The sequence below is a fragment of the Salvia splendens genome, chromosome 2 (assembly GCF_004379255.2).
Source record: "Salvia splendens isolate huo1 chromosome 2, SspV2, whole genome shotgun sequence".
Taxonomy (NCBI): domain Eukaryota; kingdom Viridiplantae; phylum Streptophyta; class Magnoliopsida; order Lamiales; family Lamiaceae; genus Salvia; species Salvia splendens.
In genome coordinates, this window is record NC_056033.1 from 29,501,199 (window position 1) to 29,623,094 (window position 121,896).

Sequence of the window (121,896 nt, forward strand, 5' to 3'; positions counted from 1 at the left end):
TATCACAAGCAAACGACTGAGCAGAAGAATTTATCACAGTTGTTTCTTGATTCTTGGCAGCATTGTTGGATTGTGTAACTATGCTAGCATCTGAGAAATTAGAAAATACAGCACATTAACATCATTTCAACTACAATCATGAATAGTGCTCCAAATAAAGAATATACCTTTAGACTGTGTACTACTTCTACGAGTCCTCTTAGAAACTCCAGCACCATCTGAGACATCTTTGATTTCTTTTCTTTTGGTTGGTACTTGATTTGTGATTGGAGTGGATAGATGTGTGCTTACTTTCCTAGAATTCAACGGCCTCGTTGTAGACATCATAGCTGGAGTATTGTTCATAGGATAATAGCCTGAATAACAAACACAGACATCACTCCAAAGAAAAACATGAATTTCAAGTAGGCTAGTGCAGATTTCTGAAGCATTTCTTAGTAAACAACATATCCAGTATCTACTTTGTTTACTCAATACATTCCATTATACAAGGTGATGGTATTCAGAGTTTGTCTAAAAGTACTGAACCAGTTCAGATCACCGATATACAAGTAGATATGAAAATTGTGTTTTCTAACATGAGAGACATTTTCAATAGAAAAAGGGTTTTAGGGTAAACTGAGACTTGAGAGGCATCGCAAATTCGGAATAGAGATATATACAACCAAATTAGGGAAAAATTGGAACCTGCGGGCCTCCCGACGGCGAATTCAGCCTGAGAAGTCATAGCCACCGAAGCAGAGGGCGGCGGCAGCGGTGGGGGAGGGGTAATAACATTACTTCCAGTGCTATTATAAGCATTCATAGCCTCCTGCATTCCACTCAGCAGATTATGGACACGAAATTTCTCATGTTCCAATCGGAGACGCTCTTGATCTACCAACACCTTCTGCTCCTTCAGTGTGATGTACTCATCCAAAATCGCCCCCAAACTGAGCAAGCTCTTCGGAGCCTACATGAATTATCAAATCACAGATCAATAAACCGAAAATATAAAGCACGAAACACAAAGCGGAATATGAGAAAATCAAATTACTTCTTGAACGGGTGATTTGGCGATTAGATACGATGCTTCGGATCGGAAATTGGAGCGCGTCTGGATGTAATTATTGTCGGACAGATATCGATCGACGATGAAAGCGATCTGAACTGGCGTTACTTTTCCTTTTCCCACATGCTCTTGCTTCTTGGCTTTGCTTTGTTTCCCCATTTTTGATGCCTGTGCTTTGCTTCGAGTAGAGAGGGGAACTGAAGGGGTGGAAGAAATGGAGGGAGAGAGGAGGAAGATGTGGAAAAATGTGAAAAAGAGGAGGGGTGGATGGTGGTAGCGCGGGAGCATTTCAAAATATTTGGAGCTGAGATTGCGCTTTTCGTCGTCTACAATGCGAGGTTTTAGCGCAAATTCACTTTTGTTTCCCTCCAAATCCATTTCTGAATTGCCGATGTCCGATGAGGTGTAATTAATGCATTTAATAATTACGATATAGGAGTACGTATTTATTAAATTTTATAAAGTTAAATTTGAAGAAATTAAATTTTATGTAAAATAGTAGTACTCCGTATTTATTAATTTAGAATTATTTATTTCTTAAAAATAGTTAATACTATCTTCGTCCACAAAAAGTAGACTAATTTTACCATTTTGGACATTACGCAAAAATTAGACCAATTATTAATATAGAAAGTTTTAAACCAATATTAATCATACACATCATTCTAATAAGAATCTCACGATTCACTAACACTACATCCTATCACATTTTTCCTTCATCTCTTACTTTACCAATTGCGAATTAAAACTCGTGTTATTTACAACTTTATCTATTTTTTGTGGACTGAGGTAGTATAAAATTGAATTTGAAAATATTATATATAAATAAAATACATTACACTAACAATACATTCACTACACCAACACAATATACATACTAAACACACCGTGCGTGCATTGTATACGCACACTACATCACACACAATACAAACCCTACTACATGGAGCCACACACCTACACACAACAGACCGTTGGAGTTGTGCAACATATCTCAAAATAAATCTATTTAGGTGATTAAGTGATTAATTATATTTTCGTGTGAAAAACATAAATATATGTAATACACATGTACATCACATAAAATACATAATTAATTGTGTTTTGTGATTGTTATCTTAGGATCCTCCAAAGGATTGATGTTGTTTGTCCAATCTCCACGAGTAGAGTTTTGACTCAACCTCAAATCTTCCAACTTATTCTCTTGCTTTTGATAGTCATTTCCGTGGACAAATCTCGAATATCACAATAAATATAAATAGTATACATTAGACATGCCCACCGGTTCCGGTTCCGGCGGTTAACCGCCGAACCGGAACCGGCGGTTCCGGTTCGGCGGTTCCGGTTCCGAACCGGAACCGTGGCCATTTTCCCGAACCGGAACCGTCGGAATTCGGGTCGCGGTCCGGTTCCGGTTCAAGATATTTCGAACCGGAACCGTCACCGAACCGGCGATTCCGGACGGTTCAGAACCGGCGGTTAACCGGCGGAACCGCCGGTTCGGGCGCTATTTCAAGGCGTGTGGATGGGGCAGACCGGCGGCAGCTTTTCAGCTGAAAAACCGGCCGGTTCCGGCGGTTTTTTGGGTCGTGAACCGGAGGTTAACCGTCGGTTCAGGGGGTTCCGGTTGCGGCGCGAGAAACGAGGCGACATGACGCAGCTTTTGCAGACGGTTTCGTTGACCGAATCGGCGGTTTTGTCCCGGAAACCGGCGGTTTTGCCCGGAAACCGGCGGTTCCAGCGGTTTTCCGCCAAAAACCGCCGGTTTTGCCGAAAATTCAAAAAAAAAAATTCTAATTTCAAATTCGAATTCTTCCATTTCCCCCCATTTTTATCTATAAATACCCCCCTCTATCCTCATTTACATTCACCCCACTCTTGTGTTAATAAGAGTTTCTCTCTTCAATCTCCCAATTCTCTCTCTTTGTCTCCAATTTCTCATTTGTGCTATTGTGCTTCCATTTAATTACGCAAGTGCTACTCTTATTACGCATTGTTATACACTTATACTTGTTCCCGTAGTTCTATAAGTTGTCTTCCTTTCTCAATTGCTAAAATAAAAAAAAATATTATTCCATATTTCTACATTTCTACATAGCAATATGTCTTCATCCCGAGAAGGTCGTGTTGATAAGGGAAAGGGAAAGGCCAAGAGGCCATCTCGGAGATCCGTTATTGATGAAATTTCTCAAATGAACATGGATGAGTGGCAGGTTAATATTTATTATCTACTAATTTAATTAATTTTGAATTACATTACATTATAGTTTAAAATGGGAAGCTGGGTTAACTGGCCGCCAATGAACCCAGCTTCCCATTTTAAACTATAATCTGATCCTCATTCATCCAGATTCCATATATAAATTTGTGTTCCAGTACCATCTGCCTCAAAGATACCCACTTTTTCACCAATAAGATATTTATCAAATGGGGAATATATTTTAATGATCTTCAAGTACAATTCTTCTCGGAATCAACCATTTTTTCTTGCAAAATGTTGCCCATTTTCTAAGCAAACACATATCAGCACGCCATATACACATTGCTGCATTTCTAATAGGGGCAATTTGATCTTCCAAAGCAATCAATGCATCTCGAACACACATAGTCAGAATATTATTCAAGCATGGAAAAAATTAGCACTAATAGATAGTTTGTTCTGATTTTTTCCATGCTAGATGCTTGAATAATGTTCTGACTATGTGTGTTCGAGATGCATTGATTGCTTTGGAAGATCAAATTGCCCCTATTAGAAATGCAGCAATGTGTATATGGCGTGCTGATATGTGTTTGCTTAGAAAATGGGCAACATTTTGCAAGAAAAAAGGGTTGATCCTAAGGTAAGAGAACTACGTGGGCTTTGATTCCTCAATAAAATTGTGGATACGTAGGCAACTCAACTTAAATTTGAAAAGTGTAACTTTGAAAGTTTAAGTTGATCCCAAGCCCTTTTCAATTTTTCCTTTTCCCCCCCATTTCATGTTTTTTTTATTTACCTTCCGAGTCCCACGAGGCGACGACACTTGTAAATTATATTATATTATTGTATGTTGTTGTATTGTATACTTATGTATTGTAAATTGTAATGTATCGTTGTCCGTTACAACTCAAAATCAATAAAATTTATTTCATTTTCTCCTTATTCGTCTTATTTGTGCTTGAATTATGCATTGTCTTGTTCCGATTTATTGTATAAAGCCAAATTTCAAATTAAAAAAAAAAAATTAATAATAATTGAACCGGCAAAACCGCCGGTTCGAAAACCGGAACCGCCAAACCCGCCGGAAAACCGGCGGTTCCGAACCGGAACCGGAACCGCCGGTTTTCGAACCGGAACCGGAACCGGAACCGTGAAATAGCCTCACGGTTCGGTTCCGGTTCCGCCATCGACCGAACCGGAACCGGCGGTTCCGAACCGGAACCGCCGGTTCGTGTACCGTGGGCAACACTAGTATACATGAAGACAAGTGTCCTAGTAATTCGAAGAATTGGAAGAATTAGGTTTAGATTTGCACAATGAGAACTAAAAAAAAATATTTTCTCACACAGTAGGTGCCGACATCTAGGTGTTGGAGGCTAGGTTCAGTTTTCTCTACATTATTGTCTCTATTTATAGAGTCTTGTATGCATGGGTTAACTTAGGGATAGATGGATAAATTGAAATGGGCCAGCCATTGGATAAGTACTGATTAAATTAATCAACCCATAATTTAATATATATTGGTTGAGAGATGATAAGTACTGATTAAATTAATCAACCCATAATTTAATATATAATGGCTGAGAGAGTTGTATGTTGTATGCGACCACTCCTGCCACCGCTTCACAAATACCGATGGTGCGAGCATAGAGGAGCCAGATGATGTGCTCAAGCTCGACACCGCCCTTTCCCACAACTCTATCGACTGTCGTAGTCTCCGTCTTCACAAAGCTCGAATTAGTGTAAAACCAATCTTCTGCTTGGGAAAATGCCGCCAATGTCAACTGAAATTGGACCAGAAAAGTGACACAAAAAAGAGGAGGGAGAAATGGAAAGAAGAAATAAAGAGATAAAAATTAAATATTTTAATGAAGAAAAGAGAAATAAGTAGACTGAAATGTCTTTCATGGGCTTGATAGTTTTAGACTTTTAGCCTTAAAAATTTCCAAGCAGTGAAAAAGTAGTTCGAACAATAGTAAATCGAAGTTAGAACCTTAGTGAAACCAAAATTCATATCTTTGCAAAGTTTAGGAACAAAAAAAATGTTCCCTCTTAATTTTATACTGTATAAGGTATTGCAAAAGTATAATGGATTAATATGTAAATAAAACAAAATATATAAGTGTGATTGAAAATGTATAGAAATTAAGTATATAAGAACCATTCTTTTAAGTTTGATTTTGGTGTAAATGGTTAGAGTAAAATTACTATTTGATGTCCCATTTACATTAAAAACTTTGATATAAATTGTTAGAGATGCTCTTAGTCACTAGTCTTGCTTTGACGACATTAACTTTTTCGTTGGGATCTTGTTTTCACTTATAGATCCATTTGTTTCCAACGGTAATACAAGTTTCATGTAGGATTGATATTTCGTAACATATTTCCATTGATTATTCCTAAGAGCAATTATTTGGGTCATGCATCATTTCCTTGTAGTTCAATGGACCGGGTTCATTCTCGTCAGAGATTGAGGCTAATGACTCTCCCAGATACATGGATCTTTCGGTTCATGAGGAACCCTTCCACTATGATGGCTCTACAGTCTTACATTTGTTTTTTCGTTTTAGACGGTCCACCACTAGTATTTCATTTGTTCCATTAGTGTCCGATCATATTCCTTTTTTTTGGAAAAATACCACTTACTGATACGATATCTCTTACTTTATTATTTCTTCTACATATTCTCAATTTCATTCCACTTAACTTTTTATATTAACTTTTTAAATAAGTATTCCTTAATCTCCATGCCAAAATGCTCCAATACTAATTAAACGAAAGGAGTATTTGTTTGTGGTAGGCTTTTCTCTCTAAGTGAATCCTATTTATTATTAATAATATTTTTTATTTCTCTTATTTTATTAATTTTTTTTAATATTAAAATTGGTATTTTCCTACTCCTATGGATGTTATAATGAGACAGAGTTTTCGGGCCTGGGTAAAGATAATGTAAAATAGTGTAAAAAGTTGGATATTTATAGGGTTGTTTGGCTTATAAAACATCTTTGGTTTTCTCTAGATAAAAGTTGAAAAGACAAAATTACCCAAACATATTATTATCATTAGTAGTATATGTTTTAATTCATTTCATTGCCAATGCTTTACTTAATTTTGTATATTTAAGATTAATTTATTAAATTTCATCATTAGTGGCAATTTACGGCAGATTAGTAATTTAGCAATACTGGTTAATATACAATTCTATTTATATATTTTAATTAGCTACATTAATACACGATTCAAATGTTTTAGTTAATTTAGCTTAGTTCATTCATTAAAAACTACGACATTGGTCTTGAAAAAAATGCAAGCTAAAGAACTCAACGGATATAGCCCAAACAAATTAAACAAGAAGTTGATGGAGCAAAAGTCTAACAAATTAATCGAACACTGAAACACAAAGAAGATTTTTTTTTTACAAAAAAAACATATGAATTGAAGAATGGTGATGAAAGAAGAGACTCATATAAAATTCAGTTATCTTCATTATTTCAATTCACATAAAATCAAGGCATATTCTACATTGATCCTAATTAAAACCTCACAAAATTACCTCAATCCAAGAAGTCAAGAACATAGAAAAAACTTTGGCTCAGATTCGATTGGGAATCATCACAGCCCACAACCACCACCCACTTGAATCAGATTATCCAACAATCGAATTAGCCTACGACAGCCATGGAGCCTGTAATATCCCAACTTTAGAAAGAATTAGAAATTAGAATAAATAAAAAAAGGTAGGAATATATATATATATAAGGGTGCGTTAAAATGATAACCATATTTATGGTGATAACCTAATAACCTATCATTTTATGGGTCAAAAATATCATTTTTACTAAAAATGATATTTATACACTATAAAATGATATTTTTTCAGCATGCATAGAATGATACTTTTAATCCATAAAATGATATTCTATTTTATAAAATGATATATTTCGTCCATAGAATGATAGGTTATTAGGTTATCGCCATAAATATGGGTTATCATATGATCACATCCTTTTATATATATATATATATATATATATATATATATAGGGGAGCGTTATTCTCCTTTTCACATCTTAGATCCTTTTTCCTTCTTAATATTACGCGTTAGATCTAAGGCATCAACGAATCAGATTGATTCTATAAAACTGGTTCCGTGTTGCATTATAGAAGGTGGTTGTATGCATTACAGGGTTATTATTGACATTTGATGGAAAAGTAACTGCCACATTTTGGTATCTGCGAATAATGCACCACATGGTCACAAGTAATGCATATAATTGACTATATAATGCACAATATGTGAATTGCAATGCATACGAATAAGATGTACCATGTTATGATGTTTGGACACACGTTTCTTGTTTCCCCTAAGGGTTTAATAAGCTTAGGGGCTAGGGTATAGTACGTAGACACGTATGTAATCTTCACATGGTAACGAGTAATGGATATAATTGACTATATAATGCACAATTTGTGAACTGCAATGCATACGAACAAGATGTGCTGTGTTATGATGTTTGACACACGTTTCTTGTTTCCCCTAAGGGTTTAATAAGCTTAGGGGCTAGGGTATAGTACGTACGCATTAATAACAAATTATAAAACGATACGAATAATTCACCAAATTGTCACGAGTAATGGATGTTATTAACTATATAATGCACAATATGTGAACTGCAATGCATACGAATAAGATGTACCATGTTATGATGTTTGACACACGTTTCTTGTTTTCCCTAAGGGTTTAATAAGCTTAGGGGCTAGGCTATAATACGTAGACATTACTAACAAATTGTTGTTATTGGAATATACGTATGTGCATTATTTGGTTTAGGTAGTGCATTATGTAGCTGTTAATTGTCATTATCTCAGTATATTATGCATTATTAGAGGTATTGTGTATATGGGTTAATCAACGGATTGAAGATTACATACGTGCATTTAGTAATGTCTACGTACTATACCCTAGCCCCTAAGCTTATTAAACCCTTAGGGGAAACAAGAAACGTGTGTCAAACATCATAACATGGTACATCTTATTCGTATGCATTGCAGTTCACATATTGTGCATTATATAGTTAATAACATCCATTACTCGTGACAATTTGGTGAATTATTCGTATCGTTTTATAATTTGTTATTAATGCGTACGTACTATACCCTAGCCCCTAAGCTTATTAAACCCTTAGGGGAAACAAGAAACGTGTGTCAAACATCATAACACAGCACATCTTGTTCGTATGCATTGCAGTTCACAAATTGTGCATTATATAGTCAATTATATCCATTACTCGTTACCATGTGAAGATTACATACGTGTCTACGTACTATACCCTAGCCCCTAAGCTTATTAAACCCTTAGGGGAAACAAGAAACGTGTGTCCAAACATCATAACATGGTACATCTTATTCGTATGCATTGCAGTTAACATATTGTGCATTATATAGTCAATTATATGCATTACTCGTGACCATTTGGTGCATTATTCGTAGCGGTTTCCAGCCATTATTAGATTACTATTGTACCCTCATAATGCATAGAATAGGACAAATAATGCAACACGGGATTAATTACCCAATGTTGATCTTGATCGTCCATTTCTCTAATCTAATGGCTGATATTAAGAAGGAAAAAGGAGGAAATATCGGAAAAGGAAATGAATACATCCCTATATATATATATATATATATATATATATATATATATATATTAGGTTATTAGGTTATCGCCATAAATATGGGTTATCATATGATCACATCCTTTTATATATATATATATATATATATATATATATATATATATATATATATAGAGAGAGAGAGAGAGAGTCGTGATCATATGATAACCCCTAAATATCGTAATAACCCTATAACCAAATCTGGACCACACATATTTCTAATCATGCGGTTGAGATTCAAACTTAGATTTACTTCATAAAAAAAAGCGCGGGGGTAAAACTGTCATTTCTCTCATTTAATTTCTGAATTTTGCCAAATATCACGTAAAACGATAAAATGATAAAATGATAGGTTTATTGCATAGAATGATAGTTTTGAGATTCAAACTTAGATTTACTTCATAAAAAAGTGCGGGGTAAAACTGTCATTTCCCTCATTTAATTTATGAATTTCGCCAAATATCACGTAAAATGATAAAATGATAATGATAGGTTTATTGCATAGAATGATAGTTTTACCGGATAGAATGATACTCTGAGTTGATAAAATGATACTTTTGACTGACTGATAAAATGATAGGTTTGTTGCATAGAATGATAGTTTTGCCGGATAGAATGATACTCTGAGTTGATAAAATGATACTTTTAGCTTATAAATGTTAGGTTTACTGCATAAAATGATAGTTTTGCCGGGTAGAATGATACTTTCAGCCGATAGAATGATAGGTATTTTTGGTGTATAAAATGACATTTTTGTTTAATAAAATGATACTTTTACCTGATAAAATGATAATCTAAGCGGATAAAATGACAGTAACCTTATAAAAATGATAGTTTAGCTGAAGAAATTGCATATAAGCTGATAAAATGATACTTTAACGTGACAAAATGACATAAAACTGATAAAATGATAGTTTTTCCGGATAGAATGATACTTTCAACCGATAGAATGATAGTTTTGTCGGGTAGAATGATACTTTCAGCCGATAGAATGATAGGTATTTTTGGTGTATAAAATGACATTTTTGTTTAATAAAATGATACTTTTACCTGATAAAATGATAATCTAAGCGGATAAAATGACAGTAACCTTATAAAAATGATAGTTTAGCTGAAGAAATTGCATATAAGCTGATAAAATGATACTTTAACGTGACAAAATGACATAAAACTGATAAAGTGATAGTTTTACCGGATAGAATGATACTCTGAGTTGATAAAATGATACTTTTGACTAACTGATAAAATGATATATGTTAGGTTTATTGCATAGAATGATAGTTTTCCCGGATAGAATGATACTCTGAGTTGATAAAATGATACTTTTGACTGACTGATAAAATGAGCGAAATTTGGATACGTAAATTTTATCATGAGCGAAATGACATATTTACCCCCGTGCTTTTTTTTATGAAGTAAATCTAAGTTTGAATATCAACCGCGTGATTTTAAAAATGTGTGGTCCAGATTTGGTTATAGGGTTATTACGGAAATTGGGGTTATCATTATAATGCACCCCTATATATATATATATATATATATATAGGACTGTGATCAATACCAAACCACTCCTAAACCTTAAACGCCGAACAACATCATTATATGATAACCTGGAGTTCATTATAATGAACTAATAACAAACTTATAATGAACTTCAGATTTCTAAACTATGTATGATGATGTCATTGTTTTTAAATCTCAGAATTCCCTATAATGAACTACAAATAAAGTTGTAATGAACTCCGCGTTATTATATAATGATATGTTTGGCGTTTAGTGTTTTAAACTAGTTTGGTATATATATATATATATATATATATGATTTTGTTAGTAATAGAAGAGATAAAGATAGGAAATTAGAAATTAAGAAAAAGAATGAGATAAAGAAAAAGAAGAAAGAAAAAGAATAGAGGGATATTAATGAGTAGGAAACGTGTCTTGTTTAGGAAAATAGGGGGAAAAGAAAAAGGAATTAAGAATTAGAAAATAGATAAAAAAAAATCATCCTTCTCCTCTTTCTTTCGCTCTCTCTCCAAGCATACTACCTACTCCTTCCTTCACTATAAGAGATTTCACAACTCTGATACTCCCTCCGTTCAGCCACCGTTCCATCACCGAGATAGCTCCAGCGACTCCACCGTGATGCAAGTAGGCCACTCTGTTAACCCCAAGTCCCAATTTTCATTAGCTCTTCTCATTTTCAGAAATTGAGTTGTTAAACCCACTTTCAAAATAGTTGAAATTAGAGGTTAGAGTCTTCCATAACCTCTTTAATCTTGGTTCTAAGTATAGTAGTGATATTATTTTGATGTGATTCTTTTTTGTTGGAGTAAAAATTAGGGTTCTTGAATTTGGGGGTTTTGTTGCTTTGATGCTTTTGTGTAAATTAGCTATGGAATTATGTAATTGGAAGTATGTTATGATGTTGATATTGCATAATGTTGGGAATGATTTTATCATGAAGTTTGATATTGGTTGTTGATGCTTAAATAAGCTGAAAATCCATAAAAAGGATGTGGTGAAAGAGGTTTAGTTGTTGGTTGATATCAAAAGACTTTTGGTTATGAGTTTAGCTTCAAAATGCCAATTTTTTGAGTTTAATTTTAAAATAAAGTTGTTGTCCTATATTCTCAAAATTAATTAGGTTTGTTTTATGGAGAAAAATGAAATTGTGAGGCTTATATTTTTGGGACAGCCGGGTATAGCCCTCATTTTCCAAAGTTATTGAATAGTATTCTCGAATTACTATGCTTCTTTTTGGTATAAATGTAGTTAGAAATGTTTTAACTTGTATATATGATTTAGTTGACTTATTTTGTGAGGAAGGAAATAATACAGAAAGTGAAATAGATAAAGGTGATGATTTGGTGCTACTTGTGTTTTAAGTGTTTATTTATAGATTGTATATGTGATTGTTTGAAAAATTAGGTGAACCGAGTGCAAGCACAAGCGATAGGGGAAAGGGCCAAATTCATGGTTGACTAAGCAAGTAATAGAGTTTTTGTGACGTGTACATGTAGTGTACGTGTGTTCTAGAGTTCAATCCCTTTTACTTCAAGACATATTGCTACATTTTTTATGTGTTTTGTCTTCTTACACAATAGAACTTGAATATGATTGTGTGATCTGTATAACTTACTTGATGACAGGAATGAGATGTTGAAAGGTGAGATGATGTAATTATGTATTGAAAAATGTGAAATTGAATGTGAAAAGTATGTGTTACGCCCCATTGCTTGAGTGAGTTACAGGGTATAGTTGGCATGCCATAGGACAGCAATACTGCACACATGTTGATCGCTCATCTTCTGGATAACCGAAGCGATGATCTATATGATATATCGATAGTTGACATGTACCATATATGGAAAATATATGACGGTTGCCTTGCGATTGGCCATATGAAAGATTACAGTGTCTGATACGGACGTACATGATAAACGCCCTCATCGGGCTACAGATAGTGTCCGTGTACCCGTGTCCATCACTAAGCATAACTTGTGGCTCTATTTTTGAAATAATATGTTTGTGCTTTGAATTCTTTAAATAGTTATGTTTTCCTCAAGTAAAATTATGTTAATTGATGAAAGGAAGTGACAACAACTCGTATTATATGTGGTAGTGTGTTATATAGTTCTGATTGATAGGTGATAGGTGGTTATTATTGAAAGTATTACATAATTAATATGAATGCTTATACTGGGTGACATTGTTTTGAACTTGTATATTGACGCCTTACATAATTTGAATATGTGGTGTACGACATTCCAGGTAATAAAGTGTTTACTTCGTGTTAGTGATATAGAATGAAGCTTTAGAGATTTTATCCTCGAATGCGTTTACATTACGAGCTTTTCGAAGCTCACCCCATTTACTTCTCCCTCTTGCAGAGTATAGAAGCGAGTGAACTCGCTAGTTGGCAGCAGCACGTGTCAAGTCACTACCTCCCTTTTTGCTGGTAAAGTTGGAGTTTACACGTGGCATGTTTAGGTTATCTTTTGTCTGTAAATAGTTGGGTTACAAATGTAAGGTTATAACCTTCTTTTTGTTATTGGAGTTGTATATATCTATCGAAACAGGTTAATGTTATTTTTTTATGTATAGTTGTAAATAGTTGTGTTATCAGGTTTAGTTACTTATATGATAGTGTCGTATGTTGAGTGTTTGCAAACAGAAAAAAAATATAGGCAGGTTTTGTTTATCAATCGTACCGAAATGTGACATCACTTATTCGGTTAAAACTAACCGAGTAAGTGGTGTTACATGTTTGGTATCAGAGCCCAAATTTAGGCGATTCTCGGGCTTTAGTTGAGACTTTAATATGTATAGAAGCATGCCACATAGGTTTGAAATGTTTGTGACTTGACTCAGCTGCCATTTTAACCAGGATCGAGATGTCAGGTGAGTAAGCCTCTAGTCCTTTACAGGTTTCTTCTGAGTCTGAGGAGGTTCCTTTAGCCAATGTTGTTGCTCCTATGGCGGGGCAAGATGATATATTATTCACAATGGCAATTGCAATGCAACAGATTGCTAGGAATGTGCCACCAAGTCAATCTTCAATCATTAAACAGATGCATGAATATCACGCTGAAGAATTTAGAGGTAAACTAGATGATAATCCAACCAAGGCTGAGTACTGGTTGGAACCATTAGAGCGAATATTTGGCTTTATGACTTGCACGCCAGATCATAAGTTACAGTGTGCAACTGCACTTTTGAAAAAAGAGGCTTATAGGTGGTGGGCCAGTGTGGCTCGTGCTACTCTTCCATAAATGTTGACGTGGGATTTATTTCTGAATAAATTTCGTGAATGTTATGTTGGGGAGCAGTACATAGAAGACCGACGACAAGAATTTCTATAGTTAATTCGAGGTAGAAGGACTATTCAACAGTACAAGATTGAGTTCCGACGTATTTCGCGATATGCACCAGAGAAAATTATTCAGATGTGGATATGTGTCGGAAGTTCAGAAGGGGTTTGAGGAGTATTATCCTAGCTGGGCTAGTTGGATTGGAGACATCAGATTTGACAAAGTTATCACACGCTGCCCGGACTCTTGAACAACTTAAAGTTACTGAGAAAGTTGAAGAGGGCTCTATGAATCACGAGAAACGACCTGTAGAATCATCTCACTCGGCTTCTCGATTCTTGGGGAAAAGATTCATAGAGGTAACATGAGTTCAGCGCCTAGTCGATTCCAAGGCCAAAAACCAAGCCAAATGTTAGAGTTTAGGCCAAGGCAACAGACAACTTCAATGGCTAGTACTGGAAGATCAGACAGAGTACCGATGTGCCAATATTGTGGAAGACCTCACCATGGTGAATGTCGAAAACTGCTAGGGACATGCTTCTTATGTAGATCTAAGGATCATTACTATAGAGAGTGTCCGAGGGGACAAGTATCTTCTGAGACTAGATCGGTGCCAGAGGTGCAACAAGGCCGGGGAATCGGAAGGGGTTTTGGAGCAGCACGAGGACAGAGGGCTACATCTGAGCCCATTCAGAGGCCAACAAAGAGAACTCCTTCACGTGCTTATGCTATATGGACTCGCAAGGACACCGACGCTCCTGATGTTATACTTGGTACTTTTACATTAATTGATGTGCCTGTTTTTGTTTTAATTGATCCCGGTTCTACTCATTCATATATTTGTGATAAACTCTTAGAAGAACATAGTTTACCCTTAGAAAAGACTAAATATGATATCTTAGTGTCAAATCCCCTGGGTATGAGTGTGGTAGTGAATTGAGTTTATAGAAATTGTCCTATGTTCAAGGATGCCTCTTTTTAGCCAACCTGATGAAGTTACCATTTTGCGAATTTGACATTATTCTCGGAATGGATTAGTTGTATGTTCACTGTGCTCTAGTTGATTGCGGTAAGAAGAGAATAATATTGTACACACTAGATAGGCCTTAATAACTGACATACTTGGATTTTACATGGTTTTAGAGGGTGGTTTTGTATGAATTTGATCATATATCGTCTATTATTATGTGTGTTTATATCTACTTCTCTATTATGTTGGTATGTTGACTATTTTGTTAAGAATATGTATAAAAAGGTGCAAAATAGGTGGATGTGCAGCAGCCTTGGTTGGAGACAATTTTACTGGAGATTTTGAATTCCAATCAACCCCTAATGCATATCATTCTCTTCGTCTTCGAAAGAGCTATGCGTGGGTATCTTAAACACCCCAATTGGAGCTTTGTAGAAGAAGTTATGGTCGTTTTACAAACACTGCGCTGTCTAGAAAATCTCACGCGGCCGGGTGAATTGTTACCTTATAATTCCACCCGACCGAGTGTCGCAAATTGAGCGCTGGAAGGTCAGAAACTGGTCGAAATCATCACCCGGCCGGGTGATTTTTACCCTTTATAATTCCACCCGGTCGGGTACGTTGTTTTGGCGTATTTTTATGCCAAAACGCGATTTTTGATGGGGAATAAAAGGAGAAAACGCCTAGGGTTCAATCTATTCTACAATTACCGCCAAACACACATTCTCCCTCTCTCCGAAGAACTATTGGAAGACGATTGAAGATTCAAGCTTTAATTCCTCCGCCAATTGTAATTCGTATCATGAATTCCATTGTTTTTCTTAGTTTTGGTTTGTTTTCTACCATGAACATGAGTAGCTAAGCACCTTTCATGTAGAATTCTTGGTGAAGATGCATTGATTCATAGTTTTAATCCAATTGACTTCGGTTTATCTTGCTCTTGCAATTGTTTGAATTATTCTTGTGCTTTTTCCTATCAATTGCTTGATCACAAATTGAGAGTGTTAGGGTTTCTTAGAGTAATCGGGGGATGAAATATTTAATCTTGAAAGATGAATAATTCACACCTTAATTCAATAGAACTCGGGAGAGTTGAGATTTTGAGTGGGATCATTAATCTAATCAAACTGTTAGGAGTTAGGTCTAAAAATTAGAAGGGGACTTCAATTATTACACCTAATCTACGGATTTCTCACCTCGGGGGGGAGTTTAATCTACAATCGTGATTGATTCAACAATTCTGGAGACTTTAAATGGTAAATCTATTTCAATTGGGTTAGACTATGAGTTGCGCATCGGATCCCGAAATTCTGCATATTCCTCCATCATCTTATACAACTTGCTTAATTGCTTTCTTGTTTAAGTGTTTTAATTTAATCTCTGAATTTATATGCTTTAGTAGTTGTTAGTTTCAAAACCCAAAATTTCCTGATTGTCTGGATAGTAGTTGAAATTTGTTCGTGGTACTTAGGTTTGCACTTAATTGTCTCTGTGGGATACAATATACTCTTGCTTGCTAAATGCTACAATAACCCCGTACACTTGCGGGTATTAATTGGGTAAAATAAAGTTGAGTCAAGTTTTTGGCGCCGTTGCCGGGGACAATTTTGTGTTATATAGCTTGATATCATGATAATAATCAAGATTACTACTTCAGATTTTACTTCTTTATTTTTCTTTTAATTTTTCGAGTTTCACATTTGTGTTTCGTGTTCAGGTGTATGCACACACGTTCTAAAGGCTTGCCTCTAGAACCTTTCGACTCTGAGATCGAAGCATCGAACCGGAAGAGGAACACATATAGGAGGCTCACGCAGAAAATTCACACTTCTTTGCCTACCCGCCCAGGAGCATCTTCAGATCAGAGGGATCTTTCACCCATCTGATCACCAGTTCAGGATCATATTCAGTTTGATCCCGTTTCTCATAGTCTGATGGAGAACGAAGAGGGTAACAACGACCCACCACCCCCTCCTCCCACTAATGCTGAGCTTCTACGACAGTTGGAGGAGTTGCGCCAACAGGTCAATCGTGGACCATCTGTGCCTGTGCAAAATCAGTATGTATACCAAGGAGTGGCAAACCCAACTGTCCATAACAACATCGTGGCCAACACTTTTGAGCTGAAAAGAGGACTGATTCAGATGGCGGAGAACATTGCTTTTAGGGGTAAATCCACAGATGACCCTAACAAGCATATCACCAAGTTCATTCAGATCAGCAACACAACGAAGTTGAATGGAGTGACAGATGAACAGATTCGACTGAGGTTGTTTCCCTTCTCCCTGGAGGATTCAGCAAAGGACTGGTTGGAGAGTTTGGAGTCGGGTTCTATTAGAACATGGGATGCTATGGTGGAAAAGTTCTATCCCCCGAGTGAGGCTATTAAGAGGCAACATGAGATCATTGCCTTTCAGATAAACCCTGCAGAGAATATTAGAGAAGCATGGGGGAGGTTCATCACCGTGGGGAGCGCCAATGTTGTTTGTGAAAAAGAAAGATGGATCATTGAGACTATGTATCGATTATCGACAGTTGAACAAGGTAACTGTTAAAAATAAATATCATTTACCTAGAATTGATGATTTATTTGATCAACTGAAGGGAGCAAGCATATTTTCGAAGATTGTTCTGCGATCAGGTTATTACCAGTTGAAGGTGAAAGATGATGATGTGTTTAGAACAGCTTTCAGAACTCGTTATGACCATTATGAATTCAAAGTTATGCCTTTTGGGTTGACGAATTCCCCAGCTGCTTTTATGGATTTGATGAATCGGGTCTTTCAACCATACCTTTATTACTTTGTAATTGTGTTTATTGATGATATACTCATGTATTCTAAAACCAGGGATGATTATGAACGACATCTGAGGACAGTCTTGCAGGTATTGATAGATAAGCAATTGTACGCAAAACTCAGTAAATGTGAGTTTTGGCTGACAGAGTTTGTTTTTTTGGGTCATATTATATCAGCAAAGGGAATTCGAGTGGATCCGAAGAAGATTGAAGCGGTTGTGGAATGGAAGTCTCCGAAAAATGTTTCAGAGGTTCGTAGTTTTCTGGGTTTAGCAGGCTACTATCGCAGATTTGTGAATGGTTTTTCTATTATAGCAAAGCCAATAACTACTTTACTCCAGAAAAATGTACCATTTAACTGGAGCGATGAATGTCAGGTATGTTTTGAAAAACTAAAGGCGATTTTGATGGAGGCACCTGTACTAATTCAACCTGAATCGGGAAAGGAGTACATTGTATTTAGTGATGCATCACATAATGGTTTAGGCTGTGTATTGATGCAAGAAGGAAAGGTAGTTGCTTATGCTTCCAGGCAATTGAAAACACATGAGAGAAATTATCCCACACATGATCTAGAGTTGGTAGCCGTTGTATTTGCCTTGAAGATTTGGAGACACTACTTATACGGTGAAAGATGTTATATCTACACAGATCACAAGAGTCTTAAGTATCTACTTACACAAAAAGAACTTAATTTGAGGCAGAGAAGATGGGTAGAGTTACTTAAAGATTATGATTGTGTGATTGATTATCATCCAGGTAGAGCGAATGTTGTGGCAGACGCACTCAGCAGAAAATCAATTGTAGCTTTGAGAGCGATGAATGCACGGCTGGAAATATCAGATGATGAAAATCTTGTGGCAGAACTAAGAGTGAGATCGACACTGATTCAACGAGTTAAAGATTCTCTAAAGAATGATGATAAAGTGAAGATTAAGTTTGATCAGATCTCTCAAGGGAAGACACATGGATTCGATCAAAGTCCCGATGGATACTTGTATTTCAAAGGAAGATTGTATGTACCAGATGACAAAGAGTTGAAGAAAGATATACTCCAAGAAGCGCACAACAGTTTATATTCTATGCATCCCGGAGGTAATAAAATGTATCGTGACTTGAGGGAATTCTATTGGCGGCATGGTATGAAGAGAGATATTACAGAATATGTGGCAAGATGCTTAACATGTCAACAAGTCAAAGTTGAACATCAAGTTCCGTCAGGTTTATTACAATCAATCACCATACCAGAATGGAAATGGGATAGAATCACGATGGATTTCGTTGTAGGATTGCCCTTATCACCTCAAAAGAAAGACTCAGTTTAGGTAATTGTTGATCGGTTGACCAAATCAGCTCATTTTCTTGCGGTAAGAACTGATTATTCACTAGAAAAGTTGGTTGAGTTGTATATTAGCGAAATTGTGAGATTACATGGAGTACCTAGCTCGATAATATATGACAGAGATCCATGATTCACTTCGAGATTCTGGAATAAATTTCAAGAAGCCTTAGGTTCTCGACTACACCTTAGTACAGCTTTTCATCCACAGACAGATGGTCAATCGGAATGAGTAATACAAATTCTAGAAGATATGTTGAGAAGTTGCGTCATCAACCTTGAAGGTAGTTGGGAAAAATACTTGCCGTTGGTGGAATTTGCATATAACAACAGTTACCAATCGAGTATTCAGATGGCTCCGTATGAAGCACTCTATGGCCGTAAATGTCGAACACCGCTATGTTGGACAGAGCTGAGTGAGAACAAGATTGTGGGTCCTAAAATCATACAAGAGGCGGAAGAAAAGGTCCGATTGATACGAAATCGATTGAAGGAAGCGTCTGACAGACAGAAATCTTATGCAGATTTGAAGAGGAAACACATTGAATTTTGTGTTAGTGACAAAGTGTTTTTAAAAGTGTCTCCTTAGAAGAAAGTGCTTAGATTTGGTAAGAAAGGAAAGTTGAGTCCGAGATTAATTGGCCCCTATGAGATTTTAGAACGTGTTGGTCCAGTAGCATATCAACTCGCATTACCACCTGATCTAGAAAAGATACATAATGTGTTCCATGTTTCAATGTTGAGAAGATATAGATCAGATCTTTCTCATGTTATCCAGGTTGAATCGGTTGAAATACAACCAGACTTGACATACGAGGAAGAACCGGTTCAGATTTTAGCAAGAGAGGTGAAAGAGCTTAGAAACATAAGAATAGCGCTTGTTAAAGTATTGTGGCAAAGTCATAAAATAGAAGAAGCTACATGGGAGCTGGAAGATACGATGAGACAACAATACCCCTACCTTTTTTAGTCAGGTATCAATTTCGAGGACGGAATTTCCTAAGTGGGGGAGAGTTGTAATATCCCAACTTTAGAAAGAATTAGAAATTAGAATAAATAAAAAAAATAGGAATATATATATATATATATATATATATGATTGTGATCAATATTGAACCACTCTTAAACCTTAAACGCCGAACAACATCATTATATGATAACATGGAGTTCATTATAATGAACTAATAACAAACATATAATGAACTTCAGATTTCTAAATTATGCATGATGATGTCATTGTTTTTAAATCTTAGAATTCCCTATAATGAACTACAAATAAAGTTGTAATGAACTCCGCATTATTATATAATGATGTGTTTGACGTTTAATGTTTAAAACTAGTTTGATATATAATACAACCCTATATATATATATATATATATAGTCGTGATCATATGATAACCCCTAAATATCGTAATAACCCTATAACCAAATCTGGACCACACATATTTCTAATCATGCGGTTGAGATTCAAACTTAGATTTACTTCAAAAAAAAAAGCACGGGGGTAAAGCTGTCATTTCTCTAATTTAAATTCTAAATTTTGCCAAATATCACGTAAAATGATAAAATGATAGGTTTATTGCATAGAATGATAGTTTCGAGATTCAAACTTAGATTTACTTCATAAAAAAAAACGCGGGGGTAAAACTGTCATTTCCCTCATTTAATTTCTGAATTTCGCCAAATATCACGTAAAATGATAAAATGATAGGTTTATTGCATAGAATGATAGTTTTGCCGGATAGAATGATACTCTGAGTTGATAAAATGATACTTTTGACTGACTGATAAAATGATAGGTTTATTGCATAGAATGATAGTTTTGTCGGATAGAATGATACTCTGAGTTGATAAAATGATACTTTTGACTGACCGATAAAATGATAGGTTTATTGCATAGAATGATAGTTTTGCCGGATAGAATGATACTTTGAGTTGATAAAATGATACTTTTAGCTTATAAATGTTAGGTTTACTGCATAAAATGATAGTTTTGCCGGATAAAATGATAATTTCAGCCGATAGAATAATAGTTTTGCCGGGTAGAATGATACTTTCAGCCGACAGAATGATAGGTATTTTTGGTGTATAAAATGACATTTTTGTTTAATAAAATGATACTTTTACCTGATAAAATGATAATCTAAGCGGATAAAATTACAGAAACCTTATAAAAATGATAGTTTTTCCGGATAGAATGATACTCTGAGTTGATAAAATGATACTTTTAGCTTATAAATGTTAGGTTTACTGCATAAAATGATAGTTTTGCCGGATAGAATGATACTCTGAGTTGATAAAATGATACTTTTGACTGACTAATAAAATGATAAAATGAGCGAAATTCAGAAATTAAATGAGCGAAATTTGGATACGTAAATTTTATCATGGGCGAAATGACATATTTACCCCCGCGCTTTTTTTTATGAAGTAGATCTAAGTTTGAATCTAGACCACATGATTTTAAAAATGTGTGTCCCAGATTTAGTTATAGGGTTATTACGAAATTGGGGTTATCATTATAATGCACCCCTATATATATATATATATATGCTTTTGTTGGTAATAGAAGAGATAAAGATAGGAAATTAGAAATTAAGAAAAAGAATGAGATAAAGAAAAAGAAGAAAGAAAAAGAAGAAAGAAAAAGAATAGAGGGATATTAATGAGTAGGAAACTTGTCTTGTTTAGGAAAATAGGGGGAAAAGAAAAAGGAATTAAGAATTAGAAAATAGATAAAAAAAATTCATCCTTCTCCTCTTTCTTTCGCTCTCTCTCCACGCATACTACCTACTCCCTCCTTCACTGTAAGAGATTTCACAACTCTCATACTCCCTCTGTTCAGCCACCGTTCCATCACCGAGATAGCTCCAACGACTCCACTGTGATGCAAGTAGGCCACTCTGTTAACCCCAAGTCCCAATTTTCATTAGCTCTTCTCAATTTCAGAAATTGAGTTGTTAAATCCACTTCCAAAATAGTTGAAATTAGAGGTTAGAGTCTTCCATAACCTCTTTAATCTTGGTTCTAAGTATAGTAGTGATGTTATTTTGATGTGATTCGTTTTTTGTTGGAGTAAAAATTAGGGTTCTTGAATTTGGGGGTTTTGTTGCTTTGATGCTTTTGTGTAAATTGGCTATTGAATTATGTAATTGGAAGTATGTTATGATGTTGATATTGCATAATGTGGGGAATGATTTTATCATGAAGTTTGATATTGGTTGTTGATGCTTAAACAAGCTGAAATTCATAAAAAGGATGTGGTGAAAGAGGTTTAGTTGTTGGTTGATATCAAAAGACTTTTGGTTATGAGTTTAGCTTCAAAATGCCATTTTTTTAGTTTAATTTTAAAATATAGTTGTTGTCCCATATTCTCAAAATTAATTAGGTTTGTTTTATGGAGAAAAATAGAATTGTGAGGCTTATATTTTTGGGACAGCCGGGTATAGCCCTCATTTCCCGAAGTTATTGAATAGTATTCTCGAATTAATATGCTTCTTTTTGGTATAAATGTAGTTAGAAATGTTTTAACTTGTATATATGATTTAGTTGACTTATTTTGTGAGGAAGGAAATAATACAGAAAGTGAAATAGATAAAGGTGATGATTTGGTGCTACTTGTGTTTTAAGTGTTTATTTATAGATTGTATATGTGATTGTATGAAAAATTAGGTGAACCGAGTGCAAGCACAAGCGATAGGGGAAAGGGCCAAATTCATGGTTGACTAAGCAAGTAATAGAGTTTTTGTGACGTGTACATGTAGTGTACGCGTGTTCTAGAGTTCAATCCCTTTTACTTCAAGACATATTGCTACATTTTTTATGTGTTTTGTCTGCTCACACAATAGAACTTGAATATGATTGTATGAACTGTATAACTTACTTGATGACAGGAATGAGATGTTGAAAGGTGAGATGATGTAATTATGTATTGAAAAATGGGAAATTGAATGTGAAAAGCATGTGTTACGCCCCATTGCTTGAGTGAGTTACAGGGTATAGTTGGCATGCCATAGGATAGCAGTACTGCACACATGTTGATCGCTCGTCTTCTGGATAACTGAAGCGATGATCTATATTATATATCGATAGTTGACATGTACCCTATATGGGTAATATATGACAGTTGCCTTGCGATAGGCCATATGAAAGATTACAGTGTCCGATACGGACGTACATGATAGACGCCCTCATCGGGCTACAGATAGTGTCCGTGTACCCGTGTCCATCACTAAGCATAACTTGGGGCTCTATTTTTGAAATAATATGTTTGTGCTTTGAATTCTTTAAATAGTTATGTTTTCCTCAAGTAAAATTATGTTAATTGATGAAAGGAAGTGACAACAACTCGTATTATATGTGGTAGTGTGTTATATAGTTCTGATTGATAGGTGATAGGTGGTTATTATTGAAAGTATTACATAATTAATATGAATGCTTATACTGGGTGACATTGTTTTGAACTTGTATATTGACGCCTTACATAATTTGAATATGTTTTGTACGACATTCCAGGTAATAAAGTGTTTACTTCGTGTTAGTGATAAAGAACGAAGCTTTAGAGATTTTATCCTGGAATGCGTTTACACTACGAGCTTTTCGAAGCTCACCCCCTTACTTCTCCCTCTTGCAGAGCATAGAAGCGAGTGAACTCGCTAGTTGGCAGCAGCACGTGTCAAGTCACTACCTCTCTTTTTGCTGGTAATGTTGGAGTTTACACGTGGCATGCTTAGGTTATCTTTTGTATGTAAATAGTTGGGTTACAAATGTAAGGTTACAACCTTCTTTTTGCTAGTGGAGTTGTATATATCTATCGAAACAGATTAATGTTATTTTGTTATGTATAGTAGTAAATAGTTGTGTTATCAGGTTTAGTTAGTTATATGATAGTGTTGTATGTTGAGTGTTTGCAAAATGAAAAAAAAATATAGGCAGTTTTGTTTATCGATCGTACCAAAATGTGACGTCACTTATTCGGTTAAAACTAACCGAGTAAGGGGTGTTACAGAGTCACTACCACCAGCGCCATCCACTGTCGCTGCACGATGGAGAAAATGACGATTGTCATCAGTCGATGGCACCATCAGAAAAATATGTTGCGAGATGAGAGGGCTGACAAAGTAGAGAGGGAAAGACCGGTGAAGTTGGGAGGGGAGAGAGGAGAATGGAAGGCAAACAATCGAGAGGGGGAGAGAAGGGCACACCGCACACCAAATTGAGGATGAGAGAGAAGTGGAAGAGAAGGAAGAGGATATAATGGAGAAAGAAATTTTAATACAACTAAACTTGCTTTATTGCAGGGAGACAAAGATTAATAATTGGGCTATAAAGTGATAATAACGCGGTTCGAGACGGGCTGACAAAAATGAACCAGGGCCTCACTTTTTCTCATTTTGCAAACCAGACATCAGAATTACACTGTTTAAGCAATAAATTGTCTTTAACTTGACTAAACATATTAACCAAACGAGTCCTTTAGGTGGAGTAGTAATTTAAGCAAGCTAATTTGTAGGAACAATACCGAAATAGGGGCTGGGCTATGACCCAATAACACCAGCGGAATTCATTATCCACAACAATCCGTTGAAGAAAATCAAGCTGGAGAAGATGAAGCAAGGACTCATCTCATGGAGTCACGCAATATCCATCTCACCTCCTCTCCTGCTAATTCCCAGACCCACAATCCCCAAACCCAAATTCCCAGCAATCAGCGTGACCCTTAATTCAGTGGAGGAATGCCCGGCGACGGGTAGAGAGAGGCGGCAGATGAGGAAGGAGAGAAGAGAGGGAAAGCCCGCCTACAACTGGAAGGAAGAGGTCGAGATGAAGCTCATCAAGAAGCCCAAGAAGCGCTACGTCTCTTGGATGGAGGAGCTCAATTTGGACAATCTCGCTTTGCTCGGTCCCCAGTGGTGGGTCGTCCGCGTTTCCAGAGTCTCGGGCTACGAAACGGCCGAAAGAGTGGCCCGTTTAATGGCCCGGACCTTCCCCAACATGGAATTCAAGGTAAATGTTCATTCCTTCCAATAGTTCCAGGTTATAGTTAAATACTACATTGTGCTAGTGTTGTGTTGAACACGCCAATTTGCTTCTAAAATTCATCCACTTTAAGCGGTTAAGAATTATTTTTGAAGAAATTCAATCGTTCTGAGAGGACTATGTGATTAATTGAGCTTGTTTTTAAGGATCAATGTCGAATTGCTTGATTTAGAACTGACCGTTGTTAATCCACTATGCCAATGAGGGCTTGTAATTAGCATCTTTACTCTATTCGATCAAATGAAAAAAGTCTGATGGGTGCGACACGAGTTTTAATAGTATAAGTTGTTGTATTGTGAATGGAAAATGGTCTCGCATTAAAGATAATGTTATTAATGATTTACTAGTTTTAATAAAGGTGAAGAAGTTCATATATTGAGGGTAATATGATGCGGGGGGTAGTGTCTATAAATAAAAAAGAACTAGTTTTTGTGTATGTACCAAGATGACAAAATGTGACTATTTTAGGGGACGAGGGAGTAATTGTCTATGATGTGGAGGTCACAATGGAAAATCCCCTTTTTGCTGGCTTGATTGGCTTTTAATATGACTGCTAACTTGTTTGAGTGTTTGGTTTTTCTGATTGCTACTGTGTATGCTTATCCTCAGGTTTGTAGTCCATCCGTCCAAATTAAAAGAAAACTGAAAAATGGCACACTCTCTGTTAAACCAAAACCAATATTCCCTGGATGTATGTTTCTCAAGTGTGTGATGAACAAGGAGGTACATGACTTCATACGAGAATGTGATGGGGTCGGCGGGTTTATTGGATCAAAGGTTGGAAATACGTAAGAGTTCCATGTTCGTACTTTTCTTGTTCTGTGGATCTTTTATTTTTCAATTATTTGATAGACTTGGCATGTCTTGGTAGATACAAGCATAGTAGAAGTGTCTGGCAGATCAATAGTTTCGATTTACTTTTGACTATAAAATGGACCAGCTAACTCTTAGAAATAAAAACTGCAACATTAATATTAAATCCACCCATGGTAGAGGAACACGGCAGGGGTGATGGTTATAATTTTCTTACCATCTTGAATGAAACGTTGTTTGCCATATGCTCAGACCCTCTGCCTGAAATTATCTGAAAATTTTATTGTAATTTACTAAATTTTATGCTTGTTAATCAGTGACCAATCTGAATATTAGTTATAGTGTTAATTTGTGGTAAGAGTTTTACTTTTGCTGACATGTAAATCTCCATCAAGAGCATAAATTATGCATATTTTCTTGATGCTCTATCCTTATTCAAATTTGCTTTGTGACAGCAAACCAATAAAAATTTTACTCGTGCAGAAAGCGCCAGATCAATAAGCCTAGGCCAGTTGATGAAGATGACATGGAAGCTATATTCAAACAAGCAAAGGAAGAGCAGGTAAAAGCTGATCAAGCATTTGAAGAAGAGCAATTAAAGGCAGAAGCTTCCAATCCTGAGAACCTTGGTGTAGATTCTCCTTTAGTCTCTCAAAGTATTGCACAGATAAAACCCTTAAAAAAGACTGGTGGCGGAGGTAGAAAAAGTCGGAAAGAGACAATAGAGGGAATGACTATCTCCATAAAGCTTGGTTCGACTGTACAAGTTATGTCTGGGGCATTTGCTGGATTTTCTGGCACCCTTAAGAAGTTTGATAGCAAGACCGGGCTGGTATGTTATCTTACTCATATCATGTATTATATCTTGAGTATAAACTTCGGAAAATAGATTAAAAAGACATGTTTGCAAGATTCCTTCTGTCTACTTATCAGTGAAGCTCTCTTAACTTACAAAAATCTACGACTTGAACTACTTGTTTACATGCTCTTTGAACCTTTCACTTGCATATGCTTTTTTCATTAATCATGAATGTCACAGTGAATTTGTCTACTTTGCACATCACAAACACTCTGGTAATATTAGTAACTTTTCATACAGGCGACCATCGGGTTTACACTTTTTGGGAAGGAAACTTTAGCGGATATTGATGCTAAGGAAATTGTTGCTGAGACGAGTTGACACACAAGTATTGCAGACCTCTTAGATGGTAAATTACATTGATGAACGGTAGATAGTTTGTGTCCAAAACTGATGGCGAGACCCCTCGAATGGCCAGGAAAAGATTCAGCAGACCACCAATCATGCTACTTTGACATACATCTCCTCCACCTGGTATGTTACCAAAAATATCTTATGCTGAAATATATCTTAGTGCGATGAGAGCATCCATTGCGGTTGTTTTATGGCGAGCCAAGAAGATAACTTTAACGTTCTCCATAGGCAAGGAGGCACTGGTAGATCCCGTATTCGTTAGTTAGAAGGAAATATTTGTGTTTAGATGTTGTATTCTATAGACATCTGAGTTCCCATACCATGCATTGATCTTTTATGCTTTTGTATCATTTGCAGATATATTTGCTCATTTGCTGTAGTTGGTCACTTTGGCTTTTTATCTAATGCTTACCAGCTACTTTTAATTTCAGCCATTGATGTTTCTTTTTGTATTAGATGGCTATATCTAGTTTGATGATTGATTGGTGGGTGAGATAAATGCTCACGAGTGCTATCAAGGCTAGATTTGGACATGGCATTGTAGACATGTGAAGCAATTCTCACTAACCTCTCTCTTACTGCTGGCTCTCTTATTGAACTGCATTGAATATAATACTCCATTCGTCTTATTATAAGTGGTTTGTTACTTTTGGGCACAGAGATGAAGAAAGTTATACTAGTAATATTATTTTGTGTTTAAAGTATTGTAACCCCACTAGATTTTAACCGCGTTTCTTTTGCTTAAAAAGTGTTCGTTTTTTTGGAATGTGCCACTTTTAGTAGAACAATCCCAAAAAAAAATACGAGCCATTGATAATGGGACTATGTGAGTAACTAAATACTCCCTACGTTTCTTGTTAATAGATGCATTTCTTTTCGGCACAGAGTTTAAGAATAGTGTGTTAAATGGATGATGTAAAAAGTAAGAGAGAATAAAGTAAGAGAGATGAAGAGATAATAAAGTAAAAATGGGAATTACTTTTTGCTAAAAATAGAAATGACTCTATTAACTTGGAACTTCCCAAAATAGAAAAATGACTCTATTAACATGGAACGGAGGGAGTAACTAATAGTGATTGTGTATATATAGACTATAGTATTGTTTTTAGAGCATCAACAATGGTCGTCCTAGTGTTCCGCTCTAGTGGGTAGACTAGTGGTTGTCACATCAGCATTTCTTAGTCCGGCCCTTCGTTCTGCCCTAGTGTCTGCCTTATCATTTACCCATTTTTCATTTAATTTTTAGTATTATTATTATTATTATTTTTATTTTCACATATTATAAATAGTAAAATTAAATAAAAAACGTACATTACTTAATTTAAAAAAAATTACTAGTTTTATATTTAATTTTATTTTTTTTTCTTTTCAAATAATAAATATTACTCCCTTCGTCCCCAAAAATTTGTCTCACTTTGACCCGGCACGGGTTTTAAGAAATGTAATGGAAAGTGAGTTGAAAAAGTTAGTGAATTGTGGGTCCTACTTTTATATATTAGTTTTATAATAAAATGTGAGTAGGAATGAGTTAGTGGAATATGGGGTCCACTATAAAAAATGGTAAAAGTGAAATGGGACAAATTTTGGGGGACGGACGAAAATGGAAAAATGGAACAAATTTTCAGGGATGGAGGGAGTAAAATATAATACTCCCTCCGTCCCGGGCTACTCGCTCATTTCCTTTTCGGCTCGGAGATTAAGGAATGAGTGTATAGGAAAGTCAAAAATGACGGCTGTATGTGAAATTTTTTACTAAAAATGGAAAGAGTGCAAGTAACTTGGGACACCCAAAAAGGAAATAAGTGCGAGTAGTGCGGGACGGAGGGAGTACTCCTTTTGTCCCCAAAGAGTATGAACTTTGGATTCGGCACGAGTTTTAATGCATTATTGGTAAAGTAAGAGAGAGATAGAGAGAGAAAGTTTATTAAGTATTATTAGTAGAGAATGAGCCTCACCTCATTAGAGAGAGGAGAGTTTCAAAAATTGAAAGTTCTTTTAAGTGTAAAACTAATTGTGCCACATCGAAATCACAAAAAAACTTGGAGTTGAAAACCTATCTATAAAATGTTTACTCAAGCAATCCAAAATTTGTTCATCTAGTGTGAAGGATTATATTCTACAAAATATAGTCTTTCACTAATTTCAGATCCATCTTATAGTATGGATTATTGCGAAATTATAGTTTTTAACTTTTAATTAAAAAATGATTTTTATAATTAAAAATTGATTTTTTATAGTTAATATCGTCTGTCGTTCGTGCTATTGCATTGGGCGGACGATGGTCGGGCGCCCTTCGTCCATGACCGAATTTTCAATCGCCCGACTTGTTCGCCCATCGTCCGACGAGCTGCAATGGTCGGATGAGGACGATCCTGGGAGATAGTTCGGACGATCTCCCACTATTGTGGATACTCTTATTTAGAGCATCTCCAAGGGGAAAATGTAAACTGATAAGGTATATATCTCATTTACATTCTCAAAAAGGAAAAATCGGGTTTCTAGGAGACTTTGCCATTAAAATAACGAAAATGTACCCAATTTGATATCTATTCCATATATGGGAAAAACACCAATGAAAATGGCGTGTCTATAAGTAAAGACGCCAACGGAGTTGGCGTTTCTATACGTAAAGACGCCAATGGAGTTGGCGTTTTACAATGACGTCGTATTTTAATCGTATTTTCTCCAAATACAGCTAACTTAAAACACGCCAATTAGGTTAGCGTATTAAGTGATAACACGCCAACCAAGTTGGCGTTTTTAATTAGAGACGCCTATGGAATTGGCGTGATTAAGTTAAAAAACGCCTATTGAATTGGCGTGTTTAAGATAATCACGCCAACTTTGTTGGCGAGTTTCTGTTGAACCATATTTCCCCCAGATCTCCCCCAAAATCGCGAACCCTAAACACTTTCCCTCCCCAAAACGGGAAAACCCTCCCCAAGGCGGAAAAACGCGAAAACACTTCCCTTGCTCAGGTCGACCCGGTGGTGGATTTAAGCGTGTAGATTTCAATTTTGGCTCATTCTTCCAAACATTAGTCCTCCCAATCGGTTAGTATATTCTTCCAAACATTAGATGTATTGTTATGATAGTATATATTGTAGTGTAATTTATATAATTATTTGATGGATTGTTATGGTATTATATATTATAGTGTAATTAATAGAAATATTTTGACCAATTGTTATGGTATTATATGTTGTAGTATATCTAATTTTTTACCTGTATTTGATAGGTTGTTATGATAGTATATATTGTAGTGTACTTAATAGAAATATTTTTTACCAATGTTTGTGTTTTACATTAATGCAGACAGTATGTTTGTGTAGAGTTGTCAACTGGGCCGGGCTAGCCCAGCTCGGCCCAGGCCCGACGAGGCCCGAGGGTGTTGAGGCCCAGCTCGGCCCAGGACCAGGGTCTGAAACGAGCTGTGCTGGGCCGGGCTTATTTTCATATATCTCAACCCAGCCCAGCCCAGACCCACTTGGTCAGTGGGCCGAGCTGGGCCGGGCCGAGCTGGGTTGGGCCGGTCTGAGTTAGAATCTCTCTTCCACTCTCTTTATCACACGCACACGAACTCACGAAACGGGATACTGAAAAGGGATGAGTTTGATTATGGCTGAAGCCGACGGAGGAGGGGACGCGAAAGCACTGTTAAGCTCTTCCATCCCTTCCGGAAAGGACATTGTCTGGTTTGATGTCTCGTCTCTCTTACATCGCACCTGCCACAGTCCGTTCCTCTCCATATCTCTTTCTCAATTGCGATCACTATATTTATAAATTGGACTAACAGGGTTGCCCCAGCCTTACTCCGTTTAATACATTCGTTGATTTCTTAATGTATGTGGTTAATTCTTTTCAATTGCTGTATGGATTCCCGTTTTCCGGTGTAAATGATGTATTTTCTTAGGGAATATTTCTATGTATGTATGTTTTTCCGATGCAGCAAAACTAAGCTGGAGTTTCCATAGGGAATACAATTACATGTATTTATAGGAGAGGGTTGAAGCTGGGCTGGGCTGGGCTGGGCCTGGGCTCGGGCTGGGCTGGGCCTGGGCCTGGGCTGCTAGCGGGCCTGGTCCTGGGCCGGTCCTGGGTTTACAAATAGGCCCAAATAGAGCCCGTTACACTCAACAAGCCCAGCCCGAGCCCGTTCCATTTCTCTAACGAGTCGGGCCTGGGCCGGCCCATACCGGGCCTGGGCCGAGCTGGGCTGGGCCAGCCCGGCCCAGTTGACAACTCTAGTGGTGTGTCAATTTATATTGGGGTGGAAAGATAATTCCCGGACCAGTTATTTCATATGATCCTCCTTTCGCAAAATGATTCATTATGTTGGATGAAAGTATTTCCTACGATAAGCTTGTGGAAACAATTTGTGAAAGGATGAGGATAAGCATATTTGACAACAAAGTTCAAATAGTATGGAAACATCATATATTCTATGGATCTTCAGTCACGTTTATAGGTATTCTACTAGAAGAAGTATGCATGCCACTAATGTTTAGTGAGAGTATGGCTACAGGAGGTCAAATTGAATTGTATGTTGAGTATTCAGCAATTACTCAACAACATAGTCATCATCTCATAAGTTATGATGTTGGTACGTCTACGAGAGGCCAAGAATCATGTTTCGCTGCAACACAAGATTTTGATGTTGGTACGTCTACGAGAGGCCAAGAACCATGTTTCGATACAACACAAGATTTTGATGTTGGAGGCGTGCATTTAGGGGACAATGACAATTGTGATGTGGTTGAGGCCATAATTGGTCCTGATAAAGCCGACTTTCTTGATCCACAATCACCTTATGATTCTGAAGATGTTGACCCGGATAGTACAGACTCAGATGGTGCTTCGTCGGATGATGACCAATTTGTTGCTTCAAGACCCATTCCGGTTGGAGAAACAACAGTTGAAGAAACAGTGGTTGGAGAAACAGCAGTTGGAGGAAGAGCAGTACTAGGAAGAGTAGTTCCACAGTTCCCACAGCCTGGTATGAACTATTTTCGCACCTTACCAGGTCCATATGATAGTTTTGATCCAAAAAACTTTGAGTCTGATGATCCCAATGTGCATTATTGGAGTGAAAAAGATCCGAGCAATGTCGGTTTGCATACTAAATTTAAAACGAAATTGGAATTGAAATCAATTGTGACTTTTTGGCATTTGGAAAAAATCCGACAATACACAGTTGCTGAAAGTAAAGGAAAGAGATGGCATGCAGTTTGTAAGTGGCCACAAGGAAATCCGGAAGATAAGTCCTTACTGCCATGTTTGTGGGAGTGCCGAGCAACATTGAGGAAGCATGATGAACACTGGCAAATTAGAGTGTTTAGCACTGCTCATACTTGCATGGGGGATCGTAATTATAATGGGCACGCTAATCTTTCGTCGGGTATGATAGCGTTGAGTGTTCGACATCAGATAGAAAACGATCCTTGCTACAAGGTAAAAGCAATTGTGGCAAATATTGAAAATAGATATCATGTGAAAGTTAGTTACAAGAAAGCATGGTATGCTCGGAGGACAGCTATTGAGCTTGTGTATGGTTCGTGGGAGTGGAATTTCAAAGTTTTACCAGCTTATTTGAATGAGTTGCAAAGACAAAATCCTGGCACAATTGTCGAATGGTTGCATGATGACAGATTAAGCAACGATATGAATAAGGTTTTCAAGTACGTATTTTGGGCTTTTGGTCCAGCTGTGGAGGCTTTTCAACTATGCAAACCAGTTTTAACGGTTGATGGAACTCATCTACGTGGACGATGTCGAGGTAAAATTCTTATTGCCGTTGGATTTGATGCTAATAAGAAATGTTTGCCTATTGCATATGCCATTGTTGATGAGGAAACCATAGAAAGTTGTAATTGGTTTATGGAACGTATTAGACTTCATGTAGCCAAGCATGAAATATGTGTAATATCTGATAGACATGTGGGAATCATAGATGCAATGAATTCTCCCATATGGAAAGAAGAACCCAATGTGGGTCATCATAGATTTTGCTTAGTACATGTTAGAAAGAATGTTTTGCAGAATCACAAAGGTATCATGGTCAAAAGACTTGTTTGGAAAATTGGTATTGCTACCAAGAAGCGCAAGTTTAAGATCAGACGTCGTTTACTTCGAAACGTCAACAACGAGGCTTTGCAGTACCTTGATGCCTTGGAGTTAGAAAAATGGAATTTGGCGTATGACACACACAAAAGATGGGGTGAGGTGACCACTAATATGGTGGAATCTTACAACAGTGTGTTGAGAGGCGCAAGACAACTCCCAATCAAATCATGCATTGATATGATATTTTGGAGGACAATAGAATGGTTCAACGAGCGGTGATAAGATGGTGGTCAATGTCCTTTGGTTGACCACACCTCAAAATACCACGAACCCCATCTGGTCCACTACCGCCAAAACACGGGGATGTATGGGAACATCCCAAATGATTCCTTCAAATCTTCGGCATCGGACATCTTCTGATGGAACTCCTGCCCATAAATTATTACAGACGTGTTGTCTCTGAAGATACAATACAAAAGGATCTGCAGGACCACATAAGAGCCGACGGCGAGAAGTTGAAGATGATGCCATAATTTACCTACACATTCACAATTCAAATTAAACAATAAACAAACCTAAACACTTTCAATAATTATATACAATTTAATCCACTATCACAAAATGGAACACCAATATCAAATAATGCACAAAGAGCCAAATTCACCATCACAACATTGCACAAAATCTTAACACAATTCACCTACACAATATTAACAATTCAAACTAAACAATTTACATCGACCTAACACAATTTCAATAATTTGTCACTAGAGTTTAGGTTTATAAGCCAAATAAAACCCAAATAAAGCAAAACCCACATAAACCAAATCAATTTGCCCAATTTTTAAGCTATAACAACACTATGGTTTAGGTTTATAATCAAATTTATACTCTAACTAAACACCAATATCTCAACTATCTCAACAATACACAAATTCACTTAAACCCAAACAATGCAACATCAATTTACAACCTAAATAAACCTAAATAACAACGATATTCAATTACTCTAATATTATAAAAAATAAGCATACTAACCGGTAAATTTTTCAAATACGGGGAAGAATAGCACCGATTGATGGAGGGAGAGCAAAATCACCGATTTCGAGGAGGAGAGGTTGGGAGAATCGCGATTTGAGGAGAAGAAGATGAAAACGGCGACGACAATTTGATGTTGTTGTGTGTTTCGCGTTTGGGGAGGAATGCTGATATACGGTTTCTGACTAAACATGCCATTACCGTTGGCGTGACTATTGGAACACGCCAATTCCATTGGCGTGTCTATTGAAACACGCCATTACGGAAGGCGTGTTTAACTTGAACCACGCGTTAAACGTCGGTGCTCTCAATATTGAAACACGTCAGTTCCATAGGCGTGTTTAATGAAAAACGCTATTACCGAAGGCGTGTTTAACTATCACAAACACGCCAATCTAGTTGGCGTGTTTTAACAAATACTGTATTTTGCTAAAATACGAGGACATACGGTTATACATTGTAAGACGTCAATGCGGGTGGCGTCTTAACTTATAAACACGCCAATGTGGGTGGCGTTTTACCCATATATGGAAGATATAACAAAATGGGTACATTTACGTTATTTTTAACGTAAAGTACCCTATAAACGCGATTTTCTCTCTAAAAAAGGTAATTATACATTCTCAAAAAGTAATGGAGTCCAAGAGAAGAAGGTAAATGAAAAAGACAAATAAAAATAACTACTCCCTTTGTCCCATTCAAGATGGTCACATTTCCTTTTTTGTTTGTCACAATCAAGATGACCACTTTTCAATTTTGGAAATAATCTCCTCTCTCTTCTCTCCTCATTAAAATATTCAACTACCTCTCTCATCTCTACTTTATTCCATCTAATAACATTTCCTAAAATCTCGTGTCACTCTAGAATGTGGTCATCTTGAGTGGGACGCAGGGAGTAACTTTTTACCTTTTATTCCAAGAAGAGATAAAGATACATTTCCAAAATGAAAGAAAATATAATATCTTCTCAACTACCCTTTCTCTTGGAGAATGAAATTTTATTTAGAAAAGTTAAATAATATAGTTATTTCTCTTTTACATCTTCATTTAACTCTTCCCTTCCCTCAGAGATGCTCTAATAGATTGTTTGAGTGAATTTTAAAGGAAAGGTATTTGCTAGCCTGATTTTTTATGGAATGGGTTATGATTTTTGCATAAGACAAAATTATTCTTACGAGCTAAATTGCAACATTTATGTACGTGGTCCACATTCTTTTTATACTAAGCCGTAGCTACCTCATAAATGACATTAATTGCTAGAGATATCCATATAGCCTATGATAATGGAAAATATATTAAAATAGATTATAATATTCAGGCCCATTTGAAAAATTGAATTATTGAGGCCCATTTAGGTGGACCTGATAACTCATAAGCATATCGTGAAATTAATTAATTCAGTGTGCGACTCTTAACATTCTAATACGAACGCCTTCGTAATTCATTCACATGTCCGATGTGTCAATTCATTTGCAAATTGCAACCAATATACACATATATGAAAGCAATGGTGTCCACAAAAATTGTGACATGTCTTTTTCATGCTTAATTAGGAGTTACCAACAAGTATAAAAAATAGTTACTGGGAGCATTAAATAAGTATATTTTCTCTATTAAATATTCATTTATCATTTTATGGCCTTAATTTTATATTATTAGTATGATTTAATACTTGGGTTTGTTCGGTTGGTATGTTTGCATATGATTTGGTTGTCTTTTTTTTCATGCTTAACCCTTGACTATGTATCTTGATCCGTCTTTACAATATCAAGATTACATTGTATATCATGCATCTCACATTCACCCTTATGACTAATTTCAATTTGGTGAATTTGATTTTAATTGTCTTAAATTGTAAGTATCTCATTATTATCTTGTCTAACGAACGGAACAACTGAACTTCCCCCTTATATATTCTATGATAGGCTTATAAACATATTGTAATTTGTATGGATCACTTTTTTGACTAGAGGGAAAGAGAACTGTTTAGTTTGAGTTTTCATTGCCTAAATTCTGATGAAATTCTGTATTGTATGTGGACGCAATTTGTATTAATAAGAAATTAGGCAAATATAGCATTACATTGAGTATCAATAAAATATGAGAAATTTATAGTACTAGTAGTATTTCTTAAATTATAAAAATATTAATAAAAATTCAAAGAAAACAGAAAAGTCACTCCAACCACTTTCCATTAGCATTAGATGGAGTATTAATATAAAAAAAAGGTGTATATATAGCAGAAAATTGAGTATGGGTGTACCAAATCATCCCAATGTGCAAGGTGTGGTGGATTAGGGCATGACGTCCTCTTCCAAACAAGCTGTCATCTCTGCATAAAGCGTGTGTGTTTTTTAATGTGGAGAAGACCGTTTGAATGAATCAAGATAAAATTGGGCACGCCCACCTCAATTAATTTTTTATTATTCAATATGTATTTTTTGTTTTTTTAAGGGATACTATTAGTTTATGGGAAAAGAAAGTGTGGACTGATTAGAGCATCTCCAATAACCGGCGTCACCACCGCGACGCTGATTTTTCGCCGACGCCGGTTTGACGCCGAACCATTGGAACCGGCGTCGGCGAAATCGGCGTCAAAATCGGCGTCGCAATGCCGATTCCCGAGCTGACGCCGGTTCCGACGCCGATCCTCACGGGCGCCATTGTGCGTCCCGGATCGGCGCCAAACCGGCGTCGGATTTAAAATTTTTTTTTTGTTTTTCGAAAACACTATATATACGCGCGTTGAACCTCATTTTCATTTGCACCACTTGTTTTAACGAGTATTCTCTCTACGGCGTCGAATTGCAAGGCGTTAGTTTTTATGCAAATTTATGTAATTTTTTAAATGTAATTTTTTTAATTATTGTACTTTTTTTTTAAAATTAATGTACTTTTTAAATTTTAATATTATTATTCGAATTTTCCGTATTTGTCTCGTAAATTAAATTCCGTATGTTGATACGAGTGTAAATTAAAATATATAATTATTATTAGTGATGTGGATAGGTAGTGTGAAGGCTATGTGAGGGCTATTTGATGTCCAGTTGATGTAGCAAGCTGATGTGGCAGGAGAATTGTAGTGCTGATGATGTGGCAGTGTGAAGGTTATTTGAAGGCTATTTGACGTCCTAACCTATTGGAGATGCTCTTAGAGTAATCACCAAGGCCACAACACTGCACATGCTTGTTTACTGTCGGGCGAAGCACTGTCAAACTTAAATCTACTAGTTTTACCACCCGTGCTATGCACAAGCCAAATAATTTTCAAAAATAAGAAAATATAACTACAAGGTATTAAATCAAATTAAAAATATATATAGAAAAAATGTAAAAATTATTGCAAATCAAGAATAGAAACTATTTAAAGTTTGTATTCATAAAATTATAAAGATTTAAAAAACATACTTCTACTTCTACATCTATCAATCTATCAATTCACTATAACGAAAGGACATGAGGGAAAAAATATAAATAGAATATGATATACAAATAAAAGATTGAGAAATACTAAATACCAAAGTAAATAGATAAAATTATTTAAAAAAAGTAAATAGTTCATTATAAATTCGATCAACAAAACATAGAAATCAAACATCTTTTCAAGAACTTGTTAACCCCATCAACAACATCCAGCGTGGGAGCAAGTATATCACGATCTTGCAAAAGTAGAGAATAAGATAAGAGAGGGGGAAAAGTAGAAAGGGTGATGTTTCTATATTTACAAAGTGTCATTTAGAGTGGGACGAAGGGAGTATATATTAACACTTTAGTAAATATACATATGTTTATATTTCACGTAATTACAAATAAAAAATACAAATGCTAATTAATACTCTCTCCGTTCCAACTAAGTTGAGACAAAAATTTTGGACATGGAGATTAAGAAATTGTGTTGAAAAGTAAGATGTAGGAATAAAGTAGGAAAGATAAATACAGAGTAGAGTAGTTGATGGAATAAAGTAATAGTGATTAGATGTTTTGTTTTTTGTCAAAAAAAGAAATGACTCAACTTAGTTGAGACATTACAAAAAGAAATACGACTCAACTTAGTTGGGACGGGGGAGTATAATGTTTTTCACATTTAAAATGAAAAGAATATAAAATAGTCATCAAACAATTTCAATAAATTAATACTTAATATTATAAATAATACAATGCATTATTGGTACGTTCATATCTAATTTATTCAGTTTCATATTTTATTTATAAGGGCATCAGCAGTGGGGCACCATAATGCGCGCTCTATGGCGCGCCACATCATCATTTTATTGCTTTGTTTAATTAATTTAAATGTTTTCAAATAACAAGGAACGAGTAAATAAAAAACGTCTAAATAACAAATGGCGACACATTAATAAAAAAAGTTACACCATTCAACTTACAAAAAAAAAACAACTAAGTCGGTGCAATTCCCAACTTCCGACGCAACTCATCGATTAACGCCCGGAGATATTCGGCTTCGTCGGGGTCGGTACACTTCTTGAGGGCCTTGTGCGTCTGCAATAACGTCCTCGCCATCGACGCTGTTGCCAACGACTCAAACGCGGTGGCCGTCTGGGTCGGGAGCGTTTCCGGGAAAGGAGATGGGTTTGCAGCGGTCGAGGATGAGGTCGCGGCCGCCTTCCCCTTGGCCTTCGCAACCTTGACGCCGGGAGGACGCCGGGAGGACACCGGTGTGCCGGAACTCCCTTCATCCACGTACGTCCGGTTGAGGTCAACCGGTTGATTGCCGCTGCCGCTGCTCGTGTAATCACCAGCTTCGGTGGTCTTCGTCCTCTTCGGCGCACCAGTGTGCAGAATTCCACCTTGGAACTTCTGCTTGTCCCTCAAGAGCGCCCAGATGGCCTCGTGCTTGAAGTCGCCGTACATCGACCGGTACGACAACAACGCTTTAGCGTGCACGTCGCTCAAGCTCTAGCCGCTCCCCTGTGCCCGCGTGAACTTCTCGAACTCCGTCGCGTACAAGTTCACTTGCTTCTTCACTTGATCCCAGTGCTTGCGGAGTTGCTCACGTTTGCGCTTTTACGCGGTCGGCGGCTTGGCCTCATTGTAGAGGCCGGCGATGCGCTCCCAGTACGCGACCTGCCTCTGGTTGTTCGCGAAAATCGGGTCTTCCGATATATCTACCTAACACCGGGCCAAAATGAGGGTTTCGTCGTCGGTGTAGTTCGTACGACCGGGGGCGTACTCATCGCAATTTCTGGGAGGCGGCAAGTTTTGCGCCCGCTGCAGGTTCCGCTTCTTTTTGGCTGGGGTGGAAGCGGTCGCGGCGGGTTCGGGATCGGCCGCTGCGGCGTCACGGCGGGAGGGAGCGCTTGGTCGGTTTGGAGACGGCTCCATGTCAGACAACCCGTACGATTCCGTACTGAAATCGGGATCGTACTGGTTGTCGGCGTCGAACGAACGATATTCACCGGGTTCTGTACCCGGCCAACGCGCCTCTCCGCTTAACATAGGACTATTGGGACTTGAATCCATTTCGTAGTAATTATGTAAATATAATAAGTTTCGAAAGTGAAATCGTGAAATGAAATTACAAATGAACTCTATTTATAAAAAAACGAAACCGCGTGTCATCGTCCGCATCGATCGTCCGCGTAGCCCACAGTGGGCCGGGCGATGGCACGGACGATGGCCTATCGTCCGCGTAGGCCCCAATGGGGCGGACGATGGCGCGGACGATGGAAATCGTCCTGCGCCCTTAGTATAGGGTGCGGCGATCGTCTGCGGCCAATGTCACGCATCTGCAATGGGGCGGACGATGGCGGGATCGGATGGCCTAAGTAACTAATAATATATGTAGGAATAAAAACTTACAAGTACCGAACAGAAAAAAGAAGAAGAAGGAGGACCACTTTTGCAAATATAGGAAACAGGAGGGCCTAAACGTGAAGAAGTCATATTATATTCCTTCAACCACTGAGAAAGCAACTCGGACAGTGTAGCAGAAGCAAGTAAACGTATTTAATTTTCACAACCTCCTCCACCACCATACTCTTACCCATTTCCCCAAATTTTCCATAGTTCAAACCCTAGAAATATTCACAATCTGATTTTTCCAAGAAACCCTTGTAATAAATCCTGAATCAAAGACAAACACAAGCACAATTTCCCTAGCTCACAAAATTCCTATCAAATATGGTTGCATTTTCTTCTTCCAGGTACCTATTAGCCTTCTTACTCCTCAATCTTTACCTCAAACTTATGGATGCCGATCCGAATTTAACTTTTTATTTCAAGAATTTTGGTAAAGACTCCAACTTTGAGTCACAGCTTGCCCTGTTTGGGGATGCTAAGGTTGGGAGGGACAACTCTTCTGTTCAAATTTCTGGGTCTGGGGTTTCTACTGCTGGTAGGTTTGTTTGCAAGAGGCCCCTTAATCTTGTTCATGAAAAATCAAGAAAAATGGTTTCTTTTTCGAATTACTTTGCATTTTCCATGTCTGGGGTGAATGGGGATGGGTTGGCTTTTGTGATGCTCCCTTCTCAATTTCCTTTGAGTGTTTTTAATGGCGGAGAGATGGGATTTTTAGGAGGGAGAAAGATGAAGTTTCTTGCAGTTGAATTTGATACTTTTAAGGATGAAAAGCATGGAGATTTGAATGGTAATCATGTTGGGATAGATGTTGGTAGTCCTGTCTCTGTTAAAGTGAGCAATGTTTCATCCATCAATTTGGTGCTAAATGGTGGGAAAAAGTTGCAATCTTGGATTGATTATGAAGCAAGTAGTAAAAGATTTGAGGTTAGGTTGAGCAAATTTGGGGAGAGTAGGCCACTGCATCCATTGCTCACTTACTCCATTGATCTTTCCAAAATGTGGGGGGATGAAAATGTTGTTGTGGGATTGAGCTCATCGACCGCTAACGCGTCCCAGAAAATCAGCGTCCACTCGTGGAGTTTCAAGTCAAGAATAATGCCACAATGGATGCATTCCGAGCCCTTGGATCCGCAGCACTTTGTGGGGAAGGAGGAAGAGATGAAGGTTCGCAAGAGAAGCGACTGCACATTGAGAGTCCTTTCTTCGTTGGTGTTGGGCACCGGGTGTGGAGCGCTGGGGGCGTTCCTAGTGTTGCTCCTGTGGACTGTCTTGGGTGATAGGCGCCCCATCGTGCCAGAGGAATTCGTTGTTCAACAATCCAAGGAGTTGGGATACAAGAAGTTTGATGCTTCTGTAGATAAAACCGTCGAAGATGGTAAGGTTTAGTTGCTTGATTTGCAGAGTAGAGAATGTGGTGTTGTCATTGTAAATCCTCTCTCGTTAGTACTTGGAATGCTGTAATTTAGTGAGCAGTCATTTTAATTTAGTTTTGATCTATATGTTGTGATCATTGAAATACAGCTTCATCTGCGAAATTATTAGTTTGTTACCAATAATATTTCAGCATTGTTATAATCGAGTCCAATTTTATGTAATTACTACTAATATATTCCTACAGAATCCTATTGATATCTTTGAACATTTTTGCCATTTCACCAAAAATTCCATTTAACAGGTCACGGTGTATATAACTATTATGAACGCCTTGTTATTTTTACAAGAATTGGCTTATTAGTTAATACTAGTACATTAGTTGGTGAGATATAATGTAATGATATTATCAGTTTAGTTGAACATTTACAGGCCATTTTACAAATTTAATTTAAGAAAAGTACCTCGTCATAATAATAAGATTGAAGCCCAGCCCAACTATAAAGACTTGGAAGGCCTAAATGTGTATGGGTCTGAAGCCCAGCCCATTGGGACGCAAGAATCTTACGACGTGGAATTTAGAATTCTTTGTTCGGCTTCAATTTTTATTTATAATAATCATTCAGAAGGATCGATGATGCGTGAGTGAGTTTCAATGTCATCCTTGCACTCTGGGGAAAGTATATTATTTTATTTTATTTTCTTTTTTAAATTCTTTTCACCGCAAAGTCTTTCCGAGGATTGAAGATTTCATTTCTCACTTTTATATTCATACTGCATAGCAAAAGTGAAAAATGTATCTAAAGTTGGAAACAAATCTCAAATGACTTTGCTAGACGTGAAACAATACATCGAGTTAATTAGTATAATAATATAGGTAGCCGACATGTATATATTATGATAGAGTTCGGTGCCATGACTAATATCATGAGACTATCCATTTAGGATTAAGTTGTGGGATTATTTTAGTTGGAGGGGAGACTATGACTAATTATCATGAGACTATCTATCTAGGATTAAGTTGAAGGGTTCAATCTTATGAACCAAACATGATACATATTTAATCCTGAGATTTAATCTTGCCAACCGAACACCCCCTAACATTATTATAATTATTGGATCTTGGATTGAATGACTGAATTCATTGGATGATTTTTGATACATTATACATGGGTATAAATAGGAGTCTAGACATAAAAGTATCTAGGAACCATACATCATAATAAATGCTATTCTTCTTTCCCAATACTCTTGGAACTCATGCATCTTCTTGGGACTTAATGATCACTTTTCTCAACACTCCCCCTCAAGTTGGTTAACGGGATTCCCGATATCCAACTTGCCAAGAGCCTCTGCAAAGTTTCTTGCTCCTACTGCCTTGGTCAGAATGTCTGCAAGTTGATCTCCAGATCGAACAAATGGGAACTCAACAATTCCCTCTTCAATTTTCTCTTTGATGAAATGTCTATCTATTTCAACATGCTTCGTCCGATCATGTTGGACTGGATTCTCTGCTATACTGATTACGGCTTTATTATCATAGAAAATTTGACACGTCTTCTATGATAAAACACCTAGTTCGCCCAACAATCTCCTCAGCCACAGTACCTCAGTTAATCCATTTCTGATCCCTCTAAATTCTGCCTCTGCACTTGATAGTGCTACGACTTTTTGCTTCTTGCTCTTCCATGTAACAAGGTTCCCTCCAACAAATGTGAAGTACCCCGAAGTGGATCTTCTGTCAACTGGATTTCCAGCCCAATCGGCGTCTGTATATCTATGGATTTCCAGATGCTCACTTCGTCTGAACATTATTCCATGATCAAAGGTACCTTTGAGATACCGAACAACTCTCAGTGCTGCTTCAAGGTGATCGCTTTGGGGTCGGTGCATAAATTGACTTATCACACTTACTGCATATGCTATGTCCAGTCTGGTGTGTGAAAGATAAATCAATTTTCCAACTAACCTTTGATACCTTTCTCTATCGGCTAGTTGAGCTCCTTCTGTGATTTGAAGCCCATGATTAACTGCAATTGGTGTGTCTGCAGGTTTACATTCCATCATGCCAGTTTCTGCCAGAAGATCCAAAGTGTATTTTTCTGATTTATGAAGATCCATTCCTTTGATCTCAAGACCTCGACCCCAAGAAAGTACTTAAGTGCCCCTAGATCTTTCATCTCAAATTCTGTGGCCAAGTTCTTCTTGAGCTCCTCTATCTCCTTAGAGTCATCTCCATTAATAATCATGTCATCGACATAGATTATCAAACATGTAACTTTATCCCCTTTTTTCTTCATGAAGAGAGCGTGATCTGCATTGCTCAGTTGATAATCATACTTCATCATTGCCTCCGTGAATCTCCCAAACCATGCTCTAGGCGACTGTTTTAAGCCATACAAGGTTTTCTTCAATTGACAGACTTCCCCATCTTTGAAGTCTTCTTCGAAACCTGGAGGGGCCTCCATGTAAACTTCTTTCTTCAGTTCACCATGTAAGAAAGCATTAGTTACATCAAACTGGTGAAGAGGCCAGTTTTTGCTTGCTGCAATAGAGAGTAATACTCGGACAATATTCATCTTTGCCACGGGCGAGAATGTCTCAGAGTAATCCACTCCATATGTTTGGGTGTACCCTTTTATCCACAAGGCGAGCCTTATATCTCTCGATGGACTCGTCTGGTCTTCGTTTGATAGTAAAAACCCATCTGCAACCTACAGTCCGTTTCCCCTTTGGAAGTTGACACTTTTTCCATGTTTTATTCCTCTCCGGGGCTTTTAGCTCTACCATCATTGCATCCCTCCAATGCTTGATTTTTAATGCTTCCTTTACTGTCTGTGGAATTTCCTCTTCTCTATAGAGGGCTGTTTCAAATGCCCTAGCTAGTTTGGTTAAGTTTGCTCTTGCCATACTTCCCACTGGATATTTTGACCTTCTGCTCGTTCTTTCAGGTGAGTACCGTTTGGGTGGAATTCCACGAGTACTTCGGATAGGTCGAATGTACTGTCCGGTGTCTTCATCTATAATCTCTCTCTCTCTCTCCTTCTGTAGCAACATTGTTAGTGCTAATAATAACAGAGTTCTCAGGGCTGGTTACCTCAGATATCAAAGCGGGTACTATTGGGGATTATAGCACCTATAGCCTTTCTGATGAGCTCCATACCCAATGAAAACGCACCTATAGCCTTTCTGATGAGCCCCATACCTAATGAAAACGCACTTATCTGCACAGGGTGAGAATTTGTTACTCACATGTTTGGGGATATGGACAAAGACCGAACAACCGAAGATGCGAGGTTTGAGGGACAGGGTAGGAGGTATTTTAGACATGGTGGATAATTTTTGGAGGGGGTTTTTAAGGTCAAGAATTTTGGTGGGAAGACGATTGAGGAGATATACAGATGTGGCTACGGCTTTAGGCCAGAAAAAATTTGGGACTTTGGAATCAAGGATAAGGGCTCGGGTTATGTTTAGGATTGCACGATTTTTTCTCTCAGCTACCCCATTTTGTTCCGGAGTATAGGCACATGATGTTTGATGGATAAGACCTTTTTCAGCACAAAAATCTTTCATTTTAGTGTTGACATACTCTCCCCCATTATCGGATCTAAGGGCCTTGATTTTGGTTTGAAATTGGGTAAGAATCATAGTATAAAAATCAGAGAATTTTGAAAAAAACATCAGATTTATTTTTAAGAAAATATACCCAAGTCATATTAGTGCAATCATCAATAAAAAGAACGAAATATCAAAATCCATTTCCCCCAACTATTGGCGAAGGACCCCAAACATCAGAGCGTATCAAAGAAAAAACAGATTCAACCCTAGTATTACTCGATTTAAAAGATTGTCTGTGGCTTTTTGCCAAAACACATGTCTGACATTCAAAAGTGAAGCTTTTAGGAAAATTTGGAAATAAAATATTTAAATAACTCAAGGACGGATGTCCTAACCGCCTATGCCATAACCATATTTCTCATTCTGTAGGTCTGTGAGCCAACATCCCTCTGCCAGTTTGAGCCACCTCGTCCACATAATATAACCCATGGTATTCAGTGCCACACCCAATCATAATCCCCGTACGAATATCCTGTAGAAAACAACAATCTGGTTGCATTAGGAGTCTGCAGTTGAGTTCTCGTGTCACATGGGAGACAGACATCAATTTTTGTGATAACGTGGGAACATAAAGGCAATTAGAAATTTTCAATGTTGGAGATATTTGAATAGTCCCTGCCCCTTCAACCGGAACAAGATCCCCTCCCGCTGTCTCGATATATATTCTTTTTGACTTTGTCAATTCCCCAAAATCAGCCATATCGTATGGCATAGTATCCGTTGCTCCACAATCAAATATCCAACCCCTTTCATCCCTAACGTCTGATTTTTTTACTTTACAAGCCACGGAAATATTGAAATCATTATTTAGGACTGAAAAACAATTCCTACATTCTATATGGGGTTTTTTTTTGGAATATCAGCATGAATCAAGGGCATGTTTTGCAATTTTGGGGTGACTTGGGGTTCTTTTCCTAATAAACCATTTTTCTTGGGGTACAAATTGAGAGAGGGAGAAAAAACAAGGGTTTGTGGCAAAGCCCCAAATCCTTTACCTTCAATTGAACGTGTATACGAAGCCTTAGCCGATTCTTCCTCTTTTCCGTTTCCTCCACCAGATCCCCACTAGCTGCCTGCCGCTGAGCTCCCAATTGGACGACTGCCATCGTTCCCAACGCCGGCGGCCGCTTGGTCGCCTGCTGGGAAAATGCTCCCGTCTGCTCATTCTAGTCCGACGACGATTCTTCCCTTGCTGGTGTTGTTCTTGTTTGATTTGTGACCATCTTCCCACCATTCCGGGAAGCCGACGAGATTGAAGCACGTCTCCTTGGTGTGCTTGGTCATCCCACAGTGTGTGCAGTAGAGTATTGATTTGTCAACTCCCTTTCGATTGTTGGAGTTCCCTCGCGGTGGTAGCGCCAATGAGCTTTGGGGAGGCGACTGGATTCTTCGGAATTGGAGTTGTGGTGGTAGTTGTCTCGCACCGAACCCGCCGCCTATTCCCGAATCTAGGGTTTGGGTGGCTGGTTTCCAAATCCCCTCCCTGGATTCTTCTTGCTTTACTCTTCTGAATGCATCCTCTGCGGTTGGTTCGGGATTCTCTTTTAGGAGCTCCCTCCGAAGCCCATCGTATCGCTCGTTTAATCCGGATAGAAATTGATATAATCTCTTTGTTTCAGTTTCCTTTTTGTATGTATTGATTGCTTCTTCACAACATTTGTAGGGACATGGCTTACGGTTGTCCATCCTCACCCAGAGATTCTGGAGTTCGCTCCAATAGGCTTCGAGGGAGTCGTTCCCTTGTCGGAGTTTGTTGGTTCTGTCCTCCAAGTCGTATACTTGGACTGGATCAACTCTGGTTCCAAACATAGTTGTAAGGCTCCACCACATTGCCTTGCCAGTTTGATGTTGAACAAACTGCAGCACGAGTCGTTGTTCCATGTTGTTGATGAGCCACGAAAAAACTGTGAAGTCGGATGCTTGCCATTCCTGGAATTTTGGATCATTGGTTTGGGGAGGAGCCTTCTCTCCTTCGATGTGGTCGAGCTTTTGTCGACTTCCGATTGCGACGCGCATCAACTTCGAACAGATTGGGAAGTTTTTCCCATCTAGTTTGATTCCAATTGAAACTGTTTCAATTGTTTTGTTGGCCATTGAGGATGTGGTACTCACTTGATCTTGGTTTTTATTGCAACATGGGTTGCTGCATGGTTTTTTCTGAGATTGGATAGGGATGGTTTGTTGCCTGATCTTGGCTGATTGGTTTGGGAAGGGTATGGAACAGTGATGAGGAAAAATCTGAGTTCCAAAGAACTACTTTTGAATTGGTTCAAGGATCGATTTTTTTTTCTGCTCTTAATACCATATTGGATATTGGATTGAATAACTGAATTCATTGGATGATTTTTGATACATTATACATGAGTATAAATAGGAGTCTAGACATAAAAGTATCTAGGAACCATACATCGTAATAAATGCTATTCTTATTTTCCAATACTCTTGGAATTCATGCATCTTCTTGGGATTTAATGATCTCTTTTCTCAATAATAATACTCTCCATCCCTAAAAATAGAAGCTTTCTTTTCAAATCTGTTCCTTAAAAATAAAATTTTTTATTTTAAGAAATTTCTATTCCTTTTAATAAAGTAAGGTATATTGTTCATTAAAACATTTTCTTTCTATCTCTTTCTTAATTTACTAATTTTGCATTAAAATATGTGCTAAAAAAAGACAATACGACCAATAATATTGTTCCAAATATGTTGTGCTCGAAAATTCCTTTTACCTCTGAGCACACATATAATTCTTGGAAACAATTTGGTTCCGAGCACGACAATACTTGGCACTCGCGAGAACTATTCGCGCCATTTTCTTATTTCCGATTATTCTTTCATATGCTCGAAAAGTGCTTGGTATTTTTTTTGTCCCCTTGACGGCCCCCACACTCTGGCCCGACATCATGTGAAGGGGTTAAATCAGGGTATGTTGTGCTCGAAGGATTGTTGCTCAGACTGTGCTCAGATTTGGTCGGAAAATTCCCGAACACCTCTTGTGCTCAGACTGTGCTCAGATTTGGTCGGAAAATTCCCAAACACCTCTTGTGCTCAGAGGCCAATCAGATTTGGTCGGAAAATTCCCAAACACCTCTTGTGCTCAGAGGCCAATTCTTCGTACCATCCAAATTTTTATGTACTAGTATTATGTTTTTCTCTTATGAAAGAACACAATTTTGGTTTCTAATATAACATCATGAACACATTGCAACTAAAGTACATTACTATATACAACCTTCAATTTTACATCCTTTGCATCAGTGATCTTCAGATACAACATAGAAAAACTAACATATGCACGTGAGCAAAACATCAAGCAAGTAACATTATGTTTATACATAGATAGTGATAATATATAATAGTCAAGCATTCAAAGGCAGTGCTTTAGCCGTTGGCGTGTTGGCGACGAGAACCGGACATTTGGCGTGGTGAATTACATAGTTGCTAACACTCCCCATCAATGCCCTGCACACACACATTTATGGAGTAATTAACAAAACATATTCTACTATCATAAAATCTTACTCCTATTTCACATAAATGGATCAAATCTAAATACAAGAATCATGAATGTTTAAAAACTACACCTCTTGATCTTTCCAAGCCCACGACTACCTAAAACAATAAGATCAACCTGCATCTGCTCGGCTACGTCGCATATCATTTCCTTCGGATCTCCTTCGATTATAGATGTATTTATGTGAACCTACCTATTTTGAGGCATTACTAAACAATTAATTTCATTTCAGATGATTAATAAGTAGTACTAGGGTATACTCCCTCCGTCCATTCCACTGAGTCATTTAACTCATTCCAAAGTTAAATTTTATTATAAAACTAATACTTTCCTAATGGACCATACATTTCACTGAGTCAAATTTTATTATAAAATTAATACATAATCCACTGAGTCATTTCAGTAAAATTTTATTATAAAACTAATATATAAAAATTTGAACCCTATATTCTACCAACTATTTCTACCGTTTTATTTTATAAGGTCAAGCAATTTCTTAAAATTCGTGCCAATTAGATAGGTGACATTTAATCATGGACGGAGGGAGTAGTAGTTACCCGATTTGTTTGAGTGCACATATCAATTATGGCGGAAGCATTTTCTTCTTGGGCTTTATTCACTGATCTTACTATCGAAGTTGATGGGAACACCGCTGGAACATAGTATGATTTGCCAATTCCAAACATCAATCATTTAGTACGTAAATTTAATTTCCAAAGTAAAAATGCATAAATAAAATGACCAGGGGCTCCGGCAAGAATGTAGGTGGGGAAGGGCTCGATGAAGTGGATGATGTTGAGCAAATATTCATCATTATTTTGCGATCCGAAGAGATGATCCAGAACCCATTGCAGAGAATAGAAGCTCTCGCCACTGTCGTCGATGGCCACCATCACCATCACCCTCACCTTCTCCTTCTCCTTCTCCTCCGCTCCCATCGCCGCCGTGCCTCCGCCCTCGGGTATTTAGCTAAATGCCGCGGCAATGCACTTCTCCATTGCTCTTCTTCTTCTTCCTTTTAACTGCTTACTAATGAGTTGCTACCGATTTACAGTAATATTAATAATCAGATGATAAAAATAGGAAACGTGGCGGGCTTGAAGTCTTCTATGCTGTATACGTGGCGCACAACTTATGTATGTGTTGGCACTCTATTGTAGTGAAAAAAATTGTAAATTCGAGTTATTGAAGTAAAATCAAGGGGTCTTGGTTTTAAAATAGAAATAAGGTTTTGAATGTCCAAATTGATGTATTGATCGATTTATGATTTGCATGTATATTTTCAAGGATAAGTTAGCTAAAATTGGTAGGAATTAATCTCTTAACCTTAACAAAATTTCTTTAATTTTTTCAACACTTCCCTTTAAGTTAAAGTGACAAGATTTCTGATAGTTACGTTACAACCAAAAAAATCTGTTAATGACATTTTATAATGTATTTAAAGACGTTAATTGTATGTCTAAATATATCACCAATGCTTCAAAAAATGTCCTTATTCTTAGTATCCTAACTAAAATTAGAGGACACAAATGCAAGCGTCCCAAAAAAAGCTTAAGTTAATTTATCATTAATTTAAGGACGCCTTCTATATTCTATATTATTATTAGTTTAAATTTTTTCTAACAAGTACATCTCGATTTTTGTATCCTTAAAAAAATACCAGTACTACGTTTTTCGTAGAGTTAACCTTTTTGGTCATAATATTTACTAGTTGATCATTTGATCAAACATAAGAAAACGTAATTATTTTTTTGAAGGGAACTAATGTTGGGCTTTTTTCTCTGTTGTAAAGTAATACTATGTGAGAATTTCGTTTCAAACAACTTAAATTTATGTTTCAGAAATGGGCCGAACAAAATATGATCAAATGGGCTAACGTTTAAAATCATAATTTCATAACTGGGGCCAATTTCAAATGGGCTAAATTTACACATTTATTTATGCATTTTTCCCCTGACCACAACTAATAGACACTGGACAGCCATACTCAACCAGAATGAAAAGTTTATTCTCAATTATAGCAAAGGGAATAACTGAATAAACTAAAAAAGAATAATATATCTAGAAGTACTTGCCATTTTTAGGAATTCAGCTTACAGACTCCATTTTCTAAATTATATTTTTTTCCCTCGACTTTCATATGCTTCAAATGAATTACTTAAACTTCGCATTATCTTGTGATCGAGGACTACCAAGTTTTCATTTAGTTTAATTAAATTATCTAACTTATGTTAATTATTATCGTATCCTCAACTGATGCTATTCACAATTGCACTCAAGAATGATTGTAACACACAATTAAATATGTATTCAAACCATTAAAAAAATTCAGTTATTCACGTTTCAGTTAATAAATTACATTATATTGGTCCCTTTTATCAATGCGAAGCAATTAACAACTCACTGTATTACATTATACCGTTCCATTTATTCATTTTATTTCAATAAATTATGTACTGTAGTAATTATGTAGTGTTTGCTTCCCATTGATTCCACCCCAAACCAATTGATTAATGCGTACAAATATGATCGTGTTCAAAAAATCAGTTAGTACGTACGTAATACTAGGCTCTTTTTTCCCTAAAAAAGGATCTTTTTTTTATTAAAAAAATCGTAACTCCTATATGACAGCAGGGTCCGAAATTCAGAAAATCTTATAGATATACCTGAATGACTCAACACATTATTATACATACAATATAAAAAATATATTAGAAAATTGTAAGTGAAAGCTGCCGAATTCCAACAGATTTTCTGAGATTCTTTTCTAAAATTTAATCATAATCAGAACATCGACCATTTTGAGGAACTATAATCAACAAGAAAATTAAAAAATGTTGTGTCCGACAATTCCAACAATGTCGTGGCAGGGGTTTTCACTTTTCATAATAATTAATTAAACAAACTAGGTAGAGAAATTAGGTTGTTTATAAATACGATATCCGAAATCCGGCTAATTATTTTATTTAAATAACATTTATTCCATATTAGATGGACTAATAAATGGCGTTAAACCTGGTTTCACGTTAAACCGCTCAAGTCAACCCAATTAAGTCAGTCTTACTAAAATATTAAATCATGAATGCCGCTTGTTTCTGCGTATGAATACAAAAAGTAACTAAGATGAGTTAAACTTAATCTCGGGTTTACGTTAAACAGCATAAACCAATTAAGCTGATCTTACTAATTAAATTATAAAATTCGCACGTTTTCTGCGTATGACGGTATGAGTAAGAACTAAGAAGGGTACTTCGATCGAACAAATTATACTATATAAAAAATTCATATTCGATTTCTTACAATAAACAGGATTGTTAATTACAATATTTTAGGAAAATTGACCATAAAAATCATAAACTTTCACAAAAAATTGGTATTTCCCACACACATTAAAAATGGTCATAAAAATCACTAATTTTGCGAATAGTACAGATTTCCCATACTAAAGTTTATGACATGAATTTTGCATATGTGGAATACCAAAAAAACTATGTGTAATAGTCGGAGCTACATTCCATCTTGTGAGGAAAATGAAACGATAATGATATGGATGCTCTAGAATTAATGTCAGCATTCCACGTAGGCAAAATTTATGCTGAAAACTTTAGTGTGGAAAATCTGCCAATTCGAAAAGTTAGTGATTTTAAGGCCACTTTTTAAGATGGTTGGAAATATAAGGCTTTATTAAAAATTTAAGATTTTTCGAACCAATTTTCTAATATTTTAATATAGTACTCCTTGTTAACTGGAATTAAATATTGTGCATTTAGCGAAGAGTGGAGTAGTAGCATATAGGAGTAAGAGAAGAAGAATATATTTTAATATAATTGTTAACTGAAATTATATACTCCATTGTGCATTTAGCGAAGAGTGAGTCAGCAGCACATACGAGTAAAAAATTCTAAACGAAGAGAAGAAGCAAATTATGTATAGACTCTATTTGTTCCTTTAATAAAGTCACAATTTTTTTAGATAAAATTTTACTTGTGCCAGATGAAATGTGTACGCATTTTCTATATTCGTGCCCAATTTTTCGAAAATGATATCAATAGGACCGAGTGACTAGTAAGCATTTATCTTAGTTAAATTTGGAAAAAAGAAATTAAGTAATTTAATCATTATTTGGGACATTTTTTAAAAAAATTCCCACTAGTAATTAGGTCATAGAAAGGTAGTACTCCAACTGCATAGAATATTGGTCCGACCGTGTAGAAAATAGAAAATAGAAAATAGAAAATAGAAAATAGAAAATAGAAAATAGAAAATAGAAAATGGTATGATCGATGGTGCGGCGAATAATAGGTGTGAATGTTTGATGGGCGGCTTAATTTTGTGTATAGTTGGATATTTACAGATATGCACGCGCTTTTGCCAACTATGCATACATTGATACATACATCCTCAACCACCGGCATAGTTAGGCTTGTATTAGTATTAATTTGTAATTCGAATTTATTAAAAATTTCAGGATATTTATTTAGTACTACTATAACTTGCACATAATTTTTTGTTATTCGATGGAATTGAAATACTAATATTTTAATAAGAACATTGAACATTGTGAGCGACCACCTATTTAGATCAGGAGAGATCTTAAGAATAATCAAAGAAAATTTTGTATGAATAAGTCATCAAATCTCCTACACCGCCAATTTCATAACAACCCAAGAATGATGTTGTCATTCCAAAAGCTCTACAATTAACAACCGACACAGCAAGCTAATTATGTTTATCTTTTTATGCTGCTATCCTAATTTGTAAATGCACCGTCTATGTAAAAATATGAGTTTAAATTAAGCATTTCACAGAGGGGTAAAACAATAATTTCATCTCACCTTTTATAGATTTTATGGTTGTGAAATATGGTAGATAATTTTATAGATTTTTTTTAAAAAAAAATTGTAACGGTAATTTAACCGATGTTAGATATATGAAGGTATGAAATAAGTTGAACAAAACATAATATACTATTAAGGAGCTATTTCGTTTTCACTATAAGCTTTAGAAATGTTTTTGCTATTTAATAACCTATGTCCTATGCCCAAGAGTGTGTGGAGTTAACCTAAGCTTTAGTCCTGAGTGCTTAGTAAAACAGAATTCACAAGTCAATTATTCAAAATTGTGAATTAAGTCCATTTTAATACTGAAAATTAATCTTGAAAATTCTTATCTCTTTTTGTTTGTATTCCATTCTATGACACGGAATTTTCAACTAAGAAGTTGGATTTAGTCCCACAATAATAATAAGTGACGAATGTAATCAAAAGTAAAGTAGTTTATTAATCTAAGACACCATAATGAAACTTGGAAAATTCAACATAAGTGGTGCCCTTAGTCTTACCCCACCAACTGCTGCCACATCAAAATTTTCTTTTTTATTTTTTTTTGTGAGTGCATATATAAATAAACAACAAAAACTCGATCGTGCTATATTAATTAGTGGATCTTGAGTAGCATATTTCTTGCTCGAATTACATTTACTTCATGACTGGTCATACGACGTCATAATGTTGCGATTTATTTTTATTGTTTAAAAATATTTATTTATAATTAATAACAAACCAAAAAACTGCTACTAAGTACTAACATTAACATGCCTTTGAAAACCATTAATTTAATTAAACTAGTAGGAGTAATATTTTAAGAGTTAATAACTTATAATAATTAATTAAATCAACGTTGAAATATACATATCCTAACTTTAGTTCGTAGTCAATACTAACTAAAGTTAAAATGTGAATAAAATAAAGGATGATTACGGCATGAATATCTCCGTTAAACATCCAAAATGTTATTCACTTTTCCCAACATGGTCTTAGTAATTCTCAATTTGGTATATATGTATCACTATCTTAATATATGTATTACTAGTAACATGTATCACTATCTTTATAAATTATATACGTATCACTATCTTATTTTCCAGGTATAAATTTTTATCCATTATATTTCTTACTTTATTTAGGGAGTAAAACTAGATATTATTGTTGATTATCTGAGTGTAAATACCTAATTGCCAAGACGAATAAAATCCATCTACGATCTCAATATATCTTGAGAAATAACGATTAATTTAATTATTTTCCAAATACTTTGTTGCATGAATCAACATGGTTTTATACTTTTATATTTATTTATTATTTGGACTAATTCAGAGAGTTAATGATAAACAAGGAAATAGTTTCGGCCATAGTTAACATAATAATAACAAGACTAGAGCAGTTCTGATGGATTAAAAATCTACTACTACTATATATGATCAACTAGAACTGATGATTTAGATTGGAAATAAAGAATTGTTACATCAACATTTTCTTTGTGTAAGATTCATATATTTCACCTTGCCAAATACAGAAATTTTATTCAGCGCGAATTTGTTAAACCACGTTATATAACATTTAGTAGCATCGCCATTGATTACTAGTTAGGTTAAATCAACCTCCTAATATTTGCGTATATGACTATATAACTTTGATTCCCCATCATAATTAAACCAGGGAAATACAATTAAATAATATCAATATGCAATTAGTATTTCTAGTTTTGATTTCCTTTTTCCACTTTGGCAAATTTGATGTTGAGATCTTTCATCTTTAACTTTAGGTAATTAATATATACCATTAGCTGGATATAAAAATCAAAATGTTTAAAATATTATTGCGAGAGTGTTGTGTGACTAATACAATAAAAATCGCGATAATAAATACACTATTATAGGGTTGTGATCAATTGAGATTTTTTAGCCTAATTTAGAATTGAGATGCATTATCAGCCACTCATTTTTATTAGATGAGTGGTCTAGAATTTGCCACATGAAAAATATTTTTAGATTAATTAATTATGAAATGGCAGAATGGTAATTTCATGGTACATTTTATTCAATAAATAATTTTTTTAATTTTAGTTTTTTGTGTTAATTTTTTAAATTTTAAATTTTAATTTTGTTTTTAAATTTTTTTTTCAACTACATATACAATTCATGTCAACTACACACATATAATGTCAACTACATATACAATTCATGTCAACTATACACATATAATGTCAACTATAAGTTGTTGACATTTGATATGCAGGCTATTGACATTTGATGTGCAGACTATTGACGATAATACCCCCGAGTTGACATAATCTACTTGCAGTTACATTTTGAAAATGTTGTGGATGAGTGACTAAAAATGCATCTCAATTCTCAATTAAGCTAAAAAATCTCAACCTAACATGACCCTACTATTATATATATATATATATATATATATATATATATATATATATATATATATATAGGGTCTTGTTAGGTTGAGATTTTTTAGCTTAATTGAGAATTGAGATGCATTTTCAGCCACTCATTTTGAAATGTCAACTGCAAGTAGATTATGTCAACTAAGGGGTATTATCGTCATTTCATTTCAATAGCCAGAATATCAAATGTCAACAACTCGTATTAAAATGTCAACAACTAAAAAAATTTAATTTTTTTAATTTTTTTTTAATTTTTTTTAATTTTTTTTTAGTTTTTTTAAATTTTTTTTTAAATTTTCGCGCGATGTCAACTACTGAGACATTATGTCAACTACGATGTGTAGTCTGCACATCAAATGTCAATAGCTCTGCACATCAAATGTCAACAGCTTATAATTGACATTATATATGTGTAGTTGACATGAATTGTATATGTAGTTGACATTATATGTGTGTAGTTGACATGAATTGTATATGTAGTTGACATTACATGTGTGTAGTTGACATGAATTGTATATGTAGTTGACAAAAAATAAAAAAAAATTAAATAAATAAAATAAATAAAAAATCGAAAAAAAAATCGAAAAAAAATAATTTTTTAAAAAAATAAAAAAAAATATTTATTAAATAAAATATATGATGAAATTACAAATATGCCCTTTCACAATTAATTAATGTAAAAATATTTTCCATGTGGCAAATTCTGGACCACTCATTTAATAAAAATGAGTGGCTTATAATGCATCTCAATTCTCAATTAGGCTAAAAAATCTCAATTGATCACAACCCTATATATATATATATTATGCATATAAGCTACGTTCCTCAAAATTAATATGGTGTGATAATACTGATTGGATGGAAAATATTACTAACGCGTATATGTAGTAATATAATTTCCATGCAAGGTTAACATTGATTTTTTAAAAGGAAATACTAGTGCGTATTAATTGAAATCAATTTATTATGAACTTTATAATGCGGTCTCTAAATCGTTAGAGCATCCACAACGGTGGCGTCCGTCGTCACGGCCGTCCGTGCCAGCGAGCAGCTGACGTGGCGCGCTGGGATTCGTCAACGGCATAGCCGTTGTGTTTAAATTTTTTTTAATTAAAAAATCAGTTTTTAATTAAAAAAACCGATAAAAAATAAAAAAAATTTCACTTCCCAAAAAAAATATATCCGTTTATAACCGTTTTTTTCCACTTTTTAATTTTTTTTTTTCATTTTTTTACCCCAAAAATACACACTTTCATCTATAAATACCCTCAATTTCACTCCCAAAAATTCACATCAAACTACACAATTCTCATCTTCATTACTCTTAAAGTGTTTTTGCAAAAAAAAATTTCAAAAATTTTTGGGAACTAAATTATTACTCAATATGTGAAGTACATTTTCACATTTCAAATAAATTACTTATACTGAATACTGTGGTAAGTACTCCATTCAAATAGAAAGTAAAAGGAAAAGGGAGAAAATAAAAACTTGGAAGAAGAGTCCCAAATTTCATGCATGTCATGTGCTCCACATCTAAATTAATGCAATAGTGACAATAATTTTTCCTAACAAATAACTGAAAACCCAAAAAAGGAAGAGACCCATCACGTTCTAGACTTTATGATGATAATTATTTCTGCAATTATATTAATTTCAGTTCATATTTTTATAATCAAGCCAATTTCGTCGCCTCATTAAACTTCCAAAACTTTATTTTGGATTTGCCAAATCGCTATTTAGGCAATCTGCAACGCTGTCTCTTATCCGTCTCTTAAATTCATATTTTGATGATAAAATTGATAGTCGTACACTATAATTTTTAAAAAATAGTACTCCTAGAATTAATATGGTTGCCACTTGCCCGAGATTTTAAGAGAAAATTGATAAAAATGCATAAAAGGTTTCATAGATTCATCAATCCTATTTATTATAAGTGGAATATGGGTACTTCTGCTTCCGATAAATTACCTTTCTTGGAGGGTATGAATTAGTCTCTGAGTAAATGTAGAAAATTAATGCTGCTACTAAAGATTCTCAGCATCTATGTATTTTCAGTTCACAAATTTATTTGATTTTTTACCCAAATTTAATTTCGTGAACTTTGACCGGCTATTCAATTACATAAGTGTTAAGGCCATCCGTGACGCGTCACACAGGTGGCTCGTAATCCGTTACGCCAGGACAAGACGGCGGCGTGACGCGTTGCAGCGCCCCGTCTCGTCCCCAACCCGCCGAGCGTTCCGTCCCGCCGAGACGGATGGCGAGACGTCTCGCCACGCGCCAGCGCGACGTTGCGCGCTCCGGCGCCATGCGTGACGCCCACTCGCCGCCCGCGAGTGGGCATCGTCACGCTGACGCAATAGATCATTTTTGTTTTGTAAAAATTTGAATTAAAAAATAAATAAATGAAAAAATAAAAAATGGTAATATTACCGTTTTTTTACTCTATAAATACTCCTAATTCATCCTCATTTCACACACAAATACACATCTATTCTTCCCAAATCATCTTCATTTCCTCCCCAATTTTCGTCTAACCTCTCATCACAAAATGTCCGGCGACGGAAACTCTGGTGGTGGCGGCTCCAGCGGGTTCGACATCAACGCGTTCGGCGACTGGGGGTATGTACAATGTCCTGGGTGGTGGTTCCGGTTCGTCGACGCCGGGCACCTAGGGTTCGTCGACGCCGGGGGTACCAACCACCCCATTTTGATGTGGATGCATACACCCGTCCCTCCGCCCCGAGGTATTCGCAGGGATTATCCCAGATTCGGGAGGATTATTCTGTTGAACCCACTCCGGAAGAAGGCCGAGGCGGTGGAAGCTCCAGGGCGGAGGCGGACGAGGAGGAGGAGGAGGAGGAGGAGGAGGAGGATCTAGGCCGACATCCGTACAGCCCCAAAGAAACGCTGACCGTGTACAATGCCTGGATCAGCGTGTCATACGATCCCATCGTCGGGAATCAACAATCCCGGAAGTGCTTCTGGGAAAAGGTCACCGAGGCCTACCATAAGATTAAGCCGAAGGGGTCCCACCGCCACACATATAAGATGCTCCGCACTCACTTTGACCGAGTCGACAGAGAGGTCAAAAAATTTTGTGCCATCTACAATAGTGAAGCGGCTCATTACCAAAGCGGAGCCACGTGAGTCGACATTCTGAGGTCGGCTTTGCGAGTCTACTTCGACGACACCGCCAAACAATTCAAACATGTCGATGTTTGGGAGGTCGTCAAAGACGAGGAAAGGTGGGCCGGCGGTGTCCGGTCCAGCTCGGGCTCGACCTCGAAGCCCACGAAGCACACAACGGGTGGCCAATACTCGTCTAGTGAGGGCGGTTCGGGCAGCGCCGCACAAGAGTTTGTCTCGCAGGAGGTTGAGGGCACGACAGACGATGCCGGGGGGTCCTCCCGCGGGCGCCGTCGGCCGTAAGGGAGAAATGCGGCGAAGGCGGATAGAGGGAGGAGGGGTCGAGCCGAATCAAGCCAGGCGGGCTCGGGCTCGGGGGCACCCTCGAACTCCCTAATGTCCATGTACAGGACCGCCACAATGGCGGATAATTCCCGCATGACGTCTCCCCATTACCAAGCCTATCTTGCCGGAATTGAGTTTATGGCAAGACAACTTGGTATTCCGCCTCCAGGTGGCTTCAGTGCACCTCCACCGCCTTCAGGGGATGATTCGCCGGCGGAGTAGTTTTTTTATTTTCTATAAAATTGTATTTTAAATTATGTAATTTTTATTTTTTTAGGATTTTAATTATGTGTTTTTTTTAATTTTTTTGAATTTTAAGCTGTATTTTTATTTTATGTTGTAATTTTATTTTATTTAATGAAGTGTGTTTTTATTAATTGAATTTGGTTGGAAATAAAAATAAAAAATGAAATTGAATGAATATTAATTTAATAGACGGTTAAGGGACGGATAAGGGATGGAGGGTTGCAAGTTCTGTCCCTTAGTTAAGAGATTGAGTAAAAAGTACAGTGGGGGCCATAAATAATAATTTAAGGGACGGATAAGAGACAGCGTTGCAGATTGCCTAAGTAGCGATTTGGCAAATCCAAAATAAAGATTTGGAAGTTTAATGAGTCGACGAAATTGGCTTGATTATAAAAATATGAACTGAAATTAATATAATTTCAAAACAATTATCTAAAAATGATACTCCGATAAAATTAAACTTCCAAAACAATTATCTAAAAATGATACTCCGATAACTGAAAAGATATGTACTAAAAAATATTTTGGAAAGAATTGAGACAAAATTGAACAATTTATTAATACTGTAATAAAATTATTAATATAGTAAAAAATTAAGGCATAAATACATTCTACCAATAATAAACTAGAAGACAAGAACCATTGGACAACTAACACAGATTTATCAAATTCAGAAACGCTTTAAATTAAGAGTAAACGTGAGTACTTTATCTGCTTATTAATCGTAGAGGATTAAAAATTGTCTAAAAATGATACTCCGATAACTGAAAAGATATGTACTAAAAAATAATTTGGAAAGAATTGAGACAGAATTGAACAATTTATTAATACTGTAATAAAATTATTAATATAGTAAAAAATTAAGGCATAAATACATTCTACCAATAATAAACTAGAAGACAAGAACCATTGGACAACTAACACAGATTTATCAAATTCAGAAACGCTTTAAATTAAGAGTAAACGTGAGTACTTTATCTGCTTATTAATCGTAGATGATTAAAAATTGTCTAAAAATGATACTCCGATAACTGAAAAGATATGTACTTAAAAATAATTTTGAAAGAATTGAGACAAAATTGAACAATTTATTAATACTGTAATAAAATTATTAATATAGTAAAAAATTAAGGCATAAATACATTCTACCAATAATAAACTAGAAGACAAGAACCATTGGACAACTAACACAGATTTATCAAATTCAGAAACGCTTTAAATTAAGAGTAAACGTGAGTACATTATCTGCTTATTAATCGTAGAGGATTAAAAGATGTGAGTACATTTAAATCTTTTTTTGACTTGCTTAAAAGTTCAAATGGAAATATATTTCTAACATGCCCAATCACATTCTCTCTCTGCACACACACAGACACACTGTTTTCTGACATTTGTTCCCAAGGATTTCGGTCCCACTTCCAATAAAAGAGAAAAATAAAATAAAAATAAAACATAATCGAAACAAAACATAATTTTGTTTCAACGGTGAATGAAAATATAAATACTAGTCCTACAAAGCAACGGTTCAGCGTTGATGGCCACTGCTCTCCCCTCCTTTCTCTCTCTAACCCCATAACTCAATTTCCCCTTCCTTTCCTTTCCCTCCCAATTCTATTCCTATGTGTTTCTTCCGAGCAATGTCAGCCGCCAACACCCCCACCGCCCAATTGCCCACCGTCACCCACCACCGCCGCCGCGTTACCGACGCCACCACCTCCGATCCCGCCGAGAAGGAGAAGCCCGCCGCCGATCCCGCGCAACTCTCCCCCGTCGCCGAGGACGCAACCGGCGGCGGAGGCGGAGCCGCAATTCGGTATCTGGCGTCGCGGAAGAGAGCGGCGGAGAGTTGGATTTTGCACGGGGAGGAATGTGCGCTGAGCGCGTGTGCGGTTTTGGCCTCGAGGAAGAACATGGGCCGTACGGTTTTCGCCTTGCTCTTGGCGGCGGTGATGGTCTCCGCCTACGTCAAATTATCCCTCGGCGGCGCCGGCGGCAACATTGTCCGGACGGAAAAGGAGATTTTGTTTATTCACAATTTAAAAAACGATTTTTCGTCCAATGCGCATATGGCCGTTTTCGATTCCGAGACATCAAACGGTGCCACTTTGCAAAAGCGCCAAATGAAAGAATTTCCGGTCAGTTTTTTTCTCTCTATAGAAAAGGAACTTTTTTTGGTTTCCACTTTTAGCTTACCTTTGGATTTCGTTGATTTATCCTAGAATTTGTCAATTTCGGATTTTCCAACTCAAATTGTGAAATTTTTTAATTTGACATTCCATGTATGAGCAGTTTTTGAGCTATGTCTAAGCGATCATAAATTATTAATGGGGAAATGAAAACTGATCTTTTTAATTTATTCACACATGAAAATTGTCATCCCATTAATGGCGCACTGATTTATTGAATTATTTTTGTCATTAAAAATAAAGAATGGTCGTATTTTTGGCCTGTTTGTTTAACTAGAACTTAGTGGGCGGCATCAAAATTGAGCGTGTAAACTGTAAAGTTGCCTTTGACTCTTTTCGTCCACATTATTACTATTAGCATTGATGTGGAATTCTGCTAATTATTCGACCGTTGCGCTATAAATAAAAAATAAAACAAAGAATAATTTCATGCTAGCTGATCATTTTTCTCACGTGTCTGCAATGATCTGTTCTTGAATTTTCCGTATCCTGCCGTTATCTGTATTCCGATCTTGTGATTTATTCTCTCTCTCCTATGTAAAAATTCCTACTTTTCTGTCCTCCCAAATCGGCCTTTTCCACCTCAGACTTAGCTAAAAAGTCATGATCCTTTTCATAATATAACTGCACAATTAATTTGACAAGAGCTAAATCTTGGATTATTTCACACAGGTCCCAGAAATATGGATGAAACCAAATAGTGACAACTACTACAGATGCATATCTCGACCACGGAATTGGACAAGTAGGCCGCATTTCTCCTCTTTCTTTAAGCATTTACCATCTTTTTGTCTCCCCCTGATATAATAAGATTGTAAAATTTATTACAGGAACCAGAAATAAGACAAATGGGTACATTTTAGTTCACGCGAATGGAGGATTGAATCAAATGAGAACAGGCGTGAGTAGTCGATCACGTTATGCATTTATCTAGCTTGTCCAATGATGGTAGTAATCTAATTAATAATCTTTGAGTGCAGATATGTGATATGGTTGCAGTAGCCAGGATTATGAATGCCACTCTTGTGCTTCCTTACCTTGATCATCAGAGCTTTTGGACAGATCCTAGGTGTCAAGTTTGTTTCATTTGTTTCAATATCATCATCCATCACTTGTAAACTAGTACCCCCTCCGTTCCATGTTAATAGAGTCATTTTTCTATATTGGGAAGTTCCAAGTTAATTGAGTCGTTTTTATTTTTGGCAAAAAGTAATTCTCCTTTTTACTTTATTCTCTCTTCATCTCTCTTACTTTTTTCACCAACCATTTAACACACTATTCTTAAACTCCGCGCCGAAAAGAAATGCCTCTATTAACAAGGAACGGAGGGAGTACTTGAATTCTTGAATTCTTAAATTTTTGTAATAATCATTGCATTTTTTCCTTTGTTTGGCAGTGATTTCAAGGATATCTTTGATTGGAAGCATTTTATCGAGGCTCTGAGAGAGGATGTCGACATAGTTGAGACGTTGCCATCGCGGTTTAAATCAGTGCATCCCCTGATTAAAGCACCCGTTTCATGGTCGAAGGTATAGTCACGATCTTGCTTCTATGTACAACCTATTAATGCAGTTGGTGGATCGAAAATCGAACTAACTAAAGGTTGTTTATGGTCGATGCATAGGCTAGTTACTACAGAGGAGAAATTCTTCATTTGCTGAAGAAGCATAAGGTGATCAAGTTCACACATACAGACTCGCGCCTCGCCAACAATGGCCTTCCCTCCTCCATACAGAAGCTGAGATGCCGCGCTAACTATGAGGCCCTTCGCTACACGCCTGAGATTGAAGAGTTTGGGAAGAAACTGGTTGAGCGCCTCAGAGGCGAGGACGTACCTTACATTGCTCTTCACTTGAGGTAATTAACTTTTTATCTTTGTTGTAGGTTGAAGAATATGAATTGTTGGCCTAATTTGATTTTGTTTGGTTCAGGTATGAGAAAGACATGCTTGCGTTCACCGGGTGCAACCACAACCTTAGCGCTTTGGAAGCAGAGGAGCTTCGCGAGATGAGGTACAACGTGAAGCATTGGAAGGAGAAAGATATCAACAGCAGAGAGAAACGGCTGCAGGGAGGCTGCCCCATGTCTCCGAGAGAGGCAGCTTTCTTGCTCAAGGCAATGGGGTATCCCTCTTCTACGAAAATCTACATCGTTGCTGGAGAAATATACGGAAACAACAGCATGGACGTGCTGCGCGAGGAGTATCCAAATGTCTTCTCTCACTCAACCCTGGCGACAGAGCAAGAGCTGGAGCCCTTCAAGCCTTACCAGAACCGGCTCGCTGCGTTGGACTACATCATAGCCTTGGAGAGCGACGTGTTCGTCTACACCTACGACGGGAACATGGCGAAGGCGGTGCAGGGCCATAGAAAGTTCGAGGGATTTAGAAGGACAATAAATCCTGATAGGTATATACATATATATGTTTTATGGGATATGATCAGCCGCTAAATATTTACTAATTGCTAATTACTAACTATGTCAACACAGAGACATTTGTATGTTAACTAAAACGTGTTAAACTTGTGACAGGTTGAATTTTGTGAGACTGATTGATTCGTTGGACGAGGGGGCGATTTCTTGGGAGGGATTTGCCGATGAGGTGAAGCGTCTGCACAGCGAGAGAATCGGGGGGCCTAGCCCGAGGCAGGCAGGGGAGGTGCCGAGACTGGAGGAGAATTTCTACGCGAATCCTTTCCCGGGTTGTGTATGCAACAGGAGTAAAGAGGCAGTTGAAGTTGCTTCACAATGACACAAGGTTGTTGGTTAAATACAAGAGAGGGTGCCATATGAGATTGGTTGGTTGAGGAAAAGAGGTGTTTGGAGAGAGACAGACACCCTTCCGAGAACACGCGCCGCAGCAGAAAGGGCTGCGCTTTGACGACGAGTTGGTCGGATTTTGGTGGGTACGTACGGACGGCGCAGGGGAGAAATATGTATACATACATGCATTCAATTTATTGTTTCATAATTTATTCGATTGGGAGTAGCGTACACAATGTAACTATTGGAAACACATTCAAATGTGATAGCAATATAATTCGAAAAGAATGATTCCTATACAAATTCTTCTAGAGAATTTAAGATTAAATTATTTAAAAACAAATACTTACTTCATCCGTCCATAAAAAATAGTCTCATTATTTATAGACGACACGAATTTTAATTAGAAATTAAAGTAAGAGAGATGAGAGAAAAAGTAGATAAATAGGAGTGAGAAATAAAAGTAAGAGAGAAGGTTAAAAGGTGGATAAAGTATGAACAAAAGTTTTCATTTTTTTAATGAGACTATTTTTCATGGACAATAAAAAATGATAAAATGAGATAATTTTTTGTACGCGAGGTAATTGGGCATTGAATATTCATTAATTGTGGGGGAATTCAGTAATGTATGCTAACATTGAATTGGTACCTTCCCCATCTTGGAAGGTGTCCATGAAAACGAATTATGATGTCGTGATGGGCGGGGAAAACAGGTAGAAAGTGGAGAGAATTCAATAGGTGAAAAGGTGACAGGTGTACCATAAAAATTAATGAAAAGACCTCAAACACATACAATAATGGGTTTGGATCCCCTGCTTAGTAGGGGATGCTGTTACTTACGATACATAATTTTATATAAAAGATATTAATATTTTAATGTTATAATTTATAAGTATAATATTGGTAAGTTTGTAACAGCATCCCCTGCTGTGGTGGATTGCACAGCAGGGGATCCAAACCCTACAGCAATACCATTGTTTATTCGAAGTTGAGCAACACAAACTGGCATATGTATATATGTGACAGCTAGTGGAATCCTAAAACGGATGTAAGAGCATCCACAACGCGTGGCGTAACCGGGCCGCGTTTCATGACGGAGGAATGAAATCGCGGAGAAACGCGTTGCAGCCAGCCGTTTCGTCCCCAGCCCGTCCCGAGACCCGCCACCACGAGACGCGGCACGCGACGTCTCGCCACGCGCCGAGGCCACGTGGCGAGCTCCCAGGCCATGCGTGACGCCCACTCGCTGGCCCGCGAGTGGGTTTCGTCACGATGACGCAATAATTCATTTTTTTTAAAAAAATTCGAATTTAAATAAAATTTTTTACAACGGTAATATTACCGTTTTTTTGTAGCCGTTTTTCAATTTATGTTTATTTCTTTACTCTATAAAATACTCCTATTTCATACTCATTTCACTCACAAACACACATCTATTCCTCTCAAATCCTCTCTATTTCCACCCTAATTTTCATCTCAAATCAACTCTGTTTTTCTTCTACCAAATTTAATCCAACTAATGGATCATTTTGAACAAATGCGTCAAATAATGGAACAATCACTTGAAGAAGATCGACGACGGGAGGCGGAGGAAGCTGCGCCGCCCCAACGACGCTCCCGTAAGTACATCCATCGTAACCGGGAGGAAGCCGCCGCAAGGTTAGTATGCGACTACTTCTGCGATAACCCGGTTTGAGGAGATACGTACTTCCGTCGCTGTTTCCGCATGGGGAAACCGCTATTTCTCCACATCGCGAATACTTTGGCAGCCCGAGAAGAGTTCTTTCAGGAAGGGTTCGACGCGGTCGGCCGTCCCAGCCACACGACGCTGCAGAAATCCGCCAGCTTGCGACTGGACAAACGGCCGACATGTTCGACGAATACCTCCACATTGGAGACACAACTAGGCGAATGTGCTTGCTCAAATTCTGCAAAGGCGTCCGGGCAGCCTTCACCGACGAATTTCTACGGAGGCCAAGCACGACCGATTGTCAGTTCCTGCTCGACCTTCACGAAACAGTGCACGGATTCCCCTGGATGCTCGGCAGCGTCGATTGCATGCACTAGCAATGGAAGAATTTCCCGGTGGCATGGAGGGGTCCTACACGAGCGGCAACAAAGGCACCCACCCAACCGTTATACTCGAGGCCGTTGCCGACTATCGGCTTTGGATCTGGCACGTGTACTTCGGGGTCCCCGGGTCGAACAACGACGTAAACGTGCTCCACCAACCCGACCTCTTTACCGAAGTTTTGGATGGTAAAGCGTCGGCCATCAACTTGTCGCCAACAACCGGCTTTATAAAATGGGGTACTATCTCGCCGACGGCATCTACCCGAAGTGGCCTACTTCTGTGAGAGAAATTTCGTTATTAGGGGTTAATTATGCTGACCTTTTGAAATTATGGGTTAATTTCACTGACCTTTCAGAATATGGGATCGAGGCGTGCGTATTTTTCAGAACAAGGGCTTTCTAATTTTTTTATCTTTATTCTAATTTTTTCCTATTATTTATTTCCCATCATTTATAAGTGGACTAAACTACCCTTTTTATATTTTCAAAAACATTCTAATAAATCAGCCGAGATTTGTCAATCTTTTAAATGTCTTCTCTTTTAATCATTTCCATACACAATGATATAATAATATGAAAATATTGATTTCAATATCTTCTCTTTCTCATATTGTCTTTGTGCGTAAACTATTATAGTGTCTATTAAGTAACAATTTTGTTCACTAAACAATTTATCATCACTACTCCTATTAACTAACAAGCTATGTGAAAAAGTAGGCAATATTTAATCGTATACCATCCTGATTAAATTTTTTGCTAATGAATATTTTTTAAAAAAAATCCAAAAAAAAAAACATGTTTATATAAAAAAGCAACCATCAAAACTCCTCTTCCGCAATTACTTCCACAAAAGTATGGATTCACAATATCATAGTTTCACAAAATACTTCCACAAAAGTATGGATTCACAAAAACATAGTTTCACAAAATACTTCCACAAAAACATAGATCATCCACAAAATACTTCCGCAAAAGCATAGTTCATCCATGAACATGTTCTTCAAAAGCTTAGTTCCTCAAAATACATTATCACTAAATTAACTTCCTTGGAGTGAGTTTCTTCTTCGTACATATTTTTATTGGTAGGCTTCTAGGTTTAGGCTTTCCTCCACCTCCATGCTACAATTCACTTGGCTGAAAATATTTGATATTAATGTCAAGTTATAAAAAAAACAATTGGCTCAATGTAACAATTATACATATTTAATTCTTCATACCTCATTGGTTCATCAACTACTCCATGCCTTTGACATGTACTAGCATGTATCCCACCTAAAGGTCGTCCCTTTGCACGGCTCTTCCTGCAACTCAAGTAAGCAAAACAAAAATAAGATTGAGATAACAAAATGAAGAGGAGATGCAATCCAAATAATTACCTTTTCTTTGTTCCATTAAAGACACATTTAGCTGATGACTCCCTATGACCAAACTCTTTGCATTGCTTACATTGGACCTGCCACATTCCTTTTGTTCTAGATTTGTTTCCTTTGCCTTCTAAGCATCCAGGTATCCTATGCTTCCTCTGTCTGCCGGGAGCTTTTTTTTTCAAAGGAGGTAACACCTTGAAGCCAAGGTCTATGCTAGGCCACTGAGACTTGTCGGGAAATGGGCTAATTACCCCTCTATATGCTAGCCTAAATAGACTCACTGAAAAGTAAGGATGTAGGTAATCTTCCATTTTAGGATTTCTATGTGAAGTTATCACTGCTAATGCATGTGGGCATGGTTTCCCTGAGACTTGCCACTCCCTCATGAGCAAGTGTGTTGTGCAAGATTCACAACATGTCTAATTACCTTGTGTCTATCTGTGATCTCAGTCACCTTTGCCTCACCCATACCACCTACTTTGACCTTCAAGTTGCCCAATTGTCTACTAAGAACATTGAAATGGCGAACAACAATTGGAAGCATGGTGTGGCTTCCAATCTTTCACCTATATCTCTCCTCCTTGCATAGAGCTCCATGAACTTTGATCTCAGACTGTCAACTAGCTCGGCTATTGGAAGGTCCTTAAGGTCCTTTACCCAGTTGTTCCACACTTCTGCAATATTGATTGTAATATAGTCACATTTGATGTCTTCGAAAAATTTGCTCCTCATCCAAAGCAGGCTGTGATATGTCTTAAAGAATGGTTGCACCCTATCATTTGCTTCGTACATCTTGTGCATTAGTTTTTCATGATAAATTGGACAAAATGTCCTAGCTGCTGGATACATGTTTCCAAAAATCGGACCTTGAAACCTCTTAGAAAAATTCTTCATCAAGTGGATAAAACACTCTCTATGTTATGACAATGGAAACACCGCCTTCTCAGCATTCTCCAACCCCTTGCATGCATCTGAGCAAATAGCTAAATGAGGTGGACTTCCAATTGCCCTCTTTAGCTGCTCCATAAACCAAATCCATTCTTCATTGGTCTCACTTTCAAACAACCCAAAAGCAAGTGGAAATATCCAATTGTGCCCATCTAATGCAGTAGCTGAAGCTAGTTGTCCATTCCATCTACCATTAAGAGCCGTTGCATCTACACTTAAATATGGCCTACACCCATTTAGGAAGCCATTGATACTTGGTTTGAAGCAACAAAAAAATCTTTGAAAGTACACCCCGTCTTCAGTCTCTTTCAACCCTATCTCAACCACACTCCCTGGAATTTTAAGCTCAACCATTGCCTTAAAGTTAAACAAATTCCCAAAACTGTCATCCCATGTTCCATACAATTTTTCACGTGCAATCTGCATACCAGCATATATAGTAGAATAATGAATTGTGGTGACATACTTCTCCTGCAACTCATTTTGCAACTTAATTGCTCCCATGTTTGGATCTTTCTTTAAAAAAGGAATTGCCTTTTTTCCAACCCAATGATACGATGCCATCTTGGTCCTTACTCTGCCAGTGGATGAACAAAAACGCTCACCTTTATTCAAACAAATCTGTATCCCAGGAATATTAGTTACAAAATGCATACATTATTAAAACGAGCAAATTTATTAATTACATCAATAGTTAGCATATTATACCTTCACATGCATTTCATTTTTCATCCACCTAGCAACAATTGACCATGGACAACTCTCAGCTTTGCAGAAGCCCCTGAACAAATTTGGGTTGGATTTCTCTGTTCCTAGTTCAAACTGAGTCTTTATAGCATGTTGCTTCACTGCTTTCCTAAAATCATTCATATTTGTGTATATGGTTCCAACATCCATCGGAGGGTCATCCATATCATAAAATACATTCTCTTCATTAGGAATACGGTCATCAACTGGTATATCCATTACCTCATCAACAATTGGACCATAATTCATTCCATCTACTGCTGCATCACTAGGTTTCTCTAAGGTTAGACCAACAAATGCAAACATTGTTTCTTCATCCATCAAGCTTTCAGGAGCACCAATCTGTGATTCTTCAAGTGGAGTAATTTCTATACTATCTCAGTCAATAATATCAATTTCATCCATGTGATCCATCCTACCGAATAATAAAAGAATTATATATCAAATTTTTAATTATACAAAATTCCAAACAAATATATATGTACAAACAAATGTATATATGTATGCATTCTACTCTAGCACAAACAAACATATTTATATATAGATGTATTATGCTCTAGCACAAAACCTCAAATAAATGTATGGTAGATTTTTCAATTGCGTAAGCAAGCACATGATTTTAAAACACAAATAAATTTAAACTTATTAGCTATAACACTATTTTAAAGTATGTATATATGCATGTATTCTTCACTTTTTGAGACAGTTTATATGTGTATATGGAATATTAAACAAAAAAATTGATATATGTACACTGTATATGTTGACAGACACAATAAATATTCATATACGTATATTGCATATGCATCGAAAATGGAAAATATGAATATATGTATTTACAGGTTTCTTACAGAATCACAATTATTTTGGATTGAAGAGACGGCGGAGAAGAGAAGGGCGGAGATAGAGGCGGCGAACGGCGGAGGCAGCGAACGGCGGAGGCGGCTGTCGAGAGGGTGGAGGCGGCTGTCGAGAGTAAAGAGATGGGAAATAGAAGATATTCAAATCAATATTTTAATATAAAAAGAGAAGATATTGAAATCAATATTTTCATATTATTATATCATTGTGTATGGAAATGATTAAAAGATAAGACATTTAAAAGATTGACAAATCTTGGCAGATTTATTAGAGTGTTTTTGAAAATATAAAAAGGGTAGTTTAGTCCACTTATAAATGATGGGAAATAAATAATAGGAAAAAATTAGAAGAAAGATAAAAAAAAATTAGAAATCCCTTGTTCTGAAAAATACGCAATCCTCGATCCCATATTCTGAAAGGTCAGCGAAATTAACCCCTAATTTCAAAAGGTCAGCGTAATTAACCCCTAATAACGAAATTTCTCCCTTCGTGAAGACGTGCAGCAGGCCTGCGAACCCAAAGCAGACTCTTTTTGCGCAGAAGCAGGAGGCTGCTCGCAAGGATGTGGAGAGGGCGTTCGGGGTTCTCCAAGCGCGCTTCAACATCATCAAAGCCCCGGCTCGTACGTGGTTTATGGAGAGCATGGTCGACATCATGTATACGTGCATAATCTTGCACAACATGATTGTCCAAGACGAAGGACCCGAGGCAGGAAATTGGTTCGACCCCGAATCCCCCGGAAGCTCAACAGCAAGTAGTCCGCCTCGAAGTGGAGCGCATCCGTCTATACAAGAATGGTTATCTATTCGTGCAAGGACACGCGACTCTAGCGCCCACACCCAACTCCAAGATGATCTAATTGAGCACATTTGGGCAAACTTTGGCGGATGAAATTATTAAATTGTGTACTTTTATTTTTTAGGAAATTATTAAATTATGTTTTTTTACCAATTTTATGTTGTAAGTTTATTTTATTTAATGAAGTGTGTTTTTTTAATTGAATTTGGATGGAAATAAAATTAAAAAATGAAATTGAATGAATAGTAATTTAAGGAACGATTAAGGGACGGATAAGTAACGGAGGGTTGCAGGTTCCGTTCCTTAGTTAAGAAATTGAGTTAAAAAGTAGAGTGTGGCCAGCAAATAGTAGTTTAAGGAACGGTTAAGGAACGGTATAGCAACAGCGTTGTGGATGGCCTAAGCTAATCAGCAGTCTATGACTCTATAATAATTAACGACGACAATGATGGATAGATATTATAATTGTATTGTTGTTTGGTTCATGATTCGTACAAGATTAGCAAGACAGCCTCATCTAAGAGCATCCGCAGCGGTGAGTGGGCACACATCTGTCCGTCCGTGCCAGCGGCGCGACACCGCCTGCTCGCTTCTGCGTCGCGTTGTATTGTTGTTTGGTTCATGATTCGTACAAGATTCGCAAGACAACCTCATCTAAGAGCATCCGCAGCGGTGAGTGGGCACGCGTCCGTCCAATGCATCGAGCACGTCCGTGCCAGCGAGCAGCTGACGTGGCGCGTTCTGATTGGACAACGAGATTTTCGTTGGAAATTCTTTTTTTTTAAATCGAAAATAATACCAAAAATTAAAAAAAATTCAGATTCCCAAAAATATGGCCGTTTTTCACACATTTATAAATACACACATTTATCATCCATTTTTCACATCAAATCATCTCTCATTCATCTCTCAGTCATATTTTTTCATACAACTTATCTACATCTTCCTCTCTCACTCAAACCCTCTCAAATGGATTTCACCAATCTCATTGCGGAAGCGGAGCGCGAAGAACAAGAATACTATGAACAATATCGTGTCGCCTATGAAGCCTATGTCACCGCGAATACCCCCGCTCCTCCTCCTCGACCAACTAGATCAACTCGCCGCTACATCCATCGTGACCGGGAGGGAGCCAACGAAAGGCTCGTTGTCGACTATTTTTCCGACCAGCCGCGGTTTCCGGAAGATTACTTTCGGCGCTGTTTTCGCATGTTTGTTTATGCGTATTGTCAACACATTATCCGTCCTTGTTGAATACTTTCAAACAAGTACAAACGCAACCGGTCGGAAAAGTCTCTCGGCATTGCAGAAGTGTACGTGTGCCATCCGACAACTTGCTACTGGGCAAATGGCTGACCTCTTCAACGAGTATTTGCATGTCGGTGAGTTAACTGGAATCCTTTGCCTTAAAAAGTTTTGCGACGACGTTCGTTCAGATTTCGGTAAGGAATTCCTTCGGGCACCCACCACCTGTGATTGCCAACGGTTGCTTCGTCTTCACGAAACAGTCCATGGTTTTCCCGGTATGCTTAGCAGCATTGACTGCATGAATTGGAGGTGGAAGAATTACCCGACTGCTTGGAGGGGGCAACACTTAAGCAGCCATAAAGGCGGCTGCCCAACACTTATCCTTGAAGCGGTCGCCGACTACCGCCTATGGATTTGGCATGCATATTTTGGTATTGCCGGATCCAACAACGACTTGAACATGCTCTATTCTTCACCACTCTTCAATGATGTTTTGAATGGTGTAGCACCGGCGATCGACTTCACCGTCAACGAAAATGCATACCACATGGGTTACTATCTCGCCGATGGTATCTACCCAAGGTGGTCGACTTTCGTGAAGACGCTCAGTAACCCGCAAGACCTGAGACGGGTTCTTTTTTGCTCAGCGTCAAGAGTCCGTTCGGAAAGACGTCGAAAGAGCTTTTGGGGTCCTTCAAGCCCGATTCATCATTGTGAAGGCTCCGTCTCGGCTGTGGTACGTGAAAAATATCGTCGATATTATGTATACGTGTATTATCTTGCACAACATGATTATAGCTGACGAAGTACCGATGGAGCTAGCTTTTACGACGAGGATGAAGCCGGAAGCTCAACCGCGAGGTCTCCCCCACGCTGAGGTGTGCATACGACGGTGGGCGGGAGGATCGAAACAAGAAATACAATGCGCGATACCCGAGCCCACATTGAGCTACAAGAAGACCTAATCAAATACATTTGGGCGGAATTCGGCCACGAGTAGTAGGTTTTTTAAATTTATGAATTTAATTATGTAATTTTTAATTTTTAGGATTTTAATTATGTACTTTTTAATTTTTAGGATTTTAATTATGTAATTTTTATTTTTTTTTTAATTTTTAATAGTATTCCGGATATTTTTAATACATCTTATTTTTGTGGAAATATTTTTATTTAAATTGAATAATAGAATGGTGGGACTCTTGAGCTTGTCCTTGCAGAGGAGCACGGATGTGTGTGTTGCGCTCTTGCCTAAGAGCATGGAGTAAAAGTAGGTCCGAGCCCACATCCATGCTCGTTGGCAAGAGCACGGATGGGGATGCTCTAAGTGAACTTTCACTGGATTTTATATTCTTTTATGTTAAAAGAAGGTTTATTCTGTGTTCAATGTTTTAATCATGTCACAATCCAATAAAGTTGCGTTCACTTATAAATGAGTCAATATTATTGTTATAGCTCTTACGTTCATTCACTAGATGGGATCTTACATACATTCGCTATCGCTCCAACCGTACTCTAAATTCAGGGGCGGAAGCAGAAATAAATAACGATAAGGGCTGTGATTTATAATTTTATTTTAAAGTATTTTTTTGGATGTTTTAGATATTTATAAGGGCTTTTACATAATAATTTACCTTAAAATTGAATAAATTATAAACATTTATAAAAGAAAAAAAGTTAAAATACAATTTTATTAAGGGCTTTAACCCTACCCTCATTATACATGGTCCGCCCCTGTCTAAATTCATACCCAAAACCGAAAAATTCTGCAGTTTTGAACAGTGCAAACACAAATATATGTTTTCATTTAAATTCTTTATTTGTGTTGGTTTGATAGAGAACATACCGGTAAAATTGTGGATATGAGTTCATCTGGAAATCTTTTCCGAAAATGGGCCTGTTTTTTATTTTATTTAAAAAAAATTGGCCCATTTTGGAATGAAGATTTCTAAATGGACCCATTTCTAGAATTTTGTGGAACATACTTAGGCCATCCGCAATGGGCGGACGATGGCACGCCCGATGGCGCGCATCGTCCGCGCCCGCCATCGTCTGCCCCATTGCGGGTGCGTAACATAGGCCGCGGACGATCCTCGCGCCCTATACTAAGGGCGCGGAGTATAGGGCGGACGATGCCCATCGTCCGTCCCATTGCGGCCTACGCGGACGATGGCCGCGTCCGCACCATCGTCCGGCCCACTGTGGGCTACGCGGACGATGGCACGCGGTTTCGTTTTTTTATAAATAGAGTTCATTTGTAATTTCATTTCACGATTTCAGTTTCGAAACTTATTATTACTACGAAATGGATTCAAGTCCCAATAGTCCTATGTTTAGCGGAGAGGCGTGTTGGCAGGGTACAGAACCCAGCGAATATCGTTCGTTCGACGCCGACACCCAGTACGATCCCGATTTCAGTACGAAATCGTACGAGTTGTCTGACATGGAGCCGTCTTCCGATCCCAATCCCGAACCCGCCGCGACCGCTTCCGCCCCAGCCAAAAAGAAGCGGAACCGGCAGCGGGCGCAGAAGTTGCCGCCTCCCGGAAATTGCGATGAGTACGCCCCCGGCCGTACGAACTACACCGACGATGAAACCCTCATTTTGGCCCGGTGTTGGGTAGATATATCGGAAGACCCGATTTTCGCGAACAACCAGAGGCAGGGCGCGTACTGGGAGCGCATCGCCGGCCTCTACAATGAGGCCAAGCCGCCGACCGCGTACAAGCGCAAACGTGAGCAACTCCGCAAGCACTGGGATCAAGTGAAGAAACAAGTGAACTTGTACGCGGCGGAGTTCGAGAAGTCCACGCGGGCACAGGGGAGCGGCGAGAGCTTGAGCGACGTGCGCGCTAAAGCGCTGTTGTCGTACCGGTCGATGTACGGTGACTTCAAGCACGAGGCCATCTGGGCGCTCTTGAGGGACAAGCAGAAGTTCCAAGGTGGAATTCTGCACACTGGTGCGCCGAAGAGGACGAAGACCACCGAAGCTGGTGATTACACGAGCAGCGGCAGCGGCAATCACCCGGTTGACCTCAACCGGACGTACGTGGATGAAGGGAGTTCCGGCATACCGGTGTCCTCCCGGCGTCAAGGCTGCGAAGGCCAAGGGGAAGGTGGCCGCGACCTCATCCTCGACCGCTGCAAACCCATCTCCGTTCCCGGAAACGCTCCCGACCCAGACGACCACCGCGTTTGAGTCGTTGGCAACAGCGTCGATGGCGAGGACGTTATTGCAGACGCACAAGGCCCTCAAGAAGTGTACCGACCCCGACGAAGCCGAATATCTCCAGCCGTTAATCGATGAGCTGCGTCGGAAGTTGGGAATTGCACCGACTTAGTTGTTTTTTTTGTAAGTTGAATGATGTACCTTTTTTTTATTAATGCGTCGCCATTTGTTATTTAGACGTTTTTTATTTACTCGTTACTTGTTATTTGAAAACATTTAAATTAATTAAACAAAACAATAAAATGATGATGTGCCGCGCCATAGGGCGCCCCACTGCTGATGCCCTTAGATGGAAGCCGACTTTAGACGCTTTGGAAAAAAATAGAAGAAAACTAAATATAAATTTACATTTATATTAAAAAAAAGGAGCACTAAATTATTGGGTTTGGATGTGGGTTACTGGGTTATCTTAAAAATTAGCTCCTATAGGTGATAAACTTGTAAGAAGTTTTGTAGAAAATCACACTAGTTGATTGGTGTGCATGTTGCCGAATTTAATAGCTTGAATGTTAATTATTCAATGAATTTATTGCCATTTAGTGATTTGACAAGTCGAGTTTAGGTGAAGAAAAAACCCCTGAGTAACATAAGAGCATCCACAACCGTGCTCTTGCCAGCGGCACGGTTGTGGGCCCGGGCGGTACTATTCATGCCTGCTCTCTGGCAAGAGCACAACACCCACAACTGTGCTCTTCCGCAAGGACGAGCACAATTAATATAAAATTCAATTACACAAAAACATTTCCATAATATTAAAATTCATTTAAAACCCACAATAAATATTACAAATGACAAATAAAATTAAACATTGCATAATTAAAATCCTAAAAATTAAAAATTACATAATTAAAATCCTAAAAATTAAAAATTACATAATTAAAATACTAAAAATTAAAAATGACACTACTCGTTGCCGAATTTCGCCCACATGTGGTTGATTAGGTCTTCTTGTAGTTGATTGTGGATTCGAGTATCGCGCATTGTGTGTCTTGTCTCGATCCTCTGGCCAACCGTCGTATGCTCGCCTCGGCGTAGGGGAGACCTCGCTGTTGAGCTTCCGGCTTCGTCCTCGTCGTAGAAGCTAGCCGCCCTCGGCCCTTCGTCGGCTATAATCATGTTGTGTAATATAATACACGTGAACATGATGTCGGCGATATTATTCACGTACCACAGCCGAGCCGGGGCCTTCACAATGTTGAATCGAGCTTGAAGGACCCCGAAGGCTCTTTCGACATCTTTCCGCGCTGACTCTTGACGCTGCGCAAAAAGAACCCGTCTCGGGTCGTGCGGGTTGTGGAGCGTCTTCACGAACGTCGACCACCTTGGGTAGATACCATCGGCGAGATAGTAACCCATGCGGTATATATTTCCGTTGATGGTGAAGTCGATCGCCGGTGCTACACCATTCATCACATCATTGAAGAGTGGTGACGAATATAGCACATTCAAGTCGTTGTTGGATCCAGCAACGCCGAAATATGCATGCCAAATCCATAGGCGGTAGTCGGCGACCGCCTCAAGGATAAGCGTTGGGCCGCCGCCTTTGTGACCGCTCAAGTGTTGCCCCCTCCAAGCAGTCGGACAATTCTTCCACCTCCAATGCATGCAGTCAATGCTGCCAAGCATTCCGGGAAAGCCATGGACTGATTCATGAAGACGAAGCAACCGTTGGCAATCATCAGTGGTGGGTGCTCGAAGGAATTCATCCCCAAAAGCAGAACGAACGCCCTCGCAAAAATTCTTTAAACATAGGATTCCAGTGGACTCACCGATATGCAAATACTCGTCGAACATGTCGGCCGTTTGCCCAGTAGCGAGTTGTCGGATGGCACACGTACACTTCTGCAACGCCGTGATACTTTGCCGGCCGGCTGCATCTACACCTGTTTGAAAGTATTCAACACATGCGGACAATGTGTTGACAATTCGCATGAACAAGCGCTTTGACATGCGAAAACGGCGCCTGAAGTAATCTGCCGGAAACCGCGGCTGGTCGGCAAAGTAGTCGGCAACGAGCCTTTCGTGGGCTCCCTCCCGGTCACGATGGATGTACCGTCGATTTGATCTGGTTCGTTGAGGAGGAGGAGCAGGGGTATTCGCCGCGACATATGCTTCGTAAGCGGCACGATGTTGTTCGTAGTATTCTTGTTCTTCGCGTTCCGCTTCCGCCATAATATGGGTGATTTCCATTTGAGATTTTGAGTGGGTGATGAATGTGTTGATAGTTTGTATGAGAATTATGAATGAGAGATGAATGAGAGATGATTTGATGTGATAAATGGATGATGAATGTGTGTATTTATAGATGATTTTGGGGAAAATAAAAATAAAAAAAAATCAAAAAAATTCAGAAAAAACGGGAAAAAAACGGCCATATTTTTGGGATTTGGAAAATATTTTTTTTTTATTTTTTAGCATTATTTATAATTAAATACCGATTTTTAAAAAAAAAATAAAAAAAAGTTTAAACACAACGGCTATGCCGTTGACGAATGGGAGCGCGCCACGTGTGCGTCCGCTGGCACGGACGTGCTCGATAAATCGAGCAGCGCCGTGCCAGCGGCGCGGCTGCAGCGGCGGCGGTCCTGCGCCTTGCCAACGGCGCGGACGGCGGTGGCGTCTTTCGCCACCGCTGCGGATGCTCGGCCCAAGTCAGAGGCCCTCGACAGGGTAGGAGTTTTGCTTGAAACTCCACTCACTCCATGGTCTTAGACCCAACCATATGTGAGTTATGCATTAAACTCAATCCGATTGGGTCAAACAAAACAAGGCTCCAGAGAGTGGTATCCAACCAGGTAGGAATCACTTTCTAAACTTCCACCCAATTAGGTCCCAAAGGGTGGTTTCTAGAGAGTTCTACCTGACCGGGTAGGATTTGATCCTTCACTTCTATTCGGTCGAGTACGACAAGGCCCATTCTCAGTTTTCATTAATTTTGACGTATGAGTGTTTAATTTGCAAAATTGTATCTTGGGAATAAATATTTAGTGTGTTTGGTTGATGAGATTCACTATTATTTCTAGGAAACCGAACACCACCATACGGTATAAATATAGAGGCTATGGTACAAAAAAAAAGAGGATTCTCACTTCCGTATTTATTTTTACGCTATACATAAACGAACTCTCTCCATACAACAAATTGAAATTGGACGTTTAATGAAAGGTCAAAACAGAGGGAAACTCCAGAGCCTCACAGACAGCAACACAAGCCTGACAGACACCAATACAAGACATCAACGAACTCAACGAAATGAGCTCCAAAGTTGTTCTTGCATGATGATAACACACTCCAAACTACTAATGAGATATCCTGCATCTCTTTGCACTTCAATCAAACCAGCTCATCTACGACTTTAAACTACAGCTTCAGCCACTCAAGGCATGGGCAAAGCCCCCAGCAAAGAGTCGAAGGATACGAGTCCTTCAAGTACACCTCTCTGGTGGTTCCGATTATATAGAAACTGAAAGATCTACGGTTTTGAGCCATGGTTACTCGAGTTACTGGAACGACAGAGATGGTATGTCTTTCACAGATCACTCTTGCAGTTGGAGATACCTGAGCCCTTTCAGCAATCACCTCTGACGAGAACTTATTGAGGAAATACGAGTCCGCAAAATAGGCTGGGGTGCACTGGTGGGCTTGTGTATTGCACAGCTGGACTCCTTTTGCCCTGTGGAAGACTTCATCTGGGACAGACGCTGCCCCACTGGTCGCACTCACTTTTCTTGCTTGCAAGGTTTTCCTATCGAGTAAAAATGGTCAGTACTGGTCTTAGTTCAGAGCAAGAGGCATTTATTTGAGTGAAGAAAACCGACTAGAAAGATGAATGCCGTGCATACGATTATTCTGCTCTAAGTTTATATGAAATGAACTTTACCCCTTTTATGCCCACCCAGCATATTATGTCATTTACTAGCAAAACCTTCTCGATATCTTACTCCTGTTTCCTAGTTTTCATAGAAGCTTCCGTATATACCAAATGGGGACTAAATGGATATTTTATATTTGAAGTGAGTAAATACTTACCATTTTACAATAGCCACTTTGCGTGTCAGAAGAGAGCCGCTACCTTGACACATCTCACATTTGATCAATCCTCGAGATCCACATGTTGCACAAGGTAACATTCCCTTACCCTTACAGTTTTTACATCTGCAAATGGAATTTTTGGTCATATAAGTATACGTAGAACACACCACCACAACTAGATATGACAAATTTGTAGTGATAAATAACCCTGTTCATAGTGAGCTATCCTTCACGGAAAGACCATTACATCATTTACCAGAGGACTGAATAAATAGTTGAAAAATTAAATGCTCACATTGAATCGGATCCATCCATATGTGCCAACAAACCTCTCCCGTGACAAGTAGAGCACTGAAACATATGATTCTCCTTGTAGAAACCAGGCTCTTTATCTGCATTACAAGTCAAGCATACAATATCTCCTCTTCCTCCACATCCTTAAGAAATGAAATGATAAATCAACGTGAGTAGTTCAACGTTTTGGTCAAAATATTGATTATGAAGCCAGGTAATTCTCTATTCTTGAGCTTGTACCTGAGCATTTCTCAACAGCTTCTGATCGAGGAATTACGACACTCGACTCCTTTTCAGGAATAAATAGAGGAGGAAACTCAGACCTCAGATCCAGTTCCCATATTCCAAGTTCAGGACCGTTATCTTTTCCATGTGCATCACCACCAAGATATGGCTCCTTCTCAGTTATTATTTCCCTATCTTCAGCAAAAGTTTCGAGGGTTCCCACATAGACATTGCAATCCTCCACTGCTTGAATAATCCAATTTCGAGCTGGCCGACTACCCCAACAACAACGATGACCAACATGATCTAAGAGAAGTTCTCGTATTTCTACCTCATCCAGCACTTGCCTGAGTAGATATTTAAAGAAATAACAGTAAAACACAATTCGGAAAAATATGAAGTACGCCATTCTTGGAAAAAAGGCAACACAAGCAATATAAGGATCCAAGAAAGTGATTTGACTTGATAATCAATTCAGTCTTAATATCTACCAATAGTTTCATATGAAAATCTAGCCCAACACAGTCATTCGCATAAGAACATACCATGCAAAACAGTTTTTTATCATCTAACACAATGCAGCAAGCAGTGGATTCAATACTAACCTTTGTCCATCTATAACATTCCCTCTTAAATGCCCGTCATAAGCGTCTTGAGGATGACCAACCACTTGTTCTGCAACTAGATTACTAACATTACTAAATAATGAAGAACATCACACATTCTGGAAAATCCACATAAATTGGATTAACAAGTTAAGCGATTTGATTTATAAATAAAACAAGTATAACCATACACAATAACAGTGAAATAGCATCTTCCTTCTACGTGTGTGTAATCTATGAATCAAGAGAATACATATATATCATTTCTTTCTTCGACGTGATAAAGCGACATGTTTAAACATCAGCTAGAACAGGTCCTCAAGTGCATATTCTAAATTCAGGAGTAACAGTGCATATATTTGTTAAAATGTGTTCCACTCAAGTAAGAACAAATGCAACCTAAAAGAATGTTTTTTTTTTCAACATAGCCTGATGAATCTTAAGAAAAAAACAATGCCAATATTCTGATTGAATTCTTATATCCTACATACAACAAAACCACTACTGATAAACAATTTTAGGTCTCGCCCCCAAATGCAAATCAAATTGATCGTGGTTTCCAAATCCCCCCCCCCCAAAAAAAAAAAAACTACTAAAATGAAATTAACAGGCACACAATCTTAAAATTAACTTGTCGTAAGACCGAATCAGAAAATAATACAGTAGAAATTAGTTGTGTCGATAATCCGATTACCACTGGGATAGTGAGGTTGTGGAGAGCTAAGCAAAGGGGCATGAAGAGATGGCGGATAGATGTCGGAAGAAGCCGCCGCCGATCGAATTTCATCTACGCTGACTACGCTTCCGGCGAGGGAAGCCGTCGGGATGGCGGAGCACGCTCTCCCCACGTGCTCGTAAGAGCTCCATCTGTCGCTCTCCCTCTTCTCTGCTCCAAATCATCGAAAAATGCAAAAACAAAATAGGACATCAACAAGAAACTAAAAATGGAGAAATAAGATAGTGAGAGTGGGAAATTACCATCTGAAAGCAACGGCTGGTCCATTTTAGTTGCTACCAGAAATTGAATAGATGATGAGATGATTGAAGGGAATGGAGTGCATCCAACAATTTGAAGGATTAAGCTTAATCAACAAGGTAGTGAACCGATATTTCTTAACGCGGTCAATTGAGCTGTCAGTTTTGGCTCTTGTTCGTAGTCGTACCTGAAATATTTTTTTACATTATTTAACTTATTTTACAATACTTGATAGATAGTGATAGTACATTGTATAATGAGTTGAATAGTTGATATTGTATAATGAATTTAAGAATTTTATCCAGTAGATATTGTGGAATGAATTTAAGAATTGTGTGGCTATGATTAGGGATGTCAATCGGGCCAGCCCACCGGGTTTCGGGCCAGCCCACCGGGTTTCGGGCCAACCCTATTCAGGTTGCGGGTCAATCGGGTGCGGGCTAATCGGACTGTTATTTTTCCGGGTTATAAAAGTTCAACCATAACCCTAAAAGCTCGGGTTTCGGGCTAGCCCATCGGGTTAATCGGGTTGCTATCGATAAAATTAACATGCGATCAATCCAATAAATAATGGTGAAAATTAGTAATATTTATCAAATGTAAAATATTTAATTATTATAAATTTGAGATATATGTTTAAACTCAAACATGAACATGATCAAATACTAATATTTGAGATTTATGCAAAATAAAACATAAACAAGATATTTTAAAGCATTTTTAGAAATTTAAATATATTTTTAGTGAATTTGAAGTTTCTAATTCATTTATCTATTATTATATTAATAAAAACTTAATATATAATTTATATATTTAATATATAAAATGGAAAGTTATTTTTTCAATAATCTATATTATAAAATAATCAATGAAGTGTCGAATTAGAGTAAAACAAATAGAACAAGGTTTTCGGGCCAGCCCATCGGGTTTTCGGGTCTAGCCATAACGGGTTGTGGGTTAATCGGGTGCGGACTAATCGGGCTGTAATTTTATCGGGCTAGAAATTTTCAGCCATAACCCTATAAATTTGGCCGGCTATTCGGGCCAGCCCACGGATTGCGGGCTAAATTGACATCCCTAGCTATGATTACCAGAGATTAAAAGTTCTATAACTAATTTTTGTAAACGCACTAAAAGAAAAAAATAGATAGTAAAATGGGCCGGTCAGGCCCAGTTCTAAACCTCAACTGGGTTTCTAAATTAGCCCAATAATGTCGTTAAATCCCCTTGTAAAATTAGGGTTTGTCCGTTGGTTCAGAGCATTTGGGAAGCAGCAATGGTGAAGGGTAGGCAAGGCGAGCGCGTGAGACTCTACGTCCGCGGTACAATCCTAGGATACAAAAGGTAAACAGAAAATAATACTATTCATTTCTTCGCTCCCTCCGATCTCCGGCTAGGCCGTGTTTGCCATAACGAAAATGGGTAATTCGGTGATAGGTCGAAGTCGAACCAGTATCCAAACACGTCGCTGGTTCAGGTAGAGGGCATGAACACTCAGGAGGAAGTGGCGTGGTATCTCGGGAAGAAATTGGCCTACATTTACAAAGCCAAAGTTAAGAAGAACGGCTCTCACTATCGCTGCATTTGGGGCAAGGTCGCGCGCCCCCACGGCAACAGCGGCGTCGTTCGCGCCAAATTCAAGTCCAATCTCCCTCCCAAATCCATGGTACGTTTAATCGTTTCGAAATCTGTTGATTTCAGTTTTTTCTTCCGTTTGAAAATTTCGCACTGCTGTATAAATTTCTAACGATTAAATCTGTTTCATATTATGATTAGACTTTTTTGCTGCATATTATTATGATTAACTGTGTTGGATATTAGCTGTATTAAATGATATTGTCAATTTATATCATGCTTTTCCCCCCTGTAGAAAATGGTTTTGGAGGTTAAATGTTGGTAGTTTTCTCTTTTCAGGTTTTCCCTTTTATAGAAAATTAGGTTAAAAATTGAACATTTAGAGGCACGAAAGTATAGAATACATCTGCAGATAACTAACAAGAAGCACTTTTTTGAGAGTCAGAGTACAATAACTTTGGGGCCTTTTTTGTTAATAGGGAAAAAGAGAAGTTTGTAAAAGAATATATCTCATGAACTGAGTGATATAGTCTTCTAATGTCTCTAATCTCTATTCTCAAAAAGACAAAATTAGTAAATTAGGGGTATTGAGGACTGATTGGTTTGCAAGATTGTATCTCATGATTAAATATGTATTATGCTTGGCTTATGAGATTGTGTCTCACTTAATCCCAGATAGATATTCATGTGATAATTAGTCATAGCACCCCTCCAACTAAAATAAATGCCACAATTTGATCTTAGAAGGATAATCATATGATAATGAGCTATGCGAACCTAATGGTACCTAGGAGTACAGAGCAATGACAATAGACAAGTTAATCCTGAATATTTATCTGTGAAGCAATCAATCAATCTCTTATAATGAAGGCTCTCTAAAAACTCACTCTAAATTGAAATTGAAGCAATATCACATTTTTAATTTGTTATAGATGTAGCAATGTCTCTTTTATAATCTTCTTTGCATTGTTTTAACTGTGAGCAGGGAGCTAGAGTGAGGGTTTTTATGTACCCAAGCAACATTTGAAGTGATCACCGCCACTCAAGCGTTGTGTTTTAGTTTTGTGACTATGAAACAGTTCCATGACTTATAATTTTGTTTTAGTTTTTGAATCTGTTGCCAGATTGCGTTCTTGTTCGTAATGGCTGTTTTGGATTTACCTATTGCTGTTTGGTTTAGTTTTGTCAAGTTCGAATAATTTGCTTGTATCTCTTTATCAACTCCACAATCTCAACCTGAAGATCAATTAGTCAAAACGAATGATCAAAAAATACATCATTAATTTTATTTATAACAACATTCACTTTTAGAAAGTGGATTAATATTTAAATTGTAAGAACAATAATTTTTGACAAAGTAATTCTATGTGTGGTAATGTATAGCTCACTTCAGTTTCTGTGCTATCTAATACTACTATTCCATAATAAAAGTAAGAGTAAAGGCCAAAATCAGTCCTGAACATATAGTCATTTTATGTTTTTGGTCCTAAACATTATTTTTTGGATTTTTTAGTCCTGCACATATGGAAATTTGATCATTTTGGTCTTCTGTCAATATTTCCGTTAAAAACTAACGGTCAACGGCCGATTTTGACCAAATTAAACTTTTAATTCTGATTTTTTACTCCATAATTATTTTTACACTTCAATTTCATCTTCTTCCTTCCTCTCATCTTTCATCTTCTTCCTTCCTCTTCCCCTCAAACCCTAGTTATATGAATTCTGTCAATTTCGTGAACCGCCATTCTAGATCTGACGAAGAGATCGGGGTGGGCGACCCGGACACCGTCGACGATGAGGCCGATGGAGGCCCGATCCGTGGAGACGTGGACGTCGCGGAATTTGCCGATGAGGACGGCGTAGTTGGAGAGAAGGGTGTCGAGGAAGGGGGCGGAGTTCGCCTCGCAGAGCTGATTGCCCACATCGAAACTAGAGAAAAAGAGACACATTGCCCTTTTACGGTCAAGATTCCTTCTTTCATCGATGCCAGCCGTTGATTTACATTACCTTAGTCAAACTTCAACTATGCTTGGTTACTGCCCATCGTGGATTTCCCTTCTCTCTCTCCGCCTTTCTATTGTTTGATGATAAAATGAGAGGGTGTGTTTCAGCTTTACCCCTTTAACATGACTGAATGGGGTTAGATTATTAGAGAGAGAAAGTGAGGATGAGGGAGATGACCATGGATTTTTTTGCTATGCAATCTCAGTAGTTCCATCTTTCTTCTCTAGATGGGTGATATCACTTAATTGTTGGATCTAAGTTTTTCTTCTCTTATTTCACTTTTTTTAGTTCCAAATTTGGATCTTTCCTTTAAAAAACCCATCTTTGTTTTTTTTGATTTTTGGATGATAATAAGTGGAAGGAAAGAAGATGAAATTGAAATGTAAAAATAATTAGGGAATTAATTAGGGAGTAAAAAATCTGAATTAAAAGTTTAATTTGGTTAAAATCGTGATTAAATCCGTTGACCGTTAGTTTTTAACGGAAATATTGACGGAGGATCAAAATGATCAAATTTCCATATGTGCAGGACCAAAAAATCCAAAAGATAATGTTTAGGACCAAAAACTTAAAATGACTATATGTTCAGGACCAATTTTGGCCTTTACTCTAAAAGTAACTCAGTAGAAGAAGGTGCGAATTATTTATCAACTATTATGGGAAATCAGACAAAATGGCGAGGTACAGAGTGATGAATATATTATTGAAGTACATTATCCAATTCTGGGTGTTTTAACAACTTTGGCAGAGGAATCTATGAAGATTCTAACCCGATCCATGCGGAAATCCGTTGTCACAAATGAATTGGAAGGCACCACATGGATTGTAGTGCCAGCCGCGGCCTCTCGCTTTATCTTATTCTCTGCTTCTTCAGAGGCAAGTCCCACGACTTCTGGCCACTCTGTTTTTCCTGGTTTATATTCAGATCCTTCTAAACCTATATCACCAACAACCACTTTTAAATACATACAAAAACCTATTTTTATAAATATACATATAAATAGTTGATCACCTTGATGACCCTCTTTTGGTTGGTTTTGTTTCTCAGCCATTATATTTCCAAGATTTCCCAGTATTAATTTTTGGGAGTAGTAGTAGTAGTAGTATATATAGTACTACTAGTAAATGATGTCCACGTTTTGTATGCCGGCCAAGCATAGTTGAAAATGTCGAAATATCAATATCATGTTTCCTTAGCTTAGTCGAGAAGCTAAATAAAATTTGTCATATGTATTATTAATGCCGGCCAAGCATAGTTGAGGAATGTGGCAACTAGGTTTTACTAGCACATAATTTAATAACAAAAAACAGGCATATGCTTTAGTTTCTTTATTTCAAATAACATTTACCATTATATTTTACATTCCACCTTCAATTAGAAATCATATGACCTCCATGCTTGCCTCCTTATTAGCAAACCTCAACAAATGAACCATTTCCTCCACATATTAGAGTTAGGTGTTGCTGCTTTGTCTAGGAGGGGCAAGATCATCTAAGCATCATATTATGTACAGGAGACTAAACCGCACGGCATATCCGAGTATCTATGACCGGCACCTTAGGTGAAGATTCCGACAGCTCCAGTGCTTCGCCTAGTGACATCCACCGGTTTCCCCAAGCAGTTTCTGCCCAGTGTTTCAATCTCTCCCCTTCTGCTTTTCTCGACTGTTGCACAAGAAGCGTTTCTGCATACCCACCTTCACAAATACAGACAATAACCGCATATAAATACAAGCAAAAGCTCATTAGCAAGCTAGTCATTTTAGTTATCAAGACATACCTCTGGCTAGTGCGATTATATCTTTCATGCTAATGTTTCCATCGATGCCTATCATTAAAAAGAAATACGCCTCAGTAAAAAAGCCATTTATGTTCTAAGGAAGGGGAGATTTGTCAAGATATATAGCAATTTCTTACCATGAACCTCTAAAGATGGCACTTTAAGCAGCTCGATTGCTCTTCTGAAAAGACCCTATCAACCATAAGAAATGAGTAACGCAGCAGAATGTTTTAATAGAATATACATACAAAAACATGTGGAGAATGACTGAAGAACTTTCTACTAGAAACTGAGGGAAGCTACGATATAAACAGATACTGATTCATGTACATGGAATGTGAACGAACATAACTGATATATCTGACATTTTATCCTAGTTTTGCAGCAAAACAAATTCCTTACCTCTTGAATTAGAAGGGAGCTCGAGCGCTCCGCCATGGCTTTTAGCCGATACATGAGAGCAATGCAGGTCAGAACGACACCAACTTTTGGATGTTGAGGGCCTGCATATATCAGCAATGGCACTATAATGGAAATGTAATTCAATTACGTTCGTGCTCTGATCAGGTTTACCATTAAAGCAACATACCAAAGTGCTCTTCCACTTGATTCATTGCTGTGGTCAGTATCTCCTCTGCATCACTAAAATTCCTAGAGAAGAAAAACCACATGTTAAGACGTGAGGACCATGGTAAAAGAGGAAGTTGATCGCAGACTATAATAATCTAGAGACTAATTACCCCACATGGGCCTCGAGCTGCCCTAAAGAACAACCAGCGGCAATTGCAACTTCCCGTGGTGTCATGTTACAAGCTCCAAGGTTGTTAGGATCACCAAAATCCTTGATGTCGGACATTGCCTGAATTACTCTCTGGTACAACTCCTTAGCAGTGGAAAATTTACGCGTTCCATGAAGGAACTCGCCATAAGACAGGGCAGCATTGGCTACAAACACAATATTGATGAATAGAAATGCATATTCTTTCAAGAAATATATATTTCTCATAAAGTATAAACCTTACCACTCAACAATCCCTCTCTCGGTATTCCCTCAAATACTGACTGTGCTGCAGACAAGGATTGGAATTCAGTCACTTTGAACAAAAGACAAACATACAATACAAAGGACCTGACAAATCGACCATACGCACCAGATTCAGTGTCACCGCATATGAGCTCGATGAGACCTTTCAGAGCTTTGATTCGGGCTTCTAGAACCTCAAAGCCACCCCCATCACCTAATCCATGTCTAATTGATCCTAGGATTTGCAATGCCAAATCTGCAACAGCTGATGCTGCATCCTCCTAATGAGTTTTTAACAGACATCAGGGTATCCCACCTTCAAATCTACATACAACATTATACTTGAAAAGGAGCTATTCTCATTATTGTTACGACTTACTCGATATATTTGTAGATAAATTCCCACCAGAGCTTCAGAAGCAGCAACTGCACAAGCCCAACACAAATTTCACCATTGAATGTAATAGACACAAAATAGAAGTATATTAAGTAATTTTATCACCTTTGATATCAAGAGAAGACAAGCTTAAATCTTGAAGTTTTCCTAATCCCTCAATTGCTGTCTCATGGAACCCTCTAAATCGATTTAATTGCAGAATAAAATAGGGAAGTAAAAGAAAACAAAAAAAAAAGAAAAAGGAAAAAATAAAATCAAAAGTACCTCTCAAACATTAAGGTAGAACGAGCAAGCTCAACCAAACCCTTGGAATTCTCATCTGGTTGAGTTGATTCGCACTGTTCCAACACCAACAATCCTTGCGCGTAAGATTCTTCTGAAATTGCAATACCAAAAACCTCATTTTTTCCTGATACCTTAAACCTCAAAATTAAAAATTAAAAATTAAAACTTGAAGAGAGAAGAAACAAGTGGTGGCACCTGTTTTGTTCTGGCGAGCAAGAGAGGTGGCGTATTTGATCATTTCAACTGCAACTGGGTTCGGCGTGCTAGTGGCTGAAAATTGTCTGAGCGGCGGCGCCACCACTTTTGGAGATGGCGGAAGCGGTGGTTTAGCCGCAAAAAGGGACCCTATTCCATTTCTGACGACCCTCGAAACTTTAGCTGTGAGCCTCATCGAAATTTTTAGTCTTAATTTATCCTCTCCTACTGTTCTCTGCTTTGGATCAAGGAAAGGAGAAAGCAGAATTGCTGCTCTTTTTTCTTGATTTTCTTGCTATTGTTCCAAACTCTGGGCAATCTTGGCACTATGAGATTTGATGGGCCTGTATTGGGCCAATTGGGCTTTAAACATGAAAATTGCTGCTTAAATAACGTAGAATAGGCTAATTTTCACTCGACAAAAGCTAATGGAGATGGAGATGCATTTATTTTCTTTCACTCGACAAACATTGACTATGTATAAACAAATTTTAGCTATAACATCAGTTGAACACTTAATCTTTAGCCTTTTCATCAGTCATAAATAGTTTAAGAGCGTAGAAAGTTCAGAATCAAGTTCTCAAATATCGTTATAGTATAATTTTATTATTGAATTATTTATAAATGACTCAATCATTTCTCGTTTTCAGTCGATTCCTAAGTAAGAAAAAAGCTATTATTAAGGAAAAATTAAACAAATACTACTCAAGACGCATAAAAATATACACGATCAATCAACCCATAAACGAAAACTAAAGCATTGGAATAAACAAAGATCAAAGGTGAATGATCTAATCAATTAGTTTAAACTAATGTTAAGGGCACCACATAAAATCTAGCCAGACATGATGAACGCAAAGAGTGAAGAAAGAGAGCCATTATGGTGGTTTTCAGTTGCAGATGCAAATACTTTCAACTCCAACGGTTGGGGATGCTCTTAGTTTCCACACATGAAATAATCAAATTAGCCACAAAACTCAGAGTATTTTGTTCGGCCTCACCAAATTTTAAACATAAAAGGTGATAGAATCATTTAAAAATCAATTGATGATAGAGGAAGCGTTCCATTATACTATTAATGTGATTTAAGGCCTCTCTTTGCACCGATGTGATATATTATTATATTTATTTATTTTGCCAACACCATTCCTTAAACCCACCAAGATAGACTCTTTTTTTTTATCAGGTTGCACTAGCCCTCTATCACACTTTTAAAGCCCAATTATAAGGGTGAATCATTTTTTAGTTCCAGTCTAGATATACCAATGTGTCAGTTAATTTAGCCCACAATTGGCGATCCACTCTAATAGCATGATAGAAATTCATAGAATTACACCCTAAAACTAATTGATAATAAAAGAAGCAACATTTATATAGTAGTTTTAGTTATTTCTTTACTGAATTTTGTTTCATTTTGCCAACAGATTAACAATAAGGCAATCTTATATTCGCAGAAATATACTATAAAGTGAAAAAGACTAGTTTTGTTTATGTTTCAAAATCTGTGAAAAAAGGGCAAAATATTGTGTGTCACATATGCATGAAAGAACCATAACCCAATTCATTGTTTACCTGAACGTGAGTACAAGGTATACACTTGCACACTAATAGTTATATTCACTGTTACATGCTAAAGTTAAAGACATGATTAAGTCTATAACATCATCAAAGTGGAAGAAATCCTCAGCTAGAAGCAATGCATATATGCTCTCTGTTTGATACAAAAAGAAAAAGTGTGGGAAAAAGAGGGAAATAAAGAAATGCAAATTGAAGTTGAGGCAGTAGCCTCTAGTAGAGCTCCTCTCTGCTTTAAATTCAGCCACCATCCCTCAAACCACAAATCACAAGTTTCAGTTCAACATTGCAGATTGATTTTACAAAAATGCTGCCTACTAACCAATATGCATTCTTCATTGCTATCACCATACTCCTCTCTCTCACTAGAACAAGTAAACATTTATGATTTAGCTTTGCTTTTTTTCCTTTTTAGCACAATGCAATCTGTTGTCAAAATCCTGATATCAATTATTTATGTTTCAGATGGCAGTGGTTATCAGCTGATCGTCGTAAACAACTGCAACGAGAGCATATGGCCCGGAATCCAGGCTGGTGCAGGGCAGCGGACCCTCAATGACGGTGGCTTCCTCCTCAGAAGCGGGGGGGAGGTGGCCATCGACGTCCCTGAGAAGTGGTCGGGCCGGCTATGGGGAAGGCAGCTCTGCAATTTCGATTCCGATGGGAAGGGCTCGTGCGCCACGGGCGACTGCGCCGGACAACTCCACTGCCAAGGGCTTGGCGGATCACCCCCGTCCACGGTGGTGGAGATGACATTAGGCTCGTCCACCTCGCCACTCCACTTCTACGACGTGAGCCTGGTGGACGGCTTCAACCTGCCCGTCTCGATGAAGCCCGTCGGGGGCGGGGTGGGGTGCGGGGTGGCGTCGTGCGAGGTCGATCTGAACGTGTGCTGCCCCTCGGCGTTGGAGGTTAGAGTGGGAGGGCAGGTGGTGGGGTGCAAGAGTGCTTGCTTAGCAATGCAATCACCAAAATACTGCTGCACAGGGCAGTATGCAGATCCCAAAACATGCAAACCTACAGTTTTTGCAAATTTGTTCAAGGCCATTTGTCCCAAGGCGTATAGCTATGCCTTTGATGATTCTTCAAGCCTCAACAAATGCAGAGCAAAGAGATATGTTATCACTTTCTGCCCTCCGCAATGAGAGTGGCCTCGCCCTACACAATCTTGTTTAGTTACGAGGTTTTCCTTCTGTCTAACTAGCTACTCCAGCATTAGGCAGGAGCTGCTGTAGAGGCTTATAAATTCAATAGCGTTTCCTTTGTAACAATTCTAGCATGTCGAGTATTTATACTCGATTTCAAGCTCATATCAAATGACACTACCTGATCCAACCGATCAATGCAACTAATCAAACTGTCTAACACGAGACTTGGTGACGTAATAACAGAATGAAAACATTCAATATAAAACAAACTTGAACACAGTAAACCAAACAATGAAAAGGTTGGATTTTTCGAATATAGGAAAAGTATAAATATAGCACAAGATCTTAACTAAGCCACATACAATGATTCTGGTGCATAACTGCGTTAAACAAACTGACCTAAGCTGAGGCTCCAGGACCTAATAACAAAGGCGCTTCCTTCTTCTCGTTCTCTGGTTTTGGGTCGGGAATTCTGTCTGCAGCCAAAGCTCTAAGAGGAGGCTGGAAATACTGGCTCGCTACATCTGGAGGAGGAGCGTCTTCTCCGGGGAGGGATAGAAGGCCCTGCTCAAAGAGAGGCGATGGTTCATTGTGACAGGCTTTCCAAAGAGAGTCAACGAGCTCCCTTTCCTCTTTCGCAGCTCCTAGATCTTCAACAGACATCTCACTAATTCCTTTGATCCTGTCTTGTAGAATCTGCTTCAGTTTATCATCATCTTCACCCGAGGTAACAGGCTTCTCCGATCTGTCCCGAGCTAGAACAAGGAGGCTCCTTAGTGCTGCTTCACGTACATCAGAATCCTCACTTGATGCAAGGTGCATCATTATGCGAGGAAATCCAAGCTCGGATATAACACCAATGTCTGAACGATTCTCGCTAAGGAGATACTGGATCAAGTTAAGGGCTTTCCTGCATATGATGCATTTTTGCATTGATAATTACACAAAACATAATCATCCTCAACTTTAGACTAAACCAGTAATCAACATTATAAGCTAAGCATAGATGTCTAGCTAAGTATAATAAGACATATACCTTTGAAATCTCACACTCTCAGAGCTCAAAGCATCTCTTAGTGCCGTGTAACCATTAGCCAACCGAAACGCAGCAATTCCAGACTTGTTATGCCTAATCAGAGCTGCAAAGTGAAAATTGAATAAAATAAAGGATCAAGAATCTGTTCATCCATTGATTAAATTAATGCACATTTCACAAACAAAGTGATCCTTACAAGAGATTGCACCAAGCGCTTTGGTACGAACTCCAACATCCGGATCAGAGGTAAAGTTTGTCAACAATGGCTCCATGCCATTAGCTTCCATGACCAGCTCTTGACTCCTGGGATTGTTTTGTACAACGGTGCTAACAACATCGGCTGCTTTCGCCCTAATGTTAGGGTGCGAGCTCCTGAGGTAGCCGAGGAGAGGCGCAAGACCACCAATGGAATGAAGATCTAGCAAAGCACAGAAACATAATAAATCCACCATCTCTCTGCATCAAAGAATCCTCAATTCAGATCATAACTAAGAGCTAACCGTAAGCATTGTCGATCGATTCCACATGTTCTTGTAGCTCATCCAACATATCTACACAAGTAGCATAATTGAAAAAACCTCAGAAACCAACCACATACATATATAAGATAAGATGATGAAATTATCATTAGAAACTATGAAGACCTTCAATATCCTGAGGAGTCACCCCTTGAGACTCCAACACCTGCTCTGGGGTCTTCATAACAAGTGTTATCTCCTTCATTCGCTTTATAACATCAATTGTCTGCCCTTGCATCGCCTCCATAAACCATTTTCTATCCTCCTCACTAAGCCCAGCATGAAAAATATATACTCTAATTAATTCATGTCGAAACACACAAGTGAAATTCCAGAAACGGCTAAAAAAACTGGTAAAATTAACTTCCAACACATTTAATTTAAGCAAACTATAATTTGAAAAAAGAACACTTTTTAAAAGAATTGGGGAAATAAGAGAATACCTCAAATTGCGAGAAGTGTTAGTACCGTCGGCGTGGGAAAGACTCCACTTAAGCAGTCCTTCCCAATTAGGGCCTTCTCTAGACATGTTTTTTGCTTCTTCTTTTCTAACAAACAATAAACTAGAATGATTAACGAGGGAATGAAATACTATACTAGTGCGGCAATATCAGGTTTCGAAGACAAATATTTCAGATATCAGATAATTAAACGAGGGAGATCGATGAAATTATGTTCCCTTGGAAGAATTTGTGAAGGGTTCTGGAATGATCGAGATTGATCTAGAATCTACAACATAGGTTTAGTCGACAACGGATTCGAGCTAGGCCCAAAACCTACAGGCTACAGCTTAATGGGCTTATTTATTCATTTGGATTCTTTCTAATTTATGTTAACAAGAAATAGTTATACTATATCTTTTCAATTTCACCTTGATCACTAAAATTAGTTACTACTTTTATAAATAGAAAACAATAAACTACATAAATGATCTCTAAAATTTTCGTTTTACATGGCAATAGTTATTAGATTTTAAAAATATTCTGATAAGTCGCTGGACTAAGGTGTAATCACGCTCATAATACATTTTCTTTATTTATCCTAAATTTCCACCGAAAACATGGATGGCGTTTTTGAACTTTCATAAAAATGGGATATTTAGATAATGAGTAATATGATTCTTTCTCTCTAGTATTTGGTATGATATTTTCATATAGTTTAAATGTCTGAAATGATATTTTTCACTTCACTTTTTCAATCATTTTATGTCAAATCTTCTTTCTTTCTTGACACTAAAAAGTGGCATAACCAGAAATCCTATGAAGATGTAACGTCAGTGTTAAGATCATTAACATTTCAAGGAGAAATAAAGAGTGATTTAAAATCAAAATTCAAAAAAATGTAATGAAAAAGCTTTACCTCTCTTTGAAAATGGAAATCTCATCAATATCATGTTGATGTAAACCCTAGATGTATTGTATGAGTACGCACAAGAATAGTACCTAATATTAAACCTTTTAAAGTTATTAATTTATAGCAATAGTAAAATACATATAACTAATAAAAAAATGACACTTAACACGAAACAAAGTAGGTTTGTAAAATTGGACAATAATAGTAGGCTTTTTTACTCTAATTCTTTCCATTTGTTGGAGATAGAAATCAACATCATCCCTCCACAATGTGCAAAAAAGCATGGCTGTGAAAAACAAGGTTACAACTACATTCAATAAATAAAAAAACAAAACAATGATTCAACACTTATGAGAATATGATACTTGGATTTCGATGAGTCTAGATGCAGAATGCATAACAAATTTTTATGAGTTGACAGCCACACCAATGATACCTGAAAAATATAGAGGTAAGAACCATGACCAAAAAATAGTGTTAAGTAAAGGAAATAAATGTAGAATATTATTATGGGTCATGTTTAATGCAATGGTTTGAGATTACCAAATTTTCATAAGAAATACTCCCTCCGTCCCGCACTACTCGCACGTATTTCCTTTTTGGGCGTCCCAAGTTACTTGCACTCTTTCCATTTTTAGTAAAAATTTTCACCTACAGCCGTCATTTTTGACTTTCCTATACACTCATTCCTTAATCTCTGTGCCGAAAAGGAAATGAGCGAGTAGCTCGGGACGGAGGGAGTATATTTTAATGTGAAGCTTCAAGCTAATAGAGAATAAGGAGAGTTGATTATGAAAAGAGATGGTGGAAGGTGTTGGAGAAGTTAGGCGGTAATGATTAGGCGTGAAAGGCGTGATGTAGAAGAGTCGGAGTTCAGGTGAATGACATCGAGAGGTGTAGTGTTTGACTATGTGAGAGAGAGACGAAAGGACTTTGTGTAATTTTTTCTACTTAGATTTTTTTTCCTTTTCTTTTTTTTTTCTCTATTTGCATGAAGTTTTAAGGCCCAACGCCCAATAATACTGTAATGGATTGTATCGCACAGGTATAAAACAGACTATAAAGTATTTCTGTACATTTTTTCTAATTTTTAATTTTTTGTACATTTTTTATATGTTAAAATATTTTATTTTTAATTTTTAATATAATTCTGTAATTTTATTATACTCCATATTTATAAAATTAGATTTTGTATAATAATCCTACTGTTTATTACATAGTATTTCATAAAATAAAATGGATTGTATCGCACAGGTATAAAACATACTATAATAAAAAAAATCAAAGGCTTGTAAACCTAACATGTAAAATAAAATTAAAACAAACTATAATAAAAAAAATAAAAGTCTTGTAAACCTAACTGTAAAATAAAATTAAATAATGAGTTTGTTTAAACACGGGCCGAAGAGTCTTGACCCGATAATTTCGGGTTGGGTTCAGATCGGATACGGGTAACCCATTAAGAAATAATATTATTATTTTTATTATTATTTAAAAATATATATATTACTTTAATTTTTTAATTTCTTATAAATCAGGTTTAAATAGTATAAAACGAATTTGAATTGTGTAAATTAGGTTAAAAATTAAGGTTTAATTGTGTAATATTAGGTTTTAATCGTGTAATATCAGGTTCGGGTTGTTGTCGTGTCGTGTCAACCCATATTATATCGTGTCGTGTCAACCCATATTATATCGTGTCGATAACGGGTTCGTGTCGGGTGCGGGTCGTGTTCGGGTTTGAAGGTAGCAGGTCGAGTTCGTGTTCGGATTTACAGTTTCCATAACAGGTCGGGTTCAGGTTATGCCTTATTGGATTGAGTCATTATCAGGTTGACCCGATAACAACCTAATCCGCACGATTTGCCAGCCCTACCGGAAGACTATAAAAACAAAATATTAAAAGCGAAATACCAGAAACAGAATCCTGAAGGATATAGCGCCGTCGCTTCTTCTGCACGTCAACTTCTCGACCATGGCGGCGCTACGCAATGAGATATCTGCGTCGGGACGCATCTCAGTAAAGCTCAATCTCACATCCCTGCAGTCATGAAAGTTGATCCCGAATGATATTGCTCGGAGCTCTCGCTTGTCTACGATCAATTTAAATCGTCTCTCGACCTCTTTCGTCAGCAAGCCGCCCTGAATTACACATCTATTAGTGGAATCTCCGCCGATTCCTCCGTCGTGAAGGACTTGGGCGACAGGGCATTGTTTTTAGCCCAATTTCCGACTGAATTGGTCCAGATTCTGGAATCTTCGGCCAAGAGTGTGCTCTCGGTGCAAGTGACGAAAGCGTTGATACTTTTGGTCAATCGAAAGGTTACTATATTCTCCGTTTCATGGATTGCATTTTTCGAGATTTATGTGAAACCTGAAGGAATATTGCTTTGTTGCATCATTTTTCTGTATTGTTATTGTTAATTAATTAATATTTTGGAATTTAGTAAAATATAAATGCTTATTTTCCACGCTGTTTGGCCATAATTTTGCAAAAAGTAACATGGAATATGGTGGCATATTGGAAACATCGGCGGATCCAGGTGGGGTCACGCGGGGTCGGCCGACCCCACCGGCGGTCCACCGAACACTGCCGGAAAACATCATCTTCGACCTTTGACCTGGTGCAGTTCCGTCTCCGACCCCACGGCCAGCTTCAACTCTACCCGAAGCCTTCCGCCTTTTCCAAAAACTAAGAGGAGAAAGGAACAATACTAATAAGAATAGAGTAGAGATAGATAAGGGGAGGGGTTGCACAAGAAGCTGATGTATTCTCAACGAAGAAGATGAACAGAGAGGTTAATATTGATTTTTGGGCTGAGGAGTGGTTAATACTCCTATTGATTGTTGGGTTAGAAAATCTATAAGTAAAAAATCTAATTGATTGCCTATGGACACTCGCCGTTAATACTGCTTTTTCATTTAATTCGCATGCCAATAATTTTCTAAGCCATGTAGTATTAACTTTTTTTCTCCTTAATTTTCCCACAAATTTACATAAATTCCTAATTTATTTAAGTTTATTAGTTAAAAAAATCAGTCAATACTGTCCTTATTAAATAATTTTATCTTTATTACAAGAGTTACAACTTTCTTTATAAATAAAAATTCTATATTTCTACCCAATTATTATTTTGATTAAATAGAAAGTTATAGTAGGAGACTAAGATTAAGATTTTTGAGGGGCATAGGCTTTGCACAAAAAAAATTGGTGCGTTATTGATATTCTTTTAATCATGTTTTATTATTTTTTTACTTTTATTTTGTTTATTTGACCTAATTTTTATGAATATAATAATTATATACTTATCTTTTTTATTATTGATTTTAATTACCATCCATATTAAATTAATGGATAAATGTATTTTAAAAATATCTTGAGTTTGTATCTGTTCTCATGAGTTTTATCTGTTCTTCTGGTGCTAATGTTGAACACAATCAACGACTGGAAGATATGTTTGCAATTATTTCCAATGATAAAATTTCGGCCAGCTTCAAAATATGAATATTCGTAAAAGTTAAAAATATGAACTCGTAAAAGTCAACTATCGTGATAAAACAAAGATAATTTTATTTGTAATGTATTTTTATAATATATATAATATTAATTATCTCGTCCGACCCCACGATTTTTAAATCCTGGATCCGTCCATGAATTTGGAAATGTGTTTTTAATCATGGTGTGTTATGATTTTTGTTTGTACTATGTGTGTAATTCCAGGTGGAATGAACAATCTCTAAGTTCTTGGTGTGATTTCTTGCGTTCCAGATCATAGATATTGCTGAGACACTAGAAGTATTCATGGGGCTCCAGACACGCCGGGGCAAAGTGTTGCGAAAACTGGCATTTTCCCACGTTATTAAAAGCATTAGGCGTATGAATCAGAAACATAAGAACGATCAGAAGAATAAGGCACTCCAGAACATTTTGTTTGGAATGCTGCAGGTGTATAGTGTTTACATGCTTTTGGCTCTCTCATCTTTGAATTCTTCATTTTTGAAGTGTGATGTAACTGATCTTTGTGGAAAATCAGCAAGAGGAAGAAGCAATATCTAAGCGAGCGCTAATTACCCTGTGTGTTCTCCATCGGAGGAAAGTTTGGTGTGATGATAGGACGGCAAATGCTATATGCATGGCATGTTTTCATCCGTCAACAAGGTTTATTTTTTTGTGCTGCTTTATAAGTTATCAGGATGATATCTAATTGTCTCTATAAAAAATTTTACTTGCAGAAACATGATTGCTGCCTTGTCGTTTCTTCTTGAGTTTGAGAAGATCAAAGATGATGATAGTGATGATTTTGACAGCCAAGAGGACCAAGCAACCCCACAGCCTCAAGTATTTCTGATTAAAGAAGCTATACACAAGGTGTGTTTCATTCTTTAAACTGTTTATAGGCTTTTGCTTCAAATGATTAGAGAAACTGACTGTGATCATAATTCATAACATAATAGCTTAGTAATGCATTTACATCCTCGAGTACTTGACTCATATTTGGGGATTATGCTTTTTAGCTCCATGAATCTCTAAAAGATTGTTTATCTGATATATATGGCTGGTGCTTGAGCCAAGTCCTTCGTCAGTTTCTTTTATCAACTTTTATAGAATTAATTGTTTCAGACATCCGTGATATATATGTACCAAATGTTTATGATTTACTTTGAGCAATTTAGGCAAACCTTAAAGGCACACCATCAAGCAAAAAGAAGGAGAAGGCGAAACTGCAGCGTGTTACCCGAAAGCTGAAGAAGCAGCACGGTTTATCATCCGAGAAAAGTAACACAAACTACTCCTCACCGCTAAACCATTTGATAGATGCACAGGTTTGCTTAATAATTTGCCTGGTTCTTCTCTAATAGGAGTACTATATTATTCTTTGAAGGTGTTGGGGGAGACTGACGCTCGTCAAATTTTGTCCACAGGGTTTTTCCGAGAAGTTATTTTCTCGACTGCAGTCTAGCACCAATGAAAAGTTTGAGGTAATTCATTTGTGTACTTTCACATGGGACGATGGCTTGAAAATATATGCTTTAATGATGTGCTAAATATTATGTTTGTCTTCTCATAGGTTAGAATGATGATGCTTAAAGTAATTGTGCGAACTGTTGGCCTTCACCACCTGATCTTGTTGAATTTCTATTCTTATCTTCAAAGATACGTCCAGGTATGCTTATCCCTTACTGACATAAGAAGGGTATTCATCCTAATATTTATCCAAGTCTGCTTGTATTCACTGTAGCCACATCAACCAGATGTTACAACTCTACTTGCAGCAGCTGTTCAAGCCTGCCACGAAATGGTACCCTCAACTTTATTGGCCAAATTTATGTGGTTCCTGCTCTTGATTCCTCATGAGCTTGTCTTATTTCCTGGATAGTATTCTCATTCTGCCATTCATACATTTTGGATTCTTTCTACTAGATACCACCTGATGCAGTTGAACCATTGTTCAAGCAAATAGTAAACCAATTTGTACATGATCGATCGCAACCCGAGGTACCATTGTGCTTTATTAAGAGGAACCTCTAGTTCAGTGTATGTTGAGTAACTTAAAATTTCATCTTTCCTTTTTCCAGGAAATCACTGTTGGGTTGAATGTAGTTCGCGAAATATGTCTTCGCATGCCTTTGGTAAGTTCAGAATAGTTTTGAAGTATGTTATTAGAAATGTAGTTGCAGAGACTGACTATGCATTTTGCTCCTATTTTCAGTTGATGACTGAAGAACTGTTACAAGACCTTGTATTATATAGAAAGTCACAAGAGAAATCAGTTTCTGCTTCTGCTCGATCTCTTCTTACACTATTTAGAGAGGTCTATATCTCTCTCCACCCCTTGTGATTGTCTTTACTCAAGTAAGCACCTTTATTGGAAAATCACTTGTGCTGTCTTTGGATTTATTTCATAGAATCTGAAATTTTGGTTTCTAGATTTGCCCATCATTGCTAGTCAAGAAGAATAGAGGGAGGCCTGCTGAACTTAAAGCTAAACCCAAAGCCTTTGGCGAGGTGCATGTTGAGAGCAATATCCCAGTCATGGAGCTATTGGAAGAAGAAGATCAAGGGAGTAGTAATGAGGACATTGATGGGGATGATAGCCAAGGAGATGATTCTGTTGATCTTGTTGAAGAGGATGGACGGGGCGAAAGTGATGGCAGGGGCTCCATTGGCTCTGATGATGAAGACTCTAATGGAGATGATATTGATTACAGTGTTGACGGTGCTAGTGAATCAGTGATGATGAAGAGAGTGAAGATGATGATTTACTGGAAACCAATAATAGTATTGGGAAGGAGGCTGATGCTGATAGCAATAAACCAAAACAGAAGAAAAGGAAGTTCTCTGATTTTGAGGGACAGTTGAATGCTGCCAATAACAGTCTTCGTGCTTTGAAGAAATTAGCAGGAAACGTCACTTCATCCTCAAATGATGGAATTATTTCCAACGAGGACTTCCAAAGAATCAGAGAGCTGAAGGTTTGTGCTTCTTAATTCTCAGTGAAGACCTTTTTTTGGCTAGTATCCCAAAGGGTTGTGTGTTTCTATATGAATGTGACATGTTGCTGACTTTGATAATAGGCTAAGAAGGGTGCAAGGACTGCTTTGACACAACATGGATTCAAGCTTCCTACCTCAGACCAACTTAGCCTCAAGAGGGTAGATGCTGCAACACTCGAGGTGAGCTCTCCTATTTAGTAGTTGCCTCACCATCATATCAATCACACGCAACACGATAATGGTTTCAAGTACCCTGATAAATAAAAGGAGATTCCGATGAGAAATGACACAGTTTGTTTAAGATCTTCCTCTTTAGGAAATTCAAGCTTTATCAATTGAGTATTCAAAATGGAGCGTTATATTATTTATTCCTTACCAAATCTTAGTTGTTCTTCTCATATTTTAGTGAATACAAATCTAATGCATTTGCTATTGTGCATCAGGCAAACATAAAGAGGAAGCTGACAAAGGAAGAAAAATTGGCATTGATCAGAGAAGGAAGGGAAGACAGAGGGAAATATCAAGCCCGCAGCTCTCTAAAGAAGAAAAAGGTATGCTACCTACACTGTAAGAACTTCATTATATACTAGTCTAGTGTTTTTTTATACGTATCATTGTTGGACAGACTAGACTGGTGGTTTAAGCAATCGGGAAAAAGGAGCACAAAAAGATCATGCCTGATGCCGCAAGAAAAGCCAGGATATCAAGAACGTGCCAACAGAAGAAGATAAAACAAAAACACTCAGATAAACAAGGAAAGCATGGAAATGATATGCGGTCTGGGTAATCTTGGTTTGTGTTTTATGCATTACATCTTTTCTTCGAAATCTAGATCCTAGTCTACCCAATGCTTATCAGTTCGTCTAGAGAATATCTGGAGTTGAGTATCGCATTGGTGATCTAATTAAATCCTTTTTTTTTCGTAATTTCTTTCGAGACTCGTGTGTCTTGTATTGCTATCGTGTTGGACAAATTTTCGTCAAGGCAAACTAGAAGTCAAGATCATAGAATTTTGTTGAAATCATCTCCTCCGACCTCACAGTGAGAGCAACTACATAAGTAGAATATCTAACTAGCCTTAAGAATCAAGATGAAGGCTTCAAAGTTTTGTTGAATTCTTTTTAGATTTGAATAATGAGCTTTAGAGAGTTTTGTGTTGTTTATTTTGAATCAAGTGTGTTGTTTTGGAATCAGGAAGTGGTTTATAAATATTTGCAATTATTTCTTCTTTACTGATAATATGAAAATTATAGTATTCCCTCCATCCAGTTTATCATTTTTTGGTGTTCCATTTTAAGAATTTTGGTTGGAATATTCCATAAATAGTAATAGGCCCTACATTCCACTAATTTTTTTACTTACATTTTATTATAAGACTAATATGTAAAGTATTACACACATTCCACTATATTTTTTCATCAATTTTCTTTTACATTTCTTAAAATTCGTGCTAAACTCAAATATGACTCATAAATTAGGACGGAGGGAGTAGTACAGTTTTTGTGGTTCTTCTCAATAAAAGATTAACGTAAATATCACTCCTAAATGAATAATATACACTTTCATTTTGGCTCATTCTTATAGTATACTATAAGATAATAAAGTAATTAATATTCAAATATATAACAATTTAAATTATCTTTGTAATTTATTAGCCACAGTGCTTTTAGATATAAAGTACTTCCTCTGTTGACTACATATAATATTTCATTTGGCTGCCACTATGAGTAATTAATTTCTATTTTTAGTAAAATATAATATAATTGCATTTTTATATTGTTCTCTCTTAATTCATTATTTTATTATTTTTTCTCATGTTCTTAAATATTATGCAAAAAAAAGAAAAGAAAAACCAACATAATTACCTTTTATGCTATTCTCCTTAGTTATTTATTTTATTATATTTCCTCATATTCTTAAATTTTGTCAAAAAAAAATCCACCACTTATGGTAAAAAGGTGGACAGTATTTATACAGTTATACTGAAACATTTAGCCATAGTTTGGTAGACTAGTGAAATTATCAAAGTAAAATTATCATCCATACAAATTATTTAATAAAATGTGATTAATAATCTATTCTACACTGTTTGGGAGGCATTAAGAAATATTTGTTTTATTTTTTATGTTGTTTGATAGAGTTTCCAAAATAATAGATTAAAATAGATAATGACAATATTATTCTTAATTATCTTTTATTTTATTTTAGTTAATTTCAATTTTTATTTCAATACATGTTGTCCATTACTGAGAGCATCCACAATGGAGGCTAGCGGTAGGCTAGCCGATCGCGGGCGCTAGCCGATCCGCTAGCCTCCATTGCGACAATTTAGGCTAGCCGATCGGCGAGCTCTAGCCGATTCGCGGGCGCTAGGCGATCCGCTAGCCGATCCACTAGCCGCCATTGCGGGCTCGGAATCGGCTAGCCGATTTTTTTTAATTATGTAATTTTTTTTATAATTTACTTTTTTTAATTTAAATAAAATTATTGCATTTTCTCGTATCTGTGTCGTAAATTTAATTCCGTATTTGCGTGATTGTTTAATTATGTAATTCCGTAATTCGTGTGTGGAAGATGAGTTTTTTTTAAATTAATGTAATTTTTTTAATTAATGTACTTTTTTAAAATTTTAATATTATTATTGAATTTTCCTATATTTGTGTCGTAAATTTAATTCCGTATTTAGCGTGATTGTAATTTTTAATTATGTAATTCCGTAATTCGTGTGTGGAAGAGGAGTTTTTTTTAAATTAATGTATTTTTTTAATTAATGTACTTTTTAAATTTTAATATTATTATTGAATTTTTCCGTATTTGTGTCGTAAATTTAATTCCGTATTTTTCGTGATTGTAAATTTTAATTATGTAATTCCATAGTTTGTGTGTGGAACAAGAGTTTTTTTTAAATTAATGTAATTTTTTTTAATTAATGTATTTTTTTAATTTTAATATTATTATTGAATTTTCTCGTATCTGTGTCGTAAATTTAATTCCGTATTTTGTGTGATTGTTAATTATTTTCACGCATTGCTCGTGAGCATGCGTGACGATTTGAAGACCGGGGGGCACGGGGGTACCGGCGGCGACCGTGGCGACGGGAGCGACGGAGACGAGGAGTGAGGCGGAGGTCGGGTTTTTTTTAAATAATGTAATTTTTTAAAATTAATGTATTTTTTAATGTACTTTTTTTAAAATTAATGTATTTTTTTAATGTACTTTTTTTTAATTTAAATAATATTATTGAATTTTCGCATATCTATTTCGTAAATTTAATTCCGTATTTTGTGTGATTGTCAATTATTTGTTTTATATAATTAGGAGTGATGTGGCTAGGCTATTGCTGGGCTATTTGCTTGTCCTGATGATGTGGCAGAAGGATTTTTAGTGCTGATGATATGGCATGAGAAGTTTGTGACTGAGCTATGGCTGAGCTATTGCTGGGCGAAAGCCATTGTGGATGCTCTGATCGAGCATTCAACCTCTATTACTCCTGCCGCTACTCCACTCTCTCCAGTCTCCAATCCTTCCATTACTCCATTTGAGCTTGACCTCACTAGAGCAGTTTTGCACCATAGCCACATCAACATGTCCATAACAATCTTCAACCTCAACTTTTCTCTTTCAATCTCTTCTACTATCACTGACATTAATAAACTCGAGCTTGGCCTGCTTACCAACCGAAATCCCCATCTCTGCATCTCTAATTCCAGGTTCACCCTTCATTATTTGCTAGCCTCATCTATAACTATTATAAAAGCCAAGTTCTCAAAAATTTGTTTTTCCCGCCAACTTTTATGAAATATTGAGAAGTATATTATAAAATTGTATTAGCATACAATATTAATATATGATTGATTTGATATAGAGAATAAATGGTTGTTAATTAGTCAAATTGCACTCTTTTTGACAATTGAGTAAAAATAAGATCAAGTGGTCTCTCTCTCATTTATTTTATTAACCAATAAGATTATGCCATTTGGTACAATCTCATAGGTCAATAAATATTTTATTTATTATTCAAATATCTTTAATATATTAAATGAAATCGATAAAAAAAATTATACCAAAATTCATATTTTTTCATCCTCTACAAATTGATATCACATTTGCTATAGTTCTATTCACAAAAAAATCTCTATTCCTCTCCACATGTAATCTTTCTTCAATTTTATTATTTCTCTTTTTTAAAAAAAAAATTTATTTACCATGGATGATGAGAGTGACATGTTCTCTAATTCCCCAAATTTCAATCGTCCCAAGATTATTTGTATTTAATTGTTGCAACTTATGATTTTTATTTATTTGTTTTAAATATTTTTGTCATTTTTTATAATTTATCAAAAAAATTGTTATAATATAATCTATACATATATAAAAGTCAAGTTGTGAGAATTTTTGTGTCCCCCTTTTCATGATTTTTTATTAACTATATAATTTTAGTAGCATGCACTATTGGATATTGATTTGATATAGAGAATAAAGAGATGTCAATTAGTTAAAGCACACTCTTTTTGACCATTGGGTAAAAATAAGATCAAGTGGTCTCTCTCAATTTATTTTATTGACCAATGAGATTATGCTATTTGTTACAATCTCATAGGTCAATAAATATTTTATTTATTATTTAAATATCTTTATATCTTTTATTTATTATTTAAATATCTTTTATATATTAAAAAAAAATCTCTATTTCTCTCTCCATGTAATCTTTCTTCAATTTTATTATTTCTCATTTTTTCTAAAATTTATTCACCATGGATGATGAGAATAACATTTTCTCTAATCCCCAAAATTCCAATCATCCCAAGATTATTTGTATTTAATTGTTGCAACTTATGGTTTTTATTTATTTGATTTAAATTTATTCCTTTTTGTCTTTTTTTTTATAATTTATCAAAAAAGTTTATTATAATACAATCTATACATCCATAAAAGCCAAGTTGTGAGAATTTTGTTTTCCCCTTTTCATGAATTTTTTTTAATTATAAAATTTTAGTAGCATGCACTATTGGATATTAATACAAGATTTATAACATGAGATATATGACATAAAAGTGTTGTTAGATTTATCAAATCATAGTTGTCATGATTAAAAAAGTTAAAAGATAAAAGCAATGGTATATTATACTACTACTATTATCTAATGGGTAAAATAAAAATTCACTTGTCTTATTGCATTGATGCTTGATTGATTTGATCACTGAGAGGAATGTGTTATCTTTATCTCTACATGTAATCTTTCATATGCTTGATTGATTTGATTAGTTGTAAATCACCCATCTTTCTCTCTAAATTGGTGCAAGACGATGTTTGGATGCATTTTAAACTAAAAGATGGGTGATTTAAGCATAAAGTTATGTAATATAATTTTAAATTCTTTTGGTATAAATTGATTAATTGAATACATTAGATGCAATATCTTGGTGAAAGAGGCCATTAAATTGTCTTACTCTCACTTATGTATTCCTACTAATATGAGGCCCTTATATATAATTTATTTTTTATGTTGACATATAAGAATTATCTTAATATAATTAAATTATAGTAGTGCTAAATAAACCTTTATTTTTAAACTTATGTATTGTTTATTGCTCCCTTATACATGTACTCCAAAAGTGGGCAATAGGCGGAACATTGAATTCAATACGAGCCCATTAGATATAAGTTCAATTTGTGTTGCTTTTTATTAACCTAACTTCGCGCTAACTATGGAAAAGTCATTTGTGCAAATTGCATCCGATGCAAATTTCGTAAATGATGACATAGAGAAATAAAGTGAATGAAATATGAAAGACCACGATCAAATGTGAATAAAGAAAAAGAGAACCAGATAAAAAAAAGTGAGTAATAAATTAGAAGTTATTTTTCATTTTAAATATAAGACTATTTTTTATGAAAGACCGGAAATGGAGCTATGAGACTATTTTTTGAAGACGAAGATAATATTTAACAAAATGGATGATTTGATAGTGAAGCTAAATTGTTCAAATGGGCTATGCAGGCCCAACCCATGCCCATGAGGTCTGAATAAGCCAATCACGAAACTTTGAAATTGCCATCCATTTAAAGCAAGTGAATATATTAGCGGAGTCAATATTAACTTTTAGACTCTAGATATTGATCATTTTGTGTTTTATTAGGATTGGTTATATAGAATTTAAAATTATAGATATTATGTTTATAGAATTATTGGGATTGTCTTTATTAATTTAGTATAATTCATTCGTTAATTCTCAATTATTGAATAATTGATTGTTGCAAAATTTGAGATGTTTTAGCATGTAGATATATTTATAGAGAAGTTATTTTTGGGTCTTATTAATGAATTTGTATAGTTATTGTTACATATAAACTATAGTATTTGAGTATAAATTGGTTTCTTTATATATTGAATTTCTGATTATATATTGTAGCTGGTTATTGGATTGGATTGACTTGATTTTATTGATTTTTTTGGTCTTATTGTATATCGATTGAATTTGTAGAGCCAAACAATATCATCTTTCTTTAAAAGTTCGGGCTTATTTTGTAAATTGTAAGTATTTATTTTGTTTTTATAAAATTTTATTTCTCTTTCATAAAGTTAATACTAATATTTAAGTTTGTGTACGCTTGTGATAGATTATGTACCGTGAAATTAAAGAACAATATCTCAATTAGAAATACTTACATATATATAAGGGAGCATTATTCTCGTATTCATCCCTTAGATCATTTATTCTTCTAAATATGGGTCGTTGGATCTGATTCATCAACGGTCCAGATGGATGTTTGTTTTTATAACCCGTGTTGCATCGAAATTTAAGCATTCAGATGAATTCCACCCTTCCATCGACGTATTCTCTCTCATTTAACACTCTCTAACTTCCTCTCCACTCTTCTGCCTTTCCCACTCCCCTTCTTCCATTAAACACAAACCCTAGCCGCCGCCGTTATTTTCCGTCGGAAGCCTAGGAAAAATTTGTCATCACTTTCCTAGATCCCGTCACCCACCCTCCACCAGTGCAAACATCGAACGCAAACCGGCAACACCGGTGCTGTCGTATTCACCAAGTCGACAAGGTATGTGTGAAAAAGGCAGACTAGAATCCGAATTCATGAATTTTTAGACACGAAAAGCAAAGATTTTAACATCCACTACGTTGCGATTTTCGAAATTCGTAAATTAGTAGTTTGTTTGGTCAAGGTTTTCTCTGTATCCGAAGCGCAGACATCAATTTTGGGTTTAGAATGATGGATTCAGGTATCTAATGCCTTTTTGTTATGACAGATTCGCAATGACTAAACGAGGTCGTCCTTCGTGCTCTCAACCTACACAAGCTGCAGGTATAACTGCGTGTATAATTGCGTCATTTGATTGAGCGTATGAAGTGAGCGTATAATTGGTTCAGTTGTTCGACATCAATTAGGCTTCCATTGTGTATTCATCTTCATGTCTGGGTAATGACTGGAAGGGTAATTGCATGAATGTTTTGTGCGCATTAGATAATCTAAAATCCACATTATTGATGTACTTGGATGCATTATTTGTTACATATTTTGACTTATGTACCCGGTTCGTTGGCTGTTGTGGGAAAAATGGTTATTGGAAGATACGTATGTACATTATTTGGTTTAGGTAGTGCATTATGTAGCTGCTAGTTGTCATTATATGCAGTACATTATGCATTATTAGAGGTATTATGTATATGTGTTAATCAACTCTGTCAAGATTACATATTTACATTATTTGGTTTAGACAGTGCATTATGTATCTTTAAGTTGTCATTATCTGCAGTATATTATGCATTATGAGAGGTATTGTGTATATGGGGTAATCAACTCAGCGAAGATTACATATGTGCAGTATTTGGTTTAGGAAGTGCATTATGCGGTATGTAATTGTCATTATTTGGAGTCTATTATGCATTATGAGAGGTATTTTGCATATGGGTTAATCATCTCTGTGAAGATTACATATGTGTATTGTTTGGTTTAGGCAGTGCATTGTATAACAGGTTATTGTCATTATTTGGAGTATATTATGCATTATTAGAGTTTTTTATATTGGTTAATAGACTCAATGAAGATTACATATGTGCATTATTTGGTTTGTACAATGCATTATGTAGTAGGTTATTGGCATTATTTGGTTTTTATTAGGCATTTGTTAGAGGTATTTTTATATTGGTTAATAGACTCAGTGAAGATTCAAAGTGTAAAATGATCCATTATTGAATGCAATATAAATATGTGCATTTTTTTATTTGTCTTGCACATTATAGGTTAAGTTTTTGTAATTATTTACATTATAGTATTCATTAGGAAGGTTATTGTGTATATGTGAGAATTATTTCAGTGAATTTCAAAGTACACATTATTTGAAATCAGAAGTGCTTGTTGTCGTTAGTATTATTCATTATTTGGAGTATATTATGCATTATGAGAGGTATTTTGTATATGGGTTAATCAACTCAGTGAAGATTACATATGTGCATTATTTAGTGTAAGCAGTGCATTATGTAGCAGGTAATTGTCATTATTTGGAGTATAATAGGCATTATGAGAGGTATTGTTTATATTGGTTAATCCACTCAGTGAAGATTCAAAGTGCGCATACCATGCTATATTCTGTTTTAATGATAATTTTCTGATGTTTTATGTTGTTTGTTCCATATTAGAGTAGCAGCTAAGACTCGACATCGACGAAGCGGTCGACGATGTAATTCCGGTAGCACTTGCGAAAAAATTCAGGGATAGATTGGCCGAGGTAAGCCCAAGTACGACTGGAGATCAGGGTGAGCCGATGAACCCTAGAGGAAGAAAGAGCGATCGTCTCTGGCATCATATGTACATTATGTAAATCAGTCAAAATTAGTCCATAACTGCGATTATAACAAAACACTAGTTTTATAACTCAAACTACTATTCTTTGTTAACGTTGTCATTAATGTGTACATACTACACCCTAACCCCTAGGCTTGTTAAACCCTTAGGGAAAACAAGAATCGTTTGCCAAACATCGAAACACGACACACCTTAAATTAAACGGGTCAGGATAAATGTTCATTACATATCACAAATAATGCATTACAGAAACTAAAACTACGCATTATACTACACAATATGTACATTATGTATAACTGTTTTAAAAAATACCGACGCACTATGCATGTGCAACCCGAGATGAATTAATGCAGCTCGTGTATTTGGACAACGTTTTTTAGACTTAGAACATACTACGCCCTAGCCCCTGGGCTTGTTAAACCCTTAGGGAAAACAAGAAACATGCGCCAAACATCGAAACATGGTACAACTTAAATTAAACGGGGCAGGATAAATGTTCATTACATATCACAAATAATGCATTACAGAAACTAAAACTACGCATTATACTACACAATATGTACATTATGTATATATGTTTTAGAAAATGCCTACGCGCTATGCATGTGCAACCCGAGATGAATTACTGCAGCTCGTGTATTTGGACAACGTTTTTTAGGCTTAGAACATACTACACCCTGGCCCTTGGGCTTGTTAAACCCTTTGGGAAAATAAGAAACGTGCGCCAAATATCGAAACACGACACAACTTAAATTAAACGGGCCAGGATAAATGTTCATTACATATCATAAATAATGCATTACAGAAACTAAAACTACGCATTATACTACACAATATGTACATTATGTATATCTGTTTTAAAAAAATGCCTACGCGCTATGCATGTGCAACCCGAGATGAATTAATGCAGCTCGTGTATTTGGACAACGTTTTTTAGACTTAGACCATACTACACCCTAGCCCCTAGGCTTGTTAAACCCTTAGGGAAAATAAGAAACATGCGCCAAACATCGAAACACGGCACAACTTAAACTAAACGGGGCAGGATAAATGTTCAGTACATATCACAAATAATGCATTACAGAAACTAAAACTACGCATTATACTACACAATATGTACATTATGTATATCTGTTTTAAAAAATGCCTACGCGTTATGCATGTGCAACCCGAGATGAATTACTGCAGCTCGTGTATTTGGACAACATTTTTTAGACTTAGAACATACTACACCCTAGCCCCTGGGCTTGTTAAACCCTTAGGGAAAATAAGGAACATGCGCAAACATCGAAACACGGCACAACTTAAATTAAACGGGGCAGGATAAATGTTCAGTACATATCACAAATAATGCATTACAGAAACTAAAACTACGCATTATACTACACAATATGTACATTATGTATATCTGTTTTAGAAAATGCCTACGCGCTATGCATATGCAACCCGAGATGAATTACTGCAGCTCGTGTATTTGGACAACGTTTTTTAGACTTAGAACATACTACACCCTGGCCCTTGGGCTTGTTAAACCCTTTGGGAAAACAAGAAACGTGCGCCAAATATCGAAACACGACACAACTTAAATTAAACGGGGCAGGATAAATGTTCATTACATATCATAAATAATGCATTACAGAAACTAAAACTACGCATTATACTACACAATATGTACATTATGTATATCTGTTTTAAAAAAAGCCTACGCGCTATGCATGTGCAACCCGAGATGAATTACTGCAGCTCGTGTATTTGGACAATGTTTTTTGGACTTAGACTATACTACACCCTAGCCCCTAGGCTTGTTAAACCCTTAGGGAAAATAAGAATCGTTCGCCAAACATCGAAACACGGCACAACTTAAATTAAACGGGGCAGGATAAATGTTCATTACATATCACAAATAATGCATTACCGAAACTAAAACTATGCATTATACTACACAATATGTACATTATGTATATCTGTTTTAAAAAATGCCTACGCGCTATCCATGTGCAACCCGAGATGAATTACTGTAGCTCGTGTATTTGGACAACGTTTGTTAGACTTAGAACATACTACACCCTTGCCCCTGGGCTTGTTAAACCCTTAGGACAAACAAGAAAAGTGCGCCAAACATCGAAACAAGACACAACTTAAATTAAACGGGGCAGTATAAATGTTCATTACATATCACAAATTATGTATTACAGAAACTAAAATTACGCATTATACTACACAATATGTACATTATGTATATCTGTTTTAAAAAATGCCTACGCGCTATGCATGTGCAACCCGAGATTAATTACTGCAGCTCATGTATTTGGACAATATTTTTTAGACTTAGAACATACTACACCCTAGCCTCTGGGCATGTTAAAACCCTTAGGGAATACAAGAAACATGCGCCAAACATCGAAACACGACACAACTTAAATTAAACGGGGCAGGATAAATGTTCATTACATATCACAAATAATGCATTACAGAAACTAAAACTACGCATTATACTACACAATATGTACATTATGTATATCTGTTTTAAAAAATGTCTACGCGCTATGCATGTGCAACCCGATATGAATTACTGCAGCTCGTGTATTTGGACAACGTTTTTCAGACTTAGAACATACTACACCCTAGCCCCTGGGCTTGTTAAACCCTTAGAGAAAACAAGAAACGTGCGTCAAACATCGAAACACGACACAACTTAAATTAAACGGGGCAAGATAAATGTTCATTACATATCACAAATAATACATTACAGAAACTAAAACAACGCATTATACTACACAATATGTATATTATGTATATCTGTTTTAAAAAATACCGATGCGCTATGCATGTGCAACCCGAGATGAATTACTGCAGCTCGTGTATTTGGACAACGTTTTTTAGACTTAGAACATACTACACCCTAGCCCCTGGGCTTGTTAAAACCCTTAGGGAAAACAAGAAACATGCGCCAAACATCGAAATACGGCACAACTTAAATTAAATCGGGCAGGATAAATGTTCATTACATATCACAAATAATGCATTACAGAAACTAAAATTACGCATTATACTACACAATATGTACATTATGTATATCTGTTTTAAAAAATGCCTACGCGCTATGCATGTGCAACCCAGACGAATGACTGCAGCTCATGTATTTGGACAACGTTTTTTAGACTTAGAACATACTACACCCTAGCCCCTAAGCTTGCTAAACCCTTAGGGAAAACAAGAAACGTGCGTCAAACATCGAAATACGACACAACTTAAATTAAACGGGCCAGGATAAATGTTCATTACATATCACAAATAATGCATTACAGAAACTAAACTACGCATTATACTGTACAATATGTACATTTTGTATATCGTTAGCCACAAATACACAAACGGTATTCTCCACAACCAATTTAATGCGACGGCGCCGATTTATTGGTTGTGAATTTTTTCAGGAATTGGTTTTCTCATAAAGCACAGACGTCAATAAAGATGCATAAATTTTTGGGAGAGATGAGATATTGGAAACATGATCTTAATTCATAATAATCGCGGTATTCTTCACAACCAATTTAATGCGACGCCGCTGATTTCTTGGTTGTGAATTTTTTCAAGAATTGGTTTTCTCATGAAGCATAGACGTCAATGGAGAAGCATAAATTTTTGGGAGAGAAGAGATATTGGAAACATGATTTTAATTAATAATAACCGCAGCTATTTAGGGAGAGGAAATCATGGAAGTTTCCATAACCACCAATTTATTGTTTACCTATTTTGACCTTTTCGGATTTTAATTGAATTAAATTTAATGGTTAAAGCCAATAATTTAGGCCATAGGATGGAGGAAATAAACGATTGAGATAAAAATGAAAATATGAGAAAATATGAAAAAAGGAAATGAATACATCCCTATATATGGAATCTTATATATATATATGGCACCGCGCGGGTGGAAAACAGTCACAGCTAAAACTAAAAATGGAAATAGCCAAAAAATTAACAAAAATTAGAAAACTTTTTCTAATGATATTGATCAAATCATAGCAAGAAACTCATACCCATCTACTCTAATTTCTGGAAGTGGATGATATGGAAACAAAAAAAAAAAAAAATCTGAGTAAGCCTACATACCACAATTATAAGGCACGGCGGTATTGGATCAAACGCGCCGTCATCTTCTACATCTAATTCTCCACGGTGTTCGTCTTCATCGACCGCTGGTTTGGCCTCGGATTCTCTCCCGGCATGCTAAACGCCGTCGTTTTCACTTTCATTGCACTCGTGAGCATATCCAGCTACCGCCGCGCCATTTACACCGATCCGGGTTGGGCCCCGAGCTCATTTGTGCCCGATGTTGAGGACGCAGGCACCCCGATCCACGAGATCAAGCGCAAAGTTCGCCATTCTTCTGTTTTTCTTCTGTTTCGCCGGTTATTTTGCATGTGTTCTTACGGCATTTCCCTCGTGCCAATATGCTAATATGAGGAAAAAGAAAAAAAAAAGTTGAGTGGAATTTTTGCGAAAATGGATAGTTCTCTCGCCTTTTTCCAGAATTGCTGTTGTATTCTGAAATGTAAATGCATGTGCTGATTCCGTTGATTTCGGAGGTGTTTGTGAACTAATATACAGTTGTCAAGTAATCTGCAGCTTTTTGAGTCATTTTAGTTTGTCCAGTTTTGATTCTAGCCATGTCCCTTGTGATTTCAAATTTTCTTTTCCCTGATTTGTTTTGCATTCATTTGTAGTTATAGTTTCATTATAGACTAAATGTCAATTTTGTTCCTAAACATATGAACAAAGTACGAATTTGGTCTAAAACATTCACTTTTTTAAAAACAGATCCATAACAAATGAAAATGTCTCCAAAGTAATCATTGGTCCTTTTTGTGACGGTTCTGTCAAAAAAACTAACGGTCAACACTAATTGCACAGTGGCATGACCGTTAGTTTTTTAACGGAACCGTAAAAAAAGGGCCAATCCGATAAATATTTCATTTGTTATGGACCTGTTTTTCAAAAAGTGAATGTTTAGGACAAAAAATGACCTTTACTCTTCATTATATTGTATATGAAAATTAGGTTTGTTGCGATATATTTTTGGAGTTTGTGATGGAATTGATATTAGAAAGCTAGATCAAATGTTTTATGCTGATTGGTCCACAAGATTGGAATTCGGTAGGACAGTGATGAGTCCATCGCGGTGGTGTTAGCTCTTGGCATTGGCTTAAATTTGTTGCCTTGATTTTATAAGATTGTATGATGTGGCCACAAGATTGAATTTGATAGGACAGTGATCAATCCCTAAAGATTGGAATCATTGTGGTGCTGATTGGCGGTGTTAGCTCTTTGGCATTGGCTTAAATTTGTTGTTTTCTCCTGACAAAGTGCAAATTGAATTTGAAGTTGTGTAAATCAAATATGCTTACTAGACAGTAGTAATACTGGTTTGGTGTTTTCATTATTGTTGTTGTTGTGTTGCGTCCCGTCCTTGCATGAGAGCCAAATGTCAGTGGCTGAAATTCTATTTTTTCTAGCCTGCACAGCGCGTTGGTATTGTCCTTTTTCTTCAGAAATGTCGACAGGGTGGTGATTTGAGGTACTGCCAGAAGTGTTCGCACTATAAGCCTCCTCGCGCCCATCATTGCCGCATCTGTAATACTAATAGATGTGTTTTACGAATGGTATGCCCAATCCATGCAATGTTTTTCCATTTTCTTGACTGCCCTGTATAATGCTGTTAAACAGTTGCCTCTTGATGCTAGGATCACCATTGTATTTGGATGAATAACTGTGTGGGGCACGGAAACTACAAGATAGATCTTCTTTGTCTTTCTGTTTTATATGCTGTTCTTGCTTGCATATACTCCCTGGTACGCTTTACTTTGTGGTGCATCCTTCTTACCTTTGTCTCATCTGCATTCACACTTTGATATGAATCATTTGATCGACCTTGTGTTATTTTAGGTATTGCTTGTTGGAAGTGCGACAGTTTATTCTCATCAAGACAGTGAAGACTCTTCCAGAATAATACATGTGATTACTTCTAGTTCGTTTTTTGTTTTATTACTTTCTCTGGATTTATATTCTGTTGTAATGACTAAGGATTTATGTTCTCTATTGTACTGACTAAGGATTTATGTTCAGGTTAATTCAGGTTTACTGTTGGTACCCTTGTGTTTGGCGCTAGGATTTTTCCTCGGGTGGCACTTCTATCTTATTTTACAAAACAAGACTACAATCGAGGTTTTTTTATAGTAGTTTCCCTCTACTTAATTTCGACCAAAAAGAATAGTCTGAATTTATTTTTTGTCTTGGCAGTACTATGACGGTGTAAGAGCGATGTGGCTTGCTGAGAAAGGAGGCCAGATCTATTCACATCCTTATGATATTTGAGAATTTGACAGCAGTTAGTGCTCTTTCTGTATCTTGTTTGCTGCTTCACGATCCTTTAGTAACATCTTTGTGGAAAACTCGAAAAGAATTTTACTTGTAAAACCTAATTGGTTGTCTTCATTCATCTGGGTCCAAAAGTTCAGTGCTGGCTTTGCCCCAGTTCAGGACATATTGGGTCTGGCCTTCGATTCAAAACTAAGTACGATGCCCTCATGGGATTATCAACTCCAGATTGACGAGGAGTTTGTGGCTCCAGATAAATACACTCAATACTCTGCTGATGATGATGGTAAGTGATGGTTCCGCGAATTTCTGATGTTAATAAATGCTGGTAGAGAAGGAAGATTATGACACAGAATTTACGTGGTTCGATTTACTGAAGTAAATCTACGTCCACGGGAAGAAGGGAGGGCAAGATTGTATTGCTTGATCTGGGATTACAGCTTACAACACAGACTTGCTATATGGTATTTTATCTCTAGAGAGCTTAACCCTTTTCTATCTGATCTAAGTTCTATTTATACATTGAACTAAGGTCGTGGTTTGCAGCCCCACTAACAAGATCGTGGGTGAGCAATAACTGCTCAATAACTGCTTCGTACCACTAAATAGATCGTGGGTATAGCGGAGGTCGTGGAGGCCTTTCATGAGTCCACTAACTCCTAGTTCGGTCGAATGCTGAGACCGAACTGCTGGACTTTACCGATCAGCTCTTGCCGATCTGAGAGGAGAGCTTGACTGGTCGGCTTTTACCGAGCTGTAGGCTGAGTCCGAACTCTTGGGTCGTGCCGAACTCTTTGGTGCCGAACAGATACTCTTTCTTGGGCTCTGGGCTGATGGGCCGTCACTGTTATTGGGCTTGCCATTAGGGTTTAGTTCGTACCCCATCACTACCCCCCCCCGAAAAGCGAAGTGAATCACTTCGGCGAGGTGAGTCACTTCGGCATTCTGGATAATGGTAAGAAAAATGTCTTCTTCTTCTTCGGAGTCGGGTAGCGGTAGGAAAGGGGATAAGGGGTCTTCTGGCCGGAAAGAGTCCGGGGAGAAGACTGTAGAGTATTTCCCTAGTATTTTGAGTAAGGATACTGTGATATCCCTACCCGAAAAATACTTTTTTCCTGGGGGGAAGGCGGTGGTACCTGACGGTGATCATAGGGCTGACTCCCCGCCGGAGGGGTACGCCACCGTGTACGAGGCCTGCTTAGAATGCGGGCTTCGTTTCCCCCTCCCTTCTGCCTTTATAGATTTACTAGATTTTTTTCAGCTTCCTTTAGGCCAAGTGACTCCGAACTCTTGGAGGCACTTGTCGGCCTTCGCTGCCGAACTCCGTAGGTTAGGAAGGGATTTGTCTTTGAAGGCGATCCTTAAATTCTTTCAATTTAAGAGGAAGGGGTCTTGGTTTTACTTGATCCCGTTACAGCCCTTTAGGGCCTTTTGTAAAACGAAGTGGCCGAAGTGGCAAAATCGCTTCTTCTACTATGATAGGACCGCGGCTCCTAGTTTTCCCTGGAGAGGGCCGGAGTCCGTTATCCGTCATCCTCGGCCTGAACCGTTGGACGAGCTCGATGGCGAGCTCAACAAGATTCCCATAGTTAGGAAACAATACACGGAGTCTGAGCTCGTCAAGGGCGACGTCGTGTTCGACATCTCGTCTTCGGACGAAGAGGCCGAGGGTGAGGATTTCTCTTTATCTTTATGCTCTACTGCTTTAACGAAGAAAACCTGACTTTGCTTTCTTGCTTTTTGGCAGTGTACATGCTGAGTAAGGCTAGCCGCAAATCTTCGGAGCCCAAGGAGCCGGAGAGGCCGAAAACCACCAGCTCGGCGTCTGATGCCGAGAGGACTCCGAAAAGGCAAAAAACCTCTTCGGATCCGAAGAAGCCGGAGTCGACTTCGGCAAAGGGGAAGGGGAGGGCCCAGAAGCCCCCGAGAGTGCCAGAGAAAGATGTGGTCTTGGCGCCTCCTTCGGAACATATCTGTGAGCCGTTTTTATGGCCCACGGACTTCGCCGAGGTGAACTCTCTTCTTGATTTTCTGGCCTTGCTTTTTTTCCTGTATTTTTTGTGGCCCCTTTGTTGACTTTTTTCTTTATCCATTTTCAGAGGAACGATATGCTCTCCAAGCTCGTCGCCGTCGAACTCTCCAAAGCGTCCAATGACTATGCTGAGATGCAGAGGAAGTTGGCGGCTGCTTGTCATCGGGCCGAACAGGCTGAGGCTAACTTTGAGAAGGCCAGAGCTGCTAGGATTTCGGCCCAGGATGAAGCTCAGTTTGCCAAAAACCAGCTCGTCATCCAGCGAGAGCAGACGAAACGGAGGGATACTGCCGCCGTGGCTGCCCAGGGGGAGGCTCTCCGTGTTTACACGGAGAAACTCTTTTTGAGCAGCCAGTTCTCGGCCTTTGTCGGTAGTCTGGTAAGGCTAATTGCCGATAAGGGCGAGCAGGGGGCCGACGTCGTGCTGCCTCTGTACAGCCGAGAGATAGCAGCTCGGCTTCAGAATCTGCCGCTCCTTGAGGAGCTCGCTTCATCTTCGGTCCTGCTTTCTGCAGACCGAGTCCGGAGTTGCCGAGCTGATCGGGACGAGAACCTGGAGGCTATCTTTGCCTCCGTGGGACCCGTTTCACCCGCTTCGACTTACAACGGAGAGGGTGAGGCCGAGCCGCCGGAGCTGGAGGCCGAAGTCGAGCGGGCCGGGCATCCGGAGAAGGAGGCCGATCAGGAGGCGGAGGCGAGGCCGGCAGGAGGCGAGGCCGGGGCTGAGGTAGTTCAGGAGAAAGAAGCTGAACCAGACCAAGGAGCCGGAGACGAAGCTGGCGGAGTATGATTTCGTCTCCCTTCTCTTAGTCTAGTTTCTTCCTTGTAAAATGGCCTTGAAGCCCTCCTAGTGTAAAAAATTTTCCTTGTGAATGAAAAATTCTCTACACTTGTCTTCGTATAGCTTTTCGTACTCGCCTTTATTCCTGTAGTATTTTACTATCTGCTCGGTACATCTGCCGAACTAATATAGCTGCTTTGTACTCAAGGAGATGGAGATACTTCACTGGAAACGGCTGTACTCTTCGGCTTTAGACGAAGCTGAGAAAAGAGCTATAGCCGATCAGACGAAGAATGACGAGCTTCTGGCTCGTTTAGTGAAGCTGGAGGCCGATAATAAGGACTTAGAGTCCGATAAGAAGGATCTGGAGGCCGAGCTGAATACGACCATTGCTGAGAGGACTGCGTACGAGGATTACATCCGTGTGCGCGGGGGCTTGACCATATCAGATGTTCAGGGTCGAGTTGACGAACTGTGGGAGGAATATCATGTACTCCGGAGGAACAATGCGCTGGAGAGCTCGGCTTGCCAACAAGTTGTGAAATCATTACGGCGCTGGGCTTCTCGGTACGACATTGTTCTTTCTCGGCGCCCCTCCATAGAAAGATTCCTTCGGCATATCGTGGCAACAGATGCTCGCACTCCAGATCAAACCTCTGGTTCCCTTGTTCAAAATCCTACTCCCAGTCAACAACGAACTCCGGAACAGCCGGAAGCGTCAAGACGAGAACGGGCTCAGGAGCAACCGGAATCGTCAAGACAGGGACGGACTGAAATTCGCCGAGGAGTTGTGACTATGAGCGAGCAAGATCAGCAGATGCTTATTGCAGAGACTCTTCATCGCCGAGGTGTTAGGACTTCTCGGGCTCGGGGAAGAGGCGTTGGGTCGAGGATAGCATCTCGTCGACCTGCTTATTCTTCATCTGCTCGGAACAACCGAACTCGGCTTCCAGAGGGTTTTGCAGATAGGTGGCTTAACTTCAGCAACCCTGGACAGTAGAATAGTCCTTTGTAATAGCGTAACGCCATTTTGTAGGGTAGCGGAGTTGTATGCCGAACAAGATTTGAAAAATGAAATTTTGTTTTCGCTTCTAACACTGTATTTACAGCTTAGCGAAAAAATTTCATCGTACTTGTCCTCGGTCTTATGAAGTAAACTTCTTTGACCGGACTTGGTCCTTGGTCTTATGAAGTAAACTTCTTTGACCGGACTCGTCTTTGGTCTGATGAAATAAACATCTTTGACCGGACTCGTCTTTGGTCTGATGAAATAAACATCTTTGACCGGACTCGTCTTTGATCTGATGAAATAAACATCTTTGACCGGACTCGTCTTTGGTCTGATGAAATAACCATCTTTGACCGGACTCGTCTTTGGTCTGATGAAATAAACATCTTTGACCGGACTCGTCTTTGGTCTGATGAAATAAACATCTTTGACCGGACTTGGTTTGTGTTCTAATTTGGCGATTTTTGTCGCCGGGATCGAACTTTCCCTTGTCCTAATTCGGCGAGTTTTATCGCGTGGATCGGACTTTCCCAGTTAACCGAAGTGGTCTTATGCAGTAAACCTCTTTGACTGGACATGGTCGTCCCCGGTCTTATGAGGTAAACTTCTTTGACCGAACTTGGTCGTCCTAATTCGGCGAGGTTTATCGCGTGGATCGGACTTTCCCTTATTGCAGTTCGTTTCAGACGAAGTGCTTGTTAAGCTGAATTGTGGTCTTGTATCCTCCTTAGAAGCTTGGACTCACAATCGTTGGCTTATTGCAGTTCGTTTCAGACGGACTGCTTGTTGAGCTGAATTGTGGTCTTATATCCTCCTTAGAAGCTTGGACTCACAATAGTCTTTAATAATCGATCTAAAAAGGGGATCAGTCTTTAAAGAACGATATACCTGGGTACCATTTGTAAGAGACGACAAGCACATAGAGACAAAACACATAGAGAAAAAATGAAAAAGACGAAAGAAAAAAAACTTTAAACTTTTTATAAAACGACAAGTAAAAGGTACAAGCAAAAACAAACAAATAAAAACATGTACCCCTATGACCGAACTAGACACAAGACAGACTGACCGGACTTTGTCTCTTACAAGTGGAACTTCTTGAGGTTGGAGACGTGCCATGTTCGGGGTACTTGTTCTCCTGACATGTGAGTCAATTTATAAGACCCTTTGCCGAGGACTTCTGACACCCGATACGGACCCTCCCATGTGGGCTCGAGTTTGCCCAGCTTTTCTGCTCGGCTTACTTCGTTGTTTCTCAAGACGAGATCTCCCACTTGAAATTGAAGCTTTTTCACCCTTTGGTTATAATACCGGGCTACTTGCTCCTTATACTTGGCTGCTTTTATGCACGCCAATTCTCTTCTTTCTTCGGCGAGATCTAGTTCTGCTCTCAGTCCGTCGTCATTCATTTCTGAGGAGAAATTTAGAGTTCGGGGACTGGGTACGCCGATCTCCACCGGAATTACGGCTTCAGTGCCGTACACCAGACTATACGGAGTTTCACCGTTGGAGGTTTTGGGTGTAGTTCGATAGGACCATAGGACTTGAGGGAGATTTTCTACCCATTGTCCTTTGGCTTGTTCTAACCGAGCTTTTAACCCTTTCACCAGAATCCGGTTCGTTACTTCCGTTTGTCCGTTTGCTTGGGGATGGGAGACCGAAGTGAACCGCTGTTGAATGTTCAGCTCTTGGCACCAATTTTTGAACGTCTTGTCGGTGAACTGAGTCCCATTATCCGAGATGAGGATGTGGGGTATGCCAAATCGGCACACTATGTTCTTCCAGACGAAGTCCAATGCCTTTGAGCTCGTTATCGTAGCTAATGGTTCAGCCTCCACCCAC

The 121,896-nt window shown here is 37.5% G+C and overlaps 13 protein-coding genes and 1 pseudogene across 16 annotated transcripts in view; 7 read left to right on the forward strand and 7 right to left on the reverse strand.

Moving 5' to 3' along the window:
• Positions 1 to 1,365, reverse strand: part of LOC121792127 — a 2,654-nt gene extending 1,289 nt beyond the window's left edge. For both annotated transcript variants that reach the window (XM_042189950.1, XM_042189949.1), the window contains exons 1-4: positions 1,037 to 1,365; positions 688 to 952; positions 168 to 356; positions 1 to 90 (exon numbers count right to left, since the gene is read on the reverse strand). The exon at positions 1 to 90 is cut by the window's left edge and continues 586 nt beyond it. In XM_042189950.1, coding sequence (XP_042045884.1) covers positions 1 to 90; positions 168 to 356; positions 688 to 952; positions 1,037 to 1,339 — 847 coding nt within the window. In that variant the 5' untranslated portion in view covers positions 1,340 to 1,365. The remainder of the gene's footprint in view (positions 91 to 167; positions 357 to 687; positions 953 to 1,036) is intronic.
• Positions 1,366 to 24,339: 22,974 nt separating this feature from the next.
• On the forward strand, positions 24,340 to 27,338 carry LOC121764120. Its single transcript, XM_042160193.1, has 4 exons — positions 24,340 to 24,849; positions 25,492 to 25,670; positions 26,179 to 26,527; positions 26,795 to 27,338. Exons 1-4 carry the CDS (start codon positions 24,451 to 24,453, stop codon positions 26,873 to 26,875), a joined length of 1,008 nt encoding a protein of 335 aa, XP_042016127.1. The 5' UTR covers positions 24,340 to 24,450; the 3' UTR covers positions 26,876 to 27,338.
• Positions 27,339 to 40,150: 12,812 nt separating this feature from the next.
• LOC121777931 (L-type lectin-domain containing receptor kinase VIII.2-like) lies at positions 40,151 to 41,215 on the forward strand. Its single transcript, XM_042175269.1, has one exon. It carries the CDS (start codon positions 40,151 to 40,153, stop codon positions 41,213 to 41,215), a length of 1,065 nt encoding a protein of 354 aa, XP_042031203.1.
• Positions 41,216 to 48,177: 6,962 nt separating this feature from the next.
• On the reverse strand, positions 48,178 to 49,270 carry LOC121777942 (universal stress protein in QAH/OAS sulfhydrylase 3'region-like). Its single transcript, XM_042175280.1, has 4 exons — positions 49,075 to 49,270; positions 48,890 to 48,984; positions 48,403 to 48,521; positions 48,178 to 48,280 (listed from the first exon to the last, which is right to left on the reverse strand). The coding sequence occupies exons 1-4, from the start codon at positions 49,268 to 49,270 to the stop codon at positions 48,178 to 48,180; spliced, it is 513 nt and encodes a 170-aa protein (XP_042031214.1).
• An 11,539-nt stretch (positions 49,271 to 60,809) lies between these two features.
• LOC121764129 (O-fucosyltransferase 19-like) lies at positions 60,810 to 64,542 on the forward strand. Its single transcript, XM_042160198.1, has 8 exons — positions 60,810 to 61,429; positions 62,153 to 62,225; positions 62,311 to 62,381; positions 62,461 to 62,549; positions 62,877 to 63,009; positions 63,105 to 63,337; positions 63,412 to 63,888; positions 64,013 to 64,542. Exons 1-8 carry the CDS (start codon positions 60,914 to 60,916, stop codon positions 64,230 to 64,232), a joined length of 1,812 nt encoding a protein of 603 aa, XP_042016132.1. The 5' UTR covers positions 60,810 to 60,913; the 3' UTR covers positions 64,233 to 64,542.
• A 4,059-nt stretch (positions 64,543 to 68,601) lies between these two features.
• Positions 68,602 to 69,699, reverse strand: LOC121777949. The gene is made up of 2 exons (XM_042175292.1): positions 69,340 to 69,699; positions 68,602 to 69,252 (listed from the first exon to the last, which is right to left on the reverse strand). Exons 1-2 carry the CDS (start codon positions 69,697 to 69,699, stop codon positions 68,602 to 68,604), a joined length of 1,011 nt encoding a protein of 336 aa, XP_042031226.1.
• Positions 69,700 to 78,576: 8,877 nt separating this feature from the next.
• On the reverse strand, positions 78,577 to 81,837 carry LOC121792130 (protein SSUH2 homolog). Of its 2 annotated transcripts, none has more exons than XM_042189953.1 (7): positions 81,646 to 81,837; positions 81,362 to 81,553; positions 80,668 to 80,737; positions 80,078 to 80,409; positions 79,839 to 79,980; positions 79,541 to 79,666; positions 78,577 to 79,256 (listed from the first exon to the last, which is right to left on the reverse strand). In XM_042189953.1, the coding sequence occupies exons 1-7, from the start codon at positions 81,668 to 81,670 to the stop codon at positions 78,872 to 78,874; spliced, it is 1,272 nt and encodes a 423-aa protein (XP_042045887.1). In that variant the 5' UTR covers positions 81,671 to 81,837; the 3' UTR covers positions 78,577 to 78,871. The 2 variants fall into 2 exon arrangements, with proteins under 2 accessions (XP_042045887.1, XP_042045886.1); XM_042189952.1 differs by having other exon boundaries at positions 80,668 to 80,743.
• A 1,018-nt stretch (positions 81,838 to 82,855) lies between these two features.
• LOC121764139 (60S ribosomal protein L35a-3-like) lies at positions 82,856 to 84,417 on the forward strand. Its single transcript, XM_042160207.1, has 3 exons — positions 82,856 to 82,987; positions 83,081 to 83,309; positions 84,204 to 84,417. Exons 1-3 carry the CDS (start codon positions 82,920 to 82,922, stop codon positions 84,243 to 84,245), a joined length of 339 nt encoding a protein of 112 aa, XP_042016141.1. The 5' UTR covers positions 82,856 to 82,919; the 3' UTR covers positions 84,246 to 84,417.
• A 1,429-nt stretch (positions 84,418 to 85,846) lies between these two features.
• Positions 85,847 to 86,399, reverse strand: LOC121764157 (subtilisin inhibitor CLSI-I-like). Its single transcript, XM_042160219.1, has 2 exons — positions 86,235 to 86,399; positions 85,847 to 86,159 (listed from the first exon to the last, which is right to left on the reverse strand). The coding sequence occupies exons 1-2, from the start codon at positions 86,272 to 86,274 to the stop codon at positions 85,936 to 85,938; spliced, it is 264 nt and encodes an 87-aa protein (XP_042016153.1). The 5' UTR covers positions 86,275 to 86,399; the 3' UTR covers positions 85,847 to 85,935.
• Positions 86,400 to 86,515: 116 nt separating this feature from the next.
• Positions 86,516 to 89,192, reverse strand: LOC121764148. Its single transcript, XM_042160212.1, has 12 exons — positions 88,904 to 89,192; positions 88,688 to 88,799; positions 88,529 to 88,602; positions 88,406 to 88,452; positions 88,154 to 88,307; positions 88,025 to 88,069; positions 87,743 to 87,947; positions 87,592 to 87,653; positions 87,405 to 87,505; positions 87,140 to 87,194; positions 87,003 to 87,050; positions 86,516 to 86,919 (listed from the first exon to the last, which is right to left on the reverse strand). Exons 1-12 carry the CDS (start codon positions 89,097 to 89,099, stop codon positions 86,741 to 86,743), a joined length of 1,278 nt encoding a protein of 425 aa, XP_042016146.1. The 5' UTR covers positions 89,100 to 89,192; the 3' UTR covers positions 86,516 to 86,740.
• Positions 89,193 to 90,504: 1,312 nt separating this feature from the next.
• Positions 90,505 to 91,788, forward strand: LOC121792133 (thaumatin-like protein). Its single transcript, XM_042189957.1, has 2 exons — positions 90,505 to 90,852; positions 90,944 to 91,788. The coding sequence occupies exons 1-2, from the start codon at positions 90,786 to 90,788 to the stop codon at positions 91,621 to 91,623; spliced, it is 747 nt and encodes a 248-aa protein (XP_042045891.1). The 5' UTR covers positions 90,505 to 90,785; the 3' UTR covers positions 91,624 to 91,788.
• A 118-nt stretch (positions 91,789 to 91,906) lies between these two features.
• LOC121792132 (hsp70 nucleotide exchange factor FES1-like) lies at positions 91,907 to 93,890 on the reverse strand. 2 transcript variants are annotated; one of them, XM_042189954.1, is made up of 6 exons: positions 93,624 to 93,890; positions 93,307 to 93,476; positions 93,163 to 93,213; positions 92,859 to 93,080; positions 92,663 to 92,765; positions 91,907 to 92,536 (listed from the first exon to the last, which is right to left on the reverse strand). In XM_042189954.1, the coding sequence occupies exons 1-6, from the start codon at positions 93,707 to 93,709 to the stop codon at positions 92,026 to 92,028; spliced, it is 1,143 nt and encodes a 380-aa protein (XP_042045888.1). In that variant the 5' UTR covers positions 93,710 to 93,890; the 3' UTR covers positions 91,907 to 92,025. The 2 variants fall into 2 exon arrangements, with proteins under 2 accessions (XP_042045888.1, XP_042045889.1); XM_042189955.1 differs by having other exon boundaries at positions 93,307 to 93,449; positions 93,624 to 93,888.
• A 2,618-nt stretch (positions 93,891 to 96,508) lies between these two features.
• On the forward strand, positions 96,509 to 102,376 carry LOC121770571 (annotated as a pseudogene).
• Positions 102,377 to 114,081: 11,705 nt separating this feature from the next.
• On the forward strand, positions 114,082 to 118,030 carry LOC121777956 (probable protein S-acyltransferase 16). Its single transcript, XM_042175304.1, has 7 exons — positions 114,082 to 114,231; positions 115,371 to 115,517; positions 115,599 to 115,706; positions 115,801 to 115,869; positions 115,981 to 116,079; positions 116,155 to 116,518; positions 117,980 to 118,030. Exons 1-6 carry the CDS (start codon positions 114,082 to 114,084, stop codon positions 116,227 to 116,229), a joined length of 648 nt encoding a protein of 215 aa, XP_042031238.1. The 3' UTR covers positions 116,230 to 116,518; positions 117,980 to 118,030.
• Positions 118,031 to 121,896: the final 3,866 nt, after the last annotated feature.

Excerpts from the sequence above, each read along its gene's own strand:
- LOC121764139 (XM_042160207.1), top strand. The coding sequence starts at position 82,920 with ATGGTGAAGGGTAGGCAAGGCGAGCGCGTGAGACTCTACGTCCGCGGT. Across the intron at positions 82,988-83,080 it reads ACAATCCTAGGATACAAAAG|GTCGAAGTCGAACCAGTATC; the intron begins GTAAACAGAAAA and ends ATTCGGTGATAG. Across the intron at positions 83,310-84,203 it reads ATCTCCCTCCCAAATCCATG|GGAGCTAGAGTGAGGGTTTT; the intron begins GTACGTTTAATC and ends AACTGTGAGCAG.
- LOC121764120 (XM_042160193.1), top strand. The coding sequence starts at position 24,451 with ATGAAGCAAGGACTCATCTCATGGAGTCACGCAATATCCATCTCACCT. Across the intron at positions 24,850-25,491 it reads TCCCCAACATGGAATTCAAG|GTTTGTAGTCCATCCGTCCA; the intron begins GTAAATGTTCAT and ends GCTTATCCTCAG. Across the intron at positions 25,671-26,178 it reads GGATCAAAGGTTGGAAATAC|AAAGCGCCAGATCAATAAGC; the intron begins GTAAGAGTTCCA and ends TTACTCGTGCAG.
- LOC121764148 (XM_042160212.1), bottom strand. The coding sequence starts at position 89,099 with ATGAGGCTCACAGCTAAAGTTTCGAGGGTCGTCAGAAATGGAATAGGG. Across the intron at positions 88,070-88,153 it reads ATGCGGTGACACTGAATCTG|CACAGTCAGTATTTGAGGGA; the intron begins GTGCGTATGGTC and ends CCTTGTCTGCAG. Across the intron at positions 87,051-87,139 it reads GCCATCTTTAGAGGTTCATG|GCATCGATGGAAACATTAGC; the intron begins GTAAGAAATTGC and ends TTTTAATGATAG.
- LOC121777931 (XM_042175269.1), top strand. The coding sequence starts at position 40,151 with ATGGTTGCATTTTCTTCTTCCAGGTACCTATTAGCCTTCTTACTCCTC.
- LOC121792130 (XM_042189952.1), bottom strand. The coding sequence starts at position 81,670 with ATGGACCAGCCGTTGCTTTCAGATG. Across the intron at positions 80,410-80,667 it reads AATGTTATAGATGGACAAAG|GCAAGTGCTGGATGAGGTAG; the intron begins GTTAGTATTGAA and ends ATATCTACTCAG. Across the intron at positions 79,981-80,077 it reads AGCTGTTGAGAAATGCTCAG|GATGTGGAGGAAGAGGAGAT; the intron begins GTACAAGCTCAA and ends TCATTTCTTAAG.
- LOC121777949 (XM_042175292.1), bottom strand. The coding sequence starts at position 69,699 with ATGGATGAAGAAACAATGTTTGCATTTGTTGGTCTAACCTTAGAGAAA. Across the intron at positions 69,253-69,339 it reads AAAATGAAATGCATGTGAAG|ATTTGTTTGAATAAAGGTGA; the intron begins GTATAATATGCT and ends CCTGGGATACAG.
- LOC121777956 (XM_042175304.1), top strand. The coding sequence starts at position 114,082 with ATGCTAAACGCCGTCGTTTTCACTTTCATTGCACTCGTGAGCATATCC. Across the intron at positions 115,518-115,598 it reads ATAGATGTGTTTTACGAATG|GATCACCATTGTATTTGGAT; the intron begins GTATGCCCAATC and ends TCTTGATGCTAG. Across the intron at positions 116,080-116,154 it reads AAAACAAGACTACAATCGAG|TACTATGACGGTGTAAGAGC; the intron begins GTTTTTTTATAG and ends TTGTCTTGGCAG.
- LOC121764129 (XM_042160198.1), top strand. The coding sequence starts at position 60,914 with ATGTGTTTCTTCCGAGCAATGTCAGCCGCCAACACCCCCACCGCCCAA. Across the intron at positions 62,226-62,310 it reads TCGACCACGGAATTGGACAA|GAACCAGAAATAAGACAAAT; the intron begins GTAGGCCGCATT and ends AATTTATTACAG. Across the intron at positions 62,550-62,876 it reads AGCTTTTGGACAGATCCTAG|TGATTTCAAGGATATCTTTG; the intron begins GTGTCAAGTTTG and ends TTTGTTTGGCAG.
- LOC121764157 (XM_042160219.1), bottom strand. The coding sequence starts at position 86,274 with ATGGCTGAGAAACAAAACCAACCAAAAGAGGGTCATCAAG. Across the intron at positions 86,160-86,234 it reads ACCAAAAGAGGGTCATCAAG|GTTTAGAAGGATCTGAATAT; the intron begins GTGATCAACTAT and ends TTGGTGATATAG.
- LOC121777942 (XM_042175280.1), bottom strand. The coding sequence starts at position 49,270 with ATGGGAGCGGAGGAGAAGGAGAAGGAGAAGGTGAGGGTGATGGTGATG. Across the intron at positions 48,985-49,074 it reads CATTCTTGCCGGAGCCCCTG|CGGTGTTCCCATCAACTTCG; the intron begins GTCATTTTATTT and ends ACTATGTTCCAG. Across the intron at positions 48,522-48,889 it reads TGTGCACTCAAACAAATCGG|GTTCACATAAATACATCTAT; the intron begins GTAACTACTACT and ends CAAAATAGGTAG.
- LOC121792132 (XM_042189954.1), bottom strand. The coding sequence starts at position 93,709 with ATGTCTAGAGAAGGCCCTAATTGGGAAGGACTGCTTAAGTGGAGTCTT. Across the intron at positions 92,766-92,858 it reads AGCGCTTGGTGCAATCTCTT|CTCTGATTAGGCATAACAAG; the intron begins GTAAGGATCACT and ends TTCACTTTGCAG. Across the intron at positions 92,537-92,662 it reads GAGAGTGTGAGATTTCAAAG|GAAAGCCCTTAACTTGATCC; the intron begins GTATATGTCTTA and ends CATCATATGCAG.
- LOC121792133 (XM_042189957.1), top strand. The coding sequence starts at position 90,786 with ATGCTGCCTACTAACCAATATGCATTCTTCATTGCTATCACCATACTC. Across the intron at positions 90,853-90,943 it reads CCTCTCTCTCACTAGAACAA|ATGGCAGTGGTTATCAGCTG; the intron begins GTAAACATTTAT and ends TTTATGTTTCAG.